The 128,437-nt window shown below is 33.6% G+C and overlaps 4 protein-coding genes across 4 annotated transcripts; all 4 read left to right on the top strand.

Moving 5' to 3' along the window:
- The first annotated feature begins 10,923 nt into the window (after nucleotides 1-10,923).
- On the top strand, nucleotides 10,924-14,828 carry LOC124425629 (UPF0602 protein C4orf47 homolog). Its single transcript, XM_046966196.1, has 5 exons — nucleotides 10,924-10,999; nucleotides 11,097-11,269; nucleotides 11,361-11,435; nucleotides 11,701-11,893; nucleotides 14,440-14,828. The coding sequence occupies exons 1-5, from the start codon at nucleotides 10,924-10,926 to the stop codon at nucleotides 14,826-14,828; spliced, it is 906 nt and encodes a 301-aa protein (XP_046822152.1).
- A 25,706-nt stretch (nucleotides 14,829-40,534) lies between these two features.
- Nucleotides 40,535-43,171, top strand: LOC124425630 (sperm-associated antigen 17-like). Its single transcript, XM_046966197.1, has 4 exons — nucleotides 40,535-41,015; nucleotides 41,155-41,924; nucleotides 42,019-42,989; nucleotides 43,159-43,171. Exons 1-4 carry the CDS (start codon nucleotides 40,535-40,537, stop codon nucleotides 43,169-43,171), a joined length of 2,235 nt encoding a protein of 744 aa, XP_046822153.1.
- A 1,766-nt stretch (nucleotides 43,172-44,937) lies between these two features.
- On the top strand, nucleotides 44,938-91,251 carry LOC124425631. Its single transcript, XM_046966199.1, has 7 exons — nucleotides 44,938-45,253; nucleotides 45,472-45,890; nucleotides 46,724-47,338; nucleotides 47,693-47,950; nucleotides 48,247-48,655; nucleotides 91,067-91,078; nucleotides 91,196-91,251. The coding sequence occupies exons 1-7, from the start codon at nucleotides 44,938-44,940 to the stop codon at nucleotides 91,249-91,251; spliced, it is 2,085 nt and encodes a 694-aa protein (XP_046822155.1).
- On the top strand, nucleotides 77,567-121,391 carry LOC124425600 (zwei Ig domain protein zig-8-like). Its single transcript, XM_046966137.1, has 7 exons — nucleotides 77,567-77,696; nucleotides 99,759-100,036; nucleotides 114,677-114,861; nucleotides 115,219-115,432; nucleotides 118,556-118,742; nucleotides 119,211-119,332; nucleotides 120,195-121,391. The coding sequence occupies exons 2-7, from the start codon at nucleotides 99,880-99,882 to the stop codon at nucleotides 120,326-120,328; spliced, it is 999 nt and encodes a 332-aa protein (XP_046822093.1). The 5' UTR covers nucleotides 77,567-77,696; nucleotides 99,759-99,879; the 3' UTR covers nucleotides 120,329-121,391.
- The last annotated feature ends 7,046 nt before the right edge of the window (nucleotides 121,392-128,437 follow it).

The raw sequence follows: 128,437 nt of genomic DNA on the forward strand, positions 1-128,437 counted from the left end.
AAAGTTTTTTGATAAAGTTTCATTCGTGCAAAAATTTTTCAAATAACAAATTGGAAAATATAAGGACTATGAAGGAACTATGAACTGTCATATTAGTCGATACTAGTCAATATTAATAACTGTCAATTATAGTTTCTCAATAATAGACAAAATAAAACAAGTAAGGTTTCATAAAGTTGGAGGCTTATTAAACGTTGAAATTTTCTTATCCTTTTTTTTATCTTGTATTTGGAAATAAAAGAAAAAGGAGACATTTTATTCATTTTATATTATATTTACATATGTTTGTGATATACTCTGTGTATTTACTAAAGTTCATCGAAAGAAGAGTATATTCTCATCCGTATATTTTATATTTGTTTAAATGCAAAATAAGTATAGATTACAGTTGAACGCGACGAGTAAGTTCTTTGAGAAGAGAAAATGAAAAATATCTCACGTTTCTCTATGACTCTACCTGTTTTATTTGTGGCATCCTTCTATCCCCCTTCGGATCGCGTGACGTAAAAGTTGCACTGTTTGCTAAAGCAAGGGAAAAGATAGAAGAGGGATGTATGCTTCGTCATAATTTTGCATTGCGGTAGCACGTAGTCCGCCACGTCGCACGTGGAATCTCACGGTGCATACCGTTACCGGGTTATGCATCATTCTCCCCTTTAGCTGAGAAAAAAAGGAAATAGAGAAAGAAGATGAGAAAACTAACTTATTAACGTAAAGAAAAGAAAAGAAAATAAAGGAGATTAAGAAAGAGAAAGAGAGAGAAAGAGAGAGAAAGAGAGAAAGAGAGAGAGAGAGAGAGAGAGAGAGAAAGAAGTTACGGCAATACGGCTGGCATTGCTATTCGTCGAAAAGTTTCTATTTATTTTTATGCTCGAATATCTAGAAACGTGAAAATACGAGAGTTGTTTGTTTGTGTTATAGCATTCGATCGATATGATATTTAAACAGTGTACATTATTTATCCTTTATTACTATCTTCTTCTTCTTTCCACTTTCATGTTATAAAATTTGATATAGAGGATAGCGATCAAAATATTTTGATAATTTTCGTCGAAAGCTAACGGAATCGTTAGATTCAGACAAGCTCATATTCATTTACGAAGGACCTAGAATATATGAGAGTTAAACCGTATGCGTAGCCAGTATATAACGTACCTACGTATCAGTCAGCCTACTAGCATGTAGATTCAAGCGTGGATGTTTACATATGTGTTGCGAACACGTGCGTATGTGTACGTGTGTGTGAGGCATGGATGCGTCATTACAACGTATATCGTCCGTACGGGTCAACACGTCGACAGTGAACGTCCATTACTCCATCAAACCTTGGTCATTGTCGACAGATCCGTCCACCGCCAATTTGCCAACAATAGCGATACTACGTGCGTATAAACAGGTTGTCTCTTTGACTGTCCGCAAATGGGATACTCCCCTCGAGTAGATGCACCCATCCCACTATCAAGACTATATCCATCCATCCATCTATCCATCCATCCATCCATCCATCCATCTATCTCACCGATAATAGTAGCAGTAGGGTATATCTAATAGCCCTAGCTTTGTTTTTACCAAGCTTTATACTCTTTTAATTCAACGATTTCTCCCATATAACGTGGAAGCTTCGAACATTGAAAAATCGAAAGCATTTCGTGTCCTAGTCCGAGTATTTGATGGTGGAACGATGTACCACTAGAATACCGCTCAGAGAGGTAAAAGTCGTCTCTCTATTTCTCTCTCTCTCTCTCTCTTTCTCTCTTTATTTCTCTCTCTCTCTCTCTCTTTCTCTCTTTATTTCTCTCTCTCTCTCTTTTTTTCTCTCTTTCTCTCTTTCTCCCTCCTTCTCATGACTGTCCCATTTCCATTGAATATTTCAATATATCTGTACGTGTATCACGTCGAGGCAGCAGTAGGTTGTACTCGAGTGGTATTGAATTTCGTTTGCGAGTTTCCGTAGGAAGAAGGGAATTCAAGAAAACTCGTCGTTTTGCTCGGTTGATCGCTTTTGAGAATAGGTACATACATACATACATACATATATATATATATATATATACATATATATATATATATATATATATATATATATATATGTATGTATATATATATAGTTGGTCTTGCTTACTTTCTCATTGAAGTTTGAAGACGTTGACGAATACAAAATCTTGTTGAAAAGCTATTTACTTTCTGACTCATCGACTATATTATACATTAGTTAGTTTCGAAGTATCAAACTCGTCTTCTCGATTCCGACTCAATGGTCAACCCTCGAATGTTTCAGAGTTCAGAGACGTGTCTGTCTTTGGATAAGATCTGGATACATTTGGTGGAAGCTTGGAAAGAGAGAAAATAGAATCGATTCTACGATGTTGCTGAGATGTGCAAATGAGCACGTGCATGAGAGTCCAGTACGCGGATCTTCGGTTAAGTAAACTTACGACCCGCTTTAATCGTAGCGTTTAATCGCGGTAGCTGGATCGCGGGATTAATTATTTTAACCCCCTTAGGCTAAGGTCGAATTAATGGACAGGACACCGCAATGCTACCGCAGCCTCGATAATTCTCTCCGCTCTTCCGTGAATATTCCTCTTCTACTCGTGGAGATGCGTGCCATCATTATATTCTATCGTTTAATCAATCCATTAATAGTAAACTCGTCGATTTTGTGGTAAATTCTATTTCTATGAAATAATTTTCATTTTTATAGGGAATAAAATATATCGTATCGTTTTTTATCTTTTTATTTATTTATTTATTTATTCTTTTTTTTTCTGTAACAGAAAGACAAAAACCTTTTTCATCATCATTATCACTTAAGTTCCGTGTTAAGAACTAGAGCGGAATAAAGATTTTGTCGGATCTTATAGAAGTTGTTTCTCTTCTTTCTTACGTCCATTAACTTGGTCATTCGATTTTCAGAAAGCAGAATACCGTTTCTATTTGGACATTGAATCTCGATCGTTTATCAAGTTCGAGTGGACAGTGCGAAAGCTGACGGCTTAAGCCTCTATTTTATCGGCATTTTTCCTTCGCGAACAAGTCGAGCTTTTAATTCGACTGATTGTCTTCGTGACCGATTGACCCTAGCGAAAACGTTCACTTCGTACCAATGGGAAACATTAAGGAGAAGTATTTTCTATTTGGCGAAACGGCCCTTAGAGAAAATTACTGTTAAAGAATCTTCGACGAAACTTTTCCCGACGCACTTTCCTATATTGAGAAAGTTTCACGATGAGAAACTGGAACGCTCTCGTCTCTTTGCGTGATCCTTTCGCACAAAACGCAAATCTTTTGAATGCTTTCTCAAGAACTCGAGTATCCCATCGTTCGTGGTTTTCATACGTAGTGATTCGTCGATGGAATCGTAGGAAAAATGATTTTCTACGGAAAAAAGGAAAAAAATAGAGAAAAAGTTTCTTCCGTCACATGTTACGTCTATAAGACGAAAAAACATGGCATAATGACGTGATTATTTTACTATAACTTAAATTTCATCCAGGCGAAACTTTGCTTTCGAAAAAGTTAAATGACTTAATTTATAGAAGAAATTTTCGTCCCTGCGATTACTCTAACTTCTTTCCCCCACTTTACTGTTTTTTGCCGATTTTATGTATCAATTGTCTCTGCTAAAGTTACTATTCTGATCGGCATCGATCGAAAAGACGTATTAAAGTTGAAAAGAATACGGCTGATAATTCTTTTTCTTTTCAAGTACTTACGAAGAAATATTACTTTTTCTTTTTATTCTTTTTTTTTGTTTGCGATTTAATTAAAATACTATATTTACGTTTAAGTTTATTGATATTTTATATAACATCTTCTTTCTCTCTTTCTCTCTCTCTCTCTCTCTCTCTCTCTCTTCCCCTCTCTTTCTCTCTCCTCTTTATATTTAAATTTGTATTTGCTCATTTTTTGTTTATATCAAATAAATTACCTGGATGAATTTTTTATATCGTCTCTGAATACTTACAAGCAGCTTTTTCCAATAAACGTCGATGTTTTCTTTTTCTCTTTCTCTCTCTCTACCTCTCTCTCTCTCTCTCTATATCTATCTATCTATCTATCTTTCTATCTCTTTTATTCCTGAACTCATTCGATCACTCGACCTTCGTCTTCTTCGTTTCTTCTCGAAGACGAACCACATCTCCGAGTCGTCGTCTTTTGATTCTTTTTTCTCTTCGTGGCATCACCATGACCGAGGAGATAGCTCGACATTGGAATTTGCAACGAATTTCTTCGTAGCTTGTACCGCTCGCTTAATGAGATTGAATCCGTCCGAACCGTCTGTTGAGAATATAAGAGAGAAAGAGAGAGAAAAAGAAATATATATATATATATATATATATATATATATATATATAGAGAGAGAGAGAGAGAGAGAGAGAGAGAAAGGATTCACTGGATCGCCAGTTCCCCATCGAACAAAGTGCCGTCCTCATACTATCTTCCTTTCTTTTTACTTTTCTTCTATATAGCGTCTTTCAAAACTCTTGCATCTTCTTATCGCGATATCTAAAGGCGAATTAAATCGACTTGAATCAAAATCCTTTCTCCAAGATCATAATCTTCTTACGTGTCTTAAGTTATCTTCAGATCTTTAGCTATATGAGCTGCTATAGAAATGCAGATACACACACACATACACACACACATACGGATACACAAAATCTATTCTTCTTATCTTAATATTACTCTTCGAAAAGAAAAGAAAGAAAAAAAAACTTTAAAACGATACAAGAATCTATGGAAAAGTATTATAGACTTCTGTTTTATCAAGTTCTTTTTATTCACAAATTTTTCTTATGATTCAAGGAAATAAGATTAGTTAGTTTTGAAATAATCCGTAGATCCACGAGAATGATGATTTTTCGATAGTTCGATCGTTTTTTTAAATCGAATCTATTTTTAAGATTTGTGCGATCTACTTGAAAGATATATGATAAGGAAAAAGATGATGCAGAAGAAGAAAGAAGTAAGGGTAGAATGAAAGAATGTATAGCGTTGTTGACGAGACCAACGGAGACGATTAAGCCGGAAATAGGAAAAGAAAAAAATGTTCAAGTATCTTCTATCTTGAGATTTGAAAATTAGCTCGAAAAGCGAACTTATGTTTCCAGAATAGCCAAGCTTAAACTTGGACAAATAGCGAGCTGAGAAATCCTCGTTAACGTGTTAATCTTAACACCAACCCTCTCTCCCTCTCTCTCTCTTTCTTTCGACGTTCGCCCTCTCCAATTATTCTTTTTTCTCATCTCGTTTGTGAGAAACGTTCTTTTGAAGAAATCCGTATTTGTAAACCTCCTCGGAAAAAGTAAATGTACAACCTTTAACGTTCTTCTTTACATTTTAATTTTGAAAGGAACAACCAGTAATTTTTTTCTCATAAAATAACTATCGAGATATAAATGTTCTATCTGCTTATAATGTTTCATTAAAAATGTCTTGTTGTTGAGGAAACATTTTTAGTTTCCTCATTTGTATTATCAAAATACAATATATTTATTTATCTATATTAATATTAAAATAATATACGACAATATATTTATTTATCTATATTAATATTAAAATAATATACGACAATATATTATCGTTATATTATTGTTAATAAAGAAATTCCCTAAGATGATCGAATTTCACGAAGTTCTTATATTATTATTATGTCACATAACATTCGAATCTTCGTTTTTTCGCGTCCGATTATTTCAGGAAAGTCATCGGTCACATTGAATCTTGTGATCCAAAGAATCCGATAGATTTCTAAAGCCAACGAAGAACAATCTCATGGTTCTTGCTTGCGGGTATTACCACAGAAAGAAGTATCTCTTTGCAAGGAGTGTCTCTTATCCGTAACGTTGAGAGACGATCGAGAAAGTCGGTACAAAGCCGGTGAAAAGTGATTGCCGCGAGTCTCTAAAGAAAATCAATTACCTAATAGTACCACCGTTATTGCAACGACATTGATCCACCTAAGGAAAGTTTCTAAAAGTCAAAGACACAATGTTCTACGATCTTTACTCGTATCTACTCGATTTCTTCGTTCGTTGATTCACAATGCGACTACTTTAACGTACAAGTAGAAAGAGTAACAGAATCGACAATCAAGAGACTTACATATCGCATACAGTTTCCTTCTCTTTCAGTACGGTATCCTTGAACGGGATCTTTCTCTTCCATTTGCAAATTAAACGGCCGCGTCCTTGATTTCAATCCCAGTAAACTCAATCTATCGACTTCCATCGCAATGTCTTTAAACTCGCTAACTAGGCGTTTAATCTTAATCGATCTGCCGACCTATCGGACTAGCCGATATATATATATATATATATATATATATATATATATATCGTCATTTTATTCCATTTCTTCCTTCTTCTCTTTCTCTCTCTCTCTCTTTGTCTATTTTTCCTCTTTCGAGATCGCCTGACTGCTTTCTTATTATCCTATCCAACCAATCTCAGCTAGTCTTCTCTTTCCACTGAGCTATTTCCTTTCTCTTTACTTCTTCTCTCTAACCACTTTTTTTCCTCTTCTTTTTCTATTTCTTCTACTACTACTACTACTTTTTCTTCTTCTTCTTTTCCTTCTTCCTTTTCTTTTTCGAGCTTCGAACGATTTCTCGAGCACAACGCCAGCAAGCACATCCTTCCTTCTTTTAAACTCGAAGAGAGTGGCTTCGCGCACTTCTTCTTCTGTCTAGTGCCTTATCTTAATAGGTCGCCTCGGCAATCGAAAGTTTAGTTATTATCGCGCCCGTTGTCGCTTCCATTTCGTGAGCTCCGCGGAAAATCCTATGGAAATATGGCGGTAGATAGGACCTGTGGAAATTACTGGCACAGCGAGCACGACATATGACCTAGACTTTGCCCGACAAAGTGTCTTGAACTTCCGGCACGATCATCATGTGGAAGTCCACGAAAAAGGTTTACCTCAATTTTCATCCCTCTTTCTCATTTACTATTTTGTTTGCTTGCTAGTCACGATTTATAGTCATGATTCGAAATTATGCAGAATTAAGAAAAGTTAGAAACATTTTTTTTCTCTTTTTTTCGTTTCGCTTATTCTTTTTTCTTTTTTCTTTTCTTTTTTTTTTTATCTTGTTGTTAATGTAAACACTGCCATTCGTAAGTTAAAATTTAATGCTGCAGGTTGAAAGGTAAAAATAAACAAATGTGTTCCGTTATAAATTTATTTTCTACATTAAAATATGCGTAGAACGTATACATGTTATAAATTTGTATAAATGATATTATGCATAATATTAAAATTTTTACTCCACAATTTCAAAATCATTATTGAAAGTCCAATAATAACAGTTTTATTATAATTATAATTATAATTATATTTTAATTTATTTTACATAATCAAAAAAGGAATTTCTAACGAATAATAAACAGAGCGATGATTAGCTGTTTGATGAAAAACAACGACAGTCTCGGTAAAACTTTAATCTTGGAAAAAGATTGCTCTCTTCGTTAATGTAAAAAATTTCATTCGGTTCTTCTTGGAAATTTGTTACTCACAATTTTCATTTTGTTCCATTAACGCTCTCGTCCGATTAATTGGGGAAGGATGAAGTATCCAGTCGGCTTATATAAATCCTTCGTTGTTCGTTATTATGATGATTACATAAAATATGTTATTCTGAAAATGTTACGTAAAAAGGAAATTTCATATCGTAGAGGAAGACTTTTCGATCTCGCGATTAGTTTCGAGGTTGAAACGAGTTATGGTCTTGCGCGAACCTTGGCAGGAACGAGATAATCGAATAATACCGTTAAACGGAATTTTTATCGAGGCCGCTTTCCTTAATCAATGAAAAAACCATTAGAAGTCTTGGTAATATCGTTATAACGTTATATCGTTGGTTGCACCGCACATTCGGGTTACGAGTAAAGGGATCGAGAATTTCTTCCTCTATTTTATACGCTCTTAAGAAAGATGAAGCTTTAATTAAGAAAGATTCACCGCGTGTAAACTAATGAATAAAAATGAAAACTAGTTGTGGCGTTACAAAGCCGATAAGCGAAATATATCTTTCGAATTTTATCATTTTCGTTCGTTGATAATATCGTATTTTACATGTCGACCATAATTACATCCATTGATACATGTATTCATCTTTTTCGTCATCTACAACTTTTTCTCCTATGTTTATATACGATCGAGATGAAATTAAAAAAAAAGAAGAGAAAAAAGAAAAGAAAAAGAAAACGGAAGAATAGAAAAATAAAACATGGAAAAAAGAAGTGAAGCTCTTTAACTTATTTACATGTGAATCGGATTGATATCATTTAAACAGTGTAATTAAATGTTCGAAGTTAAATCGATGCTGGTAATGACATGGTTTACCCGCAAAGGGGAGAATCGCAAAGTCAAAGTTAGCTTCAATGTGGTTACATAACTATGTGTCCGTCGTTGGTCTGAAGTCTACAACGTTGGCTGGCCTAAGTATAAATCACGAGAAGATAAGGTCATAGTTTCCCCAGTCAGTGGCGTCTACAAACAGTCGGTAATGAAACCCGTTTGCTGCTGTAGATGGGAAGAAATGGAGGGAAAGATATCTGACAGTGCCAAGTCAACTAATTAGGGCCGACTCATTAACGAAGAAAACGAGGTCAATTGTTTGTTGACCGAGTGTTGATTCTTTAATTTTCAAAATACGTTTACTTCATCCGTTTATGTACACATAATTATATATAGAATATACGTCGCATAAACGTCGTCATAATTCTTCAGACACTTCAGACGTAAAATTAATTGAAAAGTTAAACAAATAAAAAAAGGAATAATCAATCCTCCATATCGTAACAAGTTACAAAAATAAAAATTGTGCGGATATTAGTTCGTCAATTAAAAATCGAAGTCACCTTCATTCTTTTCTTTTTTCATTTCTTTTTTTAATGGCATCATATAACTTTTTCTATGCGGCAATATAGACATAGGTATATAAAAGAATAAATAAGGTATAGTTATAAAACAACTAAATATCTAATTAATCGGATAATTGTCGTATTGTAATCATAATATTAAAAACTCTATCGCAGAGCACGATTAAGGATATTACGAAGAGAGAGGGAGAGAGAGTGAGAGAGAGAGAGAGACAGTGAGAGAGAGAGAGAGAGAGAGAGAGAGAAAGAGATTAGGAATATTGGATTTTAATGGCATAGTAAAATTATAAGGAGCCAAATGAAAATTCAAGTTTACCTCTTCGACGTTGGTAGCATAAATTTTACACTGATTGTGCCTTACGTTATAGCGGTACGGTAAACTTTGCGTTTTAGTTTACGACCGTTGAATGTGCTAATCGAAAGTCCCGCTTATGAACGTCAGACTTTACTGTTACAATTAGTTTATTTAATTAAGAAGAGTATAGAAAGAGAGAAAAAGAGGGAGAGGGATAGGGTGAGAGAGAAACAGAGAAAGAGGAAAAGTGCCAGTACCTTGTTAAATCGAACTTTGCCGACATGAAATTTAGTCATAACTCATGAGAAAAAGATGTTAAGAGTGACATGCTTACAAATGTTTTTCGTTATAACTTTGTGTAAAAGGAGAGAAAAAGAAAGAAAAAGAGAGTGAGAGGTGGAGAGAGAGAGAGAGAGAGAGAGAGAGAGGGAAGAAGAGAGAGAGTGAAATGTGAATTGATAGATCAATAGAGATAGATAAAAAACCGTGAAAGTGTTTTTGCACATAGTCGAGGTGTTTCATCGCATGGCCAAAATATTTTTGAATGTGAAACGAAAGGTTGAATATACACAGTGAATAAAGCGTAGCTGAAAGTGAGCGATGGTATGGTTAACTATAGACAGAGAAAAAGGGGGAGGAAGAAAGGGAGACGAAGAATAGGACAGTTTGTTCATAATTTAACAACGATACGACGGGCGATCGGTCACGAGCAAAGCGTAGCTTCGTCGTCGATGAACGAGCACCGTCATCGCTTCGATCTTTCAAAAGAGACTACAAATTCTTCTTTTTCATAAGTAACTACTTATATATTTATTATATTCAAAATTGTTTGTTTTCTTTTTTTTAAGAGAGAGAGAGAGAGAGAGAGAGAGAGAGAAAGACAAAAAGAGAGAGAGACACGTTTAGATACATCATACGTCATTTCGGTTTATCTTGCGGATAAATAATTTTCTTTCAGACGTTTTGAAATTGTCCAGTTCTCTATCTCGATATTTTATTACCATCTTTCTTCTCATTTTCTGTATGAGTATTTCAGTAGGATATAATCTTGGAGAACAAAGGAGACAATGATGAAGTCTCCAAAGAAAAAAGGTTAAAGGAGTTAGATTAATGTCCTTCTATTACGCACGACAGATTTTATTGCTAATTTGGATCATTAAGAAAACAAGGAGAACTCGAATGGCGATGACGCGCAGACCAGGCGCGTTTTATTCTTCGGAGAATCGACCTCGTCCGACTTTTATTGAAGGATATAATTTTACCTCAAAGACAGGAAACGACAGTTATTGTAGTATGGCGACCGATGAAACGGGATCATCCTGGATTTTCTCAAACGATCCTGTTTCACGGCAAGAGGATCATTCCAGCATAGAATTGTCAAACGGATATTTTTCAAATCGAACAAAAATTTTTCCCTTGTTTTTTTTTTTTTCTTTTCTTTTCCTTGACGATGTCCTCGGAAATGTTTTTTTTATAAACATCGATTCTCATTTTTATATAATGTATTCATGATGGAACGATTACTTCGTACTGCTTTAAAATGATCGTATCTTCATATTGATTCGAGATCAATGAATTTTAATGAATAAATTTTGATTTATACTCATGTAATATGAGCGTCAACAAAATGTTTCATCTTTTCATAAAGATCGATTTGAATCGTTCGATTTAACCTCAAAGTTAAGCAAGCGATAATGGATGACATAATATACGTCAAAACGTCTATCGGATAAACGAAAGAGGATGAAACGACCAGGAGGGTTCAGAAAAGAAACTGAATTTGGCCGGCGATATGGGAAAGCGGATCTTGATCGAGTTGGTAATGAATATTTTCAAAAATCGAATTCGATCGAAAAACGATCGAAATACTTTTTCCAATTTTAATTATTTTCCTTTTCCTTTTTTTATACCTTGAGGTTTCTTCGATGATATACCAAATGCTTCGGAAGATCCGTACGGTCCACCGGCCGTGATACGCGAGGATGTTGAAAAGGGTCGTCAGCTGCTTTCCGGTCCACCCTATGAACTTTTCGAGAAAGAATTTCAACGAATTTTCGTGGGCGAAGCACTCACTAAACCAATATCGCAGGTAATTAAAAGAGTTACTGAATTATTTGAATTCCATCGAGATCTTTCGGATTTATATTATATTAATATCCTTGTTTTGCTAAAATTTGCAGATAATTAACATATTCGAGTTTTATATAAATTATTTATGTAATCACGTAATGTTAATGAACGCATTAAAATTCGAAGTAAATCAATTTATTTTATTTTCTTTTTTCTTTTTTCAAAATATTATCTTTTTATCAAAGTATGATAAATCACATAAAATGTTAAATGTTCTAGATCGTAAAACTAATGGTTGTCCAAATGTTTTCAATTTATCGAGTTTGATTAATCAAAATAAATATATTTCGTTAATAAATATATTCGTTAAATAAACAATATTTTATGTTAAATGAGTCTGATATTATCAAATTTCGAACTACATATAATTATTAAATATTATCGTGACAGGTTAAATATAAAAAAATCAAGATAGTAGAAGGTCCACCCTTGATACCACCATCACCTTCGAAAAAGCACTCGACGCCTGGTGACTCGTACGGGTGTTTCAGCAAACAGCCGACTTACTTCAGTCCTGTATTAAGAGCCAAGCCAAAAAGAGAAAGGGAAGAGCCGAATTTCAAGATAAAACCTGGGAAACTCGGTGGACCGGGATATGCGGATATTTGCTTCAGCCCTTATCCCACTTATGCGCACGAGCCCTACGATCCCTGGAAAAGAAAGGATAAGAGAAAGGAAGGTATGATAGAGAGAGAGAGAGGGAGAGAGAAAAAGAGCTCTAAATTAACAGCTTTTTTCGTGTCGACGTAGACCGTTCTACGTGCTTAACGTGTTTGGCCCTTTCGGTAGCTGTAATTAGGTCACGCTGCGTCGCGTCGCTTACCAGATTACATTCATTAAATGTGAAAGAGCTTGAGTGCGGTCGAAATGAATAGTACAAACTAAAATTCTCGCTATCGAGGCTGCGAAAATAAAATGAGGTACCCGATGTAAGAGATTAAAAAACCAAAAAAAAGAAGAAAAATTGAAAAAAGAGAGGGGAAGTAAAAGCGAATAAAGAATAACAGAAAGAAGAAGAAGAAGAAAAAAGAAGAAGAATAAATAAGAGGAAGAAAAGAACAATACTTACTTACGACCGTACTAATAAGATATAAGAAAGAGAAAGAGAAAGAGAAAGAAAAAGAGAAAGAGAAAGAAAAAGAGAAAGAGAAAGAGAAAGACGAGAAATAGCAGTGGATTAACGAAAAGTCGTTAAAAAGACGACGATTACATGTGCTCTTTGCTAAGAGATTAAAATAAATGTCGGAGGATGCTGCTCAGCATCCACGATGTGGATCTTTCGCACCTAAATTCTCGTCCTTTTCTTTTTCATCTAGGGTACATCCATTTCTTTCTCTTTTTAAGTTCTCTTTTCTTTTTTTAAATTATACATACATATGTACGTACATGTCTACGTACCTACGTACATACGTACATACATTTCTTTTTCTCTCTGTTTTTTTTTCTCTTTCTCTTTCTCTCTCTTTCTCTCCTTCCCACGAACGTACATAAATAAATAAGTCGCGAGAACGAACGAGCGTACTTTTTTAAAAGAGATCTTCGCTTCCGGTGCTTTATCTTCCACGTTGACAAAGTGCTCGTCGCAGAACGAGCACGCGTACCACAACGTATAGTTAAGATCGTTTTTGGCTACTTTTTGGTACCAAGCCACGCTTTTCATTTTGATCCATACGATATACTTTTCTTCTTTCGTTTTATTCACCCTTTTTAATTTCTTTTTTCTTATTTCTTGTCTCTCTCTTTCTCTCTCTCTTTCTCTTTTTCCTTTTTTTTTTTATCTTTTTTTAATGTTTTACTGTTCTTTCTTTTTAAGTCCCATGTGTCAAGCTCGCTTTTCCTTTCTCTTTTTTATATTTTTGTTTTTATTCTTGCATATGCGTACACGTGTTTCAAGATGAAAGTGGAAAAAGCAAAATTCGCTTTGAACATTTGTCCTTCCTCACGTTACCCCTTATTTTTTCTTCATATATATATATGTATATATATGCGTGCAATTTCTTTTTTCCTTTCTCTCACTTTATCAACAAACATTTCGAGGCATCACAAACAAATATTTTTCTTCCGAGGTGTCACATTATAAGCACGTTTATTTTAACGTAGTTCACTCAAGTGAGCGAGCGAGTTATATTATCTTGGAAGTTAACGTAACGATTTTTTAAGTGTTTCGCTAAACGAGATAAGGATTATGGCAGTAAGCCGCGAACGATGTTATTTCGGTGAGAAGCGAGGGATGCAAAGTTTTAAGGAAAGTAAGAGAGAGAGAGAGAGGGAGAGAGAGAGAGAGGGAGAGAGAGAGAGAGAGAGAGTGAGTGAGAGAGAGAGAAATTTTGTAGTTAATGCGAAATAATGGTCTCAACACTGGCCGGTGTTAGATGTAATTCTCATTGTCAATGGTGAGACCCTTAATACCACGTTTTATGACCGCTTAAAGTTTCCAGCTCATGAAGTAAGAAATATATATTTGAATTCTTCGGAAAGTCATTCGCATTAATTACAAACAGCCTTATGTTTGCACGATACTATTAAGTAAGAACGAAGAGCAACTTTTCTTTTTAACATTCGCGATTTGCTTGTAAGAAAAAAAAAAAAGAAACAAAAAATCTCTTGAAAATTTCTAAATGAGTCAATGATATTATATTAACTCGACAACGGTCTCTTTGTCGTTAATAATATCATTCCCATTATTTTTCTTTTACTAACCTTTGATAATACTACATATTGTGATCATATAAAGCTCTTGATTTAATATCACATTAACAAGAGAGAGAAAGAGAGAGAAAGAGAGAAAGAGAGAGAGAGAGAGAGGGAGAGAGAGTGAAAGAGGTATAATAAAAGATACGATGACCACTCTGAGAAGACAAAGTATATAATTTACATCGAGCTACACTCTACGAGAAAATTCATAGCTCGTTGCTATGGAGTAGTTAGCAAGCTAAAAGCTAATTAAGCTTTCCGTTTTCGTTGTTTGTTGTTTTCATTGCTGTCGAAAGAGAGATAGAGAAAGAGAGAAAGAGAGAGAGAGAGAGAGAGAGAGAGAGAGAAAGAGAGTGAGAACGCTTGCATGAGTACAAATTTTAAGTGAAAATTACACATAGGATTCATTAAACGTTAACGTTTCATATTCCACAGAGAGAAAAGGACCAAGTTTCTTGTCTATGAGTGCTCCTCTCGATTATTTCCCACCGAATCCTTATTTCGATGAAAGACCTGGTCCGACGTACGTGCGTCCAAAGGAAATTCAAGAAAAGATCATTGATCCTGGCCATATCTATGTCCCATTCCCAAAGTCACCCGGTGGAAATCACGATGGTTGCTTCAGCAAGTTTCCATCTTACTTGAGCGAACCGTATGATCTTAGTATCCCAAGAGTTGTCACGACCGGACCACCATTGCTCGCTGGTGGACCTGATCTACGAACAAAATATACTAACAGTATTATCAATCAGGTCACAGCTGTATCCTGTAACGCGGCCAACTATCGAGAGTATCACGAACGTGTCTATCCTTTGACTCAATAAATTTTTATATTTGCCTTTTGTTTGGATACGCGTACGTTATTTTACTTTACTTTACTTTCTTTATTTCTCATTTTTTTTCTTTTTCTTCCTTTTTTCCTGTCTTTTTGTTGTTTTTGACTACTTCTTTTTTCTTTTTTATTTTTTTTGTATTTCAGTATTAAACTCGAAACGATTTGGTAGATGCATCGATTCACTTTTAAGCCGATCGAACGACTCGTTCTCTCTCTCTTTCTCTCTCTCTCACTCTTTCCCTCTCTATCTCTTTCTCTCTATACTCGCACGATATACCCAAGAGTATTTTGTACAGAGGCCAATTAAACGTTCGTGTTCTCTCGATTTCCACCTGCTATCGCGAACTTTCCTAATGGATGACTCTAGCCCATTCGTACGTAAAAACTTTTATACAAAACAAATTGTATTCTCTCGTCGGCTCGACTTTAAATCCTTGTAATCCTCACCGCTAGGATATCCTTGTCGTCTAACTTTTACTTTTTGAAACGCATTCATTTTGATTTACAATGTATTGTTCCCCTTTTTATTTTTATATTCGAACAAATATATACGAAAAAGTAAATATATCGTGAGATCGTAAATGTCATCCTTCCTTCTGTTTTTCTACATCTATTTTTACGAGGAAAGGTAATACAAGACGATGCGAACATAAAAGGATACCCTAACTCTGTTCTCTCCTCTGTTCTCATGTTAGCTTCCTTTCAACTTCTTTTAAATCTGAATCCTTTTTAGTGACTTTATTTAGATACGAATAGAGTAGATCTCGTGGATACGTAATTTTCAAGAATAACAACATCAATTTGAAACTACGTTGACGGCATTGCAAATGATCCGATCAACGATTTTATGGTTGAAGAAAGGATAAAGTCAATATATGAAAGTGTTCTGATTTTCCATGAGCCAGCTGAATGTGACGTAAGTTAAAGAACATATAGATGATCAGTGAATCGAAATTCTCTTCTGTATTCTGGTAAAAGGAAGGAACGGTATGGTGAGGTAGGGAAGACAGGGGAAATAGATGGCGGGGGTTACGTTTTCTCAGTCACGTACTGACCAGCACCCTTGGCAAACACAATGGCGGGAGAGTGCTGGGAACCCTCTTGGATTGACCAGCCCTTTTAAACTGAATCGGCTCCAAACTTACGCTAGTAATGAAATTCTAACGAACGTTCACCGTCACTCCGAATAGACGACTACTTCTGTAGGTCGCAATTAAACGTTCTCAGCAAACAATGAGTATCCGACGACAGGTTTCCTACCATATGGAACAGCTGAAGCTACGAAGCCATAGTATTTCATCAAGAGATACATATGTATGTTGGTACGTATATTATTTGCTGGCTATTGCGACTTCATATAAAACGCATTACGATAGTCTCTTATCAGCGTTCCATCACATAACTTAATTAGCTTCTTCTCGATCAATAATCAGATTGATATGTATGTACGTATATTTGTATGATAAGACTAAACGAACGAGAATATTTTTTTACTTGATTTACGATTCCAATAACTTATCAATTGTTTAATATCATTATAAATTCAATGATTTTCATTTTAAACGAGATCTTCATTTTATACTAGGGGTTAATAATTTTCCGATCCATCAATACGTAGATATATTGTAAACCTATAGAGTCAATATTTAACATCAAAAATAAATTTTGCAATCATTTCGAACATGTCGAACGATTTTGAAAAAAGGAACAAAAACCTGATACAAGTTTGAAACATTAATTGTGCGTACAATACAAAAATTGAATGGACGATCGAACAATTATTTTTGTTAGAAAAAAGAGAAAGAAAGAAAGAGAGAGAGAGAGAGAGAGAGAGAGAGAGACAGACATACTCAATTGTTCAATTGGCGTAAAAGCGCAATAAATGTTTCGCATCAATAAGTTCGTGCTTTCCGAGAAAAATATTCTTCAATGATCGTATTGGGAGTCTTAGATGTGGCGTGAAAGAGGAAGTAAAGGAAAAAAAGGTAAGGGAAAGAAGAGAAGAAAGTAGAAAAAGAAGATCGTCACGATTCTCGCGAGATTTATTCCATAGCTGAAACCGAATATTTCTTTAGAGCGGCGTGTCGTTGCTCCGGTATTAAACATTCCAAGCATCGCGATACCTTTCCAATACACAACACGTTATCTAGAGTTCTACGATGGAAGATCCAAGGCAACCACACGTGTTCACACACATACACACACGGACACTGATACATAGGCACTGATACATAGACACATAGACGTTTGTACTAGGATGGTGGCGAGGAGTTCTGTATTCGTTTGAAAGGCTATGACTGTCGCAAAAATAGAAAAAAAAGGCTAAGAGATAAAGATAGATAGAGAAAGAGAGAGAGAGAGAAGCTTTAAAAAGAGGATCTTAAAATATGCGATATCGAATCCATGGAAATCTATCGAACGATCTTCTTCCAAACATTTTATTATCAATATAGAAAGTGTATTTACAATTATAACAAAAGAGATAAAAAAATATTGAATTTTATGTGAAGACGTCATTTTTATTATTAAATTTCTTTTCCTTAATTTCTCTATGAGTTGTTATAAAAAGTTTGTATAAAGAAATAAAAGTGACATCTAGTTTCGAGCATAAGTTCAATTGAGCTTAACTTAACCGTTAATCGAATACTATAACGAAATAATCAAAACTAAAAGGTTAATCGAATTAAATCTCAGAATAGTATTCGTTAGGATTAACAACATTTGAAATGAAAGAATTGCTAAGGAGGATCGATCATTCGCTTTTTCAATTCTGACAAACATTCAATTTCATCGAACAACTGCTGATGCGATTCCGTTTCTGCCAGCTGATAGAGTAAGGTCTATATTTACGCGACAGAATAAAACTACTTGTTTACCTATGTACTCTTGCGACAGAGGTGCCAACGAAGAAGCTACGAGAGCTTGGTTTATCGTTGTCATACGAAAGTGTGTGTAACTGTGGTGTAGCAAACGTGGTGGTAGAACGTTGTAGTGGAAGCTATTCGATGAACAAGTCGAGTAAATCTACGGCTCGTTAAAGCTAGAACGGTCCTAGAGACTTAATTCGATTCGTCTGCTTCGAGATAGTACTAGAAGAGATACAGAAGAGTAAAATGAGAGAAAGAGAGGAAGGGAAGAGAGAGAGAGAGAGAGAGAGAGAGACAGAGACAGAGAGGAGGAGGGAGAAAGAGAGACAGAGAGAGAGACAGAGACAGAGAGGAGGAGGGAGAAAGAGAGAGAGAGAGAGAGAGAGAGAGAGAGAGAGAGAGACAGAGACAGAGACAGAGAGGAGGAGGGAGAAAGAGAGAGAGAGACAGAGACAGAGAGGAGGAGGGAGAAAGAGAGAGAGAGAGAGAGAGAGAGAGAGAGAAAGAGAGAGAGAGAGAGAGAGAGGAACGTTCTATAGCCTCGTAACGAACGATCGAAAGCTTTGAATACTTCGAAAGTGCTCTACGGTGTTCGTTCGAAGGAACATTTTTACACGAGCGTCGATATCGGTAATTACACCGAGATCGCACGATCTTGTCTTCTAATCCTTTCGATCGATCGATGCTCATTGATTCTACCTAATAGGCAGTAGAAAAGATTCTTTATATATTATCAGTCGGTAGAAAAGAATGTTTATATCTTTTTTTCATATAATGCAATTTATAAAAGATCATTCATCGTGCTTTTCTAATTTAGATATTATAATTTTGTTAATTTTTATAATCATTCATTTTATAGTATAGGCACGTATGCGTATACATATATTATATTTGTAATTGGTTATTGTGAAATACGACGACGTTTTCTTTAAAATAATAATGTCAAGAATTTCCAAGTCAATGTTTCATTAACTAATAATATACAGAATTAGAGAATATGTCACTAACTCGTTTGATTACGTGATAACATATACGTGTTTGATTAATTTTACTGTCTAATTTGAGAATGTCACTGCTGTTATCGAATATTACAAGATTTCGCGAGTTCCAATGTTGTTGTTAAATGTTCCATAGAAAGGGATATTAATAATTTTGAATTTTAAATAATATCTAGATATATATATATATATATATATATATATATATATAGATAGATAGATAGATAGATAGATAGATAGATAGATAAAGATCTCTTTTCCTTGTTCGAATGATCTTCGATTAAGTTCGTCAATGAAAATAAATTGAATTTGCCATAAATAAAGAAAATGTAAAATGTTTCTTACTTATTCGCTTTGAGAATAGGCCAAACTGTGCTAATGATTCATATTGAAGCAATCGAAAGATATTGCGAGATATTTAATCTATTAAAAAATGATTGGTTGATAATACATCTCGTGTTATTTTATCATAACAAAGATGAAATATTTCATAGTTCATCTTGACTCACTTTCTTTTCTCGATTTTCTAGTAAATATCTCAGCACCAGTTTTTCCAATGTGACACTCGACGATGTTTTTTCTTTTCTTCTCGCTCTCTCTCTCTCTTTCTCTCTCTCTCTCTCTCTCTCTCTTTTTCTCTCCTCTCACTCTCTTCTCTTTCATTTACTTTTTTTTCTTTTCCCATCTATTTCCCAGCTTTTACTAATCTCAGAATAAATGTCGCATTGATGTGATCGATGTGAAACACGTTCGCAAAAGGAACTCTTCATTAAAATCTAACGAAGAGGAAGAAAGATAGCAGTATGATTTTCGAGATCGAAATAGCTTTTATCGTACCGCTGACTTTCAAAGTGTTCTTTAAATAACTACTTTCTTTTTTTTCGAGGAAAATAAGAAAAAAAGAAAGAAGAAAAAGGAAAAACTCGCGCGTCTAAATTCACGATTCAATTATTTTTCAATTGTCAAGAATGCCGTTTAATAATTCTTGAGCGTTGAAATTTGCATTAACTACTACAAGAAACGGTAATTACTGGGTCTTAATTTATCCTGAAGATTTAAGTCAGATCGTTTGACATTGGATCCCTTTCTAAAGGGATAGTATGAGAGAAGAAAACCATTTCGACCGCAAAATTGTACGCGACGACTTCTTAGACGGACGAAAACGGTAGAAAATCCAGATGACGACCAGGCCAACCTGGGTGCTTTCAATTATGAAAACGTTTCTATATGCCATTGTCGCACGGCATTGTTCAACGAGTACAATCGAGAAGATAATTAAGCGATCTTTACGAACGAAGGACGCGAAATTCATTATGTAACAGAGCGACGCGATCGTTGCGACACGAGAACCTTAGAAAGAGAGAGAGAGAGAGAGAGAGAGAGAGAGAGAGAGAGAGAGAGAGAGAGAAAGTGAAAGTGAGAAAGGAAGGAAGAGAGAGAAAGAAAGAGAAAGAGAGAGAGAAAGGGAGAGAGAGATCGTTATCGAGCTACTTTTCTTCATAGGGACAGATCCCTACTGAAAAACGCCGTTTACTTGCGTCGTAAAGCTCCCCGAAAGCTCGTACATCGTGAAGAAAAGAATATCTGATAAGATCAGCGTAAAAGTTTATCTTCAATCGTTCCTTCTAGTTTCTATGTTTATATAAAACGATTCATTTACATTTTATATCAGATATTACAATTTATATATTTTTAATCGATTGCAAATGAAATTGTAAATTTGAAATACTAAGAGAACGATTAAACAAACAAATAGAAAAATCAACTATATTTTTAACATAGATGAACGAAATATGGTAGTAAATTGAAGTAGAAATATTTATATATATATATATATATATACACGAACGTACAAATACATATACATATATATATGTGTGTGTGTGTGTGTATATATGTACGTATGTAAATATATATGTTCTATGTGAAAATTTTTCTTGGAGATAAAAGGTATAGTAGCACGTGATGGCTCGTTAAATAACATATGTGTGTGATCGTCGTCCTGGCACATTGTGAAAGATGGTAATCGAATAATAAATGGAAAATCAAGATGGTCGTACGATTGCTCGTAGGAAATAGGACGACGGCCAGGATCGGCATCGTTCCTAAAAGGATATTCTCCTTTTTCCAAGGGTCTCACGTTTTTATAGGGAAGACAGGAAACTTAAGTTAGCGACTACTTTCAGAAAAGCTTCGACGTCTCCACTCATTTTACGTGCACTCGTCGTGGATCGCGATCACGAGAGTAGGCGAACGTGACTTCCAATTTCGTTGACAACGATTTACGGGTAGACGTGCTCAACTCCACGATTCTCCACGAAATTTTTAAGAAGGAGAGAAAGGAATTTTGAAACTTTCTTATATCCAACCCATCTTCTTGGAACAAAATAATAATCTTAAAAATTTTATATATATATATATATATATATAAAATATATATTTCTTTTTAATAAAAAATAAAAAATAACAACAATTATATTACTACGAAATATGTTATATTAATTAAAAGAAAGAATTTTTAATCAAGGGGAAAATATTGTGCGATAGCAAAAGAAAAAAGAATATATATATATATATAAATATATATATATTGCATTCACTTTTTCTTAAGTAAAAGAATATCAAATATATATTTGCACGATGTCGTATGGTCTCGGATAAACAGAAAAAAAAAGAAAAAGAAGAAAGTAGGAGTTTCTCTTCTATTGCGATTTCGAGATGAAAGGAGAGTGCGATAACGCGGATGACTGGACACCAAAACGCATGCCGACATCGGAAGTTTGAAGGTAAACCGCAAGCGAGATTATATAAACGTGCGAGGATGCTTTCAACATCTTGTCTCTCTCTCTCTTTTCTCTCTCTCTCTCTCTCTCTCTCTCTCTCTCTCTCTCTCTTGTGGTACGGGATTCGATATTTTGTAGAAAGAGACAGAAAGAGAGAAAGACTGAGAAAGAGAGAGCGAGAGAAAAGAGAGAGAGAGAGAGAGAGAGAAAGAGAGTATGTTGGTCCTCTCCATTGAAGCTATTCTTACCATATGTATGCTGGTTTTAGCTTGTCGAGATAGATATTCCTAACATTCGTTGAAACGGCCGGCTTTACGGCAGCTTTCGTGCTGAAAGCTCGCTCGAGTGCGGCCGTGCGTCCTTCTTTCTTTTTCTCTTTTTCTTGTACTCACACAGTCACATTCAGAGAAAAAGAAAAAAGAAGGAGAGAGAGAAGGAGAAGAAGAGAGAAAGATAAAGAGAAAGAGAGGCCATAGCCAACCACCTTCGCTCTCTATCGTCCTTATATTTCTCGCACTCCTTTCCGCCTTTCATTCTACGAAAGACCAAGCACAGTATCTTTCTGAAGCTCCCCATCCTTTCTCAGGCTTTCTCTTTTTCCATGCTTCCTCACTCGCTTCCCTTTTATTTCACACGGCCTCCTTTCCCTATACGAAATCCTTCCGTCCGATTTTCCTCCTTCCACTTTTCTCTATGGCCTTTCCTTCTTATCCATCCTCTTATAGCCCTATCCCTTTATTTTCTACTAGTATTTCGTCTTTTAGTCATCCTCGATCTAAATGTTTTCCTCGTGAGCCGATTTCAATCGACAGATGCAAGTACTTTCAATTCGAAATGATCTTTAAACGATCAAAAAGAAAATAATAGTAGTAGTAGTAATAGATACTTTATAAGTAGTACAAATCAAACGTCCATATATGATCAGACATTTTTTAAATACAATAGTACAAGCGAATCATTCGTCTGGAGTCGGTCATTTAAGTAGTACAAGTAAATCATTCGCATGAAGTCAGAAATGTACGTAAATTATTTGTTGCAAAAGATGTAAAAGGAAGGAAAAGAAAAAAATGTTATATCCCTTACAGTAATTATTTTTATTATTTTATTTCAATTACTCATATAACAGATGTTATTTCTTTTTTTCACCTTTTTGTTCATTCTTTATTTTTCTTTTTTGTTTAACAGCCTCATGTATTAATGAATAAAATAATAGTGATATATATATATATATATATATATATATGTATGTATGTATATAGCAATATATATATATATATATATATATATATATATATATATAATATATATATCCAATACATTTTGTTTCGTGAAATTCGTCTTTCGAAAAAGTAAAAAAGAAATAAAACAAAATTGAACAATAAAATTTATACGATTTACAACAAGAAAATTAAAGACAAGAGAGTGATCGTTGTTACAATAACGTTGAGTAACGAGAAATGTTCCTCTTTCTTTTTCGATGATTTAACACTTTTATTGAACGTTCTCCTATCTTTTTTCCAACACCATCCTTGATTTTAACCTTTTCTCTGTCGTCCTTCTTTTTTTTCTTTTTTTTTACCTTTTTTGGGTAGTTTCCGTTACTTCCACTTCCCTCGCGCTTACTTTTTTACTCTTTCCTTTTCTATTAGAGATCACCGCTGCACTCAGACAAACTTTCGAGTTAGTTCAAAAAGAGAAAAAGGAAAAGAGACAGAGATATAGAGAGAAAGAGAGAGAGAGGGAGGGGAAGAGAGAGAAAGAGAAAGGAGGGGCAAAGGCTTGACGCGAGCATTCGTACTCTTTCTTCCGTACGAACTTTTGGATTTCCTGCGTTTCATTACGCCTCTACTATTTCGCTAGAACCCCCTATCCCTTCTCGCTCCCTTCTCATCCATCCCAACCACCTAACATCACCACTACCACCACTATCATCATCTTCTTCACCAAACTCATTCCTCATCTCTTTTCGTTGCTTTCTCATCGTGAAAGCCAGGCACCCAGCCAGGAAGTATTTCTCCTATTTATTCGGCATGAATTTTGATAAGACCCTCGACCTTTTCATACGGCTAACATTATCTTTTAATAAGACACGATCTTCAGAGACGGCGTGCTGCCTGTAGAAAGAGAGAGAGCGAGAGAGAGAGAGAGAGCCAGAGAGAAAAAGAGAAAACATTGAAAACGTATGGAAATGTATTCCCTCGATTTACTTGACAGACTAGTCGGCTCATTTCTAACATATATATTTACGTCGTGTTGGGTAGTAATGGAAGTAGAAGTAACGAAATATTAACAAATACATTTCTATCTATACATTTCTATCCGAGTTTACTTCGATTTTCTATCGTTTTATATACGAAGAATATTTGTTTCTATTCATTTATTTATTTATTTTTTTTTAAATTGGTACGAAGAAAAAAAATGTTAATAAATTGTATGAACGAATTAAAAAATCGTATTAGAAAGAATGTTCATTTTATTTTATCTATATGATAGATGAATATCAAATAGTTATACTGTACCGTACCGTCAAAATTCCGAATGAACTGTTGATCTTCTCTCTCTCCCTACAGTGTTGAGAAGGATAGATTAAAAAAAAAATTAAAAAAATAAAACAAGAAAAAACGTTGAATTGTATTTTAAAACGGCAATAAAATAAATTAACGTTGAAACAAACGATATCAATAATTCTCAAAATTCAACGCGTAAAATTAAAGGAGCAATATTTTATGGTGCAAATATCACAAAATGTTTGAACGGTAGATAAACTTCGATGCTCGTACTCGATTCGAATTATTAAAATGATTCTTTGGTATATATATATATATATATATTTGAAAAGGATGTATGAAATATATATATATATATATATATATATATATATATATATATATTTGTTTTCGCGCACGTATACACACATATGCTCGTTGAAACGGGCGAGAAATCAATCGGGAATGAAAACGCTTAAAACGCAAGTAGCGACAAGCGGGAAGCGCGTCATTAGATTTATACGGTTCTATACGCTTTTGCGGGAACGATTTGCGTGGCTTATCGTTCTCGATTACTCGAGACGCATACATATAAAGATAGACGTATACGTACATATATTGGTTACGTATGTGAAACAGCGGAAATTTCGGTAGCGCATCGTATAGATACGCATGGACTCGCGCGCATGCACCAGTGATAAATGTACGCGGCAGCTGTTGCTACGGAGCTGAACGCGGCGAGTATCATAAATATTATAACTAAAGTAATCCGATAAGGGCTAAACTAGAGTATCCCACCCACGTTTCTACAAACTTTCAGATGGATAAGCTAATCGTACTTCTACAGATTTTTTGGTTAATTTCATTATAACTTTACAAAGATATTAATCCAATAGTTAAGATGTACCTATGTATATTTACTACATTCCTTCTGATTATGTTCGGAAGAAATTCAACGTTTTTGACAGAGACAAGGGAGAAAAGAGGAAAAAAGAAGAAAGAAAATCGAAAAGAATATTTAGAAAAAAGAGAACGAGGAAAAAAGAAAAAATGAAAAAAGAAAAATTCTACCCCCGAGAAGAAGTGTCATTGGAAATCGTCGTATCTTTTCAAATGATCGATACAGATGAAGCAAGATGAGAAATATTAATAAACGAAATGCGGCGTCCCTCGGATAACGAGTTCGCCGTATGGTTGGCATTTCCCAAGGGATAAAGCAACCGGATTCTAATTACTTAGCGAAATCCTTGTACCAGGGAAAACGTTATACGACACTACACCGCTCTGGAACAATCTATTTCGAGGTTTTACGTTCCTCTTTTACGGATGGGCATGTTTTTCATACAACTAAAGTTAGACGAAAAAATCTTCGAAATTCATTGAAATAAAATGAGAGGAAATCTGAAAATATGATTATTGGACGATCTTCCCCATTGGACGTGATTTTTATTGCATTACTATGATATATTCTCGTTAACGGATAATACTTCATTAAAGGAGATTGAGAGAGCTAGAGATAGATAGATAGATAGATAGATAGATAGATAGATAGATAGAGAGAGAGAGAGAGAGAGAGAGAGAGATGGTATGTGACATCCGTTAGTCGTAGGAGAGCCGATCGATTTCCCCTATCCCTTGTGTATATCGACTGCACGTTGTTCGATTAGCCGCGTACGTCAACGGATCAAACATATTTCATCGAGTGTCCATATAGTAGACTCTCTGGCCATGAAACTCAGAATATACTCTCTGAGAGTGCCTGTGGAATATCATCCTCATATATCTAAATGTGTACGTAAGTAAATAATAAATTTTTCAATTAACAAGAGAAAGATTAATTCAATGGAAATTGCAATGAAGATATAACGAATTAGTATTCATCGAAAAAAGACGGATAGAATAAATGAAGAAGAAGAAAAACAAAATAATAATGATAATAATAATAATAACAACAATAATAATTACTATTATTATTATTATTATAATAAAACAAGATAAATGTCGAAGAACTCGAATTTCTTCGTTTTACGAAACTGGTTAAGATGGAATTATTCAAAATTTACCTGCGTTCATCTCGAATTTCGTTAACCTTGCTACTCTGTCCGTTCGTGTGAATCCGAGAAGGTGCTCTTCTCATAACGCTTGAATCTTAAAGCGAGCAACTCCGGGGCTGCGAACAGTTTACCGCTATTTGTCCCAGGGGTTGAATATCCGCTTCAGGATACTCATACTTACGTATCATGTATATGTATATATGTTTATGTATATGCTCAGGATATAGCGACGTGTGGGAAGATGTTTAAATGAAAAATGAAGAAAAATTCTTATTTCGAAAAAATAACGTTAAACCGTCTACCTTTCGGGATTTTTTGGTTAAAATCTTCCAAAGATTGCATATTAGTTTATTCTCTTTACTTTCACAAACCACGAAAAAGAAAAGAAAAAAAAAGAAAAAAAAAATAAAAGGAGGAGAAAAAAAATAGAAAGAAAGAAATTCATGGAGTTTGTTCAATGTAATCCTATTATACAACAAAAATATCGAAAAATTTTCATATTTTCTCATACTTTCTTTTACAGATTAGATATTATATATAAAGGAGGGAAATATATATATATATATACATTCGAATGTTTTTATCGTTTCATATTTTCATAGAATTTATATTCTCTATTTGGATTTGTACGCATTATAAAAAAAAAACAGTTAAAAGTTCATAAGTACGAATATTAAAACTCTGTATGACTTTGGCTCATCGTATATACACGTATACGCGAACTGTAGAGATAAAAAGAAAAAGAAAAAAGAAAAAAAAAAGAAAAAAAGAGAAAAAAGGAAAACGAAAATAAAATTGAATTTTCCCGATTTTAATAAAAGATCCATTTTCAAAGAATAAATCGACGACTAACGTAGATGTACATATGCATGTATATGTTTACATCACGCGCATTCATACGCGTATGTACGTACATACGATTGCACGCAGGAAAAATGCTCGTTTTCTAAGAGATCTTTTGGATGGTTTGGAAACATTCCAACAGTCAGCTGAGCGCAATGCTTCCCACCACCTTGTTCTCTCTATGCTATCTGCTTTATTGAATCACCAAGCCCTGTTACTCCGACCTTTATCCCAGCGGGGCAATCTGCCATCTTACCTTTCGTGCCTGCACGCGTGTTTTCTATCCTTTCTTTTCTTAGTTCTTTCTATTTCTTTCTTTCTCGTTCACTCACTCGTTATTTCTTATTCTTCTTTTTCTTTTCTTTCTTTTTTCCTTCCTTCCTTCCTTCCTTCCTTTCTTCTTTCCGTCTTTTCTTGAAAGAGAAAATATCTCTTCAGATAACGTCTTATCGTTTACACGCGTTCTTGCAATTTTCTGTGAAAAAGAAATATATATATATATATATAAATAAATAAATAAATAAATAAAACTAAAGGTAAATATATGAGCAGTATGATATAAGTATAAAATAAATTATAAGCATAGGTGTGTGATCATGTTCTCGAGTCCTTATATTGGTTCTTGTTATCGACAAGTTTGTGCAGTAATTAACGATTCATTCATACTTTTGTTTTGTTTATTGTTTTTACCTTTGTTTTATTATTTCTTTTTTTTTATTAATTTTTTAAATAAGTACATGCGTGCATACGAGCGATGTCGAATCAATGAGGAATATATGTTTTTGACATATACAATTCCTATTCAATTTGTTAAACGAGTTTATTTAACCATTGTAAGTTGATAACGTACTCTTTATCATATCGTATTATCAATTTAACATTACGTGGCTGTGCGCATTGTTTCATATTTAGATAATAATTGTATAAAACACATAATTCCATGAACAATTCTTGCACGTTTTCTACGCCGAATTAATTGAATTTTCTACAAAATTTAATAATCAACGTTGAATCATCAAGGAAATACAAAACTATTGAAATGTTCACATTATTGCAATAGGAATTCATACAATTATTTATGTTTAATGATGCGAGCTAAAGACGAATTACGGAGACGAAGTATTATTAAATTTTACGAAAACGAAAATGTTAACGCGCTTAATTAATTTCTTATCAGTATTTTCCACACTTTGACGAATGAACATCTAATAGAAATAAATTTATTCATATGGAAAAGATAAACAAATATTATGCATTAATACTCCTTAAGTTAAATTGAACGAATCTAGCATTTAAGATTCTTAAAAACTACAACACTTTTATAGTAGTTAGTCCATTTGCGTGTACACGTGATACATACATACATGTACATATATATATATATATATATATATATATATATATATATATATATGTACTGTATATACGTACATATACTTAGATAGCAAACTTTATTCTCTCGCGATAGACCAAAACGACACGTACAAAGCTACAGACGATTATGATTTCTACAAACTCGACCTCTCCTCATGGTCGCTCGTGTTGAACGCGTTAAAACCTAGCGCTACTGGTGTTTACTTAACAAATGTTCCCTACGTACGCTGGGCTTTCCTTGATTTATGAATACCCTTTTCGTTTCCGAGCTGTTCCATAACAAATTCGTAAATTTATTATAGGAGCGTACAACGTGAAAGACTCTTTTTCTATGTTCTTTTTTTTCTTTTTCATTTTTTCTTTTCTTTCCTTTCTTTTCTTTTCTTTCATACTGTCTCTCATAATTAAAGTCACTTTCTATTAAGAGCCTTCGAAGTATATTACTAGGCTATATACATTTTGTCGTAGTACTATTATTAAATATAGCAAGCGTTCATTTCTTATAGCTGAAGGTAAGAAACTACAAAGTATTCATGTATACCTATATACAGGATTTATCGTTGATGAACAAAAGAAATAAGACAAAAGCCATTTTCCATTTCTCTTCCTTTCATTGGTCGATCGTTTGCTTTCAATGTTCGTCCGCAGACTCCGAAGAAGCTACTAGTGCTTCTACCGACCTTGTTCTAGCTTAAAAGCTTCGCAGATTGATTACTTGTTCGCGATGCCTGTTAATTGAGCGATCCCCTCAGGGAAACATCGCGTTTACATGCAATTCCTTTTCTCCCTATTTCTCCCCCACTCTCTCTTTCTCGCTCTCTCTCTCTCTCTCTCTCTCTCTCTCTCCTTTGTGCACCTGGGTATTAAATTGATTATAATACGTATGATGTCGGTAGATGTGCTAATTTGCATATAGACACGTGAACGTGACAGACTCATTAACACGTACGTACATACATACACCGTTCCATTTTAAAGAAGAAAGCTGCACCTGCGACTATTTTACGTATATTTATGAATAGAAAATAAGAAAAAAATGTCAAGTTAAAATTATATACATAGTTTTATAATACTTTTCTATATCTAAAAATAATCAAAGAACTATGTTATTGATAGTCCAACAGATATATGAAAATTTATTCGACGCGTTTCATATACGTAGATACGAAATAAAATAAACTTTGTTAAATTAAAAGAAACAAAATACTATTTATATAGAATAAAAAGAAATAAATAAATGTTATAGAATTTATATATTATAAGAAATAAATACATTAGAAAGGCTCAACGTTTTGAAATTGACCTACGGGTCTAATCATGAATCAAGAGATGTAGGGTAAGCCTATGGCGAATCAAGCAACGAGATACTCTCTGAAGTACACAATGCAATATGCCGATGTCCCAGCGCACATACCTACGTACTAATCCCTTGAAGCGCGAATCCATTGACTGTATCTGGCAGGGTTAGAACTGGGTATTCATTGGACCGTGATTCGTTGAGTTCTATGCTTTCGCGTACGCGTATTCTCGCGCTAAAATTCGGTGCACAAGACATGCAGCTGACGCATCATTATGTCTATGTTTCTTCAAAGCATTGAAAATGTCTCTCTCTCTCTCTCTCTCTCTCTCTCTATTGAATTTGTTGTTGTTTCCAAACGTCCTTTCCTAAATATAAAATGTATACATAATTAATTATTAGACAATTTCAATTAATATTAATTTTCATTTAATTGATAATATTATCTATCTCAGAAATTTTCATTTTAATATTTCTTTGGCGTGCTCTTTTTAGCAGTACCATGAATACGATGTAATAAATTGTGTTTCATTATAAAATATTCAGTATTCCAGCAGTAATATTACTTTCTTTATAATTATGTGTAATAAAATGAGAAACTGTCAGTGAGAGAGATAGAGCGAGAGCGAGAGAGAGAGAGAGAGAGAGAGAGAGAGAGAGAGAAAGAGAGAGTGAGAGAGAGTGAGAGAGTGAGAGAGAGAAAGAAAGAAAGGAAAGAATTTTTCTTTAGAGATTGTTTGTTAGTAATTTTCTACCAAAGAAATACATAGAATGATTCTCAATATTGTCACTTGGTGTATACCGGTTTCCATGAGATCAAGGAGAAAGGTATTTAAGAACGAGGAAGAAGATTTTCATTCTATGAAATTGTTGAGAAATCTAACGGAGCAATTAAAACTCATCAAGGTATAAACAGAATGGTGAAATTCAATCGATAAGGATTTAATTAAAATGCGGTCATTCGGTGTTTACTGCACATATATACATATATACACACATATATATATAATATGTATATATACATAATATGTATATATACATAATATGTATATATATATATATATATATATGTATATATATTCATATATACATACATACATAAATACATATGAACATATATGTTTACTATGATGACTATATCGATATAGAAATATGAAATACACCTGTGTAGGCTTATGGAACTCATTCGTTGAAGCGTGATATCAAACAATGGGACTCTGCAAGTTACGATATATCCATCTACCGTTTGCATAGTTATGAATATTCCGTTCGAATAATGTAGAAGAGTTCGCATAAGGGTTTACGTGGTCTGCTAGAATATTTTCCAAGTATCATTTCTACGACATTTGTGTTCATGCTATTAAAAAAAAAAAAAAAAATATGCATACATATAAAAATAGAAACAAAGAGAAAAAAGAAGAAGAAGAAACAAGGAAAAAGGAAAAAGGAAAAGAAAAAAGAAAAGGAACAAAAAAAAAGAGGGAAAGAGAGAAATATTGGGAAAAGAGTAAAAAATATCGAGAAAAAATCAGTCGATCGGTCAGCTCCCAATGTAATCGAATCACATTTCGCGATGCAGCCGAGAGCAAACGGAAAGTATAATATCAATTGGAACTTCCAAGAGAATAGACAAGAATCAAAGTCGACGACTTTGACGTCATTCTTATAAATCTAACAGTTTCCTCTGTTCTTTGATCATAATTAATTGTTCAATAAAAAGATAGAGTATTCGGACTTTCTTTTCGCGATATTACTTATTGAAAACTTGCGAAGATTCATAAGAACGATTTAAATAAAAAAAAAAAGAAAGAAATAGAAAGGAAAAAGACGTCAATCAATTAAGTATAAATCTCATCGTAAAAATAATTATGTATTAAATCTAAATTGATGATATTGACCTTTCATTTAACGTGTCGACTTTTTCTTTTGTCGAAAATAAGATAAAGATTTCTCTGTTCATTCCCGTTATATAGAATTCTTACAATTTTTCAATTAATTTTATTATTCGATGATATTAATTTTCATATTCATTCAATAGAAAATCATCTACTGCTTTTTTTTTTTTTAATCTTTAACCTACATTCATACCTTTTATAATCCCTCTGTACGTTTATACAAGAATTTTTTACTTTGAACGTTGCTGCGAATTAATTCGACGAATTGAATTTTTTTTTCGTGGTGAACGTACGATATTTGAGGTGAAATTGTTTGAATAATGCGCATTGTGAGAAGTAGCGAATTAAAACGCATTGCATATAGAATGGCGTTGAATCTCTGCAGGGTGTAGGACGAAATTATACGAAAACGAAATTTCTAAAGACAAGTAGATTTTACGAATTGTCTCTCTCTCTCCCTCCCTCTCTCTCTCTCTCTCTCTCTCTCTCATACACATACAAATATATACATATTTTTATCTCCCTTTTTCTCTTTTGGCGAATGGTCGAGTAGTGTAAATCGGTCAAACTCATTATTATAGTCCTTACTGGATTTGTAAAACTTTTTCCTGTTCTCACTTCGATCGAATTAATTCAAGTCATTAGTCGTAGAACTCTGCGAACTGTATGAATAATAATGCCCTATGAATAATTTGCCGCGGGAAAGTGTTGCGTTGAACGCACGTTAGTAGTTTCGATATGAAGCTCGTGTTAAATTTTAATCACGTTGCCGTTACGTTCGTAGGTTCTTAGATGAAAGCGTCCGTATGCATGGAAAAGATTCTGGTATGAAAGCTTTTTCCCTTATTTCTTTTTTTTTTGTCAGCCTACTCTTATCCCTAAAAAGAATTCTTTTTCCAAATGGCTGAGCTATCTCGAATTCCGCTTCAATGGCGGTCACGTTTGACTATTACAACGTACCTAAGGATGTAACGTGAAATTTTCTATGCGACACGAACTACTATTTTGGGAATAGTTTGAATTTTAAGAAGGGTAAGCGTAAAACATAAAAAAGTTTTCCTGTTTAAGCGCTAAGGAATTGTTTACGTTATATACGTTAGATTAGGATAATTCTTTAAGTCAAAACTTAGTTGGATTTTATGGATGTCGTTGCCTGATTAGACATTTAAGATACACCTCATTTACTTGAAACAGTAGATAAAATAATTCCGCTCTCTAAGATCTTTTTTATTCGAGATATTTCTTGAAAGAATATATTAGATGTAATACAATGCTTAAGAAAAATGAAATTTTCCATAAATCCTTTCTCAAACAGATATCATTTCGTTTGCTTAATCCTGTACGATTCAACAAAACATAAAAAGTATGTTTTACTTACGTTTACTCACTTTGCACAATTCCCCTATCTAATTACAGGAGCTAGCTTAAACAGACAAGCTCGTTAGTTCTATCGTCACATTAACTGGCGATACGTCTCGAGTTCTAAAGCAGATTGCTACTCAAGAAGTCCGTTTGTCGGTTGCATCCGAACGTTTGATCGTGACTTCTTAGCAAGAAGGTGAAGGAAATACTCCTATGGAGAATGGGAAAGAGAGAGAGAGAGAGAGAGAGAGAGAGAGAGAGAGAGAAGAGAGTGAGATAGACGAAGCAAAATCCGTTTCAGTGTGCTAGGATACGGAGCTTAGTACTCGACACACTGCCTCTTCCTCGCTTTCTCGCTTTCCTCAGACTCTCAGCACGGCTCAGAAAGGACACTACTTGGCCACACGCTAGGGAATTTCGGGCTGTGAGAGGGTACCTTCTCGCGGGAGGAGATAAGTGCTCCTTGTTGAGTTCGCGTGTTTGAGTGGCAGAGAATTGCATGGCAGGGTCATCGCTAAGAGCACCGGTGCTTCGGTTGAACTCAAACTATCGTCCTACTAAATCGCTCGTATTACAGAATTTCCACTTTCTCTCTCTCTCTTCCTCTCTTTCTCTTTCTCTCTATGTATCTCTGTTTCCAACTACTTTTATATGCAAGTGTATGTAACATAAGTAAATGTGTATTATAATAAAAAGACAATGATAATGTTTGTGAAAGAACTAACACAGAAGAGACTTTTTGTATCTAATAAGTGATATTGTTTGCGCGATTAATTAATATCATGAATTATTGTACTTAAAGTAATTAAATATCTTGACATAACCGTAGTAAATGTATAATTTTCCGTGATATTTCGTATTTCTTGATATCTTGACTCAGCCTGTATGGATCTCAAGATGTAAATTCAGCGACTACGAAAATCCAACTTTATAATCCGCTCATAATCTAGAGAGATAAATTATAAGAACATTCATCTAATCGTGAATATCATTGTACGTAGAATATCTCCGTAGAAATACTCGTGTATATTTAACGTTAACGTACCGCGTTCGAGTATCTTTGCGAAGTTTTGGATCGATAAATAAACTTCCCTAGTATACTACGTGAAACTCGTCGACTTCAATTTCCACCCAAAACACACACACACACACAAACACACAAACCATCGAACACGTACGATATGAAATATGTGAATTATACTCGACCAACTTTTCACTTAGTATGTCATGACTACATTACGTTATTAATAAAATAAGCAAATCATATTGCGAAAAAAATTGATATGAAAAAAAAAATTTTCCTTTCTATCTGTTATAGCCATAAACGTGATTGCGTGTCTCATTACATACTAATTACCACATTAATCGTATTCCAATCAGATCGTTTCAGTTTCAATCGGTTCATTTGATCGAGCGGCTGATCGAGCTCATTCGGTATTTAAATCGAAATTCGACGAGTTCCCGTTTTCCGAGTATTTACGCGCTCATAAATTAAGTTGAACGTGCATCGGATATATCCATTGATAGGTACGATTCTCGAAGTTGGCCGATGTTCGCACAATAAACCACCCTTCGTTTCCCTTCGTCGAGGTACTGCATCACTCTCTCACTATCTCTCTCTCTTTCTCTCTCTCTCTCTCTCTCTTAGTCTCTCTGTCTCTCTCTCCTTCTCACACACTCACACACACACACACACACACCATTAGATGCTCTCCTTCCTTGTTATTACATTTCCTGCTCTAAATGGAGCGACACATTACCCCGGCTTACCCATCATCGCTTCTACCTACGATACCCACGGCGTTCCTGATATCGCTCGAAAACTGCCTCGTCTCCGACCGACCGTCCGTCTAATCTGGACCGTTCTGCAATTACCTACTGCAGGATGCACTCTCTCGTCGGCCATAAACGAGCGTTTAAATCGAATCTCGCGCATTGTCCTTATCACAGGACACAAACTAGTATTCCGCTACGTCTCTATATAAGTTTATTTTGATCATCATTCCGAATGAATATTACATTAAACAATCTTTCAAATTTCTTAAGGAAAAAGAATAGATTTTCAAAGATTTTTATGACAGAGAATTTCGATGGGGACAAAAAAGCCAGGGAAATAGAATGAGAAATTAGAAACGAGTTTTAAATCTGGAGGATTAATGGATATAACGAAAAAGAGAGAGGGAGAGAGAGAATGAGGCATGAGGCAAAACACGATCGTATATCACTTCTCGTTCCTTATGTTCTTGGAACGACTCAAGAACGTCTTAACTTGCCTGCGGTGCCAAGGATTCGATTTAAATCTTTCTTTAATCGTGTCTTAGCGTGCTCCACGAAACACTGTGTTCGAAACGATTCGAAAAAGGAATAAAAAGAGAGTTTGAACGAGCGTGCCAAGAATTATCACCCGAGTTCCTTTCGCTTTCAGATAGTGGACATGATCTCCGGCTGTAACGAGCCATGTGCACAGACTTTACGACTTCACAACGAGCTTAAACTTCGTGAATACTAAGTACGTGATCAATTTTATGAAACGTGTTTATTCTTGTCAGGATTATTTTCTGACAAGAATAAACACGTTTTGACAAGACCTATTATTTTTATCTAAGAATTTCAATACGTATATCAAACAAAAATTTTTTCTTTTTTTTAAGACATAAATTTATTAAATATTTATAAACATATTTTTCTAGAATAAACAAAATTTATAAAATTAGATCAGCTTTAAGAAGATTACATTATGCCATTGAAAAATACTTTTTAACAACGTACAAAAAAATAATTTATAATTACGAATAGTCATTAGTCTCTTTCTCTTTAAATAGTCCTCTTTTTCCTGTAATCGCGTTTTATTATTGTTCATAATGACGCGATGTCTTTTTGAAAATCTTAGGACGATATAGGAATGTCGGTTGAAACCACCGACAGACCGTGTGCACCACCGCAAAATAGGAATCATGGATAGGAACAACAGCAGGAGTCAGGGCAGATGTTGTGGCCGTTGTGGCGAGTAATCCTTGGGGAGAGAAAGAGAAAGAGAGGGAGAGAGAGGGAGAATGGGCATCGGGCAGACACTCACTACAGGTTCTACTGTTGCTATTGGACAACTATGAAATCGAATTAGTGACGGGAGTATGCTATTCAACTCTGTACCACCAACGAATCTCTACTCTCTCTCTTTCTTTCTCTTTCTCTTTCTATTTCTCTCTTCCTCCTTTTTCATTCTCTTTGGCATTTGGTAAACAGAGTATAGGAGATTATTCAAACGATGATATAGTGGTTGCTCGTACCACTCGTCGTCGATCGACAAATTATTCGAATTTCATGGTCAATGACCCATGATATCTGCGAGGAAAGCACGAATCGAAAATGAGATTTCCCAGTTCACTCTCTTGCATATTGTGCTCGAATGCTGAGAGTACCAAAAGTAAGCGAGAGAAAGAGATGAAAGTGTTCTAGGCGATCGGAATCGCAGATGTTACAACTACAGGAAAAAGGATCTTCCATAAGATTTTTCTAAGAGACCGAATAGAGACTCTGCTGACGATGCTTGCTCAAGGTAAAGTCACTTAGCGAGTCGTCCATCTTCTCGGGAAAGTATAATTCCTTTAAAAAAAAAATAGCCCTTCGCCTATACCGATTATTTTACGAACTTCAAATGAAGAATTTCGTTTCAACGATAAACGGATTAATGGTACTGCCCTATGCCAATTATTTCGAACGAGCACAGCTGCGAAATGATTTTGTCCGTCGTTAATCGTTTGCATCGGGCACGTCGACACGTTCGTTTCATTGGATGGCGCATTGAAAAAGTGCACATGAAAGTCGACAGAAGAGATGCCTTAATCGACGGAATTAAATTCCGGCCTGTCGAAACTTTGAATTACGAGTGGTTGCCACATTGTTAATTTCACGTCCGTCAAAATTGTGTCCTATAGTGGAAACGAGATTTATGCGCATGTCATTATTATTACTTTATCTGTCTTTTCGTCTTTACGAAACGAAGATGTCCCATGAGAATTCATCTTTCAACGACTTGTTAAATTCCAACAATTCTTCTTCATTTCCCATTTAGCATTATTTCCGAATATAATAGTTGACAATAAATTAATCGTATTAATTATAATAAAAATACGAAGGAGCTCTTTTTTGCTCTCTTAAGAAAATCTCTCTCGAAGATGAATTATGTAATTTAAAAGAAATATGAGTAGCGTTTAGTCCACCCTTATACTGGTAAAAATCTTGTTACATCAAATATTCTTTTACAAACGTCCTATATTAAGTTCCATATCTATTCGTTAGGTATATAAGAAAAACGTTAGAAAGAAAAAAAGAAAAGAAAAGGAAATCGCATTCATTTCAATGAATTATTTCATCTCCATAAAAATCATATTTTCGTTTAAAACACTGGCCAGAGACAGTACGTTCTTTTTCTGCATACTCAAAGAGACATTATTATTTAATTAAAGCGGAAACTCGTCTCGCGTGTACCAGTACGCTCGAACGAAACGCACAAGAGCAAAGTCAACTCTTTTGTTGGGTGACGGGCCGTATATTTGCTAGTATAAAACTGCTCGACAAATTAGCGAATCGTTTCTTCCCCTTCCTGTAAGCCACCATCGTCGCGTAATAAACTTCACAATTATCAAAATTAATTAAATTCGACCAGCGACGTGTAGCCAAATTGGTCGGGCACGGCTGTGCACGAGTGAAAGACTCGTTTCCTCTGCTGATTTAGAGTTTAAATGAATAGTCCCTCTAACGATAATGTGTTAAGAGTGATATTAGGAAAAAAAAAATAGAAAAAAGAAATGTTAAAACATAATAATTATAGTCCGACTGGATCTTGATCGTTGAAGGGTGTTACAAAAATTATCGTTCCATTATAATTTATTATTTATTACAACGTAAAACATGTTTCTTCTTTCGTTTCATCAGTAAACTCTAAATAGTAATAGGTATATTTGATAGGGGTCGACTGAAGGACTATAATTTAAAATTTTTTTAATAGAGTATGAAAAATTAACATCGATAGAGTCACACAGAAGTTGTCAAAGACTTTAATTATGATCTTTTAAATGAGATTTGTAATAAAGAACGTATGTCTCTTTTTTTTTCTTTTTTTTTTGAAAATTTTTACAAAAATACGATTCGACTTCGTTTCATGCGGTTAGAATTTCATATCTTGTCAAGTATAATGAGCATTGCAATATATTTGTAAGTATTATGTAAAAGTAATGAAATACATTTAATTACCAACACGAACTTCCAAAATAACAAAAAATTTCAAAGTGACAGCAAGTATATTTATTATTCTGTTTAATTGACAAACCCATTTTTATATATCATTCCGATTGATTTCAAATATTCGATCTTTAGGATATTTCATTCGAAATGACGACAGTTAAAAATTTTTCGTTTTTCCAATCAGAATCAGGCAAATATCTATAAGTTATAAATACCAAACTGAATATGAGAGTTCGACGTGCTCGCGCAAAATATTATTTTATTTAATATAAAATGAAAATATGAAAAATAAGTGCAATTAATCACATCGGTAGAAATACCGTATCGTGTTCGTTCCAATCGATACAAATGAAATATAATTCATACAACTCAGTTATTTTCCCTTGTCTCCGCGAAAATATTGTCGACAAAAAAATGTCTACCCATGTCTTTCTAGAAATTCTATTTTGCGTTCTGAATCATTGATATCCCATTACTCTTCTCGTTTCGCGCAGTTATCCCTGTTGACAGTTTATTATTAACGACAATAATTTTTGACGATCACACATAATATCGTTAGAGAATGGTATCCAATAAATGTTCTATTAAGAAGGAAAATAAAATGAATCAAGCTTTAGATAGTTCCTTTCTCGTAGCTCCAATTTCATCTTGGCAAGTTACGAACGATGCGAAAAATAAACTAAGAAAATGAACGAAACGAAAGAGATGAAGAAAGAAGGAAAGAGAGATAACGAGAGAAAGAGAGATGGATAGATTGAAGACAGGATACCTTCCAACGTCGTAACTTGAAAATCAAGATCGAATGCATATATGCGCTTACCCAGGATACCTGTCTACTCTTATTCACGTAAGTGACCGTATGAAAAGGACGTGGTCTTCTGTCAAAGTAGTACAGCAATTTCCGCGAACAAGCTTTTCCTTTGACAAGCCGTGTATCTCGCTTTTAGGTGTTTTCACTTCCCTTCGCAATAGAGTCCACGCGTATATCGCGTAATTTAAATTGCCGTAATACGTCAAGTCATAGCGTGACGTTAGTTTCCTAAATAATATGGTGGCATGCATCCATTGCATCCTACTCTCTGTTCCCTCTACTATACGACTATTTCTACCTTTTTCTACTCTTTTCCTTGTTCGTCTTTTTCTTCCTCGTTCCGTGCCACTAGAAAGCTTCCTCGTAATATGCTTTTAATCTCAGCCAACGACCCAGCCATCGTTCAACATGCTTCAACGTTAATCCGCCTTGCGTTTCATTACTTCGATACGTTTCGTCTGAAAGATAATTTAAAAGACGATTTTTTCTCTTGAGCTTAACAAAAAAAAAAAAGGGAAAAAGAAACTGTGCTCTAACGTAAGGTCCTTTTACTTTTTCAATGTCTTTAGACGTCGATATTATTAAAAGTTCATTTTTTCAAATTAATGAGCTTACCTCGTTGGTCTCAATTAAACGCCACGACCACCCAACAACTACGACGGGCTCCATCCAATTTACCCTTTTCTCTCTCTCTCTCTCTCTCTCTCTCTCTCCCTCTCTCTCCCTCACGCTGAAACTTCTCCGGACACCGCGGTGCACGTGGGAGAATCCAAACGCGGCAAGTTTAATTCAATCTAAACCGCCGTGTTTGCTCTTCGCCATGTTTACCGCGCGACGACGCACCGCCGCAGTGGCAATTTATGTTACGCTATTGCGTTTCGCGATCAATTTGCATTTAGTCCTAGGGCAATTCTATTTTATGTTACGTTGGCTCGTACGATTTGTAATTTGGCGAGAGATAGTTTGACGAATTGTCATTGTCTCGATGACTAGATTATTCAGCTATTCGATTTTCTTCTTTTGCTTTTTTAAATCTCACAGACTCGAAGTTAAAATGATTTTTGATATAAGAAAAAGAATAAAAAATATACAAATGAAATATCCTTCCCTTTTTAAATAGGTTGACATATATTTGAACGAAAAGAAAAAAAGTAAATTATAATAATTCTTATGAAAAAGAAGTGGATGTATTAGCCGTTAGTATGAATTAATAAATTATATTCATTTTTATCAATGATCGAACAAAAATGCATCCCATGCTGTTTTACCTAAACACTTTGTGTACTCAGGAGTAGCATTAAAAATGTATAGTTTAATCGTTTTAGTGCTGACCACATGACGTGTATATATGCGTAGTCGGCAGGTTTTGTCTCTGAAAAATATATATATACCGCGATCGATATGCAAGTAATTGCTACGTAATGGATGCATCGAACTGTGAGGTATCCGATCGATAAAAAGTCGGCCAGAGATAAAAATATAAAATTCTTCAAATATTGTTTTAATTGAGAGAATTTGACATTCTCTCGATTATAATATTAACCGAACAAAAAAAAACAAACAAAAAAGTGACAAGCATTCTCAATTTTCTGTTAATTTCATTCCTCATAATTATTTGTTCAATTGTTTATTTTAAATTGGAAAAGATCAATAGGAGGTTAAACGTTACGATCGATGAAAAATGCCAAAGAAAAAATCTGAGAAAACGGTGACCTCCGTGAAAAGTAAAAAACAATACAACGAAAATGCATGGCAAGAGCTTTTGGAATCATTATCAATTAATGATGATCATTGGTGGTGTATCGTAACAATGATGATAGAGACTAAGAGTGATCATGCACGATGTGTGTCGATGTTTAACGAAGCTGCAGAAGAGGGGAAACGAAAAGCAATTTATACTCTGAGCCATCAGAAAATGTTAGCTAACGTTAGGTCACTGTCTAGACAGGATCCAGATAAATGTCCAGTTTTACAACGAGTTTGCCATCATGCCAACAAGCTACTCGAAGCTAATATTGAATCTACATGGTTGTTAGCACGCGTTATCAAATATATGGTCTATCGTGCCAAAATAGAATCGGTGGTTAAGATCAAGAAGGAACAGGAATTAAAACGAGCTATCGATGATGAATATCGTATTATGCAGACTGTTGTTGATCCAAGTAATTCAATTTTCTAATAAAATCAATTAAGAGCTAAGATTGTTAATTATTATCTATTCGTTTATTTCGTTAGAACAGATTTTACTTGATTAATTGTTCTATTGATAAAAAAATTAATACATTTTAATAATCCTTGTAGCTACGTCGAGAAGTGTTAAAAAAAAGTACGATCAGTCCTTGAGAGGTAAAGCCAATACTCGGCTTAGAATTCGAGAAGAAGAATGGAGAGACATAGTTTACGTCGATGATGCTCCACTCGACGGACCTAATCTATACATCGTTTTAACGGGTTTTCACGATCCTGATCTATTCGTAGAACTAATGAACATTGGTGTACCTATGACTTGTATACTCAAGATAAAAAGACCTGGTGAAACATTAGAACATGTCTCGTTATATTACAACGAAGAAAAAAATCAGAATGTCAATAGAATGTGGTTATCCTATCCTGAAACTTACACCGTCGATAAAGTCGATCTTTATAAATTCTGGACATCATTGAAAAACACTTTAAAAGATCCACAAGCCATTCAAGTATTTTCAAACGTAGCGTTTCTTACTTACAAGCCACCATTTTTGGCAGAGACATTTGATGACTTTGAATACAAAATTCTCAAGAAGGATATTTTCGATAAAGTATCTTTTATCGTGTACGATCTTTACGATCTTCTTCGAAAGCATTCCAATTACCTTAGAAGCATGTTAATCCAGCGTTACGACATCGATGAGAAGGAAGAAGCTGAGGCTAACATCTACCGTGCAATTCTCGATGCTCTACCAACGGAATGCGTCACCGTGCCAACATTACTTAATGCTCTTTTACTGCAGGTCGAAGCCAACTTAGACGTCCTGGTAGATCGATCGTTCCAAGAGCAAAATGTTCCAGCAAAGGAAAATGTCGTCGAAAAGGTTAGCTCGATTCTTACCGATCTATTGCGACTTTTACACGGTACATAGACTCCGTTTAACGCGATTTCCTCGATAACGTTCCGAATCTTTGAAGGAAAAGAACGAGGAAGAGGAAGTGCCAGTTGAGAGTATCGATGACGATGAAGATTCGTGGGTTAGAAATAGAGTCAAAAATTTAAACGAAAAGTACAAAGTTAAAATGTATAAAAATATAGTAGAAGAGAATTTCAACGAATTGCCAATCGAATTGATTCTTCACGGAGACAAATTGACTCTGAATACTCATCACATTAATTTGGATAATAATATCAAAATGATGTTGAATCTATCCGATGACATGACCTTGAGTGATTCAATTTTGCAAGTTTATCAAGATCCTAGAATAGTCGATTGTTGGTTACATCATGAAGAATTAACAGAAGCCAAAATGAAGGAGTACGATTGCTATATAAATAATATAATCAAATACTTTGATTCCAGTGTTCAAATCTGTCGAGAGAACATATTCCATTATTTGCATTTTTTGATCTTCGACAAGATGATCTATGGCAATCGATTCAAAGAAAAGGATGAAAAAATTGAAACGCTATCAATTATTTCTCCTTCAGAATCTCCGCGTAGATATTCAACGTATCCTTCGTTGTTTTTGCCAAAAGATAAGAAAAAGGAGTCAAAATTCTTTTCGAAAAGCGACACTGAGATAGACTATGGAAAGGCCGTGGCTGCGTTCTTAAGTTGTCCAAGTCTCTTTGGACTCACCGATATAAGGGAAGTTTTGTTACCGAGTTATTTGGAGAAGAATGTCTTTGAGGAAAGAAATAAAAGAATGCAAAGAATAGGAGAACCACTTGAAGAATATGATGACGTCGAGTTACTTCCAAAAAAGATTCTCCTACAAACCCTTTACGAATGCTTCCAAAATTTCGAACGTTTCGAGAAAAGATATTTTGAACCGACGGATTCTATATTATTGTATTTCAGTAATGATTATGTAATAGGTGATGTATCCGAACGTACGACCGTATCTATCTTACGTACACCAGTTTGTCTACGAGATTTCGTTAAGTACGTATATAAAGAAGAGATCGATTGGATAAATCAAGAAGAAGAAAAATATCGATTGGAATTGATGAAGAGAACGAGTAAATCGTCGTTCGGTGGAATTAATTCTATGGAAGACGAACTTCGTCTTTATTTCGGTGATGAACATTTTATTCTTCCGAATTCATTGAAGGCTCAGGATTTAAAAAAAAAATTACAAGTCGACTCGAAACGAAAAGATTTTTCAAGACTCGATACACCTAGGACGGAAGTAAAGGGTGAGAAAAATATTCTCAAGGATAGTGAGAAAAAGAAAGGTGGTAAAACGTTGAGCGAAAAAATCTCGTTGAAGGACAGGAAACAGAAAACGAACAGAGAAACAAATGAAATCGACACTTCTTTTTTACCTCGAAGAAAGATCCTATCTTTCGAGTCTGCCAAAGAGGATGAACTTCACGAGTTCATAGGGTATGACCTCGGGAACTTGCGAGTTCAGATAGTCGAGAGGAATAAGATCTTCAATTCGAAGGATGGTACGTTCGTACAAGTGAATCTCGAGACTTGGCTTTACGAGAAGGTGGATTTACGTATTGCCATTACCCTTGTTGGTTGTACCCTACGTTTGTTCGAAAAACTCAACGATCGTAAAATGTCGAACGTTTTTCATGTTACCACAAACAAAGGGATCGTTCTTGCTTTTTCCAAAAATATCGGTAATACGAATGAATCATTTTTCTAATTTTCATTATAATACTTTGGCGCTATATTTATATAGCCATAATAGGTAAATAGATGTAAATGTAATTTATAAGTATTTTTTTTTTTTTATTATTATTTTACAAATAACCAAGGTAATATATTGAAAATTTATAAAATATTACAAATATTCATATAGAACCTTTTAGTAAATTATTTTTCAATTTTTCCACTTACATTTCCGAATCTTAACAATTGATAAAAATAAAATATCAATTTTTAGATACAACTCCGAACGAGTTCTATTGGAAGGAATTGGAATTTGATTTTCATGCCTCTTGGCCATCAGGTTTGACAATTTCACCAGTTACTGGGGATGGTCCTGAAAATCCTTTTTACATTAGCCAGTCATATATTTCTAAAGCACCTGAAGACGCTACCCGAGAAGCTTATCGAAAGTTTTTAAGGAATGGTACGGTTTTGAAATTTCTCGATGACAATACCGTCATTGTATTGCGTCCAAATGGTGTAGTCATTGAATGCACATCATTCGAGGATATAATGGACGAAAATAATCTCGAGGAAGGTAAAGGATTTCTTGTTAAGAATTATTCGTAGTGATCGAGATAATAATAAATTTTTTTCTATTCGAAAGATCATGAAATAAAGCAAAAGAAGTCAAATGATATAACATCTAAAAAAAAACTAGAAAAGAAAAGATCGTCAATCAATAACAAAATTCTTCCATTGGTCGCTGAGGAGAACGAGGATGTTGAAAGAATATCTTCAAAAATGACGGACGAACTGATGGTTAAGTTTCGTTCCAGATGGAGCACAACAACGATTAGAACGATTTGACAACGAAGGTTTTCAATATAAATTAATACCGAAGTCTGATCATTGTCTTTCTTTTCTTTTCTTTTTTTTTTTTTTGTAAAACGTCTTTTAACTTTTTCTTTTGTCGATATAATAACTATATAAAACAGAATTTGTCGAAATTCTACGTAGATAGAATTATGGTATAGATTTATGATCTTTGATAAAAAGGCCATATAATTTTGATAAAATCTATAAGGGTACTTAATTACCCTTTCGATTGATTCTCTTATTATATTTTATCTTCATTGGTTACAATCTAACGGCAACCAATGGAATATCCATGAAAAACGACTGATGTTACTTATTTCCTTTCAATTCTCTTTTTTTTTGTTCGCTCTAATTGCAATAGAATTGGCTCTTTGATAGCATTTTTCGAAAATGGAAAAAATAGATCGGCATGAATGTGATCCATATGAAAATCATATTTTTCAATATTTTCGTGCGATTGATCGCTATTGGAATTTTTGGAAATCAGAATCAGTTGGACATTCGTTCGGAAATGCAGTATCCAAGGATCAAAGTGACAGGATACAATGTTCTGGATCACGATGGTAAACGGTACGAAGTGCTACGCGATCTGATTGTGCGCGAATACGATCGATTACTGGTGAGAACGAATTCGGACTACGAGGTCGACGAAAATTTCATGCGACGATCCGACGGGACCGACATGCTGTTCCGTTCGAATGGCGAACTGATCGTCCATTTTACTGGTTCGTTTTCCTCTTAGAATACTTACTTTGAATTTATTAGTCTTTTATGTTTTCTTTTCCTTTTTTTTTCTTTTTCTACAAACTACTTCAAATAAAACATTAATTACTATTATTAATCAAAGTTACGAGAATCACTTTAGATAATGATTAGACGATTAACGAAGAAATGAAATAAAATGTAATTTGTTACAAATAATGTTAATTCATGAAATGAACAGATGGTACACGCATTACGACTGGCTATAAAATCGAAGAAGAACCTTTGATCTGTGATTGGACAGTGGACGAGTTTCAACGTTACTTTGGATCGATCAAATTATACGAACACGGTGATGAACTTTTTGAAGTAAACTCTCGTAGCAACAACAGCAATAACAAGGACAACAGCAACGAACTTTGGCAGGAAGAACCTTTAAACGAGAATGGTCGATACGAAAATGAAATGACGAGGATATTGATCGCAGACGGCTTTGTCTCGGTTCTATTGACTTGCCTGTTCGAGCACAAGAACTACGCTAGTGTATCCTACGATCAGTCAGCAGTTAGTTGCACTCTATCGATGCCAGCCGATCTTCGAGTCAGCATATCGCGAAGAGGTCATTACGAAGTTTGGGCGCCTGGCGAAGTTAATCTCAAGGTAATCAAAGGGCAACTACTGTACGACGACGACGACGACGACGACGACGACGACGAGACGACAGTATATGGAAGAAGGGTAGTAAAGGGGGAAAGTAGAGAGAAGTAGGGGGAATAAGAGAAGTAGAGATTGACTACTTTTCCAATATCGGAAAATCTCCATCGATCGTAGTTGAGCGTCTTAATATGGAAATCATTCTTTTACAATATTTCAATATCCTATCTTGATTTTTTTTTCTTTGTCCAAAGAGAATTGAAGAGAAAGAGAGGGGAGTAAGAGAGAGAGAGAGAGAGAGAGAGAGAGAGAGAGAGAGAGAGAGAGAGAGAGAGAGAGAGAGAGAAAGGATACATCTCGGTATTTACCGAAAATTTAATAACGAACGCTAATACAATAACGTTTTCACGTCGACGTTTATACACGCTCACAGATGTAGGAGGTACAGATATATGTATAGAGAAAACGTGAAAGAGTAAAGTGCCCAGCCGGTATTAATAATCCGGTTGCTCTCGAAAGTACGACTGCTCGGGCATCGATATTTCTCGGTGAAAGAGGATTCACTCGGATTGAAATAAAACGAGACGATGGGAGGATAATCCCAGTTACAAATAGTACTTTAAACGCATGCATGTATCGATGGGAAATATTTAATATAATACTGACGTAATGTCAATATTTTTTTTTTCTAAATATAATCACATTTCTTATTTTATTATTATATTTATTAACGAGGAGATTTTAAAGGAATTGATTTCTTTCTCTCTCTCTCGCTCTCTCTCTCTCTCTCTCTCTCTCTCTTTCTCTTTTTTTTCTATCTTTATTCTTCGTTTTCTCAGATCGAATCGGATAAATTGATCTTCAGTAGCGAGATGTGTGCCACCTGTGCCGGAAGGTCCACCTCCGTCTATAACTTTTACAGGCGATTCGAGCCAATCGCTTCGACGATCTTTACGAGCAGCGATCTTTTCGGAAACGTTTTCGAGGTTAAAAGTGACGGGACGACGAGTTACCGTGGTAAAAGTCGCGAACGACCGTCACGGAAATTCGATTTCAACGAGAATGGTCTGGATGACGTAGAAACGTCGGAAGGAGAGTACGAAGAATACGAAAAAGAGAAGGAAGAAGAGGAGGAGAATGTAGAAATGTCAGTGGGCCCGAGGAAACATTACAACCATATGAGCGATCATGAAAAATATTGCCAAGAATACGAAATATACTCAAAACAAGCCAATCCACGATACAGAATATTTTCAATGAATCGCGATTTAACGGCTTATGAGTATCTTCATCGATCGGTCAGACATCGAGAAAAGATGATCGTTGTTCTTAACAAGAAGGCAAGCGCCATCGCCCATCCGGTTTGCGTTCATCGATCGAACCTCTATCGTCTGATTACATTTACGCCTCTGGAAACTGAACTTCGATCAAAGGCATTGTTACAATCGTATCGGGTTAGACCATCGATTCGATATATTAGCATGTTCTTCCTTTCCTCTCTCTCTACCTCCATCTCTTGATCTCTATCTATCTCTCTCTCTCTCTCCTTGTCTCTTTATCTGTCTATCGGTCTGTCTACTTACTAAGCCATTTATCTGTTTGGCTTTGATGTGACCAAATGAATAGTCTTTGTGAAATAATCTATGCAAAGAGAAATGCATTTCGGAAAGCAAAGATCGTTAAGACGTATCGAGAAAGAGAAACAGAGATAGAGATAGAGAGAGAAAGAGAGAGAGAGAGAGAGAGAGAGAGAGACAACTCTATCAAGGAAATAAATTTTCTAACAACTCTTGCTCGCTATCGAACAGATTCCGAAAGTCAAACCGACGAACAGCGACAGAAGAGATTTGCTACGTAGTACGTATTCGATTCCATACGATTGGCTCTTTCCATTTGGCAGAAACGGCCATGGAATTTGCAGCGATACATACGACATGCCGTTGGCCAAAACTATTGAGAGACGCCCACCGAGAACTCTGCGGCTTCGTATATTGCATGGTTTCAAAGAACCCGATAGAAATGCCATAATCGATTTACAAAAAGCTATGGCATGCTATTGGCGATACGTTAGTTTTACTTCAACATTTTCACTTTAATTCTATCATTCATTTTGTTTTGGAATTTTATAAAAAATGAGAAATTTACAAACGTTATATGCTGAGTACTTTTTTATGATAGATCTTGTTCTTCTTTAATTAAACGAAGCTAGACACGTTATCGATACCGTCAAAGTTTCACGATTAATTTTAAAATATGAACAAATTTCGATGAAGTTAACTTGTAACATTGAAAATTGTTATCATCGTTATATTTATTCTTGAAACGAATGCAATTTCGGTTTTAATCTCGAAAAACAATTTTATATGTTCACTTGCAGTTGTTAGACAATGTCGATGAATGTCGAAGGTATCCCCCCGGTAAAGGGAGTGTTCTTTCCGAACTCGAAGACGATTACAAAACTTGGAAAGATAATATCAGAGACTTCGCTCTCGGTATACGAACGAATATTGACGTTGCGACTTATGTTGATAGTTTGCAACGATGTCAAATAAAAGAAAGTCCTACGAAAGCTGAACACACGTCTAGTAGGTTGAAGGATTTGAAGGAATCGAAAAGAACAAACGAGATCCAGCTCGAATGGTATAAACGTTGCTGGAGGGATAAAATTATCCTACCATACTTCAAGAACGTCGTTGGTATGTGTTTCTTATTGATAATTGATTGTCTAGACCGAACAATTTCAATAATAGAAGAAAAAGAAAAAGAAGAAGAAGAACAATAACAATTATTATGATCGTTAATAATTATCTTTAATAAAGTATTAATCAGCTTAATCGAATATATGATTTTAACGAGTTCAAACGAGTTTGAATGAACGATTTGAATTTTTGTAAAAAAATATTTCAAATTTGGAATTCATATTCTTTTTTGTACTTACGTCAACCGTACATCCAACAAAATATGAATTTTAATAATCATTATTTCACGAAGTTAAATTTCCTTCATAAAAAGTTATGTAATTTTAAATCAAATCCTATGAATATTACGTAATATACATACACACGCAAATATATATATATATATATATATATATATATATATATTATATACATATTATATTGTATAAAACGTTAGAATGTAGTATAATACGAGAGAAATTAGATCGGAAGAAAGTTGAGGATCGTTCGCTCTCGATGCTATACAATTCGCAAATCGTTGGAGGACGGCCGACATCCGTCCATTAATTCGCGAGAAAAATGAGGAATCGCAGTTAAAAGGAGATTTCGCGTTGCCGTCACGTACGAACCGTGAGAGAAGAACTGGAAATAAAAAAGGATATAAAAGAAGGGAAGAATTATCTTCCTCGAGTTCGCTCGTTTTTGCAAACGAGTAAATTGTCCTTTCAGAGAAAAGACAAAGAAGGCGGGAAAAAGAGAGAAAAGGGTAAAAAGAAAGAAAGAGTAAGGGGAGAGAGAGAGAGAGAGAGAGAGAGAGAGAAAGAAAGAAAGAAAGGGTGAGTATCGTCGAGACAAGGACGGCGAGAAGCTCGTCCTTCGTACTCATGCACGTTTTTACCACCTGGTGATTTTAGCGCGCGTGGCAGGAATACGGAAACGAGGAAGTCTAGAAAAGGGCAAAGTCGTGGGTTGTTGGAAGAGGGTATGGTTTAGGAAAAGAGGGGGAGGGGTATATATGAGGGAGCCGTAAAGGTGCTGCCTGCGAGACGACGCGTGTGCCAGCCGCCACAGTAGTACCATATGCCTGGCACATTACGAAAACTCGTAAAAGTACGGCACATGTTTTTATTCCGTTGCCACGCTTTCCTTACTTGACGTACCATCGCTATGACGACACATCACCATTTCTCCTTTCTTCTCATTTTATCTGTTTTCTTCTCTCTCTCTCTCTCTCTCTCTCTCTTCATCTCTTTGAGAAAGAACGAACAATCTCAGTTCGGCTTCTTCTTTCCATCTCTCTTTATTTTTATTCTTTAGGACTTTATCGTGTACATTAAAGAGAATAAAATTGTTTTCCAGTAGTTATTTTTATGGAATTTCATTTATTCGCCTACTGTACTTTGCCTAGTTTTATACGCTCGAGGAACCACCCTAGTTCCTTATCTTTCGTTTCCCTTTATAATGTGGAAGAAAAGTAAATATGTTTCTTGAAATAGGTGTAAACATCTTGGAAAAGGACCAAGGTAGCGTACGTTATGAGGACTCGTAAAAGTGTAGTATCATTTTACCATAAGGTTCTCTTAGAGAAAAGGCTACTTCACTCTTTCCCATTTCCACCCCCCCCTCTCTCTCTCTGTATATGTGTGTATGTCTCTCCTCCTTATTTAGAAGATTATATTCGTGTGTACTCGAGAGACAAGGTCAAGAAGCTAATAAAGAGTTAACGAACTTCAACATAGCGGATCGTTGGTATCCGACAAGACTTAGTTCTTTCGGTAAACAAGTTGTCCCACTTAATTTAATTAATTAAATTATCTACGCGAGTTACATAAAAATAACTCGAGTTTTCTTAAAACCAAAAGAACTACGTTTTCTTTTTGCATCTTCACGAAAAAGAGAAAAAGAGAATGAAAGAGTGTGTCCTATAATTTGGCAAATACTAAAATGTCTTATTCTCTTTTTAAAAAGTCCACTCACTTCTGGAAAATTTTCTGCCTCGATTCTCTTACCCGGTATGCTTTCGAAGTATAATTAACGCTCAGTCCTTCCGCGTCTTTTTTTATTTTTTAAATAAAAGAAAATGAAGAATATATTTACAGTAAAAACAGCCGGATTTTTATCTCATATTTTTCAAGTTGATAATTTAACATTAAAAAAACGTAGAAATGAAAATTCTATGACAATGGGAGAAACGTTTGTAAATGATCGAACTTCTCCATTAAAATTGCTTTTACTTCTTATGATTCTCTCGAACTGAATCAGACTTTTCGATTGGAAACAGGAAACAGAGAGGGTGAGAAGAAATTGGGTTGGATCGCTTTTTCCGTCTGGTTCTCGGCAAACGTGTAAAAGATTGCGCTCACGTATTTTAAACCTATATCATTTACCCTTCTCTCTTCTATGACGTAACTCAAGAAAAAGAAAGAGATAGAAAAGACTGGCTGAACAAAAAAATACGATGAAAAAAAAATAAAAAAAGATAGCCCGACCTAGCATTATAAGTATTCCTTCATACCAGGTTGATCCCATAGGACCGGTTATACCCTCTGGCGAGTCCATATGTTCGAAGATAATCTCCTGGGACAATATCGTTGTATTAACGACATGTAGAAGAGGTCGTTCTACTATAACATAGTGCTTCGTGATTCATTCTCGGCTTACCTAAAAAGTAAAGGAAAAAAAAGCAGTTCTTTTTTCGACCAATTTCATGACGCTGATTTTTATGATTCTACAGACTTTTTTAAATGAATATATACTTTGAAAGGAATGTTAAAACGAAATGACGTGATCAATATCAATTCTATTTGATTTAAGTACTTATGTTGGAACACATAAGAAGCAAATAAGAAAAAAAATAGAAGTATAGAATATTTCTAATCGTTTGGAGCTGATTACATAAAAATAGAAAAAGAATTACGATTCGTTCGTGTTCAATATTTTTTAAATTTAACGTATAAATATCTTGAAAAATAACATGTAGGAGGTAATTGTACGAAATAAAATAGATATAGAGGGGAGTAAAGAGAGTTTAACGGAACAACCAACAGAAAAGAGGAGAGAAAAGGTTAAAACTTAATTTAACGTTTCGTAGAATGTAATGTCGCATCGTGAAACGCATCGTCGATTCGTGGAAGAATAATCCGTGGGATTCCACTCGTGGTTGGTGGCTAGATGGTTGAGTTGGTTCGTAGGAAGGAGTAGAAGGAGTTGGGTTGCCAGACTGGTTGCGAAATATAGTTATATATGTATATACATATATATATATACATATATATATATATATATATATATATATATATATGTATATATATATAATCGAGTTGCTGCGTTAGCCAGGCGTATACGAGAGAGCGTTTATGTATCGCGTTATTGGACAAAAGTTGTACCATCGATTTTAGACGCGACGCAATCTGATATATCGTCGAGCTTGAATTTTTTGGTAAAAAGGAATGAGATAGAGAAAGAGAAAAGAATGAGAGAAAGTACGAGACGGGCCATTTTTCTCAGACTGCAGCTGGATATTGTTCCACGTTCCTCCTTCAATACGTACGGACAAAATATATGAAGTCTTATACGGTCTGTGAACGCAGCAGTACCAAAAAGGATGAATCTATCCGATCGGTACTTCTGTCGCGAATAACGATGTCTCTAATGCATTGCACTATGTATATAGATTCTTTTTATCTTGTACTCTGTGCAGTAGATTCTACGTCAGCGGATGATGGAAATGAGAACCATCCTCGCGAGCCACGTTTCAACGAGGCTAGCATATTACGCAGGATTGATACATAAGTATGTAAGTATGTCGTTTGCATTCGATCGATAAGCTTTTTGTTCGCACGTATCTCCATTATTCGAGCGAGATTGCTTGTGAAAGAAGAGAGAGAGACACAGAGAAAGAAAGAGAGAGAAAAAGAGAGAAAGAGAAAGAGAGAGAGAGAGAGAGAGAGAGTGAGCGAGAGAGAGAGAAGAGAATTGCTGTGCGTCACGATCAGCCTTCGTAAAACAATTCACTTTTTATATGCTACTCTCATCGAACAAATTTTAATGAATTCTTGTTATTATTGATCATTTGTCGATCGTATTTTCCATTTATTATTGACATTTAAATTTTTTCTTTAAAGAGGAGAAAAATATATTATATCAGACTTTAAGATGATCTGTCCGATTATGTTAGATCAAAATACACTACTTTGAAACGATGAGAAAGCATAATTAAAACGGTATGCGCGAAAATTTCGCTTTACCACGTTCCGCCATTATCCGAGTAGGACGACGAGCAATTAAGGGGCTTCGAGCGAGCTGCATTGAGCTCTTTCGATCCTCGATTACCGACTTCGATAACGTACTACCGAACGAGAAGTTAGCGGTCGCTGCAGAATTTCTAATCGAGAATTCCCGCGTACTACGACCTCGCTCGTGGTACTTCAATCGTGCCCACGCTCTTGGCTCAATTTCAATGGAATAATGAGAGGTTTTAATAATCTTCTTCCCTGCAAACGTGTCCTCCCATTCCTTTTTTCTTTTTTTCTTTTTTTCTTTCTCACTATTATCATTGAAGCGGAGGACAGCTTTTTTTCAATTCTTTCGCCACGGTGATTTCAAAGATAGGGTATAATTAATTCGAATCAAAAATGAGAATAATTATTATTCAGATCAGTAAGGTAAATTGATTTATATAAAGAAAATTCGATGCCATTAAAGTTTTATTATTATTATTATTATTATTATTATTATTATTATCATTATTATTATTATTATTATTATTATTATTATTATTATTATTATTATTATTATTATTATTATTATTATTATTATTATTATTATTATTATTATTATTATTATTATTATTATTATTATTATTAATTAGTTTCAATTTGTGATGAAAAAATGTTTTTTTGTATTACATTTATACAGTCGCGCAATCAACATTTATTTTAATTAAAAAGATATGTAATATTGACATTGTCGTAACTTTTTCCTCTCTTCTTTCTCCTTTCCTTTTCTTTCCCTTTTCAGTATATTCTTTCTAATGCAAATAAGAATGTAGTAATTAATAACAGAGCGCGAACTCGTAACCCGCTGAATTATGAGAAGCACGGTCGGTTAAGGCGATTGTTTTTACAAAGGAAACTCCAGGAGTGAGAGAAATCGTGAAGATAGCGAGTTTGTGAGGACACAAACACATTCGGCCTTCCCTTCGCAAATGCTACGTGATCTGATTCTGAACGATTCCGTTTCTCCACGATATTGTTCTACATTTTCCTCCTGAGCGAAGAAACTGTTTCCCAATTTTTTTTCCTTTATATCGCACGGACGATCGAACAACAAACACGTTTGGGTGATATCATATATACATATATTCAACCTTCTCTATGCAATCTTCTATTCATTTCACAAATAAAATCCGTATAAAAATGCAATTATTAGAATGTTTCATTTTAAACCTAGGAGCCTTCTTTCAAACATTTCAAGGATTTACGTAAGGTCAGAAAAATAAGGATAACGATGCACGTATCAACATTAATGGATAATTTCGACTGAATTTCATCTAAGAATTTCCGTTTCTATGATGATCCAGACAGAAGGAAGATGTCGACTCATCTACCAGCAATGCACGTAATCAGAGTCCGGTCCTACTAAGAAGAGAGAGATACACACACAGATATCCAAACACGGAACTTAGATTTCTCAATGCAACTATATATACGTATGTATGTATGTACGGTCTCGTACATGACTCGCAGTCTCCGAAAAGCTAGTTTGCGATAGCAGGTGAATAAGGTATGAGAGAACGGTTCGTGATTCTCAGTTGGAACGCCGAACGGATAACCGATCGCGAAGGAACTCGCAGTTCTATAAATTTCTACGTAGCTACGATCGTGGATTTTTAATTCGCACATTATTCGCACGAATTCGAGCGATAAAAGTGAAACGATTTTAAGTCGCTTCTCGAGATGTCCTCGAACGATTTTCGGAAAAATCCATTGAAAATTATTAGGAAATCAAATAAATTATAATAAAAAGTTACGACATATAAAATTAAATGATTTTTCATTTAGACAAAGATTGTTGGATGCATTATTTATGCGTCATATACAAAGAGAGAGAGAGAGAGAGAGAGAGAGAGAGAGAGAGAGAGAGAGAGACAGACAGACAGACAGACAGACAGACAGAGAGATAAAAAGAAAAAGGGTGTGAAAAAATTCCTTACGATAATTTTTAACGATTATTGAAGAAGAAAAAAATGGGAAGAAAGAAAAGACTTAAACATGGAGCTTTGTAAAATCGAGAAGTTGGAAGCATTGAAGAGCAAGTCTAGTACTCGGACTTCCAACAAAAAGTTTTGATTGCGAATGTTGTCTTGGAACGTTTAGCTAATGAAAATATAGAAATGCTTGTTCAAAGAAGACTCGGTTCAGGAAATAGAATAGGTTTAAAAAATGATTTTTGGATAGGTTGGATAATAATAACGTTAGATTGGTACGTACAAGTGCTTTTCGAACTTTAACATATTCAATGGAAAAATATCAAGTTTTAATTTTAAAGAAAAAATTTGTGAGGTTTTTACGGTAATGTAATGAATTCTTTCAAAAATTAATGCAAATATATGGATATATTGGTATAGAGAAATTTTTGAGAATTTTTTTTTTTTTAGTAATATCGAATATCAAAAGGATAAAAAATTGACAAAGATTTTATAATAATCGATATTATTAATAAATAATTCAGATTATGAAATATTTAACGATGTTATATAAAAAAAAACAAACAAACAAATTATATAAAATAATATTTAAATTATTTGATTCGTTTTTTAATTGTTTTCGAATACTTCGTAACAATAACGAATAATTATTTCCCTATTCGCTACAGTTCAACGGCTAATGAAGTAAGTAAGGATTTTTACTGGATAGCTAACTAACGTTCTACGCTCCACTCCCAATGGAATTCCTGCAAGATTGAAAAAATTTCATCACGAGGAAGGACTTCCGGATCCTTCTACTTCTACGAGCACGCTCTCTCATGATTATCAACTTACATATTGCAAATCTCAGGAGTCTTTATTAACGATCGCCTGTCTGAATTCCTCGTGGACGGAAATATTCGTTAAAACGTTCATTTATGTTTTTTTCTTTCTTTTTTCTTTCTTTTTTTGACGAAAAAATTATAACGTAAAAAACGAGCTCCACATGTATGTTCAGACTTGTTCGACGCACACACACACACACACACACACATATATATATATATATATATATATATATATATATATATATATATCTGTGAAATGTTTCTTTATAAATGTAACAAACTTTTGTTAATTTAATTGATTTTACATTAAGCTTACTTTTTGCTACTTAATTACTTTATTTATTAATACTTTGATCTATTATTACTCCAAACAGTATATTGTTTGGAATAATCGTTTTAAAGAATAATCAAAATTAATTAAACACTTTTTGAAACACCCGGTATGCATATACAGAGGCATGTCTAGATACGTTTTCATATTCAAAATAATTTTATGGACGTCTCAGGAGAATAGATAAGCGAAATGCGATAAAAGTAATCACGATAAGCATCGGTAAAAGCAACTTTGACCGATCGTTTGTATGCAAATACGAACACACGCCAGTTTTCATTATATCTACATTACATCTATAAAAAAAAAAAGAGAATGGGTGTAAATCCTTGCAAATTTTTCATCTTTCATATTTCGAGGGTTGCGGTTGTTTTCGAAAATTATTAGTATTCTGGTCGAAACACCTCTGTTATATCGGGTGAAATCAGTAAGAAAGAGAGAAAAAAGCTTTCAATATGACCCTTTTTTATCTCACGCATACGCATTCGTCTGTTATCTTGAATATAATATATATTACATATATTTAAATACATACATAAATTATGCGTTATAAAAATTTATAATGTATTGTTTATACAATTTGCAAACTGTTTATACATTATTAAATTCGTATTAAATTATAGGGAATAAATTATCAAGACTTATTATAACAATTATTCAATATAATTCCGAAGATGTAATAAATTTTTTATAAATTTGATCGATTTTTGATAAAATTGATTATACAAATTGTTTGTATAACAAATAGTTTTGTTTTTAACTTTCCTATTAATCTTCGGAAATGTAATAAATTATTTATAATAAGTCGTTAAATAAAATTATTAATGTTAATGCAAACGATAGAGAAAAATTTATCCTATAAAATGATATTCTTTCGACGTCCTTACGACTCTTAGCTCCAAAGATATACTCATTCATACAAAAGACAAGTTCAATGCCATAATGACCTAAATAAATTCTTGGAATTAACGTGACTTAGCTGACAGATGTAAACACTTTTCTTTTGCGTACGCATGTTTTTATTCATATCACATGTTTATTGAGATTATGAATGAGAATTTTCAAATGGATATAATTTTGTAATGAAAAGTTACAGAGATATGAAACAAAGGCCATTTTTTTCAGGGAAATAAATCCTCCTTTTATCTATGTATGATTTCATTAGCTTTAAAAGCTCATACGTATTCGCATATACACATTTTACGCTTATCGTTTATTTATTCTTGTATTTATTTATTCTATTTCAATGATTATTTTTTATCCTTTTTATTCAATTATTGTTATCTTCATGTATGATCAATAAATAATGTTGACGGAAACTTTCAATATATTTTATTTAAAATCATTAAAAAACTTTTACTTCCAAACGTAATTTTTCATCAGAAATTGCTCGCCTTCCCGTTGCTCTTTACTCGCAGAAAGTTTAAGCGCACACAGTCCAAGGTGTTGGTAACACCTATATACATATGAACAGGTTGTAGATCGCGCGGAATAATTTATTCGCCAACGGCACGCTAAAGGTCGTACCTCTCCATACGTTCATACCTTAATCGGGCCGTAGAAAATCGGATTATAATACATAATTAGACGGTCTAATTGTCGGTCTATCCTAGAAAATTAACGCGAGCCACGAACAAACGGCCTCGTGGCTGCAATTAATGTTCTTTATAGGAATTATGAGATTTGTACGGAGAAAATTTGCTGTTGGACGATAAACGCGTATCGTGTGGTCACCGGCACCTTCCAATCTCGTTTTGTCTTTCAGTCATTAGCAAAAATCGTACATATCCACGTATTGTGCACATCGTTAACTTACATTATCTATTTTCTCCCATGAATATTCTTATCTACTAAATTACAATGTTTATATATATATATATATATATGTTAATGTACGTAATTAGTTATATATAAACGTTTATATGTGTGTATTCACCTCATTTCTGAAATATTTACTATTGGATTCAACCATTAACAAAGCTTACTTATGTGAAGAATATTTCGTAAACACAATAACAAGATAACTAGGCAAATTCTATGAACGTTCTATTCCGAGAAAATTCAGAGATAGGCGATTTATAGTAATATGTGTGTCTGCCTATCCGTGATCTGAATCAAATTATATGAGAAACATAGAATTTGCAATAAAATCCTTTATAGAGTTTTTTATTAATAAGTAGCTATATTTAAAGAGAACTCGTTTAAATCGACATATTAGCTGTCGTTTTAGAATCGTTATATAAAGGACGATATATCATTTCGTAAAGAAATTATTGTTCGATCCTTTAAACGAACTACGTACATATCTCAGGAAATAAATTTACGCGATATTGAAGTCAACATTTTAATTATTTTCTATCTACTTCACAATATTCTTTAAGATCGAAAAAAAGAGAAAAAGAGAGGGAGATAGAGAAGATCTTGGTCGACTACTATCAAGGATAGCATGTTCTTTAGCATCGAGGAAATCGTACGAACAATTTCTGAAAATGTTACCCCCGAGACTGGTAATTTAACGTCGATCGAATCACATAGGCAGGTTAGCATCATTTAAATGTCAAAGACAGTTCTACCGGACTACGTAATACGAAAGCATTCTCGGCTAGGATAGATAAAAAAAAAAGAAAGAGATAGAAAAAGGAGAAGGGAATAGAGAGAAGGACAGAGAGAGAGAGAGAGAGAGAGAGAGAGAAAGGAAGCAAATAATTATCCGATTTCATAGAACGTCTCGGTTGGTGCGAAATTAGGCGGAAATTGGCGTAGATAGACATAGACATAGAGATAGAGATAAAGACAGAGAGATAGAGAGATAGATAGCTAGGTAGAGAGAGCGAGAGAGAGAGAGAGAGAGAGAGAGAGAGAGAGAGAAATTTGTTTTTTGTCAAATACTTTTTCTCTTCCGCTCCACCTACGAATTCGATAATCAGACGCGACGATGAGGATCGAATTTAATGGTCGATAAAAGTACTCTCGGATATCGACGCTTAGCTGAGAATTGTGCTTCGAAGAACGTGTGACGACCCAAAGAGACGGCTAATTCCTCTGCATCAGCTTTTCTCTCTCTCTCTCTCTCTCTCTCTCTCTCTCTCTCTTCTCTTTCTCTTTCACTGTCGAAGAGGGCTATTGGAACACGAAACGTAATTTCGAGGGAAATCGGGCAACTCGTTTGTCGATCGACTTCGACGTGACTGACTGTACAGTTCCTTCTCTCTTTCTCTCTCTCTCTCTCTTTCTCTCTCTTTCTCTCACTTTCCCTGCTACCCCTTACGTCTTTCACTTCAGCCACTACTTCGTCTCGCTCTTCATCTTCGTCTCTCTTTCACCTCCCTCCCCTCCGCCACCAACCCTTCCCCAACTAGTCCTCTCTCTAGTCCTGCGGTATAACGTTCGGACCTTCGTTACTTCAACTAATTGGGAGCCTGATTAATTAGGGAACTTTGGTTGAATTACCGCTCTACCTTCTATCCTTCCGTGGTCTACGTTGGAAGCCTCGAAAATGCGAAGAGTGTTTCGGCGTTACGAGCATTGAGTGTCGGAGAAAGAAAATCGTTGAGGAGACTGAAATGAGAGGGAAAGAGAGAAAGAGAGAGAGAGACAGAGAGAAAAAGAAAGAGTTGGAGTACCGAATTGGCGAACCAAAGTAAAAGGATGAAAGAGGAATCGAGAGAAACGCGTCTGTTAACCTCAAAAACCTGAACTCCGCTTTTGTGCTCTCGTCTTGCGATTAGGAGAGCCTCTGAGAGTTTCTAATTAAGACGGTCGAATTCGGTACGAAATTAATGACGACTTACTCTCCTTCTTCTCTCTCTTTCTCCTTATTCTATCTCCCACTCTCTCTCTCTCTCTCTCTCTCTCTCTCTCTTTCTCTCTTTATCTATCTATCTTTCTCTTTGTTTCCTAATATGATTCAGAAAGATCTGCAGAAAAATCATTTGTCATAGATCTAATCAATAATTGTTGACGAACTGACGAAATACCCATCTGTATATCCTTTCGTATATCTTTCTCGATTTTCATGCCGACAGATTTGATATTCTGTCCGTGATTTATCGTTCGAAAGTGGACATATAACAATGAACGAACGAACTAACGAACGATTATGCTCTTATCGTGATCACCGTCGAACATCCGATAAATTCGATATACCCGTGTAAATCCTATTCGGTTCGATTAATTTCGAGGTACTGTTACGAAGTACTGTTCTGCTTGCTCTACGTGATCGGGTGTTTCGCATCGAGATCAATCGACTCTCTCAAATTTCGTTGTCCCAACGATATCGATTGTCTTTCTCTCTCTCTCTCTCTCTCTTTCTCTCCCTCCCTCCTTCCCTCTATCCATCCTTCCCTCCTTTTTCTTTCTTGTATACACATTTTCTTTTCCTTATCTTTACAATTTATCTTTGTTTTCTTTCTTAATATTGTTAAACGGTATTACCAATTATACGATCCTTTTCATCTCTTTAAATAAATAAATAAATTTATTTTTCTTTTTATATATATACGATATTGGCCAAATGAAGAGAATATTAATTGAAAATTTTGCTTTTTTCTTTTTCTCCTTTTCCTTGTTAAATCACTAAGAATCTAGGGAATTTAAGAGGGACTTACTCTTCGAGAGTTTCACAAGGAGACACAGTAATGAGGTTACGCGGTTGAGCAGCCTAGCGAAAATCGCGGAACGCGTTTCGAGGACGCGTGCAAGTCGAGAGGAGGAAAATAGGGGAACTTGTAAGGAAGTGAAGGAAGTAAAGAAAGAAAAAGAAGAAGAAGAAGGCGTAGAAGAAGAAGAAGAAGGAGGAGGAGGAGGAGGAGATGAAGAAGGTGAAGAATACGAAGGCGCCACGAGAATTGGGACACGAGTAAAAGAGTTCTTCGTTTTATGCGATCGTAGATTCGCAAAATGACATACCCATTAGCTCCGGCAAAGTCCCTCAAGATTCGTGTCTGAGTATCCACCGTATCGTTTCGAAACTAAGAAGAAGGAAAGGGTCTGCGTGCCACCGCCGCCACTACGACGATTTCTCGTTCTCGATATTACAGCCTGGTAACGTAATCTTCATTCTTTTTTTATGAGAGAGAGAGAGAGAGAGAAGGAGAGAGAATTGTAGTTTTTCTTGAAATAAGATATGCGCCATTTTCTCCTTTGTTTCTAAAATATCGATCGAGATAAAGAAAAGGAATTGCTCGATTTAAAAAAGAAGAAAGAAAAAAAAGATTTAAACGAGGTTGTCTCATTTCACATTGTGATTGAATTCGCATTAATTTTTCATTTTCTCTGAAAACGTGGATGGATAATTTTTCTCTCTCTCTTTTTTTTTTGTTTTCTTTTATTTATTTATTTATTTATTCATTTTAAATGAATGTTAATTAAAGCAACTTTTTCAATCAATTTCGTGGAACTTGAAATAAATTGAAACATTTTTTTTTTACCTTATTGAAATATTTATTGGAGTAAATAAATATAAGTAAATTAAAAAATCCCTTTTGTAACAAGTACAAACATATCGTTTATTGTCAGAAGATATTATCGTGATTACTCGGTCATATCTCGTGATTACTATTGTTCATTATCCTATTATCGTCTATAAATGGTGATTAGCCTGGAAGCCACAGAACGTTATTGACATACTAGATAGGACGTTGACCCAAGTTTGGATGACTTACGTTGGCTTACGACGCGACGCTCTAAGGTACTTACGTCCGACTCACGCGATATTATCTGTCACAACAGAAGACAAAGGGTAGTCTGCTTCGGACAACGATTTGTGTATGTAACAATGATATGAAACAAAATGATTAAAGATCATTCAAGTAGGTAACTAGAAGCTTTAACGTTTAAACAGTGATGTAATTAATAATCTCTTCTACATTAATTAAAATGTCATAATTAATAATAAGTGAATCGTTTTCTGAGAGATGCGAGGGAGCTACTGTTCTTGAATTTAATACCATTTTCCCCGGCTTGATCTATTATATCATTATGAAAGAAAATAAGAGGAAAAAAAAGAAGGAATAAGAAGAATAAGAATAAAAAGGGAGAAAAGTATGAGAGAAGAAAAAAGAGAGAAAGAGAAAGAGAAAGAGAGAGAGAGAGAAAAGAGTCTTGGAGTCATCAAATGATGTAAGTATGTACAAGCCGTGGCTACGTGCTTGATCTACCGTATGAAAATCTCCTTTCCTCGTAGGATTTTAAAATGTATTAGAGAACGCCGCCATGCTAGACTCGTACTGGTGGTATGGGCTTGCAAAGCACGACCTCTTTCTTAAAGTAAGAGAAGAAAGGTCGTCGAAAGAAATGAGATGAAAGAGGTCGAGAAGGTCCAAGAATGAGTTTCGGCCGCCGAGAAGACCCAAGAAATATAACTGGACATTATTCAGTCTCGAGTTTCTTGTTATATCGAAACTATTTTCAAGTACCCCAAAGGTGCGCTCTTCTTTTCTCGGGCATTCTGTATTCTTTTCAATGTGAATCTACGCTCTTCTGGGAAGATCTTTTTATCTATAATAGTAATAATAATAATGATAAAAATAATAATAATAATAATAATAATAATAATAATAATAACAATAATAACGGTTAATGTAATAGTAAGGAACAGTATAACAGATGATCGACGATAATAAAAATCAAGAGAGAGTTTTTTGAAGTAACTTTGTACGAAGATGTTTCTTAAAGGAACTTTTTAAGATTTCACTGAGTAATAAAAGAGTGAAAGATAAATAGAATGAGAGAGAGAGAGAGAGAGAGAGAGAGAAAGAGAGAGGCATATAATAACGTGAAGGCATATTTACGGCAGACTTTATTTACCGATGTACGATCTTTTCTCCCTTCGTACCATTAATCTTTCCAAACCAGGATTGTATATTTCTTTTCTTTTCTTTTTTTCTGTTTTTTTTTTTTTATTTTATTGGCGAACGTGTAAAAGGGTCGAAAAAGTCCGATGATGAAATCGGAGCTGTTCGCGGGCTCTCTTCGGAAGCCGAAATCAGGATTTGGCCGTTGTCCAGAGTTCGAAGACTCGGGCGCATTGATTTTGTTAAAAACACCACAAATTGTTCACCGTCGCCTGGACGACGTACAACTGGGTCGGTGCACTTATCGAATCGTATTCAAGAGACGAAGAAAATTTAATGCGAATTAAAAGGTGAAAATTGATGTCAGGTTGAATTAGATAAAAATGTTCATTTTCTCTGTTAGTTCTGTTTTCTTTTCTTTTTTCTTCTTTTTTTTTTCTTTCGAGGGTAGGACGAATTTTGTGGGTTTTACACGAATGCATACGGGCAAATGGTGAGTGTATTAAAGGAAAAAAGAAGGAGATAAAAAAATATATCACATACAGCAGAAATTATACAGTCATTTCATATGAACGAGCAATTTCAGAAGCAGAGAAAATCTGGTATCACGCTTTCACTTATTCAAAAACTGTAATAACCTGGTGTCCTATTATTATAATCCTACAGAGCGAAGTGTTTCGGATAAAAAGGCAAAAAGTGGTCTTTCTTTTGTTTCAAAATCCCATTTCACCTATTCAGAATTGTATACATTCAGTGCTTTACCTCATAATATTATATATATATATATATATATATATATATATATATATATATATATATATATTTATATATATATATATTTTTTTTTTTGCACCAATGGGAAAGCTCATCGTCGTCGGCTTTCTCGTTTGTTTGACTTTCGCTTCCAAATAGTTGACTCTGCGGCTCTTCGTGGAAAACAGGATGCACTTTTCGAGGTAGAATCAAGGAGAATGGGAAATAAAAGAACCGGAGATCGTCGGGACATAGAGAAGAAGAAATACTGAAAGAAGAAAGAGGAAAGAAAAGAAAAGAAAAGAGAAGAGAAGAGAAACTATTTGAATAAGATATTTTGAGTTGTTGATTCTTAGTTGTTGATTCTTGAATGATCTGAGAAAGCTTTTGCATTGAAGAAAAATCAATAGGAATCGATTCGAATCAAAACCTATACGATTTATATATATATATTAACATTTTTTTTTCTTACTGTTCTTTTACTCATAACGATCCATCGAAGTTACTTTGTTTTTTTTCTCTCTTCATTAAAATTGAGAAAAAGTCGAATGTAATTTCATGTAAAATGCATAAGTGGTGAAACTTTCATAACGTCCGCTAACGTCCACTTCGAATTTCCCGCCCACTCATTATCAGCTGCGTATGCACTACGCAAAGCATAGCCGGCCTCGTTAAAAGCCAATATTCTGCGTCACGTTTGTACTATGTTATATCGACCAGGGATTACGCAGCAACATGAAAATCCAGTTTCACGGTTATACGAACGAGAAATTATTTAACGTATCGTACATGTAACTCAAATATACGATGAATTCGATCATGTCTATGAATGAAAATGGAAGAAAGAGAAACAGAGAGAAAAAAGAGAGATATACAAATAGATATCGAATGGTCTTCAAAATTGAAAATTTCCAATTAATCCCTGAACACCATTATACTCAAGTTGAGCATTTTTACAGTATTTATTCAAATTATACATTATATTTCATTGTATTATTTACTTAAATTCTATCATACTTTTTATTACTCTTTTATTAGTCTTTAAATATTCTATTTATTATTAAATCGTATTTTCACATTGATTCACGAATTCTTTAGCTAAGATCTTTAGCTATTGTTATGCAGACTTAGAATACAATAAATCCATTCTCTCACTCTCTCTCTCTCTCTCTCTCTCTCTCTCTCTCTTACAACCATTAATATATCTCGAAATAAATAAATAAATGGAGAGAACATTTCGCTCGACCATTCGCATTTTTTGATTATTCTTCATTCCATCCCGAACTGCATTTCTCTTTGTATCTTTCCTTTTGTTCCTTTTTTTCTCTATCTTTCTATCCTTACTATTTCGTCCTTTAGTTTAATTTGCCTTTGTCTAGACATACCTCAGCGAATATTAAGCGAACGATTCTCGATGATAAATTCATCACCCTTTAGCGAGTAGAAGAGTAGTAGTTGAGGGGTATATGGAAAAGGACGAATCTGATTCGCGTGAGAGAGAACGCAGTCCGCGTTGACACGCCACGTTGAAAGTCTAATGACATTATCGGGCTTGGGAGATTAACGAGCCTGCAAATCGATTGTCAAAGTCACCGTACATAGTTCTGTCCGCCAACGATGTCGATTTTTTATTCTTTATCAGTTTAGAGAATTAAACGATGTCATGAATAAGGACATTAAATACTTGCGGAAAAATGCGAGATCAAGAATTTTCTGACCATGGTGATTAAAGAGTACATTTTTAGGTCACTTGATTGTTGATCATTTAAACAGTTAAATTTAATTCCTTATCCTATAATATTCTGGAAATTGTACTTTTGCGGGTCAAGAAACACGAGTCAGTTCGTGATACTTATATCGGATCAAATGTAACAAATAAGTCCAAGCTCATCGTCAAGCATTAGAAACACAAATGAAATTCGTGGCTCAATTTTTTCGTGAGCAATTATGTCACCGACTGTGCCAAGCGCTGTCGCGACTTTAACCATAGCGCAAAGGGTTAGGTATTTGAGTTATCGATTTAGAAGCTATATATTTAATAAACTAATATCGAATGAGTTAACCAGTTCATATACGGGGATTTACTATTACCGAGAGAGTTGACTGATACAAAAATGATAATGCTGATGATAAGATCCACTTTATCGATTGATATTATTGCTATATATTGAAATAATAGATTATTGTAAAACAGGTACCTAATTTACCAGCCTATTATAAACCCGGAATCCACGTTGCCATTTGATTGTAAAAAGTAGTTATTTTTAAAAATAAGATAAAGTCGTGAGTTAGAATTCATATTTTCAGAATCTTTTTCTAAAAAATTAATTTCTAAGAATTCAGTTACATCTAATCTACTCATCTATTGAAGTATTCATAGCAATGTAAAATGTAAATATTTTAATGTCTAGCTAGAATAACAGATAGAAGATATTTGAAACAAATCGAAATATGCAGTCATTTGTTCGGTAATACTTGCGTTATATAATATAGATTTATGATTCGATAGTTTGCAAGTAATATCAAAATAGGACTTATGTGAAAATTGCTGCATCTAGAGATCCACAAGCTAACAATGATTCTATTCTAATCCGATCAGGTTTCTGTTTTGCCGTCAGTCGGTAGCAAAGAAAACTACTATATTGGCTGTTGTAAATTTCTCTTTGCTATCAGTCAGCAATAATTATTTCTATATTAACTAAGAGTTAAACAATATTTTCGATACCGACTGATGATAAAGTAGTTTTCTATTTTAATATTAAACTATTATTGCTGATTAGTCGAAAAAAGAATTCTTTAATCGAACTTTTGAATTATGAATATGAAAAAGCATAATTGTTGCCGAAAATCATAATTTGCTCGTATGATCAGTGATATTACTATTTATACAAACGTTGAAACAATCCATGAAACTGTTCTTAAAATATCGTTCTTATAATATCTTATATTTAAGATATCGATTGTAATTTACGTTTGGAAAAGTTTTCTTGGTTATGGAACGGAAGTATAATACTCGTGCACTTGTCACATTGTGCTGATTCATTATTATCTAACTATTACTATTACTAACAAAATTTGAAATATAAATCTCAACAAACTCACTCGTGTACTTTAAACAAAAGTAAAACATGTTTCTTACTTTACCGTCATGCACATCTTCCTGTTCTGTTAGAAGGAGGAAGAAAGAGAGAAAACTATATTGAGCAAGCTTAAGAAAACGGCAACCGCGAACTCGCAGAAAGTGCTGTAAAATATAGAAAGCGAAGATAAAAGCAAGATAATAGAGAAGAGACTTTTCTTTGTATCAGATGAAAGAAACACTCCTTGCTAGTTCATCGTCGAATTCAAAGCAGTGTCAAGAGAGCAGAAGCTTCTTTTAAAAACTTTTTTCTTCTTTTATCATTTTTCAATCCCTAAACGCGTTTAGTTCTTCTCGTCGATCAATAAGTAATTGTTTCGTTAAACGTTTGCAGTTCATTTTCGTTCAACGATCTCGTGAGAAGAGAAAGAGAAAGAGAATGAAATTAGACGAGACCACGAATAAATACGCTCAGCGTGTTTGTTACGCACGAATCCAGGGCACGCCTCAAATTATAAAGGCAAATGATGTTTTTAACGAAATCCTCGCATCTAATTACAACGCCAGAGAGTAGACACCACACGCGCAAATACGTAAAATTCAATTGCATCGATTCTCCATGCGGATTTCTCTCTTCCTGGGTTACCCATTACATGTCGAACTCGTGAAGTCCGAGTCGATCTCAAAAGGATTTCGAATGAAAATCATTACCTGATTCCTATCTAATTCATTAACTAGTTTTTCCTCAGGATAAGTAAAATCGTCGATATATTGCAAATCCTCAATGAAATTCAACTCGCTGTCATCTTTCTTCTGCTTGATATCTTGATTTGTTTAAAAAACAAATTAACTAACACATGTATATCTAGTAATTGGTAATCATTGTTTTTATCTTTCTTTCATCTTCATAGATTTATCTTATCGTCTAGTTTATTGGCTCATCTCATATCATCAATTTTATACAGCTATTTCCTTCGATCTCATTAAAATAACAAACGAACATATGGATGTGTCATTATTGTCTTCATTTTCTATATATTTCGATATTTCTATCATCTTTCCTTTCACACCCCTTAAATTATTAATCAACAATGTGTCCATTTAAAAGATTAACCGGAAATTTTGAATCGATTTTTCAACCAAGCTATTTAAAACTTATCAATGTCAACAAATAAATTAATATAACGCTATGTCTGTCAAAACTTACGTTCATTTTTGTTATCTATCGATCTCGGCAACGGAAACAGAAATTCGACGAATATACACGATACGAATACCAATAAAAATATAATAATTATAATTACTTCATAAAGTACAACGTATCCTTTATATTTCCTTTAGCAACATTTGTTTTCTAGAAAATATTTTGTGGAAATAAAAAGAATAGACGTAAATTCTAACCATCGAAAACTCGTTTTCTCGGGGCAGATCGTTTTCATACACGTGTGTTGTTTCATGAGGATGGAAATGTGATAATCGATCGTTTTCGCCGTTCACCAAAGAGGAAAAAAAAGATAGATAGATATCTATGTATATACGAAAAAGAGATAAAAAAATAGAGATGAAAGCAATTTTCGTAAATGGAAAATCGGGTGAAATAGGGCGTCCAATAGATGGAAGGGAGCAAATGATCGATTATAAAATGTGGAATTCAATTTGAATCTTCTCTCTTTTTCTCTCTTCCTTTTATGTCTTCTCTTAAAATTTTGCAAAGAGTTTAAAGACGGATAAGACGCGTGTGCGAGCACATGGTCGTCGTTGGCAGAGCATTCTGTGCTTATGGCGGGATCTGTCTCACTAACACACTTACGTAGATACACAAATACGAACACAGAAGTCACATACATTCCATATGGAAGCACTGCGAGTGACAGGGAAATACTGCCTCTGCTAACTACTGCCTTTTGCTTTAAGTTATAGTGCCGCGTATGGATCTACGCTGGACTATTGCCCTACTACTTCCTATCCCTTCTTTACCACCTTTACGCTACCCCCAAATGCATTCACAGCTACTCACCTTCTTCGATCGTTTCTTTCTTTTCCATTTCCATTTAATTTCTTCCGATTAAAATCACATTTTATTATTTTTTATTTTTATTTTCTTTTCTTTTTTTACACTCGTGCATACGTTATTATCTTACTTGTCGATTTTTATCATGGTCGGAAAGATCCATCTAATCGATAGTAACATTCTTAATATAATTTTCTAGTTTGATTTACGTAAAATTATTTTATGAATGCGTTCGTACTTTAGAAAATTTAACTTTTGAATAAGAGTTGCTTTCTGACATGGCGACCTCATTTCAATGAAATCCGGTAATCTCGGTCGGGAACTCGGTTTACAATCAACATAGTCATTGCGTTTGTGGAGAGCCTAAAGGATGAGGAAAAGAGCGATGTATTCGTTAGTTTGGCAATGATTCTCGAGGATATTACTAAACGAAATTTCGCAACTATTTCGTTGGTGGTTCGTCATGAGCTTACGTGTTCACGACACGTGCGTATCCGCAGTCTGTTAGTTTACCGCACAGGGCTCGTCGGCCGTTCGGTTTCGTTTACCATTCTGTGATTGTACTTCCGCTTATCCGCTGGAATATTTCGCTCGAAATATCGAACGAGAATCGTCGGAATTTCGAAGAGTATCTCGTATGTCCACGAAAAAATAGCTGATATCAAAAATCTTTGTCGAACGAATGGACTTATAAATTTGTAAACTTGCAAATACGTATTATCAATTAAATCTTTTTGAAACTGACACATTCACGCGAGATTCAACAATCACGACGTAATTCAGAATGAAATCGTCAATCAAATGTTCGAATGTTTGTTATATTTACATTTTACGATTCACACAAAATTTATCTCGTTGAGAATTTTGAAATAACATTCAAAATGTGTTCGCCAATGATATCGTATAATAAATCATTTAAATACGCATTTCTGATAAATGAAATTAATTAATATATATAAAAATAAATGGATATACCTATCGTAATATTTTTTTATATCGGTAAAAAAAAATAAGAAAAAAGAAGTATCCAACTCGTTTGCTGTCTACGTTGGATTTGATTTTCTGTCACGTTAATGTCGTACCGACGGCCAATGCACGACGGAAATTCAATGGACAACAGTGATACGAAAAACTCACTGAAACTGATTTTTTGATCACGCTGAAACTTTTTGTGTCATCGTTTATTTCTATTCTTCTTTTTCGAATGTTCGTTTCAATTTTCATCGTTCTTCGAATAAACCACAACACATATAAACAAACGACTCTGAAGTTCTTCCTTTCAGCACAATTTCCGAGTATATCACTTTCTTATGTTTTTGTTTCTTTTTTTTTAATTGACTTTATTCTCTTTCAAGATTTGTCTATCCTCTTACGTCTTAAAGACAAGAAGTGCGAATTATCTGGCGATTTTCTTTTTGAAGAACGAAAGAAAAAAACGAGCCAAAAGACGAAGAAACAACGCATGCCTTTCTTATTTCGTTCTTACTCACGTTCCGAGCGTATCTTCGCTCTTCCATTTAATTTTCCGTTCCTTTTCCACGGAAAAAGTTCGAGTCCATTTAATTTTCGCGCAAACACTATGGCGCCGGTATCAGGTTCGTCCTTTACCTTTCTCTCAGCGAAGTAATTTCATCTTGACAACGGACCTTTTTTATTATCTCAAAGAAGACAAGTAGAAACGTATGTACTCCCTGCACCGATAACTTTAACAATTTACTCGAGACATCCTCCAACATCAAACGATAATTTTATGGAAACCATAGAATTTAATGTTGTTTTAATAATGGATAAGAAATAAAAATACTATTGCTTTTGTAATCCGTGTCGACTTCAGTTTATTTTTTACTAACTTTAATTTGTTAATTCAAACAAAATATCCATAAATAAAAAGAAAATAAAAAAGCTCACGAAAAATGTTTTCGAGAAAGAATCATCATCGTGTATCGCATAAAAAAAAAATGAAAAGAAAAAAGAAAGAAAGAAAAGTAAGAAAAATGTGTATAATTTAATGAAACTAAACAAGAAATATCTAATGAAAAAAATGTAACTATCGTGAGTCACGAAATAAGAAAAAAAGAAAACAAAAAGAAAAAAGAGAAGAATAAAACAAAAAATGAAAAGGAGAAAAAAAACAAGAGAGAAAAAACGAATCGGAATCATTGTTGGCAGAGAGTAGAATGATTCGTGCAATAATACTGCACTCACGCGATACGCACACCGCAATGATTACTCCGGTTAAGCTATGTAGCGAGAACAGCCATGCGGGAAGCTATTCCTATGAGCTGTCGTCGTGGATTACAATTAATCAAGCAAAAACTGTCAACAGCCATGCCTTGGTATATGCGACAAGCACCACGAGAAACTATCGACCGCGAATAATGCGCGAGAGCGAGACTCGCGAGACCGGTAAAACTAGATCGTCCTGTGGGATCTGCTGTCAAATCGAAACTCTTCTTGTTCCTCAATGTCCATCTCACTTCTTTGCTTTTTCTATCCTTATTTTTCTTCTTGCATCCATTGTCATCCATTTTATTCTTATTTCGCTGTTGTATGTCTGTCCTTCTCTCTCTCTCTCTCTCTCTCTCTCTCTCTCTCTCTCTCTCTCTCTCTCTCTCTCTCTCTCATAATCATTAGCCGCTCTTTTTATCTTCCATTTTTAATTTTATTCAATTAATTCTACTAATAACTACGAAGGAGATCCTTTAAAAGATTTCTTACATTTTTTTTCTCTCCGTATTAATTAACTTTCACGATAAAACGAAAAAAGTATCTATTTGACTTTTTTTTCTTTCTTTATTTGGAGCATAACATTTTTTTAATACCCTTTATCCGTTTGCATATACACTTTGTGTTTATGTTTTCTTTTTTTTTCCCATAAAAAAGAAAACATTATGTTTCGATTACAAAAGGGAAATCGTATGGATTCGTTGGAGTACAAGATATTCGGTGTCGGGTTTTCTACGTTGAATGAATTGAATAGACGAACGAATGCTGACCCATATAAATCGTTGTTAAAGCACGAAAGAACTGTTGGTGATTCGTGTTAGAAAACAGCAGAGAGAAACCAAAGACCATGCATTTATCGTCGTCTTTCTAGACTAAAAGAACAAGAAAAAACTGTTTCAGCAGGTGTCTCGATTCTCTTTTGGATAAGCGCTGAACTGTAAGATATGTCAATAATAAGATTGATCAAGAATAATCGCTTTATAGTCAGTTTGTGATATGTAAGGAAAATAATTTGGACCAATCGTCTTTAATTTTTTAAAATAATTTTTATTGAAATTATAAAATAATTGAATTGTAATATATTTTTTTTATTATAATATGTTCAATGTTCTTTTAATATTAATTTAAGATTATATATGAAAAGTAACGTGTAAATACGTTAATATAAAAAAATGCATTACATGGATTATAGAAAAAGTAGATCGCGACATATTAATTTTCTAAATTAAAGTGAAAAAAATAATTATTAAATTAAGATTATCGACGAATAAGATATTAATTCTCGAGATTCTCACGTTTGAATGCAGGATCGATTTTACAGAAAAATGTTCGACAAATATTAATATCTTAAATTCTGTTGAATCAGTCGAGTCTTTTGGAGAGTCTCAAAGCGAAGAAAAGCGATACGAATCTTCGATGTTTCGAGCATTTCTCTTCTTCTCACTGTCACTCTCTCTCTCTCTCTCTCTCTTCCTCTCTTTCTCGTTTAATCATGATCTCATTTAAACAAACGAGCCGTTTGAAATCGTGCTTAAAATCCAGGAAACCATCGTCGGTCCGTTCTCGTCGTTGCATCTTATTGTCTCGCATCGTTTAGTTTTAAAGTTCGAGCACGTTCGTGTTTCTCGAGGAAATCAGCTTCATGGCTCTTCACGTTGTCCTCCAGATTCGTATAATTTTCTATTCAGAAAATCAGACGTTAAGCTTCGAAGGAAATAGTACGAACGAATCATCTTTTCTTATATTTTTACTACTTTTAGCGTGAATAGGTAGGTATGTATGTCATTTATTACGGATTTTAACAAGGCACACGATTTTTTCGTTTCTCTCTCATTATACGTTAAATTTTTAGCGAACCTATATTAAACCTTAACTTAATTCATTTCTATATAAAAATGTTAACGCAACTTATTCGATATTTTTACTAACCAACCTATAAAAGAAAAATATGAAGGTAAAGCAAAGAAGTACTTGACATTATATTTAAACATTATTCGTTCAAAGAATTCTATCTTCATTTTGATCATTCTATATTTTAATTTTTCTCCTCTGATTTTGGTTAAACTCTTAAAAGTCATAACGAAAAACTCGATTTATTTTCGAATAGAATAGAAATAAGAAGTTATACGCTTTCGTAAAAATATCAAGTGTACCAACTCTTTAGCCGATTTTTTTTTACGTTAAAAGACTATCGTTCGAAGAAATGGAAGATCTTGTATATGGGAATACATGGTTTCTGAACATTGCCATTTATGTGAAAAACGCAAGGGACACAAGCTCAGAGACTTTTGAAAAATGGCATTGCTTCTTCTTTCGTATTCTTCGATCGAGAGACCCTCAACTAAAGAAAGAAAGACAAAGAGAGAGAGAGAGAGAGAGAGAGAGAGAGAAAGAGAGAAAGAGAGGAAGAAAGGGAGGGAGAAACAGAGAATAAAATGGTGACTAGGAGGTTAAAGGACATGGAGAAAGAGTAGCTCGTAAGTTTGAGACAGAACGATCGTCAATGGAGGTGTCGGTGATAGAGATGGCTGATGGTGCCCGCGAAAGCCGCGATCATCGTCGAAGAAGAAACTTAACGCTAGGCACGTCGACTCTTCGTCTTTTCGCAAGAGAAGAGCGAGACCATTAATCTTGCTTGACTTTGTGCCATTCTCTTGGACTTGTCCGTACCTCTTTTAAGACGCTTTTCTGCAGGAACGATGAAAACTTTTAGATAATCGTCTCGTATCAACGCTTATCTTTGTTCTTGTAAAAGTAAAATAATGTGTAAGATCCCATATATCATCACAATCTTATGCATTGTAAAAACTTAATTGCATAAAAGAAACAAAAAAATAAATAAATAAAAATAAAAAATTAAAACAACGTTCTCTTCGTTTTTTTTTTATATCAACCTATTATTACTTGTTTTAAAAATGTAAAGGTAAAAAATTAATAAATTAAAACAGATAAAATTCAAGCCTGTATATGGGACAAATAAACTGTTTATTACGAAAATGGTTTAAATCCATTTGCCTTATTAACAAGATATTTAATGGCTTGCATTTTAGTCGATCCAAAAATACTGATTAATGTTAATACATTTTTTTTTGATGCTCGTAGGAGTGGGAATCAATGTAAATTCATTATAAATGATATTTATGAGAATTACTTAAAAAAAAAAAGAAATGTGTTTCTATGGTCTATAAATGGACTCAATACTTTCATAACAAATGATTTTGCAATGTCATTTAATTTAAACGAAATCTGTATTGACCAACACATATGGATATTTAAAAATCTGGAATGTACATTTTTTATTAATAAAAAGTTCACATTAGATTATAGACAAATTAATTTTTAACTAACTGTTTTCTTTTCATTTTTGTTTTTTTTTATCAAATAATCGAGTGGTTCGCCACTTTTATAATAAACGGCTTAAAAATTCTTTTAATTGATTTAATCGCAAAACTCATCGTACATTTTGATATTCATGCTTTCTTTCTCGGCGGCACGTGGATATTCGATACTTTATATATCCGATAAAGAAACAAATTTAAAGAACTTTAGCGATCCACGATATAAAGTATGTAAAATATATAATGCCTATCTACATTATACGAAGACGATGGTAGAAGGCGAAAGATCGATACTCGAGATAAACGAATTAGGTAGATCCCTATCAAAAACTTTCCTTTAGTCCAATTTGCGAACATCGAAACTTTATCTCACGGAACCATATCAGAAGGGAATAGTATGAGACAATGTTCTTTGAAAATAAACGTAATGACGTGTAAGTCTTGAGCCACACTACATTACCTTTTAACGCTATCCACATTGCATGACTATATTTTGTATTCGATCTGTCTGTCTCTTTCTATTTCTCTCTCTCCCTTTCTCTCTCTCTCTCTCTCTCTCTCTCTCTCTCTCTCTCATTATATTTCTTTAACTTTTTTTTCGCTAAAGTCAGGTGAACTTCTATCTCTCGTTGTTGGTTTCCTTTAATGAAGGAATCCTTTTAAAAAAGGATGCTCCTATTGGCAATGATTATGGTACGTGATAGAGAAACTTGAAAACGTGAAAGTCAAGAACGGAGAGAAAAGTCTTTGACGAAGTTTTGCCCGTCCTTACGTTCAATTGAAGTTTCAATCAAGTTTTTGACTGAAAAATTGTACGTACCAAATGTACGTTTATATCGTCCGCATTCTATGATAGAAAAATTTCTACGAAAACCCGATTCGTCTTATAAACGTTATCGATGAAAGAAGGAACTATTTTTCTTTTTCTTCTTTTTTCTTGTCCTTTTTTTTTATTTTATTTTATTTTTATTTTTTTTTTTTTTAATCCGAAGCATTATTGACGGTATTTTCACAACTTTACTTCACCAGTCGACTTTTCACGATCGTTGAAAGCAGCACGTTCGATGTCTAATAATTGCATTTTTCTGTTATGAAAACCACTCTCTGGAAAGCTTTTCCTCTCTCTCTCTCTTTTTTTTTTTAGTCGAAATGAATTTATGAACCATGAAGAAAAGAACGTAGCTATCGCTCGATTACTCCCATAAACGAAACTCGTAACTCCTACATTTTCGTTTGACCATATTCGCTTAATTAGAATGTTGCTTTTAAAATTGGTTGTATACAAAAAAACAAAAAACTAACTTTTCATAACGTTACATTGAACAATGTTACTTCTTTTTTCCATCTTGTTACGTTAATTTTTCTTTTAGAAAAACACAATCCTTCGTAACTTTGTAGTTTCAGCTTTATACGCAACTGATTAATCCAATGCCACGAGATTTTAACATGCAACCATATATACATATATTTATCCGAATGATAATAATAAAAACCGTTACAAGAGAAGAGAAAGTTAACAGGCATGTTAATTAAATTTTTTACATTGTATCATATTAAAAACCAAAAGAGTTACGAATTGCTAACGAGATCTTTTTTGGATGCGTGATATAATTTTGTATAATATTTAAATGAATAACTACATTAACATGAAGTAAAAAACGAATAGTTCGAATCGTTATTAGGTAGGATTATCTATGAAATACATACAAAAAAATTTTTCCATTATATTAAGGATTTTATCGGATAACAACAAAAATTAAACAAATACAACAAATAAAAAAAAAAGAAATAAATACCGACGATTTAAAAACATATAAATTATATGTATACGTATCTTCGTTCACCCCTTTCATATGCATTTACGACGCTTTTCAACATGCAGTTGATAAAAAACGTTTTTACCCCAAGAGCAGAAATTCGTTATCTCTTGTTTCGAGCGATATTTATCGTTGCTCGTCCGTCCGTTAAAAGCGTCAGCGGATGGCAAGTTTTCGAAGGCGGTGGTATAACACATCGCAGAAAGAATAAAACCGACACATCCGGGATACCATTATTCGTCCATGAGGTTGGCCGATAGAACGGAGATGAAAGAGAATGAGAAACAGAAAAATATAGAGAAAGAGAGAAAGAGAGAAAAAGAACAAAACCATGGTGATAGCAATTGGAAGAGTGATGCTGCAACTCGATCCTTTCTCTCTAACTCTTTCTCTTTTTTTCTCTCTCCTCCCGTTTAGGGTAGATACCCTTTAAAACGTCAAACGACGATTCCGATCCTAAGATTAATCCATCGCTCGTAATTGGAAGGTCGCGCACGTGTCGCGATCCGGAAATTTACGATCTCGTGCCGGTTCCGGAGTCATTCCGTTTTCGTTTTTCACAGAGAAAAGCGTCGTTCGTTGGATAATAAAAGCTCGTTTCTCGCGAGTCGAACGCAAACAGTGACTGTTGGTAAAAGGAATGCTAAGGGATAGAATAGAAGATGTCTTGCACCTCAATTTCAAAAGGTAATTCTTATTCCTCGATTAATGAACATTATACATTAACCTTAGAGAAAGATTCCTCAAATTACGTCTCCATCTTTTATATTTCTTCTTATTTTCTATTCCCTTTGTAAATTAAACACCAAGACAATGAATGCTTAAAGAAGTTATTATTTCGTTAGATGTTAATTTTCTACTTCACTTCTTGTTATTTCTCAAATCGTTATCATTGTCTTCTGATTTCTTTCTTTATTTATTTATTTTTCCTTCCTTTTTTTTCCATTAAGTAAGATTTATTTTAATTAATTTAAAATACCCTCTGTAATTATCACCGTTTCTCTTTAATTACTTGTAATATTTAATCTTATATGTTTTCTTTAGATTTTATATAGGTACATAGCTATTGTTAAATGTTTCTTCTTAAATTTCCTCTTATAAGATTGCAGTTCTGGTAGTAATCAACTTCTCTCTCTCTCTCTCTCTCTCTCTCTCTCTCTCTCTCTCTCTCTCTTTCTCTTTCTCTCTCTGTTCTACTTCTTCGTTCAAATATAATTCGCAATCAAAGGAACAAGTGTAACGACTTACATTTTAAAGATATTCTTTGGATTCGCTCGAACGAACGAATCGAATAAACTTTTTAAAAGTATTAAAAACTGATTAGAACAAAAAATGGGAGGATGAGAATCGAGAGATTAAAAGTATTCGAGAACTTTCGTCAAGCCTTTCGAGGTGCATCGTAATACTGTCGAGTTACACGTAAAGTTGTTGCTAGCTGCCATCAAAGAGAAAGAGAAAGATAGAGAGAGAGAGAGAGAGAGAGAGAGAGAGAGAGAGAGAGAGGATTGCGTTAGATTTTAAGGGTGGACCGCGCAGGGGCGCTTAAGATAGCACGAGCACCTCGAACACGTGGTAAAGCTAGATGTCGCCCCTTAGGTCGCGAGCTTTCAAACTCAGCGATCTAGCCAGTCCGCGGCTGTCTGTGCTCCGCGAAACGCGACTTCCGGAGTTCGTGATTAAATTCGAAATCGACTGAACGATTTTCGTAACCCTTCGATTTGGGAAGATCATTGGACGTTACCTTTTCAGGGTAAGTTCGACTAGGTAAAATAACTTTCTTTTTTTTTCTTTTCTTACACTGAACGTAAACATTGATTTGTATATAAAGAAAACGGGAAATTTTTCCGACATTTTTAAAAATTCGTACATCTGTTTTAAAAATCCTACTTTAAAAGCGGATCTTTCACAAAAGAATAACAAAAAGAAAAATCTGATCGAAGTTCTTGTCCGAAGGACGAATGTCTATTCATTTTATTGAAACTCGTAAGACGTGTATATATTTTTGAGGATCGATAGAAAGAGAAAGAGAGAGAGAGAGAGAGAGAGAGAGAGAGAGGCTTAACGGGGCCGAGGAAGGTTGCCTAATTACAAGACTTTCTTTTTGTTCCGTTTTTACGCGTCGTTATGCGGTAGCTAATTAGTTTCCTGAACGTCAGTGAAAAAATGTGAATTCACGCGCGCATATTCGGCAGATACCTTAAACACGCGATAATTATGACTTAGAAGTATTGCGAACGTTTTCAAGTATATTTTTCGTGTGCAATATCGTGTTTCGTGCGAAAAAAGGAAAGGATAGGATTTAAAACATTAACACGAATGCATTAACGTCGGTCCCGAAATAAACGTAATCTTGCTGGTGTGAATAAAAGTTAAGCGCTTTTTCCTATTTCACTTTATTTCTCTTTTATTTTCTTTTATTCCTACTATTTTATATAGTGCGCGTGAGCGGTAGTACATACTTTTGCAAAATGTTACATAATGTTGACGATTAGGGTGACCGCCGAAACAAAAGCAAGTACTTCATGTTGTAACTCGTCTCTTTATTCGTAGTTGTTGTCCTTGTTTTCCTCGTTGTCGTTCCTCTCGTACTTCTCCCGTTTGGATTTAAATGAATGGTACCGTTGCCCCCCCTCCCCCTCAACACTCTCGAATCTTTCGGATTTACACTTGACGAGTGTTTTTGAAAGCGTTTGTAAAATTATTCACCTTTTCATCGTCGGCCGTGATATACATTGCTCGTGGCTGCTACGACGCGACTAATGAGAACGCGCTTAATTTGTAAGTGTGATACGTCGACTTTTACTATTGCTAGTCGACATCGGTTATAATATATCGGAAGGAAAGTATGAAAATTTGAATAAATAAAATTGTGGATAGACGACCTGTCATAGTTAACAAATTATTTAGATACCTAAATGAAAGAGATAGGGGGAATATTAAAAGGAGAAGCAAAATAAAAAAAAAGTAATAATTATAATTAACGATGTTGATACACCGAAAGATTTCTAATCTCGTTACTGAGTTTCGTTAAAAATATTTCCCATATACGTAGTTATTGCTTTAAAATAATATATATATATGTACATAGTAATACATAAATGTACATTATATATGAATACGTATAAATGAAAATTTAATCGACGGTGATACAAATATATACGTAAATAATGTAAGCACTTATGAAAAACTGAATCAATTAATTGCATAACTCATTGTAATTCAGGAAATACAAAATCGCGATCTTCCATTATGCGTCGGTCAACTTTCAACGAGCTATAACCGCATTGTACCTTTTGGAAACACCCATCTCCGATGTGCTTTATTTCGTCAAGCGTGAAAACGAATATCGAAATGAAACGAGAACAGGCTGATATCGCAGAGTGCTCCATACTCGTAGCTACTATTAAAGTACGAATTATCAGAATTATAAACGCGAATCGGACGGATATGACGACGGGTGGGCGTTAAATTCGGACCAATGATTCGGTGTCAATTTGTACATGGTGCTCAACTGAAATCGTGTCGTTCGTAACAACATCGTTATTATCACAAAGCTAGCTGGTGAAAACTTTGAAGATAGAAGCTTTTCGAGGGTCCACTCAAAAATTCACAATTAGAGGGAATAAGAGAGATAAAGAGAAATCGAGAAAAAGGAAATGGTATTTCATTGTATTAACAATAAGCTATATATATTTAAAGATACGATAAAATACAATCTTTGAGAATTAAATTAGATTGGATTTTCCCATAATTAATCGTTTTCAAATTATTATGAAATGGATCACTTATAAAATATAATATAAAATCGATCGATGAATTAATGAAATTATAAAGATAGGATGATAAAGAAGAATGAGAGAATAATCAGACTGAATTTGGTTGACACAAAAAAAAAACGAATCAGAAAATTACGTCCATTACAATCAATCGAATTATCCTCGCTCTCGATTCGGTCTTCCATCGAACAAATTTCGAAGCCAGAAGAACTTAAAATGAGAATGGAGAATCAGATGGCTTAAATGGACACGAAGGAATATAAATTGTAACCACATTCTATGGAGGAGCAACCGAGTGACGAGAGACTTTTCGACGTTTTCCTAACGTCGACGGTAGCAGTACTATCGTGCTAAGCTGCTGCCGCACCTGCTTGCAGTATGCATAATGCTAATTGTCCCTTTAACAAAGCTCCAACGCCCCTCGCAAAACTACGCCAACTCGAGGTTGCCGACCTGAGAATGTATCTTTTTCTTTTCTTTTCTCTCCCTTCGCTTTCTTTCTTATTCTACTCTATTTCTCTCTCTTTCTCTTTTTCTCTATTTTTCTTTTTTTTGATCAAATTCTCTAAAAATATTTTTTCAAAGGCTTCTGATAAATTTCATGCATGGGTATGTTGAGAAACATCAAGAATCTAAATCATGTAACAATAAGTATATATGTCTACTCATCGAACAATACAAACGAAATTTTTTTTTAAATGTCATAAATGCAATTTTCGATCTATGATATGATTTCAAAGCAGCAATCGTATCTAATAAATCCACAAAATGTGAGATGATGTTAACAAGAGAGAAAGATTTCTCCTAATTCATCAAGTATGAAGATCGAAACGTAGGATTCATTGTTAAGTAGGTACAGTTAGCTAATGCTTCAACTTGTACGTTACGCTGAGATTTGAACGTTTAATAATTTATAATGTGTACTCCTTTTCGTATAACGCGACGTATCGAGATACTTTAGTTGTCGACATGTTTTAAGAGAAAATAAAACTTATCGCTTGCTTACTAACCGTATAAAGCATACATAATTTTACTGCACATAAATATATATATATATGTCTGTATATATATAAATAAATATATACATATATATATATATATATATATATATATATATATACACACATTTGTCTTTACGATTCTTCATTTTACGATTGAATGATTTTATTCAATGTTTCCTATCTCAATTCGCACTATTTTATTTTAAATCAAAACAAAAGTTTTTCACATTCATCGATCGAAAATTTCAGCGAGAAACATATCGTTAACAGATTAATATGTTTCTTGCACAACATATCATTAATCTGTTAACAATATGTTTCTTGCACGTTTGTCTTTTCTCAAAGATAAATCAAAGATCGATACGATTACCATTTACCTTAGTGCACGTACGATACCAACACACTGTGAAAATCAACGGCATGCTCGTACGTCTTGAATAACGAACGATCGTAGCGATAATTGATTCTACGTGCCCTGTCGAATAATGCTTTACACAATCCGTCTTATCCTGTGCTCGCTTGTAGACGATACCCCTGGAACGGATGCCGTAAGCCACGTCCATTCGATTCATCCATCGCAGGCATACACGATTAGGAACGATCGACGCGATGTTAGTTCCCTGTAGATGACCGTCAATAGCATTGCTCGGCAGTATCATCGACTCGTACTACTTGATATCAACGACAAACACAGCTTATTCGATTCGCGTGTTTATCGTTAAGATAGGTCATTATTTGTATAACCAAAATGATTTGATTTTAGTTAAAAATGTAACATTTAATATCAAACAAAATGACATGAGCATGAAATAAGAAACTTTATTATAGTTAATAATTAATAATTAATGATTATAATAAATCTGTATAGCAATTATGACTTATTGAAACTTCAATTCATTTTTTAATACTTTAAATATTAGATCGAAATTTCATTCGTGTTTGAAATTATCGAATAATTCGATGTCTCGATAATACATAGATGATCGAATGCTTTGAACAAAGGATATATACGGAAAGGTCTCATCGAATCGACCGTGAGACATTATTAAAGCGAATCTGTGCGGTAATGCGGATTGATTATATCCACTCAGACCATCCAGAATGTGGATATGATGTATCGCTATGAAAGGGATACGGAATTCATCTCATCTCCGCCATCTTTCGCACCTCGTAATCAATCCTCGCCATTAATGTAAACCATATCGAATACCAACAGTTATCGATATCTCTTCTTCGATATATCCTTTTTGATCTTTAAATCTTTACGACAAAATTATTTGATTAAATTAATACAACGATTGATCATGATAAAATTTTGTTAACAAACTGATGAACTATCCAAGATATCTTCTTTCGTTTTTGAATAAAAATAAAATGTCAAAATGTCGGTCACAGGTGAACATAATTAAAGTTAACTCGTTAAATTAAAATTCTCGTTCCTACTAATTACGATGTACATTTGTGAATTTGATAAAAAAAAATAACTAAATAAATAAATAATAATAAAAAAAAAATAAAGATTTGACATAAAATCAATCGCAATAACAAATCATTACACTCGATTCATTCAATCGATTCATTCATTCAATTTTACAAATGCCTTGTCTTTAAATATCTACCATCCGGAAAATTTCGATAATTCAACTGAAAGAACTAACGTAATTATCGTGAATATTGTCTCGGCGACTATTACATAGTACCGTAAATAAAATAATATTTTCTTTTACATATTTCAATAAAAGAACGTATATACGTATCTTTTCACTAACATTCAGTATACGCGAGAATTAACATGATGGTCCTGTTATTTATTTTACAATCCTTCTTTCTAACTCCTTTATTCTTTCGTATTCCGTTAAAAATAGCGAGGAAATGTCAGGAAAACCGTTCGAAATCGAATGTGAGATTTCCGTGCAGGTCAGCCGTCTGGTCAGGGGAAAAAAAATACAAAAAAAAAAGCAAAAGCGACTTGCGATGCATTTTTTCATCGTTTGCTCGTACGCATGCGTTTGTAAGAGAAAAAGAGAGAAAGGGAAGGAAAGAGGGAGAGAGGGAAAGAGGTATAAAGAGAGAAAGAGAAATAGAAAGAGCGAGAGAGGGAAAGAAAAAAAGAGGAGAGAGAGAGAGAGGGAGAGAGAGGGAAAAAGAGAACTTTGTGTGCAACCGAGTGTTGGAGAAACAGAACGGTAAAACGATTGATACGATTTCATCCTGTGATGCTTCGTGCATTTTCGATAAGAAATAAAGGCTGTCTGATAATACGTCTGTCGTAAAATTACATTATTCAAAAAAAGAAAAAAATAAAGGAATAATATCTTTCAAAGCAAGATCAAATTTTTCTATCGTTTAAAAAAAATCATTATAAGAAAGATATTTTTTAATGGAAAGAAAGTACAGCATTAAAAATCATATGAAAAAATTTGATTGCGATTTTAAAGAAAAATCAATTTTTTAGCAAGAAATTCGAGGAATGATATTTTATCATATATATATATATATATATATATATATATATATATTATTAATTAACAAGGGTACGGTTCATTAATTAACAAGAGTCAAAAAAATTATGGGAATAAAAAAATACAAAGAAAATAAAAAAAAAAGATGAATTAATAAAATATTATGGATATAATCATCATACAATTACGATATGGAAAAAATTCGTTTCGTTTCTTTAAGCCAATGGTAATAGTACTTAGTCCTTGCATAGGTATCTCCCACGTTACATACGCATGATCCATTTGATGTGATTTGCATATTCCAGCAAATTCCTTCTACCGCGGCTTTATTATTTCGCTCGTTCCTATTACATTAACGGATTCGCGTAATCTTCATTTGGTTTAATAGCAATTGGTTCTCCAGCTCGTTTACTCATTGTAATTTGTTTAAATCTTTTAAAATCATTCGCTGAATATCATTCAGCAATTTTAAAAAAAATAATAATATTTCCGACGATTCTATAACGAAAAGAAAACGTTTTCGATCGGTCGATAGTTATATAATAACATTCTACTTATTCGCAGGATATATACGCTTACTACTACTCAACTTTGTTATGTAACAGTTATAAACGATAGAACCAGTTACTAACTTCCATGATATAACATGACTAATGGTCACGTTAATTTCATAATTAGTCATTAATTTCGGACGCATTAGAGCGTTAACTTACGCTCGGATCTGCAAGCGAATTATTTGCAAGAGAATTTTAAAAAAATGTTATTAATTTATTTCCTTATTATTAAGTAATTCATTATTTAGGTAGTTTAATAACGAGCAAACATTCTTATTCAGATGGTGCAAGTTCTACGAAAGATTCTTGTTTAAAATTTCAAGCAAACGATAAACGTTCAAATGGCACTCAACAGCGTGAAAATATAACGTTAGATATCTTTTACTTAACGTGACTTTAATTACACGTTATCTAAAAAGTTTCGAATCATTGTAGATAAGTTTCTTAAGCGTACGCTTATTCACACGCTACGGAGGATAAAGCCGTTTTTCTTCTCGCTCAACGTCTCGTTAATCTCGAGAAAGCGTGATAGTGATGGAAGTGAAATAGTCGTTGATCACGATTAGAAACTCGACTCGTTTACAAAGGATCGACGCTCGAAAACCGGGTACTAACTTGAAAGCTAATTTTGTACTCGTCATGTTCGTCAATATGTTCTTCTACGATGTATTTCTTAGTTCTAACCACAATTAAACGTTGGACATTGAAAAACTGATCAAAAGGTTAATTTGAATATGATGAAAATCGATGAATGAATATTAGTGTTATAAAAGTAGTAAAAAGTAAAGAATGTGTAAGTACGTAGATATATCAAAAAAAAAGAAAGAAAAAATATTATAATCACATTGACTTTGAATAAAATTAAACGCTGATTTAATAAACGTAGATGAGTCATTGAACTGAAGGAAGGATTGAAAGAATACTCATTGAATGTAGATATTAAAATTACTTTTCGTACATTGAAATAAAAGATTGTTAAAATTAGAAAATTATTTTAATATTATATTCGTTCGCAAATATCAATCTTTGAACGAATAACACAAGTTCGATCCGATGAAAATCTTAATGAAGGAAGAGATAAATAAATTCAACGCTAACATTTACGTTCTAAATACTCGATCTAATTTTTAATAGGATATATAATTTCTCATGTTCGCGACGAGCAACCTCGTCGTGGTCCGTTACCGGCGAATTTTCGAGGTCGTGTATATCCAACCAGGAATCGGATTCGCCTATATTTGCACTGAAAGACAGAGAACAGGTTCCGTAATTTCGTAGATGCGAATCGAGCATTTGCGGTTAACTCGCATACGTTCGAGCTAGGCGTTTCTATAGGTAAGCTGAATCTACAATTATTGCGTTTCGTGGTAGGTAGGTACTTGATGGAGCCCAAAGATGCGATCGAAACGTTAACAAAATCAACGTTGGACTATAGAGGAATGATAAAACGAATTAACTAGGTATTCTGCTAAAATGATACGAATTAGCACCAAGTAAGGGGCATTTTCGTATTTCTCATAGACCCTCTTCCAGGTGATTCTACCTGTGGATTACATAGTGTCCAATAGATTTTCGACTGATTAGAAGAACATCGCAATTTTCCAACTAATTTACATTAATGCGCTTAGGAGCAAGAACTTCTTGAGCTTCCGTTGACACGAACTTATCTCCCTCTCTTTCTCTCTCTCTCTTTCTCTCCTTCCGAGTTACCGACACGAGTTGGCTCTCTCATCTATTTTTATCCTTTCTTTCTTTTATTTTCATGTATGAAAAAAGTAAATGGCCTTGGGGTCTACGTATGCATTTAGATGTTATACATCAAATCAAACTTCGATCGTTCGAAGAATACGACTAACAAAAAAGAAAGAAAAAGAGAAGATCTTCCAAATGAGAAAATTTCATGGAATGTCGAGAGTTAACGATTTGGAAGTAACCTTTCGATTTAACATTTTCCCAGAAACAATGGTTCAAATGATACCTTCTTCGAAAAAACGTCAAGAGAAGATTCTTGAATTTTCTTTACGAACGATATATCTTGTCAAAAGTTTACAAGTATAAATATATTGTATAAAAATAAACAAATCCAATGGCCGACCATAAATATTTCTTTTTGTATTTTTTTCTTTCTTTTTTTTCTTTTTTTTTTTTTTTTTTTTTTTTTTTTTTTTTTTTTTTTTTTTTTTTTTTTTTATTGTGAGAGAGAAAGAATGAAATGGATGCGAACTTTTTAGCGAATAAAATGTTCCTCTCTCTTTCCCTTTCTCTTTCTCTCTCTCTCTCTCTCTCTCTCTTTTTCTCTCTCTTTCTCTTTCTCTTTCTCTTCATATTTCATAGCTTTTATTTTCCTGAATAACGAAGCTATGCACGAGCACGTAGTCGCTACTGTCACGTAAAAATATTCCGTCGTTGAACAAAATGTCCTACGCAAAAATATCGGTGGCTAACTTGCCTCCTGGATTATGCAGATATATCGAGAAATCTCGCTATCTCTTAATCGCTACTGTCCTCCAGCGTGAAATGCATTGCCAGTGTACTTTTTTCGTTCTAACTTTTTCTCTTTCCTTTCCCTTCAACAATGTAAAAATTTAAAAATATTTTCTTACATATACATATGTATACATTGTATTCTAAGCAATACGATATCTTTCTTATTCCTTTCAGCTGAATTCCCAAGTCTCTCGTTCTATCCCATGAGACTAAAGAATTTACAAATCACCATAAATATGTAATCGATTTCTACTTCAAATCTGGAACGAAATGTTTCTAGAGAGAGAAACTGATAGAACTTTTGTATTATTTAAAAATCAATATTTATCAATCATTTATCATTCATATTGCATAGAACGCACATATTAAAAATCTATTACATTTCACGATAAAAATAGTAATCTATTCTTTGGATAACAAAATGACCGTTTCTGGAGGTAAAAACCGTGGGAAAACCAAAGTAAGAACAGAGACAAAGAGGGAGAGGAAAAAAGAGAGAGAGAGAGAGAGAGAGAGAGAGAGAGAGAGAGAGAGGGAGAGGGAGGGAGAGAGATAGAGAGAAAAGATAACGGTGAAGTAAAAAAAGAATAAGGCGAAGAAATTCTATCGAGGAGACCGCTTTTATCACCCCATCATGTTATTTCGCGTTGCATTTCCGAACGATAAATTTAAGAGGATACTTTTGAAAGGATTTCGATCTCGAATAATGAGAGACTAAGCGATGAAAGAGGGAAAGAAAGATAATCGAGAAGTTGCCTTACATGGGATACAGAAATTGAATAAAGTTAAAGCACATACATTCGTTTAAAGTATAAAATATTTCAATAAAAACACCAACACATATGTTTGAAGAAACATATTTTTGAATTATATATTTATGTGTTTCTATAAGAAAAAAGAAAAAAAAGTGAGAGAAAAAAATATTAAATGAAAAATATACGTATGCCGTATAAATAGATCAATCGAACGTTTCGAACCAACGCCATTGGTTATAGTACAAAGAAAAATGACGTAAGATCGAGTCTCAAAGTATAGTTCCAGTTCGTTCGCTAATACCGACATTCTTTTTCAGTGCCTCGAAAGTTCGTTCGAAGAAGAACGTCGAGTAAAAATGGCTCACACGTTGCGGTCGATGTGTACCCGTTGATCTCGACGATAAATTCGGTGGGTTACGAAGTGGTACCAACTCGAACCATCCCTTCCTCTTACAAGCCTCACTCGCCTTTAGTGAATGCTGCTACGTTTCCAGCTAACCTCAGGCTGATTCTTTTTAATATCCCAGGACCCACGTACAACATCTCTCTGTTTTTTTTCCTCTCTTTTCAACTCTTTCTTTTTCTTGTTTTTTTTTCTTTTTCTTTTTCTTTTTTCATTCTCATTTTCTCTTATCTTTTTTTCTTCTCTTTTTCTCTCTTTCTCTTTCTCAAACTGACCACACCAGTATAAATTAAAACCACTTTCAGCTGTATAAACTAAAAGAGAACAAAAGACTCTTTTTCCAACAGGTACGAAAGCAGAAAGATTTGATCGTAAGGGTCCAAGGAAATTCTCGCATTTCCTCTACGATTTCACTTCTAATCTCACTTTTCCTTTCCTTCTTTTAACTCCCTAGCTTAAAGAATCTCACGTATTCCACATTACTTTCTTCTCTTTTCCTGATTCATCGGTGAAATACGAATTCTAATGTTTTTTAAATGGTGTTTAATTTAATTGGAAAACGTGTCCTTAGTTTATCTAAGAAAGAGAAACGCGAACGCGAAAATTAAAAACTTTTACCGTTGATTAATATAATACTTGTCAATAATAATGAAATAAAATAGAAGTAATAAATTAAAAATAACAAAAAAAAAATAAAAATAAAGTAACGAAGTTTAATTGCCATCCAATCGAATAAGATTTGTTTTTTTTTAAATATCTTTCGTCATTGACAAGAGTGCTCTAACGATTTATCAGACGTCTCTAAGGAGAATTTGAAAGATTATCAATTTGTTCGAAAAATCGTATCAATCTTCGAGCAATCAGAATATTCACGATTTTTCTTTCTTTTTATTTCGATATTCGATGAGCCAATCTTGTTACAATGAAATACTATCTATTTCTGATATCAAAGTCTCTAATAACATTCGTAATAATAATTGTAATAGTAGTTAGTAAAACTTGTTCGATATCGATGTTTGCACCATCATTAAAGTGAAGACAGAATCAAAGAAAATAACAGCAGATGGTGCCAACAGATCGGATTCTTCTTCGTTTCACCGAGCACGGAGGCAACGGTGAATATTTCATTTCATTTTCGATTGAAATACTTTCTACGATGCCATGTTACATCCGACGTTAATTTATCAACTTCTCAGGCGTAGATAAGTTTTCTATCTCTCCTTTGTAATATTTCAAATTTCGCGGTATGCTCGAAAAGATTCTAATAGAATATTAATTCGAACTTTTATTTACGATATCTGAGTCGCTAAGATAAGAGCGACGTTCTTTATGTTTTTTCCTTTTCTTTCTTCTTTTTTTTTTTAGCTCTATAATAAAGCAGACGATGGATGTTCTATCTTCCTTTTTCTTTTTAATTTCAAAGATTTCAATCCTTTGAAATTCATGGCAACCCTTCGCAACGCGATCGCCTCGATCTTCGACGAACTTCTACTCTTAAGATGCAGTTTTAATTATTCCAATCTCTCAGAAACGAGTAGCTATGGATAGTAACGGCGAGCTTAACCATTACGACGATTAATCCAACTTTATCAGCAGTGATCCGTACTTTTTCATTCGACCAGGATATACCGAGGTCGTGGGTGTAGTCACGATCGTACCTTCATCCACGTTAGTTTTGATATACTTATAAAACGATGTGGTGGTAGTAATGATTAAAAATTTTTAAAGCCTCCCAAAGGTGACTTCGAAGAGCCTCTAATAAGGTGGTTACTTTTAACAAGGTACCTTTCATGGCCGAGTACTCTTCTGCACAATCTTTTGAATATAGAACGGCGACTTAATGACTGTTTTTTTTTCTTCTTTCTTTTTTCCTTGTCGATAAGCTCAAAAATAATGATCATCGATATTTGACATTTTTTCGATACTTAATTTCAAAGATATCATATGATAAAAGAGACACGTTTAAGATTGAACACGAAAAGATTAGTTATATTTCACCTTAGAAATATTACATCGAATAATATTTTGAAAATAAAAAATAAATGTCTATTTATTATACGTGAATACGAGAAAAAATGAAAAAGAAAATATATGCTCGTGTATATATATACTTACCTACGTTTGACTGAGTTCCAATAAAAGTGATTGTCATGAATAAGCAAGAAGATATTATTTTCTGTCGGAATCGATTTACAAATAGACCATTAATATTACATGCCTCCATAAGATCGAACTAGGATCGTGAGAGGAGACGTTTCGTTTGTCGCTCCTTCCTTCCCTCCTCAAAATTGCTCTCTGACTACCTTCCTAAAAGAATCAGTGCTCCAGGCACGTTCAACAAAATGCACGTTACGATCATTGAACCTGTTCACCTATTTCTTCCTTTTTCCTCTCTGTCTCTTTATTGCAGTTTTTGATAAATCTAAACCTTTTCGTAACTGATCATTCTATTTGTAAATTTATAGGTTTTCTTCTCTTCAAAAAAAAAAAAAAAGAAAAAGAAAAGGAAGAAAAAAGGAGAAAAAGTTGCAATTTAATCCTCATGCTCGAAAATAAAAGACAAGTATTAAGTTAATTAAATATATTCTATTTGATATTTTGACTTAGAAAATCGAGAAAATGTAATAATTTTATTATTTCTTATGAAATAGTTATTTGATTATTGGCCAATTATTTTTGATAACGACACAAGTCTTTTTTATCGATCTTTACTTAGAAACTAGCTGTAACTTAATTTTCTAAAGAACATTTTTACTGCTTCAAGTAGTTATAACTCTGTCAAATTTGTTGAGTTTCGATATGAAATTATAAAAATTTTTACTCTTCGTTGACGACAAGCTTTAAGGAGATGCAAACGAAACTATTTTTCCATATATTTTCTTTTTTTTTTTCGTACTAAAACATCCACTTGAATCTTTCAGGGTACTTGAAAGTCTCCATGAAGTACTTTATCTTCCTGACCGTTACTGCTTCATAGTTATATAACAAACAAAAAAGGAAGAGAAAAAAAATTACGTTCGTTTCCTCTCTCTTTCCCTCTCTCTCTCTCTCTCTCTCTCTCTCTCTCTCGAAAAAAGGAGAAATCTTTATAGAATTCGCGTATACAAATTCGTGTCCACTCGTTGAGAAATGGAAAATGACTTCGTTTTTCTGTTTGGCATTGATGTAGAATTATCATAAAACCGGAATCCGCAAAACGTCAATCTTCCACATCGATGAATCTCCATATTTCTGTCTTTTTCTCTGTGTCCTCCTCTCTGTGTTCGTAGTCGACCGAGCACGTAAGCACGCGTGTCTGTAGCAAGTCGAGCGGATATATCGGATATTTTACGTTTCCATTCGCGAACGTCAAATAAAAATGTTTCGCTCGTAGCACAAAGATAGCGGCAAACGTCGAAATAAAACGTATGATACTACGACGAGAGAAGAAACGTATGCCAATCAATGCGGCCTACGTATTATTCTGTAGAGGAGCAAGCATGTATTTACAAGTTTGAATTTTCATGAGTACTGTGTTTGATTAATACGAATTTATGCGTTAAGTGCTATTTGTACATATTGATATCAATCGAAGCGATGTTTGTCGCAATTACAATATACTAATGCTATCTATAATATACATAATATAAATAAATATTATAAAAATATAGATATAATTTTATGTTACATGAAATTTTCACAGATGCTATTATCCGTATTATTTTTATCATGCATGGTGATAATAAAAAATATACATTTGGATAAAAAGGAAAACATTTAAATGTTTGAAAAATTTTTAAATGTTTTGAAAAAACTGAGTATATTTTTAAAGTGGATATGATGGAAGCCTTCGAAATACGACACTCTCAACGTTCCGAACAAAACTAACTCATAAATAATTTTTCATGTTTACAAACCTTGATCCTACCGAAGATTGTATCGCATATAACGTAATTATCCAACGAGTGCTCATTTTATTTACAAATAATCAAAGTATGTTAATGTAAAACGTAGTAAATAAATAAACAAACAATCACGATACTAATATTTCAGTTTTCTTTTTGTTTTTTTTTTCTTTCATAAAACACTTCGAAGATATTTTCTTTAAGAAATTGGATATAGTGATAATTGTAATAAAATCTTGATAAATCTTAAATCTATATTTCCTTTCTCATTTATATTCGTTAAATGTTCTACCGTAACTCTTCCATGCTCGAATTACCTAGTTCCGGTAACAAAGTGTAATAATAGCGTGTGTCTTGATTCTTCCATCGATTTAGTTCGCGTAAATTTTACTATAGAGCTCCATTATACGAATGGACACGTTTGACTAACGATTCCTTCATTTGATGCTCGCACGCAGAATACATTTTCTGAGTGAACACGCGAAACGTCGAACTCGATGTTCCTTTCATTCATTGTAATCTAATAGTTAGTGATAGATAGTAATAACTTGTCAATCTCAAGCTTAAAATAACCCACAATCTAATAATCCTAATTCCATTCTTCTTGACGATGACCAAAGTCCTCTCTTCTCTTATTAACTTCTATATTTTCCATTCCATGAAATCCAACGTCCGACGTCGAGTCCGTCGTCGAAACTTTTCGATGGTTGCTTCGAAATCCCTTTAAGTGAGTTTGATATTCTGAATATCGAACGACGGTCGATGCTTTCAGCAAGGTCCCGAATACTAAATCGATTTCAGAAATTCCAATGATTCCCGATAAAATAAGTCAGTATCTACTTGATCATTGAGTATCGAAAATTCTGAGTGTTTTCGAATCACTCAATCATTGAATTCCTTTTTTGAAGTTTAATCGAAGAATTTAACGAATCCTCAGATTTCTAAGCATTTCTTTAATGTTAGTTTAAATAAAGAAGAAAAAGATCGATATTCTTTTCAGGGAATCCTATACGTGAATTTCGATATTGGCATCAGAGAGAGAGAGAGAGAGAGAGAGAGAGAGAGAGAGAGAGAGAGAGAGAGAGAGAGAGAGAGAGAGAGAGATCGATCGAGGTACCGATAACCTGAATCTAACGTTTCCAATGAAAAACCACAGCAACTTTGTTGGAAACGATATGTCGATTACGACTCGAGCATTATCGCAAGCTGGGATTTATTCTTCAGGTACTGCAATCCTCTGTGAAAGAAAGCTTTTTGGTAGAACGTAGACCTTGCCAACGTTATCGCGAAAAGTGACAACGTGTAGCCGCTTAGTTTGGCCACCTAAAGAAGAAAAAGAAGTAATAGAAGTTGGAGAAGAAGAAGAAGAAGAAGAAAAAGAAGAAGAAGAAGAAGAGATGGAGGTAGAGGAGGAGGAGGAGGAGGAGGAGGAGGAGGAAAGAAGAGTACTGGAGAACACAGTAGCAGGAGAGAATCGATCAGAAGGATTCCCTCGAGTCGAATCCCCAAATGACGTCGCTTGGTCTTCTCTATCCTTTTCTTCGACAAAGGACACTCATCAAGATTTTCCTTGAGACGAAAGAAAGAATCTAACTGACCTTCTCTCTTTTCGATTCTCTGCCACTCGACTTTTTTATAACTCACTCCCATATACTTCCTCACATTCCTCTGGCCCATCTCACTCTCGACTACTCTTTATCGGTAATTAAGTCACACGGTACTCGTGCGTCATAGAAGCGTCGTCCTACTTGTGTAAATGTCTCTTTAAAACGTCTCCTTAGCGAGTACTTTAATGAGCATACTAACGTCTACGAACGAACTGCTTCGTTATCATCGTTTCAAGGTCACCGGTTAAAGCATCTGCTCTCTTCATCTCGTTAATGTTTGTCAGACGTCTCATCTGTTCTTTCTCGTTCAATGAGTAATGTAATTAGTAGAAAATTCATTATTTCCATTAAAATCTATATCTTTTCCTTATCTTTTTTTTTGTTCTTTTTCATTTGCGACAATAATGTATTACAATTCGTATTTACTAATCGATGTGTTCAACAAAGGCCTAGTTTCGTTTCTAATTAAAGCTATGTTTACTGAACGTCCAATACACATATTAATTAATTCAGGTTATTATTAAAGACGTCGTGAATAAACATGAAACCTACATATACAGAGACATTTATAAGTATATGTATACGGTGCTACATATATACCTGAGCTCGTCATGAATGCTAATGAAGATGGTAAACTTTTTCGGATCTCAAAGCGAGCATTGGAAGAGACTTACGCTCTTTTTGCGAGGGACACCCTCGCTTGATATTCAATATGAGCGTCACCATAAAGGAAGAGAGATACCGCAATGTGGTACCGGCCAAGAGATATCACTGTTCTCTGTGTATGTGCGTCGCGTGTTTTACTTCTCAAAGGTACGCTAAAAATAGCGTTGGAGATAACAAAAGATGGGTATATCCTATCTTCACTCTATGCATTTAAAAGAAAATTTGAAAATTTTTTCAAATACGCCATGAGTTTAAAGATTTCCATGCTGTTAACATGATTTTACAAAACAAGCAACTATTTCAACGTCTGAATCGAGTGAGAGAGAGAGAGAAAGAGAGAGAGAAAGAGAGAAAGAGATATTTATTCAAAAATGATATTAAAAACATACTCTCTAGGTATCGTTCGACACACATACGTTTTCGATTATTTCGTCTGAATACCAAATACTGCTTTTTCATTATTCTCGAAGAAAATAGAATAAAAAGAAATAGTAATAGAAAACCAAAGAAATTCGTTCACGATTCAATACTGTTACGAACGTGCTACGTCAGAATATCGCGAGAAATGGAATTGCCTTAAACACATAAATAAAATATTTCACTTTAGCGGTTAGGAAATGCTGCAGGCCTGTGCTCCGCATCGCTAACAAAAAAGAAGAAGGAGAAAATAAACAAAAAAAAAAAAAAAAATTCGTACCGAATTGTATTTTGGCATAACCATCTTGCTAATTAAATCCCACTTGTATTGTTCTTCCATTGTATCTTACATTTTAATGCAATATATTTGGTATTTCATACATCAGGTATTAATGAGACTCCTATTATTATATTATTTGATAGAATCTTTTCATAAAACGAATATGTTAGGCAAAAGAATAAAAAGTAATAAAAAGAGAGGATCTTTTCGTTTTTAAGAATTGAAAAAATATTTCATTTAATTTTATTTCGCTCTATTTTTCTTCACGGCATTTTTGATTTGAAGACGTCTCTCACGTAATGTTGTCTGATCACGTTTCACTCTCCACCGCGTTCGTACTTACGAGATTTGCTATAGTATAAATATCGACGCTATGCCATCTAGAAATTCGAAAGGAAAAAGCGAATACTATTCACTGGTAGTAGTAGTAGTAGTTTCAAGCCGAAAAGCAGTATCGTTACCCTGTCTGAAATCTTTCAAAGTCTTACGAACTTTGTCGTTGCATCGTACAGTTCGTAGTTTGCAGTCTACATTCGCTATTTACTATGTACATACCTCCTCCTTTCCTTTCGTTTCCATTTCTTCTATGTCACGTATCGTACGAATGAAATTTCTTTCTTTCTTTCTTTTCTATTTTTTCTTTTTTTCTTTTTCCCTTTTTTCTATCGTTCTGCAAAGAAAACGATATTCGAAACGTCAACGAAATCTGCAAATCAATTTTATTATGCTTCTTTCCTTTCCAAAAAAGAAATAAAGATATATATATATTTTTTAAATACAGTTAATAAACTTTAAAAGAATTTCATAGAATTTCATTTAAGATGTATTTTATTTACGATAGATCGTAGAAAATGAAACGCTTGGAACTAAAAATAAAGATACCAAGATTTTGGTAGAAATAAAATAGAAATGATCGCCTGTCGTAGAATGCAGACGTTGACATTTAACCAATGAAAAAAACAACGTACCAAATGAATAATAATATAATTGACTGTCAATCAATTCCAAAAGGGATGTTTCGGTGCAAGCGTGAATTTTATTACCGTGAATTGAATATTCGATATTTAGTCGAAATATTTGCACGATTGATTTCTTCTTTCCTGAAACAGAATCATCATCGGAGAGCTACGCAAATGTTCGATACAACAATATAATCAACAGGTTTATTGTTTTATTTAAGATAATTATTAATCAGTCACTGTTTACTTATGGATTTCCTATAATTATTCTCATTCGAATATTGAACGGTATATCAAGCTTGAAAATGAAATGGAAGAAACGAAAAGAATTAAAACAAAGAAGAAGAAAGAGAAAAATGGCATTTATTATGTCTGTTGAAGTGAATTGTAAAATTGTTATTGCATTAACGAGACTTAAAAGATAGTACGAACATCTCGATAAACGACTGCAAACGCGAAAAGTTGACCGGTTGCTGTACGCAAATTTTATTCGAAGATCGTAATGTTTGCATTGCAAATGGGTTTACTTCGTTATTCGAATACAATGGGCAGACAGTGTCCAAGACTATGCGGCAACCGGTGGTGCGTTTATTTCGAAATAGAAAGGGCGAGCCATGTTCTACATATATGTATGTGTGTGTATGTGTGTATTTATAAGTGTATCGATGGATGTATATATTGTTCTGAAAGAAGTCAGGAAATCTCGAGCTTTTCGCTTTAAGATTGCACGCAGGTTTTAACGTGCGCGAACTTGGAAAGGAAACTGGAAAAGTTTGCCATCGCTTTACTGTTACTTTACTTGTGCTTTCTTGCTTCTTACTCACTGAATGAGATCTCGAGTCTTCCAGAAGATCAATGTTTAATATAGATATATGTAATAAACTTTAAAAAACGAATGTAACAAACTTGGATATCTTTTTATCTATACAACTACAACTTCGTTTCGATTTAATAGATAACACGAAGCAATGCTGTGATGAAAAATGAAACTGCGTCTATCATCTTATATTTATCTTTTAAATTAACGTTGTTTTTTTTTCCGTGCAATTCATGTACTACATAGCTACACGCATTTATATGTATACATCAATGTACACATATTTAACATGAAATGCGGGCCGAAAGTTGAGTACATTTTTTTAAGGTAAATATTCAAAGGATAGTGTATATATATATATATATTTATATGTACATCGTATGAGTACACTCGTGATTCCGTGACATCTCTTAGACCCCAAAACTCTAAAGCTGAATCGTGCCTTGGCGTTGCCTTTTCATTGATTAGAAGTTCTCTTTTCGCGTGTTTCCTTTTCGCGTTCTTTCTCTTTATTTCTTTAGAACTAGAACATCTAGAGAATCAGAAACTCTTAAATTAATATTCGCGAGTGATTACGAATTTTTGTAAAAGTTTCTTATAACTTTTATAATTCAAATTTAATCCTAACATGTAATTTTGTATTTTTTCCTATTTTATCTTTTTACATTTTTATTATAGATTACAATTATATATTAACTCGATTATAATTTCGACCATTTCCATGATTCTTTGTCTCTATAGGTACGTATCATCGTTAACGGAGAATGCAATTCGCAAATGACAAGTCCTAATCCCGTTACTTCAAAATTAGTTCTCGTGTCCTTCTCGAATCGCAATCTAACTGACTTTCAGTTGAAACAAAGTCAAACAAAGGAGTACTCAGTTCTACCGTATATTTAATCCGACGATGAACGTTTGTTTGTTATCACAATGCCGTGAAATTGTTCCTTCTTATCGGATGAGTTTCATCAAAGCCATTTCGTTAATTTTGTCACGTCACAAGAGAAGACAAAGTCTCGAAACGTATCTCGAAACGATAATCAAATAAGATCAAAAGCGATCAAACGGTTCTCGATGTGCCTAACAAAATATTTAATCGTACTTTCGTCTCTCGTATAGAATCGTTTGTTGAAACGTTCAGATCAAACGTGATTTAGTCTCTATTCGAGACCTCGAGATTATTATGGAAATATTTACTACCCGTTTGATTTGAAAGAATGGAAAAAGAAAGTTTTTTGCGTTACTAAAAGTCACCGAAAATGAATGAACATATTACGGTGTACATTTGTGCGAGTCAGTGGAATACGTTATGTTACGATGTTCCGATGTGCAACTATTTGCTTGGTATAATGGATGAACTGGAACGTGAAGGAGAAAAAGAGAAATTAGAGAGTGGGTGAAAAGAGAGAGAGAGAGAAGGAAAGAGAGAGAGAGAGAGAAAGAGAGAGAGAGAGAGAAAGAGAAAGATAGATAGATATGTACGGCGAATGAAACATGGACGAAAGCAATGGCTCGAGAAACATTTATACTTTCGCAAGGACTTCTCAGTGGAAGAAAAAAAATTGCCGACTAGGATAACGTCATTCGCAGACGTTAAACTATAATATTTGCCATGTGCCATCTTCGAAAATATAAAGGATAGTGATAATATTTAATTGTTATTTATAACATAAAGTTTTATCTTTCTCTTTCTAAAATGTATCAAATTTTATTCTCTCTTTTCCTTTTCTTATCTTTTTCTTTTTGTTTTAAATATTTTTAACATTTTTTTCTGTCTGTAAGTAAGACATTTTATATCATTCCTTTTTTCTTTTTTTCCTTTTTCCATTTCATTATTTATTGTAAATATTTTTCATTCATTCATTATATAAAACGATTTAATATCGTATTAAAATTAATCGACGCTAGATCGTCGTAACGTTGGAAACGGATTAGAGCATTATATTGAGTTGAAAATAACAAAAACAAAAAAAAATGGACGAAAAGAAATGTGTAGACAGATGTAGGTATTATGAGGAGACGTAAATTTGATTTACATTTCGTTTTTCTCCAAGGCGATACGAGTAGAGTACGTACAGGTTCGTCGGTGTTCAAAGAGAAATCGGGAGGTCTTTTTAAACATGAAGAAGAAATGAGGGAGGAGAGAGAGAGGGCGGGAGTAAAACGAGCGACCGTTTGCATAGAAACTTTCGTATCGTCTGTCGATAGGAAAGTTGAATAAAATTCCAAACTCTTTTGGGGTTGGTTGCTGGTGAAAAACGGAGAGGAGATAGGCCGATAGCTCGAAATGCTTGAATGGATCACAGCCCCATCGAAAGAGAAAGGGGTGGAAGGTGGAAGGTGGAATTTTTGTAGGTTATATCGATAGATACTTGTATACCAGCGTATACTCCAATGAATGTGCACTTGTATCTCGGCCAGATAACCGTCAAGCCGTCCTCTTTCTTTCTCTTGCTTTCTCTTCCACTTCTTTTTCGACACTCATCCATCTCTGTTTATTCGCACACCGTCTGCTAAAAACTGAAAACGAATTTCTCACTAGGGCAAGAAAACGAACCTTCGCAATATTTCCCTATAACAAATTCAACTGACTGAGAGATGTGTATAATACTCAAAAATGTTAAAAGTCGAAAAATAAATTCGATCGGATAAAAAAAAATTTCTTTTTTTTTTTTTTTACTTCGTCTCTGCACAAACATTATTCCCCTGTAAATATTTGTAATATTTGTAATTTTTATAATACAATCGATACAATTTTTTTTTATCGTGAACGTTTCAAGTTTATTAAATCAATTCGTTCGTTGTAATCGAATAATATTTATTTGAAAAAATATTCTTTCTCGTTAATTTGCGATCCGTGTTTGAACTTAAAAGAATTCGTAATATTTATTCGATTATTAAACGCGTCAATAAGTAAATATATAGAAAGAAAAGATAATTGTTCTGAGATTTTAAATATTACTATTTTCCTTCATTACATCTCTACAACCGTGTAAACTTTTACGTTAAGTTGATTGACTTTTGAACCGTTTATCTGGTGACTCCCGTCACAGGCAACGCGTAATCGTTGAAGTAGACTATTAAACCCTCTGCGTGAAACTGACGTTAAAATATCGAACGCCTGTGCACTTCCCTTCGATAATTTAAATGTCGAGAGACGAGCTATGAGTGCCCAAGCGCTACGAGTGCAACTGTTATTATCCGAGTGCAACGATAGTCCCTATTGTACGTCACTCGCACCTGTAGCCACATTTGAGACCGATCCTACGTGGATGTTTCCCTATCGTTATCTCAATCATCATCAAAAGATTTACCACAGTGATTACTTTTCTTTTTCTTCGTAGTTTTATTTTCACCATTAAATTTGATCCTTATGAATTGGAAAACACGAGCATTTGCAATGTTTTTTTAAAAAGATATATAAATGGATTTTTTGTAATTTAAAAATATTGCAATACAAAAATTTCGAAAATATAATTTGTTGATATTTATAATCAACTTTTTATCTTTGTCATCATTTGTTATGCAAATCCACGAATTTCTCGATGTCTGTTCGTTTCTTGTTAATCATATAAACATACATACATATAATGTATGTACACCAAATGTAACTAAATTTTATTTCGACAACGTTCGTTGACTGTAATAAAAATCGATCACTTTAAAAAGTTTTAAAAGTAAAATGTTATCATAAATTTTTCATTTTTTATTTGCAATTCGTGAACAATTTAATTCGTGTTTCAGACGGACAAGTACGATAATTTGCGATCGTTCTGAAAACGATCCCCAGAGGTGTCACGTCAGCGAAAATCAAGATTCCGCATTGAACATCGAAAGCTTCGGGGGATGCGAAAACCGGTGGACGATGTCGACAGGACCAACCTGGGGGTCAAGGTTGTTCCTCGCGTTCGCGACAACCACGATCGTAATCACCAATTATCAGTGCCACTGCGAGAGGACCCATCTACGCGAGAAGCTTGTTAACGGCTACCGAACGATGAGAAATATCACTGGTTTGCAAGGTGAGTTTGCGAATCAATAACGAAGATAGAAAAGTAATTATTTGGTCTTCTAAAATTTTTAATCTTTTCCTTTAAGAGATCTGGATTGAAAATTGTAATATTTAATAAAATTTAATTAAATCGGTCGTCAACGATTACGATTAATGATATTATCATTACAATATAAAAAAAAATTTTTTTCAGAAAACGCCTAATTGAAATGTCCTAATTGAAAAAAAAAAAATAGCGACAAAATAAGGTCACAAAGAGATATTTAATTAATTCCTCTAACGTATCTAAATGACATGTTACTTTTGCATAGACACAAAAACTACATATATGTATGTCCTAGTTCAAATGAAATCGACGAACGCGTATTCACGTACGTACAGACGCTATTTAGGTTATTCGAAACTAAGAGAATTTCTCGCGTCTAACGGGACAGGTATCTGTGAAAGTCTCTGTAATTGCCTAGCAAAAAATTCCTACCAATGAAAATCTACTGTGACATTCGAAAATCCTCGTCGCAAAAAATCTCTCAGGGAAAGGGTGAGAATCGAATGCGATCCGTATAGCGAGCCTATATTTATAAAGCGAAAGGCTATCGGACAAAGCCCATGCTAGTTTCCGACCGTTTTCAAGTCAGTTGTTTGTACGAGGAAAAAAATATTGTTGAAAAAAAGAAAAAAGAAAACTCAGGGAACAGATGGCGAGTGATAATGCATGAATGAGAATTTTCAATATTTGCTCACTTGCTCGAATTCTTCTTCTCTCTCTCTCTCTCTCTCTCTCTCTCTCTCTCTCTCTCTCTCTCTCTCTCTCTCTCTTTCTCTCTCTTATATCTTTTACGTGATATCCTATGTCTACTATTTCTTTTTTATGTCTCTCTTCCCTCCTGTTTTTTATTTTTCTTTTTTGTTTTATTTTTTTTTATTTTTATTTTTTTTTTTTTTTTATTATTTTTCTATTCAATGTAATTTCGTATCATGAATATGTAACTTACATTAATTGAAATGAATTATTCATTTATCTAAATACGTACTTTAACGTCGTTTACTTTTTGTAACATATTTTCTTTAATATTATCCGAATTTTTGGATTAATTTTCGAATTGATTCAAGGGTTAGAAAATTTAATCAAAATTCGCTTCGATATCTACTTTCCAGTGGGAGAAGGAAAACGCGTGGGACCGAGACCACCTTTCCATTCTAATATAATAAACGGCGCGCGAAGTCGAAGTGCAAGGAGGCGCGCACCGCTTTAATTACCCGCTCCGGAGTTGATCACTATACGTGGCTAATCCGAGCTACCGACCCAAACCTGCCGGTGATTCGTCTGGCGCAAAAGTTGCACGGAACTTTCTCTTCTCTCTCATACCAACCTCACCGACGAACTACCAGCATCCCCTTCGAGCTTACCTCACGATCTATACTTCCTGCGCACTAGCTCGAGTGAGCCAGGAAAACTTTCGTCTCTAGGCCGAATTTTACGAGCGAGCCCAAAGCGACCGTCCTTCTTTAACACCGTACAGATGTTATATGTTCTCTCGATGTTCCTCCATCTCTTTTCCTTTTATTTATTATTCAACGAAGAATCCCAGCTCAATCGTTCGATCTATGCGACAGAAGTTGAAAAAAAAATAAAAAAAAAAAAAAATAAAAAAGATAAGCCAATTTACTTTAACTCGTTTCCACTTCACTATCGTATTTTCTCTAACATCAACCGATACTTCAGTTTGATGTTCAGTTTGATACTTCGTGTTTCCTTATTTTCATTTAAATAAAAATATGAAAAAAAAATTAATTGCTAAAGTTTTCATATTATATTATTTATAAAGAATTTATGCTTTTAACAAACTTTTAAAATCTTCATTTTATTTTACATGAGAGATTTTAAACAGCTTCACAATACTGTGTTTCTTTTAGTTTTAAATATGTACGAGATTGAATCGGATTATACGAATCACCATGGTTACATTTTCATAAAGCTTAAACAATTGTTAGAAGAATTTTTACAGTAAAGTCAATAAAATCGAATACTAGTTACCAATGATTTTTGATCATTAATGTTAAGAGTTAACGCGTTAAAGATTGTTCTTTAAAGTTGTTCACCACATTACGCTAGCACCGTACAAGAAGGGTACGAATAAAATATGAATTAGTGTGTAAAAGACATTTTTATATGCAGTACAAATAGTAATGCATCTAATAAATGCAAAAGAAAGCCATATGTCAGATTATACTTCTCTAAAGATAAATTAGTTAAAAAGTGTTTGTTAATTATACAAATAGCTAAAGAAAGAAAATCACTGATATTTTGAAATTTAAAATATGTCAATATGATAATGAACATTAAGTAGAATAAAAAATATGACATTTAGCCTGAAAAACGTAAGTAAAAAAAAAGTAAAAATAAATGAAAATAAATAAGAATAAATAATAAAAATAAAGAAATTAAAATTATTCGATACATTTCTTTGAGAAATTATTTTTAAAAAATTATCGTCGATAAAAGCACCATTTTTTGATACCATTTTTCTCTTCAAAGAAAATGAAACTTTTTCAAAAGTTCGATAAAACTGTGTCCTCATTTTTAAAATGTATCCTTGTTCATAAAAATCTTTCAAGAATTTTCCCATGTATTCATTGTTAACCATTATGAAAAACCATTATAAAATCAGGTGTGATAAATAGCTTTAACTAAAGAATTGATGATATTACCATTTCTTTTTTCTACCTTCTTTTCATTCTCTGAATTACCATCGGAACTTTTTGATACGGTTTAATTATCGCGTAAAATAACCGAAGAGTTCGGATAAAAGTAAAAGGAAAGTTTTATTTCGAAGGTACAAGAGACTTAGAAAGCACTTTTTTCCATGGATATTCAATAGCCATGATTTTTCATCATCTTTCTTCATCTTTTTGGTTTTATTCGTTGTACATTCGATGAGATTGTTAAACTGAAGAGAAAGAAAAAGAGAAAGAGAAGTAAAGAGAGAGAGAGAGAGAGAGAGAGAGAGAGAGAGAGAGAGAGAGAGAGAGAGAATATAACGAAAGAAGAACTTCTTAGTATCATTAATATTAAGGTTTACAAGTGCAAGAAACCCAGAGTTTGAGATAAAGTAAAGATGAGGTCGGATTGAGAGAATACGATGAGACCGTTTGCAATTATAGAACTCTTTCTATCTCTCTTCCTCTCCCTCTCTTCTCTCTCTCTCTCTCTCTCTCTCCCTCTCTTTCTTTCTCTTCAACGGAAACCCAATCGTTACTCGTTATATCGACTGTAACAAAGCGCAAAGCTCTCGATCAGTTTCATTCTCAATTAATTCTCAATTTGAGAACACGCAAATGAAAAGAATTTGATCAACCATCGCTCGTTTAGTTTAGATTAGGAATTAAAAATAACAAGTTGCTTTTTTACGATTACATTTATTTACTTATATTCAACAAGAAAAGTAAATCCTGAAGTATCTCGTAAGTAAAAATTTTCCAAAATAATCCTTCCGAATAATAGTACGACCGATTACGAATGATCTTGAATTCTTCTTTCTGAAAAACATCTCGCAAATAATTCATTCCGATAATGCGGATTCATTTCACGCTTAAAGGATGGATGTCATCGAGTATGCTGTAATTTTCAACGAATCGGGACGAACCTATTATAGGGATATATGCGAAATGGTGATTTACGTTTACCTGTCCGTATGATTTATTCGAGCGTCGCATTTATGTTCACTATGGTATAGGGTGTTCCTTAAATTGTTGGAGCTAAACTTTATGAACAATCGATTTATTATTGATTTTATCGATAACAAAATAATAGTTAAAAAAAAAAAGTAAATTTTCAAACATTCGATATTCGAAATAAAAGTAGTTATGTTATTACGATTTTTAGCCGATAGTTTTGGAACACTCTATATACTATTCACACAGTTTCAAATATTAGCGATCGTTTGGTTATTGATATTGGCGGTGGTCAACTCATTGACCATATCTATCTATGTATATACTTACGTATGTAATTGTAAATCGAATACAGCATACCTATATCATACGAGTGGATCATATTTGTGTAAGTATAACTCTTAACGACATAAATTCTCGACGTCGTCGTGACCACCATGACGATAAAGATCGTCGCGTGATTTCAAAGTGCATTTACTTCCTTTTCGTACGAAAAAAAGTGTGAAAAAACTCTTATGTTTTCCTGCCTTGTCCTGGACACTCTATCGATAGAACGATTTCGCTCGTTCTTGTTGTCGTTGTCGTCGTCGTCGTTGTTGTTGTTGTTGCTCCCTTGAGGCAACGTGTCCCATATTACTAGCCGTTAATTGCATCGAAAACGTAAATTGCATAGCATACCTTTCATGTAGTCCTGCAAACTGTCGAATTTCCAACAGATAGAGACTTTCCTATCAAACTTGAATCATGAGTATTCGAGGCAAAAGTAATATCCATAGATATCACTTGGACATACTTTATATATAACTAAAGTTGCATCGTTCATTTTCCATTATAAAATTTATATACGGTTGAAATAAGAAGAAAGGAGAAACTTTAAAGGGATCATTCGTTTGTAAAAACTTTGCGTCTCATGTCGCCTCGTAAATGTTTACTTTTTTCTTATATATATTTTTTTTTTATCTTTCTTCTTTTTCCTTTTTAACGACATTATAATATTGAAAGTGGAAAAACTTTGGACCGATATCTTAGAATATTCTCTTTCTCTCTTACTTTCTTTTCCTATCTTTTTCTTTATCGACGAGTCAAAACGCTTGGACACGTAATACGTGAGAAAATATTCTAAGTGCACTTACCTGTTATCGCGCGAATCTCGTTTAAAGCTATTGCTACATTATGCCGTAAATGTACGGTCCTTCAGTTATATTATCAGAACTGGTAGTAGTTCCTCCAAATCCTCATGAAATTTTGACGAGATGATTTGATTTAAAAATAGATACGCATTTAATAAATGTCCTTGGATTATCATTGAAAATGGCAAACGGTGAAAATTTTCAATTATAACGTTATCAATGTATGAATGGATCAAAATAGCTTAAATATGTATGATCTACAGATTTAAAAATCTTGTCAACGCTGTTAACGAAAATGTCCAAATTTCGAATGATTTTCTCGCTTCGTTGATGATTCTGTTTAATCGAATTGTCTATCGAAACACGGATTACAGTTTTCCAACTCCGTAATGAAGTAATGAATTGCATTATTAAACGATGCATAAGCTTCATCATTGACGTGGAAGTGATCGGGACATTATGAAAAGTCAGTGTGTACTCATACGGATTGTAATTCTGAATCATATGAATTATTGGAGTAAAAAAAGAAAAATAGATATTGATCAGTTAATCGATGGACATCTGTTTACAAAAAAAAAAAAAAAACTAAGATCAAACAAAGAAAATAGTTTCTATCATCCGTCGTCGTTTCGATCTCAATCCTCGCTTTTATTGAGTGTATTTAATAATTTCATAACGCAAACAAACACGAAAACATTACGCTAGGTTCCTTTTCTTAACGTTTCGTTTAAACTAAGTCATGACTAAAATATTATTTTGCGACCAACCTAGATTTTCAGTATTATTTTCAAACTTCTATGCACGGAAGTTTATTAATACGACATTTATTAACAATTTTCTATATTATACAGAATCATTTAATTATAATACATAAGGTATATGAAAAATTAATTAAGTTTTACAAAATGACGTCGATCATTTACAAGTACCACCATTACATTATTACATTCGTTCTATGCTCTTGATTCCTTCTATAATCTTGATATATATATATTTCAAATTCAAATAACAAAGCATGTATTGAACGTACACACATAATATACATAAAGTTTGTAGAAAATGAAATAATTAAAAAAACATAAAATTATATATAAGAGAAATGCTAACGAAATGAATAAATTAAATTATTCGTACAATATAATATAAAGCTATTCAGATATGTATGTATAACGTACATACATAAAATCTTAGGAAACACAATATAACAGTATAGTCGAAGGGAATTTACAAACGGATTAGATTCGGAGTTACTACGTTATTGGGATAGTCTTCTTGGAATTACTACGCTGCCTCAGTATTAGAACTATTTTATTGTTAAAGTCGAAATTGAAATAAACAATATACCATCTGGAATTCAAAATTATTGCTTTAACGTCCTACTTATTATAAAGTCTAGCAAGAAATGGATTTCCCGTAAATACAAAAAAAAAAAGAATAAATATATCTACTGTTATTATCAAAGTAAATAAGCGTGTGTATATAAAATAAGTACGTTCGTGTATATAAAATAAGTTTCAATGAACTTACACGCACAATAAATCGATCTGAAAATCAATTTGGAAAAATGCTGATGGAAAGGTTATAGGCGGATGAATCGGGACGAGTTTTCCGGCTTGAAAAATGTAGAAGCAATTTCGGACTGTGCAGCTTTTAAATCTTGTTCCATTTAACTTCGTGGCATGACAATCCATATTCGTTGGACAGTATAACGTAATTTTCAGTAGTACCAATTCAAAAATAACGAATACATTGTAACCATGTGCGGAGATTCTTTTAGTATTTATTCGAGCAACAAGTATTTCTCGTAGCGAAAGATGATATTATTTTTCGTAGTGAAAGATATATTCTGTACCTCTTGTATTTTCTTTTATTTTTACTATTTTTTGATTTTTTTTTCTTTTTCTTTTTTTTTTTTTTTTTTTTTTTTTAGAGATATGCTGTACACGAGTCCAATAATTATTACCTAAATAGTATAAAAAACAAATCGTATTTTCACGCAGTAAGAAAATTTGTTATATGAAAGAAATATGGAAAAATAAAAGAAAGAAATATATATATATGTACATATACTCATACAATATATATGTATAGATATACTATATATATAATCTATACCTACTTCTCCCCTTAATGATGCGTCAAAAAACGGAAGTAATATTTCCACGTGATAATTTGAAACCTCTGGGAAGTCTGCCTAATTGCTTCTCGCTGCAAATTCTTTTTTTCCTAACGATCCTTTTTTCTCGTCGATTTGCGTTTGAATCGTTAACGTCTCGTTTTCCCATGTTAATCCCAATCATATAGAAGGTTCATCCGTACGAGTTCATCTCGTTAACTCCTGACAGCCGAATACCACATACACGTAATATACTTAAAATACTTTTTGCTCGTTTTACAGCATGAGAAACGGAAACGTCGGGATCAGCGAACATATATATGCAATGTTTAAATGTTTCTACAGTTTTTCTTCCTATTCATCTCCTACTCACTTTTGCCCGACGGACAAATTTATTTTATATTTTCTTTTTTCATGGCTTATCAACATGACGAACGAACACGTTTTAACGTTAGCATTTGTTCTATGTACGGAATATCTCGAAAGTTGCTACTGTAATATTATATCTCCCTTTTATTTTATATCCGGTATAGACAATTCTTATATATTCACGCATATGTACGAATACTTTTAAAATATTCAAATAATACATATATATATATATGTTCACACATAATCGATACACACATAATCGATAAAGTGTTACATGCCAATTATTTTTACTAAAATTATTACAACCATTTACTTTCTTTTCTCCGATGAAATGGCTAGTAAAAAAATAAATAAATAAATAAATAAATAAATAAATAAATATATAATTTGTAAAGTTCTTTAACTTATCTCTTTGAATTCTATCAAGCAGATTATAATTACAATGTGCAAACACATTCCTTGAAATATCAACTCGCTGTACACGTCGCTCTGAACTTGTTATCATTCTGTTGCACAGTGAAACCGTGGAAGATACTCGAGGATGACGTACTTCCTTGATTAAGTAAGTTCCTATCGAGAAGTCATGAGAAAGTAGTACGAAAATTATGAAATATACTAAGACAGTGATTTTCAAATAATGAGAAGTTAGATAATATCTATCATTGTATATATTATTAAGTGAATCTTCTTTTATTAATAAAATATACGTATGTATGTAAAACAAAGTAAAAACTTGCTTACTTTATAAATAAATCGATTGTAAAACAAATTGTACATGAAACAATATTCGCATAATGTAAATTATAATTCTTAATTAAGAAATATGATTAATAATTAAAAGAGAGTATATATGTACTTATAGTTATGTCTGATATACTAAAACTGAGTTAAACACTCTATACCGTATGATGTCTATATACGAACTAAATTCGATATTGACATAGAAGTTTTAAGAGACCTTCAGGCTAGAATTTTCAACAACAAACTAAAGTAGTAATAGAAAAAACGTACTAGAAAAACATTACGTCACCTATAATACCCATACTTTATACTCCTAATAGATTTTATAATCGTTCTGTCTAAGAGTACAACTTCTTTAAAAATAATATTATCTTTAAAATAATTTGCTAAATTTTTCTCTTATTGCGGATTTTTTAATCACAATTTTTTTAAATAAAATTAACAAAATCAAATGCTGAGGAAAAAGAAATTTGCATTGAGTGCTCCTTGAAAACAAAAAAAAAAGAAGAAGAAAAAACTATTCTGCTAAGAAACAATTGAATTTTTGTGCAACTTACGAATCGATAGTTGACCATTCGAGTGTTTAGCCTCTCTCGGACATAACATGTGAGAAAATTCGCTAAACGTCGGTTTAAAATATATGAGAGTGGCGGGGAGGAGGGGGGGAGAGTTAGCGGCACGTTCCACCGATGAAAAACGACCGACAAGACGAATGATCCGACGTTCTCGTGCTTTTGCCATAAGGTGATGCGTTGAAACAAATGGTTTTCGTTGGATGTATATTTATTAGAATCGTCTACTCCCATCAGCTCGAGCCCCTTTTGATCGTCTTCTTTCAAGTTTGAAGAAAGAATAGAAATAAAAGGAATCAAAAGGAAAATGAGATCTCGTGGAAGATCTTTACGAATGTCCTTCTCGTGACAGTTTCTCCAATGTAAATGAAACGAATGTGTTACAAAATGAAACTGATGACTTGCGCGATTACATAGCACTATCATTATAACATATACATGAATATTTGCTTTTTTTTAATATAAATATAAAAAAAAATCTACATAGACGGATTAATTTAATTAAATAATTCAATTAAATCATTGGATTAATTAATAAAGAACGCATTACAATTTAACTTCAGAATAAAATTTTCAAACATAATCAAATTAATAATTATTAATTCTAATAATAATTAATTGAAATAAATTTTGTACGAAAGGCTGTTGTATCGAAACAAGTTTGTGACTTTTAGTTTTTCTTTTGTTACGTATTTAAAAAAAATATAAAAATAAAAAACATTGCATGAACGTAGAAAATTTTTTCCATAGAGAAGATCTCATTTGATTCGATGTATTTTTACGATACAACAGTGATTGGTCAATTTCACGGATAAAAAATTCGCCACTAAAGCAAAGGGATTTTAAATTTGGGGAAACATCGATCGTAACGAATCACAATCGAGAAACGACTTTACCATTTCCCGCCCATTTATTCCAAACGTTTATTATGTACGGTTTCTCCCCCTTTCGTTTCTCTCTCTCTCTCTCTCTCTTTCAACTATTACCTTCGCGAATTTTCGGCAATATATAATCCCACCCTCGACAATGCAGCTAAGCGTTAATTATTTGAGTTATATGGTCGACGATGCGGATCGAGGCTTGAAGGTCCATCGTTGAAAGAATCGCTAGCAGAGAACGGACGTCGATAATAGAGCACTTTGGGTCAAGTACTTTAATCTCGAACTGGGAGCGACGAGCGAAAAAAAGAGAAAGAGAGAGAGAGAGAGAGAAAGTGGAAGAAGAGGAAAAGGGTAAAAAGATGACTGTACATACGATGTATATAGATATATATATATATATATATATATATATATATATATATATATATATATGTATATGTGTGTATGTGAGAGAGAGAGAGAGAGAGAGAGAGAAAGAGAGAGAGAAAATGGCGGGAGATTTTCAAAGGAAAGTTCTAACCTCTCCCCTCCCCATTAGTACTAATGAAAGGCACGTGCAATAACTGACCTTTTTCTCTCCCACTCTCATCACCATATAGAAGTTGTCGAATGTCTAATGGACGCGTGGAGCTTAATTAACGCCCTTTCGCGTGAACACATATACGTAAAAAAAAGGTAAACAACTTGACAGTTTTTTCCGTCCTCTACACTATTTTGCTTATTATTATGTTGGTCATTTGTAGATTTACCTCTTGGCTTTGACCAATGTCGTTCATACTATCTCTTTTTTTTTGCTTTTTTCTCTTGCAAAAGTTAAATCAAGTATAGTCACAGCCCTAGCAACGCTCTCCAAAGAAAAAACCGGACACACAAAGAACATCATTGCAATTACGCAAGATTCTAACGTATTTTCCCTCAAATGTAACTTGCTATTCTTCTCATTTCACTTCTCTTTTCTTTTTTAACTATATTATATTATTCCTCTGAAACTACACATTTCTTATTGTATAAATTATTGCACATAGGTATAATGATGTTTGCATTAATGGAGTTATAATTAAATTAGTAAAGTTGAAAGGTAAAGTTTGATCTTCAACTCGTTAAAAATCTGTCGAGAATTGTCGTGTCCTTGTCATGATTTTAGATATTCCTAATAGTTATGGAAGCACGATTGAAAAGCAATCAGGAAACTCGTGATGCTGTGAAAATCGAACATGAGAGCTAGCCGTTGTTTCTAAAATCGAATGGCGACACGAGAAAGTGCCAGGTGCCAATTCGAATTTACGGCCAGGATTATAATGTAACGCGTGGCGTTTTAGTGTCACTAAAATTATACACGAACGCTTCTAGGATTCTACTCGTCTTTGGAAATTGCTCGAATAAAGGTGGCACGCGTCTCGTGAGGAGTAATTAAAATGAGTGAGAGTTCCTAATGTATTATGAAATAGACTAAGATATATATATATATATATATATATATATATATATATAGAGAGAGAGAGAGAGAGAGAGAGAGAGAGAGAAAGAAAGAGAAAAGGAGAGAAGAAAATGTCCAAATGAGGCTATATATATATATATATCATATATAATATATATGAGATATATGAGATTGAAAATTTTTTGACCTTAATACTTATCCTTCATTTCATGATCGATCGATCACATAAAGCGTCTTATATACCGTTAAAAATTAAATGGCCTAATTATTGTTGACTCAGATGTTGTCAACAGTTCGATAGACACAACTCAAACGATCTCTACGTCCACATCTATTGAATTTGGTGGTTGGTTAAACTAGAAAGCCTCTAGTTAGTGTATTCTCTTCCGTAGGTCGAGAGGATTCCAAGGTGATAGGGTAAACTCGGCCGGAGGCAAGACATATACTTCGTCAAAGACATTTAGTTTCTTATCCAGTGAACCAAGTGTACTGCAATAAAATCGAATCACCGAAGGATAAGTCATTTTCTTCGTCTCGTCGACGAAGAGAAATCGATCGTTCGAGCGAAAATCTTCCCAGTAACGATCGATTCAAAGTTCAATGGATGAAAGAAGCAATGTAACTTAATGAAGCGTTTAAGACATACTTTTCTATATATTAACCGGAAAAATATTCTTATACGTTCTCGTTAATATTCATATCTCCACAGAAAAGCCGCGAGTTTTATCTCCGTCTCTAAATTGAAATATCTCTTCGTAAGCCGCTCATTTTCAGTGAACTTCATTTGGAGGGAAATGCAAATATGATGTAATCGTTAAAAAAAATTTGAACGTAGTTTTTTCAAAAAAAAAAAGGAGGAGTGAACGAAAAGAAAAAAAATGAAAGGAAATATGAAAGCGATAAGATCACAGAAACCAATTAATTAATATTCTTGTTCCATGTCGAGCACTTGTAATATCGAATACTTTTTCATACAATTTTTCACGTACGCACCGCGAATGACGTTTCAATAATCGTTACATTTCACTTTAGTCCATTCCGTTCGCAATACCCTGCAAAACGAAGAGTACCGTTGAAAATTTTATAAAATCCTCTCTTCAATTTCTACGCCATATTACGTAGTTTTATTTTATCTCGGGATATTACTGTATTCCATTTGACTTAGCGAGCATGTATCGCAATACCTTCTATATATTTCAAAGATATTAGGTATCTTGAGATGCCATAGAGGAGGAAGAAAACGAAGGATTGACCTCGATGGTACCGAGAACGTAAGGAGGCCTTTACTTGTTTGCCATGTTACTTCGTTCACGGATCCGGAAGATTCTCATATCGGTGACTTTTTGACATACGTAAGAAATTGAAGAGAAACTCTTGGCACCTGAAACTCTAGCCATGTTACGTGCTATCGACTTACCTACGTTCGCTTCATATATATTGTACTTCCTCTACCGATTGTGCATTCTTAAAATTGGGTCAATGATTATTGCTTATTCAGGTTTCTATGAGGAATCATTCGATGAGAAATCACTTCGATACTTTTCGGAATTATATTTTTTATCTCATTCAACATTAAATTATATATAATTTCATTATATTATATCTATATATGTATATATTTAGTTTATAATAACATTAATTCAATTGAGTTCAATAAATATCAAAAATTATTAAAATGATAACCGTTCATTTTGTGATAACATCGATTGACATACAAATTGTTACCTTCAATTTTCATCGTTACGCGGGCTTCGCATTATGAATAAACATTTATGATGTGGCTATCAATGAATAGTATCTGACAATTTTCATTGATCATTCATTCTGAAGACTGGTATTTTCGAATGACTCATTTATAATAAAAATATAGCAAACCATGAACGAAATCAAAAGCTAATTTCCGAAAAGTGATCAATCTCTCGTGAGGCAGGTTAAACCTTTATAAATCAATTGACACACCATGAAATGACACTTTGTAGCTTCGTAAACGTTCGGAAGTAAAAAAGAAAAAAAGGAGAAAAAAAAAGAAAATGGACAATGAAAAAAGTCGTCTAAAAGATGAACACCTAACAAGCGTGATATTTTAATACTAGAATAAAAACTAAATTTCTCTTTTCTTTCTTAAGAAATTGTATAATTTTTTAATAGCGACCTTGCAATGTTAGATCTTCTTAAAAAGACTTTTCGCGAACAAGTTGAGAGTAGAATGAATGAAAGAAAGAAAAAGAGAGGAGAAGAGAGAGAAAGAGAGAGAGAGAGACAGACAGAACCGCTTTTCCACGCTTGTTTTTCTTCACTCGAGCTGGTTCCCGTATTTGAGAAGTCCACTTAACTTTTTCCACTCTTTGAACTCATCCCGCATTTGCCAAAAATGAGTGAAATAAATCCTCTTCTAACTTCGAATATTACATAGACATTTAATAATTAATAGATATATATGTATATAAGCTCAATTTGGTAGATAATCAAAAAGAACTTTATCTTTCTTTCTCTCTCTATCTCCCTCTCTATCGTTTTTCGTTTCAACCTTTTACACTCACGTTTTCTATGTCCTTTTCAATTCGCAACCTGCCTCTTTTACTCCCACCTACCAAGTCGAGTATCTCTCTTGGCTCTTCACGAACAATCTCCAGCGTTCCAAGAGTTCGACTTTTTTCAACCCCCGTACCGCTCTCAGACGGATATTGCTCCGCGTTGACTCGGAAGAGGCTGCACCTGCTCTCATAGAAGGAATATACCCTCTTTGTGTGCTCTCTCTCTTTCTCTCTCCCTTTCTTTCTTTCTTTCTTTCTCTCTCTCTCTCTCTCTCTCTCTCTCTCTCTCTCTCTCTCTCTCTCTCTCTCTCTCTCTTTCTCTTTCTCACGTTAATGACTTACGTTAATCTCTATCGATTGAATCTAAATGATCATGATAATCACTTTTAAGCTCCTTTCGTATTTTCATCTAAATGTAATGTTTTGTTTCTTTGGCTAGTTATATTTAAAAATAAAACGACTTTTATTCGTATATATATATATACATATATATATATATATATATATATATATATATATATATATATATATTTGGGTGGAAATATTCAATCTGTTTGGCTTATAGAATTAAGAACTTGAAATTGATATTTAACGAAACGAAATTCGAATTTCTATTCGTAAAGATTTGTATATATATATACGTGTATAATACATATGAATGCATGCATGTGTACAGAGTATTTTTCCGAAGAAGAAAGCCTACGCGTATAGCATTTCCACGCAAGACGTATGTCTATGGCTTACGTGAAAATCTTACTGAAATTGTACTCTCCGAGAAATTAGATCGAGGCTTTACTCGTGTACTGAGACAGTAGATGGTCCTGTTATCCCTTATTGTTCGGAACATTACAAGTGGAAGAGAAAGAGAGAGAGAGATAGAGAAAGAGAAAGGGTAAGCGAACGAGTAAGAGAGAACTATAGTACATCGTAATCTTACGAGAAATACCTAACGGTTCCATTCAAAGGAAATTGGCTGTGATTGAAAATTCTTTTTTTTCTTCGGAATTTTATAAATAAATTCTGAATTTTGTAAATAAATCAATCAATAAAAATGTGATATAGTTGAAAAAAATAGTTCATCTCAATAAATGAAACTGAAATAGTTCATCTCAATATTACACGGTTCGAATTAAATAATTTCTTATTTTATTTCATATTTCAGAAAACAGTTGAAATAATTATATATCATTTCAGAAGAAATTTCTGCTATATTGCCACCACTAAGGATACCTCGATTGAGGCATCACCGTGTAACTGATTGGGATCCTTATTTCGAAAATGCGGAAGGACAAGGAATCAATGGATCACAAAACGTGGCATTGCATTTGGGAGCTACAGCTTTGTTAGATTGTCGCGTTGCTATGCTTGCCGGAAGAAAAGTGAGTATTTAAAAGTTACTTTCTTATAATTAATAGATAAGCAATTGAAGGTAAAAAGAAAAAAAAAGAAGAAAAGAAATATGTTCAGTACATTTTTAATTATATTTTAATTATATTTATTTTTTAATTAAAATTAATTAAAAAGAAATCATTATTGATTACAAACTTATCGTTATTGTTATTTTAACGAGAAGAAAAGAAAATTGTAGAGATCTATAATTGAATCAGTGAAATATTAAATTTGTAGAATGTTATCGATCAGTTTAATCGAGGAGTAAAGTTTTATGGAAAGTTCCGTCGGATATTCCATGTCTAACTCAGGTCCGTATGTAAAACGATATTATATTTCGATCGCAGGTCATGTGGGTACGTCGAAACGACGACTGGGGCTCCCTTCTAACTCTGGGTAACATGACTCACATTTCCGACACAAGGTACAGCGTCAGTTTCCAGTATCCAAATAACTGGAGACTAGCGATTGCTGGTGTACGAAGAGAAGACCGTGGCTTGTACATCTGTCAAGTGAATACACATCCACCTAGAATGCTGGTCACGAACGTCACCGTTCTTGGTAATACTGTAACTTTGATTATACTAACGATACTTTGACTTATCTGTCTGTATTTAATTACGAGGAAACTCGATGTCAAAGAAACACGAACAATGACATATATATATATAAGTAGGTCGAAATTTGTTTAAAACTTTTCGCAAAAAATTGTTTAAGATTCGTGTTAATTCGTTCAGATGTAAATTCCATAACTTATCTTTAAAAAAAAATATTGATGAGATAAAATTTTCCAGAAAGATACGTCGGGAAAATGTGACAACCTCCGATGAGAGGTCCATTTCTTTGATATAAATTAAAACTATAAGTCGTTACATTTTCCAACGTAATAAATTCCATCTTAGACACGAATAATGTCTTTGCTTTTACATTCCTTCGACTCGACTTTCTTAGAATAGAGATCGATGAATGCGATCGAGGACGAACAACATATATCGCTTTTCGACCATGAACATTGTTCGGAGTTGACTTTACAATCGGCCGTATTTATTCAAGAATTTGCCATTCACTTCCGATTCTTGCTCGGAGTACATGAGATACGCTTTTGCTATTATTCTCTTGCTTTTACGATATCGAGCTCTCGAGACGTTTTAACAAATCGATTTTCAAATCCAAAAGGAACGTAAGTACTTACGTAGATAATACAGTCGATATAAAGAAACCTTTTTCTTGAAACTTCGTTCGTTCCTTCGTTTGTACGTTCCTTCGTTCCTTCGTTCTTTCATTCTATCGTCTAATTTCAAACAGAAGAATATTTGAAACAGAAGAATATTTGAAACAGAAGAATCATTTAATTTCATATTCATTATACCCACTTCCGATGGTGATAAATCTTAATGATGCAATTAGGAAAAGGGAATAGATTCTTAAAAGACAAAAGAAGAAGCGTAACGACGAGAGAAAGGTATTATTCTCTTCTTACCAATGAAACGGGAATAGATTTTCCCTAGGATCGTTCCTTGCAAAACCTTGATTTATTTATTCAAACCAATCGGTACTCGGATTTGAAATCACTTCGGAGTCGGTTAAGTTGATGGCATATACATGTACCTGTCGTACTTTCTTCAGATAGAATGTTTAACATTGAGAATATATATCGAACAACGCCTTTTTAAACCTTTTTTCGTCAACGTTGCACTTTAGCTCACCGACACTTTGTAAATATTTCTTTTCTTTTATTTTCTTTTCTTTTTTTTTCTTTTCATCTTTTTCTCTCTTTTTTTCGTTCATAAATGATCATTAAAAATTGTTCTACGTTTTAATCGAAATTCTCGTGTTCAATCTCTTTTTTAATAACGAAAAACAATATCGCGAAAGGATGGGACCATGAACGTCGTTATATCGGATCCTTTTGTAGCGAATAATAATATCTTCTTGTCCTCGTCAATCTTTTTCAAACCACGTGTTGGCATTACTGTTTTATTATCTATACTACGATACGTGTATATATATACACACACACGACATAGGAGAAATAGGTAAAGCGTATTCCCTGTCTCTTTTTCCTTTTCTTTATTTTTCGAAGGAACGATACTCAAATAAAAGCTTCTTTTGAAAAACCCCCATTCAACCATATTACAAGCCGGATATCTCGACTCTTCGATCCGATCTGAGAATCATCGAAGATACTTGGAACCCGTCGCATTCCGTACTACAAGTTCGTAAATACGAGTTTAGACATTCCAATGGGAAAAAAGGTCGGGCGGAAACGATAACTTTTCCTTTGATTTATCTCCAAAAAGTTTTCTCGTTCGTTGGTCATCGGTCTGAACACTTTCCTAGACATTACATTCAATCCCCCCCCGCCATCGTTCTTCTTTTCACATTTTTTGCATCGCCAAGTAGAATGCGAGAAACTTACCTGCGTTTAATCCGTTTAAGTGACGAGAAACTTTTTCTACTACTTTTTTAAAACGAAAAAGAACTTTAAATTCACTCGAATCCCTGTTTAGTATTTTATAGCATTCTTTCTCCCGTTTCCTTCCTTTCGATCGTCGTTCAAAGTGTATAGACAGAGAGAAATAGCTGATTACTTACATAATCGGACGAATCAGGACTTTCTTTAAATTATAAAAACGATCCTTTTAATCGTACTTAAGAGGCAACAGAACCGATAAATTGATACGATGTTAAAAAAAAAATGAAAAAAAAGCGATGTTAAATAAATCTCTTTTGTATTGGCTCTCTCATCGTAGTTGTATAGAATTTTCTACGAACGACTTTTTAATACGTTGTGAAAAAAAGAAAAGAAAGGTGGAGGATTTATAAAGCTTTATAGAACGTTTCTGATAAAATAGGAAGGAAATTTTGAAGAAAGACGTTGAAGGAAGAAAAGAGGATACCATCGAATATACTCGTGTACATGCATACATATATAAAGGTACACGAAGTCGATCGATCACTCATTTTTCATCGATTTGGAGTCGTAAGCGAAAGAAGCTGGAGGAAAAGAGGAGCCATGAGATCGTTTGTCGCGAAAAGACCTTGAAGATACGTCGAAGGAAATCCCTTTAGCCTCTCGCATACACAATATCAATCATTCTTTCTTTGGCTCGACATCGGCGAAACTCTAAGTTCAATTAAGATACAATAATACCGATCTTTTGATCATATTACTTTCGTTCGATCGATACCAAACTAAATATTTGAAAAATCAGAATAAATTGATCCTAGAAAACGTGTATGTACATATCCTATGTATTACCTAAAAAGTTTTTTTTCTGCTTTATAAATCAATACATCAACTCGACGATTCATTTATTATAAATTGTAATCTGGAAAAAATAAATCTTTTTATTATCAGCAAAATATCAATAATAACTTTTTTCATTCTTTTTTTTTTTATTTTTCCTTTTTCCTTTTTTTATCGATAACCTGTTCTATTCCACTGTATGACTAGAATACTATTACCCATATCAAATAAGATATGTTCGAATAAAATCATTCTATTTTTAATGGAAACTATTAAATTGTTCTCGATCGTTCGATGGTCTCCTTAAAATTTTATTTTTGTGCCATATAAAACTGTAAATTTAATGTAGATATATACCTCTGTCGAATAGTTTGAGAAATGTTACATAGATAGGTATCAAGAATAACTCAAAATATTCTATCAATATTTTTTAGCTCCGGATATAAAAATTGTCGATGAGGCCAGACACGAGTTACGTGATCGTTATTATAAAACTGGAAGTGGAATTGAACTTTTGTGTGTCGTAAGACCGTCTTGTCCAGACTCGAAAGTACCGCATCCGGTATGGAGGAAAAGTGGAGAGAATTTATCAAATCGTGTTGACGTTTATCATATTAACGGGTGAGTATAATTAACCGTACAAATCAGAAAACATTATACTCTATCAATTACGTTAAAAATATGTTATTTTCATAATATCATATCATATATTTTTTTTTAATATTAATGATTTTCACATCATCAAGTTTTCCGACATGCGAGTACGAATGCGTATGGCATTATTCCTATCGATAATTGCACGTCAAATTGAATTCATCTGTAAATTGAAATAACAAAAGTTTCAACAGGAAATATTCAAAATTAACCTGAAATATTGTCTATCTTGTATTACATATGAATTAATCAACCTTGTAGATTTTCTCTGACACGGACATACATACACAAATTCATAGTATTATCGTTTAAAGTGATCGAGAATAATCGTACAATCATCTCGATTACTTCGACAAGGGAATACCGTTTGCATTCGTGACGATATATAGCTACATCTTTATGCAAGAGAAATATTCGGTGCAATGGATTTTCCAGATCGAATGAGGAGGTGATAACGAAGCTTCATATCGAACGAGCGAAAAAGACTGACAGTGGAGAATATGCCTGTTCCGTTGGACAATTCAGCACGACAGTTGTTCACATTCACGTTCTTAATGGTAAATTTGATTAAATTTGATTAAATTTTCTGTTTCTTTTTCGTTTTCCTTCTTTTTTTACTAGAGTTTTTCTTTCCTTTCCCTTTTCTCCTTTTTATTAACTTTTTATCTAATAACGAATATTAATCCAATATTTTAATTAGTTTTTACGTTAATTAATTTTTATTCATACGACATTCTCGACGTGTAGAGAAATAGAGGAGAGATTACTTCAGAAGAAGCGTGGCATACGGATATTTGCATCGCAAAACTTTATAGTTCGTAGAAGTCGTTAAACATACTAAGAGATATTCTTGCGAACTAATACCACAGTAAAGATTTCACGTTAGAGACAAAGTCGAATCGAAGCGACTGCAACCTATTTAGTCGGGAGCCGCGTTCTAATGGACCTCGTAAAAGAATCGAATAAGAGAGTAAGGAGAGAGAATGCTTCGAGAATTACACGGGAACTTGTATGTCTAATCTATATATTATATTTCTTTGTTCATGAACTTATGTCAAAAAAGTAAATAACAAAAATGTTACTTCTTTTTTATTATTTCTATAATCATCTTCGATTAAATAATTATTTAGCGATAGGTGATATTGAGATTAGATTTATTTTAATTTTTGATTTTTTTCTTTTTTTAATAATAGAGAGAAAAAGATAGAGATGATAAGCATGGACAAATGGCTCTCATGTTCATTTTTGTTATTAATGTTTGATAAACAACGCTCTTTGTCTAAAACACCATTCTGCGAAATCTCAGATCCATATCTTTCTTGGTAAACTCTTTAAGATTAATCCTTACAATTGTGTTAGTCTTATATAAAAAATATATTTTAATAAAAAATATATTGATACAATCTAATCTAATTTCAGGTGAGAAACAAGCGGCCGTTCATCACGATCAATGGAACGCAGCGTGCACCGATTATTCCGAAGGAAATGGCGAACTTTTCGTCGTAATAACTGTCCTTCTAATACTATGTACTTTGACAATGAATTCCTTGTAAATCGTGTTTCTTCGTTTATACGACGTTACACATATGAAAGCATGTACTTGCATTCATTCACGTAAAAAAGCTACGGCTTAAAACTCTACAGTTCATTTCCGCGCAATTTTCTTTCCTTTAACATTTCTAAGTACTTCACGATATTAGAAAACGAAGTACCGTACTGTGGTCATACATGCGAGCTACGAAGATTTTTCTCGATCAAGCAAGTGAATTAAAGAACGTTATTATAAGTGTGAAAATTGAAAAAGTTAATCTTTATTATATATATTTTTTTTTCTTTTTTTTTCTTCTTTACATAGAGAGTAAATCAGTGATCATTGAAAAAAATTGTTCATATAATATATAAGGAAATCATTGAATGTATCTACAATCTCATATCAAATATTCCTATCAACAATAATTATTCATTCAGAGAAAGTAAACTTATTTGCATTACCTTTCACTTTTACTGGCTTGATTGAAAATCTCGACTATCTTGAATAATTTGAATCGATGAAATTATTTTTCTCTTACGACGATGATAACCATATTTTAAGATTATTGTTTCGACATATGAAAAATTAAATATAAATGAGTGTACATGAATGTTGAATAAATACTTGGACACAACTACTTTCACTATATTATTAGATTCGTTGAAAAGGAAAAACGATCTTGACAAATCGATACGTACTTCGAGTGAAAAATAACAGTATTATTTGAAATTTCCGTGAAGATGGTTTAATTGATATTATAAATATATACATATATATATATATATATATATATATATATATATATATGTATAAATGTATATGTAAGGAACTTGTATATAAGATAAAATGTTCATTGTACCGTAAGAAAACGTTCAAAATTGCGACCGAACGAACGTTTTCAAGTTATATGTATGTATGTACGAAACGATATGAAATGTAAATGTAAAAATATGAAAGTTTTAAAAAAAATATTTCGCAATAAGTTTCGTTCTTAAGGAGTTACCGATATCTTAAAAATATTAAATGGATGAATAAACTGTTTTTAAATCCACTCGCGATCTCATAAAATAAAGAGCTACGAATAATAATGATATCATGTAGTTTCATTTTTATATTTTGTTTTTATAATCCCAAAGCTTGTTAAAATCAGAAAAAACAATGCTAACAAAATTATACGTATAGTAAAATAGTAATAATTTTAATCTGAATTGTTTAGGTGTTGTTAAAATGAAAAGAGGTTTCTAAAATATTGAAAACAGTAAATGATGTTAGCGATTGTTAATAATATTATCAATTGTTAATAATGTACCTACTGTCGATAACGTTGGTAAAATTAAATATTTCCATGTTGAAATTTACCGGATTTGTGTCGGTAACATGTATCCTATATATCTCATGATAAATTGTAAAACTTTATACCTTTTTATCAACAGAAGATAATGTTTTTAAATATCGAGAACTTAAAAATATTTTAACTATTACTTATCTTACATTTCGGATAATATCTACAGATAGGGAAAAATAAAGAAAGAGATACGATACATAGGTAACAATGTAATTTAACTATCATCTATAAAAGTATTTTATCTACAGAAATAAGATTCTTTGTCGATTGAGAAATGAATTCGAATGAATTCAAAGAAGAAATTGATTCATATGAAAATCAATTATACTTAACATAACATGAATGATCTTTTATATTTTGAAATCATTTTCGATGACGTCGAATAGCATTAAATTTTACATTTAAAATATAAGTCATTTTGTAGTCACGCTTGAATATTTAACAAAAATTATCTTATACTAAAATTACCAAATTCTAAATCGTATTACAATTGAAGATATCTTTACGAAAGAAATTTCACATTATTCGAGCGTCCGGCATGTATAGTAGACATTCTCTAACTTTCATTTTGCTAAATACTAATGACCGTAAATTCAGATAGTACCTCAACATAGGTTAAATCCTTTTCATGAAACTAAGTTAGAGAAGTTCCACGGAAGTTCGACATCGCGTGTATAGCCGTCTTGCGTGAAAGCTTGCACAAGGTTTTCGTGCGGTATTATGTCAAACTTATCAAGAATTTATGGTGCATCACTCTTAACAATGCGAATACTTGGTCAATATAGTTGCCTCTCTTTTCTACTTACATATGTGATCTTAACAGATAAACGATACAATAAAATCATTCGATCTAGATAGTTTTAATTTAAAAGATTACTATATATAATCTATTTTACATCAGCAAAAAGCTATCCAATAATCAGTAATGTTTCTAAAAAGTTCAAGCTTCCATCTAATTAGTACGATTATTGGAGTTATTTGCGGATTAAACGAAAAGTAGAAAACTTTCGAACGGAACAATAGTAGTTCTACCGTTAGTATTTTAAATAATCTAATATCAATCTAAAGTTTAATTAAACCGAGATTAATAATTACTTACGTAAACAGAGTTTCCTACGATGTTGCTATGTAATGAGGTATTATTAGAGCAGACACGTGGGTATCCTACATGTATTAGAACTTTGCATAGACTAAAACATTCGATTTTCGTAATCTCCGTTTAATTTTGATATAATTTATAGAAGGACCAAGTTTTATTTGATTGTTTTTGAGAAAATTACTTATTGAGTTATGTTTAAGATCAAAATATACATATAATAAAAAATTTCTAATGAAAAGGACACGTTTAGTTTATTACCAATTTGAGTATTTATATTTTCAAGGAAAAAAAAAAATGTTCAAAGTCATAATTAAAAGAAAAAATTCTTTAAAATAAAGAATAACATAAATTGCTAATGAAGCTCTGTAAGCTTGACAAATCAATTATGATAATTTTCAAAGTAGAATATTCTGTTCGTTATTACATTATTATTTATACAAAGACCACCATTTGTTATTGTTGATAATTCATTTACATATTGACAAAGAGAGAGAGAAAGAGAGAGAGAGAGAGAGAGAGAGAGAGAGAGAGAGAGAGAGAGACTAATAGCAAATGTGAAAATGCATAACGAAGCAACGATCTTGAGGCGTAATCATCGTAGTTCTCTAGCGTTTCATCGTTGTCACCGTCGTGTTAGCGAGAACACACGTCGAACGAATAGAAGAGAGTATTACTAACCCTCTCCTAGAACATTATTAACTGACAGACTGGAAAATCAACTATACGTGTCTATATATATATACATATATATATATATATATATATATATATATATATATATATATATATATATACGTATATATATACATATAATCGAAGCGAAATTCTCGATAAATTTGCTATCACGCAAGTTACCACATTATTATACGAAGTGAGTAATAAACGAAACAACATTCAACAGGCCCATTCATTGATATATATTTTCAATCAACGTAATTACGTTTTCGACCAATTAACATCCTGATAACTTGTCCATAACAACGATTGTTATGTATATGTTATACGTATATAAGCGTGTGTGTACAAGTAAATATTTTTCGTACGACATACATTTTGTTTTATTACGAAATATAGCATCATTATTCCCCATAATTGTTTGGATAATAAATCTTTTGGAAACAAAATTGGAAAGAATTAAAGAGAGAAACTCTACGTGTTTATATAGAACAATGAATATTATAAAAGTAATGTTAGAACAACTTATTCAAGTTATAATAATTTTATACTTGTTCAATTTTTCTTTTTGATTTAATGCAATAGAAAAATTTATCTAAGTTAAATATGTATCACACATAGATACATATATATGTACGTAAAACACGTTCGACTGAAAAAGTAACAACACTGATCCACATTTGCCGTGTGGCCATAATTTTAACTTTTTAGCACTTAATGGTGCTTTTAGATCCACTTAAAAGAATGTTTATAAAATATGACGGCTCGATGAGGAACATCTTTGGGGAATACGAAGAATGCCTTCTAAGTTCTTTCTTTTAAGATTTATGACAACGACGAGACCTTCTACGCACGGAAGACGTACAAATTGCTATTCGAAGAAGGAAGTATCGATCTATCGATCGCTTCCACAAGTGCCGACTTTTCTTCGATAAATATTTCTTATTCTCAACAAACTTTAGAGCTTGCGAACGCACGAGAAGGAAAGAGAGGGAGAGAGAGAGAGAGAGAGAGAAAGAAAGGAAGACAAAGTACAAGTCCTCCCTTTTGCATCACAAACGTTATAACGAGGATCGTTATATGCCGCGAACGCGAAAACGACGTACGTGACTACTCGAGATTCTCGATGAGAACGATAATCCAATTTTTCTCTTGCAATGATGTTCAACCGCTATCGTACAATTTCATTTTTATCGTAGAACACGTTGAAGATTGCAGATGTTAAATTGATTAACGATTATTGCTGATATGTGTTTTCTTTTTTTTTTGAGGACACGATTATTTCTCTTCATTTATATATTATAAAGATTGGAAATTAATCTTAATTTCCAATTATTTTCACTGTTATCGTCATAGCAATATTTATTTTGGACTTTTTCTTTTTCATTCTTTTTTCTTTGTTTAAATCTCTAATGTACCTCGAAGTGTATTGAAAGTTATCACTGTCAAATTTTCTTTGACAAATAAGAAAAAATACGAATATAACGAATAAATTTCTTTACTTTTGCGTTACGATCGCATCCCATGAGGTCTTATCTACCTATCGTTATCGTCGTTCTTCCAAGGATTCGATACTTTTTCCATTGAAGAACGTTTAAACTCGTATCAACGAGAGCTATCTATCTAAGCTCTCTTTCCTTCTCTCTTTCTCTCTCTCTCTCTCTCTTTCTCTCGGGATATACACGAGCACAGGCTTGACGTTCTTTCTTGGTCTCGTTCTTTCGTTCTTACCATTCACCGAAAATCCTTGAAAATTTATTCGCTTGGTGAGAATTTTAAAGTTAGTTCGATCCATCCCTCATATTTATGTACGATAAATGTTCAATGTCATGGAATACATTTTGAAACAATGAACTTATTTAATCGAAATAATAATTATGGTATCAAATAATATATAGAAATATTTATCAAATATAAATATATAAATATCATATATATAATAAATGTTTATATGTACATATGTTGACAATGTTCAAATAGTTAAACGAATTTATAAAATATATTTTCTATATTTTTAATACGTATTATTATATATATAGTACATTTTAAACTGTGGATTTCATTTCCCTTTTCTTTACTGCATTTTTTAAAAATAAACCGATACACCAGCTCTGAAATTCACGAGAGCACAAATATCTTCTGATATAGGAGACAGGATATTATGCTTCGCTCCGATCCCGTTCGTATTTCGTGGTATGCGTTGTATAAAGTAGCTTTTACGAAAGCTATAGTACCTAACCGCTTGAAACATAGTCGTGCGTTTAGACATCGGAAACCACGTTACACGCACTTCCATTCTATTTTATCTTGCGTACTTACATACATACATATATACATACATATTTCACGTCGTCAAGGCACAGATATCATTCAAATACGAGAACAGACACATCTTCTAACGTATATCCAGATAGCAAAAATAGAATCTTCGTGTGGTAACCTTCGACCTTCTTTTTTATGACGACTTCCAAATATATTCACCACTTCGTGAGAAAATTTTTACGAAAACTACGACGCATCTTTTTCCTGGCTTATCCCTCTTCCTTGGGGATGATATTGAAAAGTTATATCAAATTTATGTAAAGCGTTCGACGAAAAGGAACATCAGCGAATCTACAAATATGGCTCGGCTTAAAGAACTTACGGATTATAGATTACGGAGGATGCTGGTGAAAGACATGATCGATGGATGGGCCAACCAAAATGGTCGAATGTTTTTATTAAAAAAAGAAAAAAAGAAAAAGAAGTAAATTACTTCATCTATAACTTAATACTACGTATCAATAAAATTATTGTTGAAGTTTTAATTAATATTAAAATATGTAAGATAAGATTTAAGAGCCGTACAACCATCACACCCGCTTGCTCACTTTCGATTGTTATCATTTGGTTTTCTCTATTGACGTTCGTTGTCCTCTATCATTCTTTATTGTTCACTGTCGTTTTCTAACTTATCTTTAATTTGTTTCGTCTCAAAACACATCTCTCTCTCTCTCTCTCTCTCTCTCTCTCTCTCTTTCTTTCTCTCTCTCTTCCTTATTCTTTTTCCTTCCTTATTCTTTTTCCTTAAAACCGCTTTCATACATTCTTACATATGTACATATAGGTATACATATAACAATAAAAGAATGTATAAAACTTCTAAACCCAATTAACGATTCCAATCAAGATTATTATCATCGATCATTAAAATTCGAGAGAGAGAGAGAGAGAGAGAGAGAATCGATTATCGGACGATATAATTAAGCGTAATGCGTGCTTTCTCGCGTACATAGATGCATACGTAACCATGTTGAGAACGTGTATGGGAGGCATAAAGCCTCGGAACAACGAGGAGGCGTACGGAAAATTAGCAGTGCTCTCCGAGTGGATAGTTCTCCGCAATTAGCATCGAATCGGTCGGCGCCGATGCAAGGTATCGATTCGTTGAATCGACGGCCATCCCAGTTAGCGTGCTTGTAATCGCGCTGGCTGGCTGACTGGCTGGCTGGTTCTCTGGCTGGCTGGTTCTCTGGCTGGCTGGTTCTCTGGCTGGCTGATTCGCTGGCTGGCTAGAAACGAAAGGAGCTACGAGTTTTACGAAGCTGAAGAAGAAGAAAAAGGGTGAGAGAGAGAGGCAATTAGGAGGATTAGGACAAATACGTTGACATAAAACTCCTCTCGCTCGATCTACCCTTTTTCGTTGTATTCGCCTCGGATCTACAATAATTAAGTTTTACTCGTCGATCAGAGGATTTCCAAGAAGGTATTGAATAGAAATGAAAGAAAACGAAAAAAGCTAAAAAATTTTCCCTTTTCGCGCATGGATTGGGAAGGAAGAAAAGAATTTGCAGAAAAATTCGTGCAATTTATTTAGGACTCATACTTTCATCGTATTATTTTTAATCTTCGAAAAATATCTCGTATGATAATTTCAAATTTAGATTAGCAGTTAAAATCACAAAATAAATTTATTAATTCAATATATTATTTTCATAGAAAATAATAAGAGTTTCGTTAAATATTATCTTGAGGAGTTAAATAATTAATTCAAATTGATCAAACATAATTCGAAGTTTCAAATACTGATCCTAATAAATTTATCGTAATATCAAATAACAATTGACAATATATATATATATATATATATTCATATATACCTAAGGTATTATCTATACTAAGATAACGAGTAATACGAATAACAGAGTAACACGTTGATTTATATATATATATAAGCCGAAACATTATTACTTCGTGTATTGTTGTAGTGCATCCATGAACGAAACCTTATCTTCGTCTTATCTTTAGGTAAGAATGTTGGAAGAGAAGGAAAAGGTACTTTCTGGTTCTAGAAAGCTAGCACACTTAACAATGTTCGTGTCTTGCGCGTAAAGAGCTTCGAGAGATTACGCTTGGGCAATGGTTAATCTCGTTTCTTGGATTTTCTCTTAAAACGAAAAAACTTCGCGCTTTAATTCTTCGAAAGTATGTATGTATAAGTATATATATATATATATATCTAAAGATCCTTATATATACAAATATACGAAATAAACGAAAAAAATGGTATGGCGCATGTGTGACGGTAATTATTGAAATTAATAACGTAAATTTCATTAACAGATGCTTTGAAGAAATATATAGATATATCTATAGTTTTGGAATGTGTGTGTATTTGTATGTGTGTGTTGATATCTATATATCAGAGTTTTCCAAGTAACGCCATATTTCGGAAGGTCTCACTTATTATAACTTTCTCGTTGCTGTATAAATATCTCGGAGATACTCGTTTAGAACCGTTTGCGAGTCACGCTATGTTACACCGTTTAAGCGCCTTCGCCTTTTAATTATTTAAGAGCTGTTAGAACTTTCAATGGAGGAGGATGAGTTTCGTTGAAAAGATTGCTGAGTTTGATCGTTTCGCTAGACTTAATTTAAAAATGATTTGAAAAATTTCTTTTTTGAAATGATCGAGTTACTTCAGAATTCATCCATTTGAAATTGTCACGAAGTAAAACGTGATAAGTAAGTGT

This window comes from Vespa crabro, chromosome 7, assembly GCF_910589235.1.
Source record: "Vespa crabro chromosome 7, iyVesCrab1.2, whole genome shotgun sequence".
Classification (NCBI taxonomy): domain Eukaryota; kingdom Metazoa; phylum Arthropoda; class Insecta; order Hymenoptera; family Vespidae; genus Vespa; species Vespa crabro.

What these genes read in the sequence shown, in the direction of transcription:
- LOC124425631 (XM_046966199.1), top strand. Translation starts at nt 44,938, where the DNA reads ATGAATGTGATCCATATGAAAATCATATTTTTCAATATTTTCGTGCGA. An exon ending in ACTGATCGTCCATTTTACTG is followed by an intron (nt 45,254 to 45,471) that starts GTTCGTTTTCCT and finishes TGAAATGAACAG; the next exon opens with ATGGTACACGCATTACGACT. An exon ending in TGGCATGCTATTGGCGATAC is followed by an intron (nt 47,951 to 48,246) that starts GTTAGTTTTACT and finishes AAAACAATTTTA; the next exon opens with TATGTTCACTTGCAGTTGTT.
- LOC124425630 (XM_046966197.1), top strand. Translation starts at nt 40,535, where the DNA reads ATGCCAAAGAAAAAATCTGAGAAAACGGTGACCTCCGTGAAAAGTAAA. An exon ending in GCAGACTGTTGTTGATCCAA is followed by an intron (nt 41,016 to 41,154) that starts GTAATTCAATTT and finishes TAATCCTTGTAG; the next exon opens with CTACGTCGAGAAGTGTTAAA. An exon ending in AGGAAAATGTCGTCGAAAAG is followed by an intron (nt 41,925 to 42,018) that starts GTTAGCTCGATT and finishes GAATCTTTGAAG; the next exon opens with GAAAAGAACGAGGAAGAGGA.
- LOC124425600 (XM_046966137.1), top strand. Translation starts at nt 99,880, where the DNA reads ATGTCGACAGGACCAACCTGGGGGTCAAGGTTGTTCCTCGCGTTCGCG. An exon ending in AAATATCACTGGTTTGCAAG is followed by an intron (nt 100,037 to 114,676) that starts GTGAGTTTGCGA and finishes ATATCATTTCAG; the next exon opens with AAGAAATTTCTGCTATATTG. An exon ending in CACGAACGTCACCGTTCTTG is followed by an intron (nt 115,433 to 118,555) that starts GTAATACTGTAA and finishes AATATTTTTTAG; the next exon opens with CTCCGGATATAAAAATTGTC.
- LOC124425629 (XM_046966196.1), top strand. Translation starts at nt 10,924, where the DNA reads ATGAAACGACCAGGAGGGTTCAGAAAAGAAACTGAATTTGGCCGGCGA. An exon ending in AGCGGATCTTGATCGAGTTG is followed by an intron (nt 11,000 to 11,096) that starts GTAATGAATATT and finishes TTATACCTTGAG; the next exon opens with GTTTCTTCGATGATATACCA. An exon ending in TCACTAAACCAATATCGCAG is followed by an intron (nt 11,270 to 11,360) that starts GTAATTAAAAGA and finishes TAAAATTTGCAG; the next exon opens with ATAATTAACATATTCGAGTT.